The 142,987-nt window shown below is 46.5% G+C and overlaps 1 protein-coding gene across 1 annotated transcript; it reads left to right on the top strand.

Moving 5' to 3' along the window:
• The first annotated feature begins 38,506 nt into the window (after positions 1–38,506).
• Positions 38,507–110,906, top strand: TCERG1L (transcription elongation regulator 1 like). Its single transcript, XM_062001695.1, has 13 exons — positions 38,507–38,791; positions 40,007–40,150; positions 40,933–41,113; positions 48,071–48,244; positions 80,127–80,252; positions 87,368–87,462; positions 89,707–89,795; positions 92,881–93,035; positions 97,038–97,107; positions 100,596–100,731; positions 105,003–105,092; positions 108,344–108,462; positions 110,750–110,906. Exons 1-13 carry the CDS (start codon positions 38,507–38,509, stop codon positions 110,904–110,906), a joined length of 1,821 nt encoding a protein of 606 aa, XP_061857679.1.
• The last annotated feature ends 32,081 nt before the right edge of the window (positions 110,907–142,987 follow it).

The following is a 142,987-nucleotide window of genomic DNA, read 5'->3' as shown; positions in this document are numbered from 1 at the left end:
TGAGCAGCTACACGAGGAGTCGTCAGCTCTGGGAGAAGTTGTGGTGTAAATTCGTGGGGTGAATTGTCTGGCGCCTCCAGGCCAAGCTCAAAAGCTGCCCAGGGCTGGAGTCACATGCAGAACATGGAAGCAAAAAGGTAAGAGTGAAGGATACCTTCATTGTGAAAGAAGCACAGGTTGTACTGTGAAAACGTGTAAGGTGTGAGAACAGAGCCACAGGGCATCTCAAAGCCTAGGGGCTCTGGGTTGCTGAAGGAGACTCAAAGACTAAGGATGCAAAGGATTCTGGGGACAGGCAGAGATGGTGCACACACAGGGGAGTCCTGGGAATGACCAGCATTGCTGTGCCAAAGCACAAAGGCTGCACAGGTGGGGAGGGAATGGGCTCAGGGTGGGCAGGACATGCCTCCCTCCGTGCAAGAAAAAAGTTGCTATGGTTTTGTTGGAAATAGCAAAGTCACAGCTAATTCTGCTCAGTTCTCTCAGTGAAATATCTGTAGTTACTTCCCAGGGAGCATTTGGCAGGAGCAGGCAGCATTCCCACTTGTGGGAGTGCTTTGCAGAATTACATTTCAGCTGCAGGGAAAGCAGTAATGTGTAGCCATTGTAGACTCAATGACTACAGTATAATTTTATTTATGGGTAAATAATACTTTGCACCGAGCTCACAAGCATTAATCTTAAAGCAAGGGTTTAACTTCCACATTTCCTCCTATTGTAAAATTAATAACAGGTGAGGTGCACTGGTGAATTTAAAGGGCTGTTACACTCCCTGCACTGGGGAAGTACCTGGGTCTGCGTGTTTACAGCCACAGCTGCATTCCTAGACCTCTCCTGAGGCAGATTTTCTGAGAACCTTGGCTACCTCCGAGTTCAGGCAGCAGCAACCAGATGCAAATCCAAGGTGGTGTTTCAAATGTCTGCTCCCCCCCTGCATTACAGCCCTCTAATGATATATTGCTAAATCTATTTTGAAGGCTTCTGGTGAATAGTGTTTCACTGGGAAGTCTTGAGTCATCACACCCTAAAGGTTTTGCTGGAAGAATACAGGTGAGTTGCCAAAACAGCTTTGCCTCTCTGAATGTCAGTGATCCCGTTGCTATCAGTGTGTAAGGCTCGAAATGAATGCTGCCAGCCTGCTTGCGTGTGAATTCCCTTCCCAGCCTCACTCCTCACGACACAGTGTCTCTTAAAATGCTTCTGTATGAGTGAGTGTCTCCATTCACCTGAGTCTTGCTCTTGACTTTATGGCTTCTTTTTGACTGTAAGGTGCTCCTTTGATGTGCCCTCTTGCAAATGATACACTTTCATTTCGAAATCCTTATTCATAAATGCCGATGCTTTCAGACAGAAGAAAGTAAATGCGGGCTCTAAATCTTTATTTAAACCCTTAATGACATCTTCTGCTTTTCAAAGTGCCTGGTGTTAAGCAGTTTCCATTGGATTCTCAGCCTAAATCAGCAGCAATAGGATTCCTCCCAACCTTGTCACACAGGCTGTCAGCCTACCACTTGTGAAGTTTGCATCTTGTACACGCTCGGGATTCGCAGCTCTGAGAACCACCCATCCATATTCTGAGATTTATTGGGCATTAGTCTGACTTTTAACCACAAATTCCCTCATTTACTTTTGTGATGTGATGTGTCAAGGTAGCGTGGGCATTCGCTTGATCCTGGTGAAATAAGGAAGCCCTTGGAAGGCGAATTGAGCGGTGTCTGAATTATTCATACGCAGCGTCTAGAAATCTTTACATTGGTTTCCTAAATCAGAGGAACCAGAAGCATTTGAAACCTCAGCTAATACTCTCAGTAATAATGTGTCATTCTGAAAGGAATTAAAACTAATATTTTGTCATTTTTCAGCACTTTTTGTCAATGCTGCTACATGTAAATGCCTTGTGTGCTTTGATGGAGAGCTGCGGGTGGCATATCCTGACCACTACCGAGATTGCAATCCAGGCAATATTGCAGCCTCGCATCCCAGTGACAATAATGGGAAACGATAACTGAAAGTGCATCTTCATTGTTAGTGTGGTGGGAAAGCGAGGTGCTTGTAAGCAGAGAGCGAGGCAGAGCTGGAGCAGAGTGTGCCGGGAGGATGCTCTGGTTGCTGGGTGGCTGCTCAGGGTCGGGATGATGGAAAGCCCACGTCAAAGGAGAGCTCTTGTGTGACTCCCTGCAATTGGGTCATTTCAATACAGCTCCTATGGGGCATTACCTGGGGAAATGGTTTTGACATTATTATTACAAACATGGGGTAAATTATAGGCAGTGGTATGTTGACATTAGCTGTGATTTTTTACTCTTACACTGTTTTGTTCTTTCAACGTTTCTGGGGACAAGAGGAGGATTAAGTGGCCCCATTGAGGATATTCTTCAGGGCATGAGGGCACACCACTTGACTAGGGATACAGAATGGAATTTTAACACTGTCTCTGGTCTTTCCCTCGCTCTGTGTTCCTCCAGGTGCAGGATTCAGGATATGGGTGTGGTTTCCCATTGTACTCAAGGGATTAAAAATGCAAGGCTCTGCATTTGCTCTACATACTGTTGTCTCTCCTCTCAAAGCAGCCCTCGTGGGCTAGTTTAGTCCTGACATTGGGAGAGAGGAACAAGAAGCTTGAGGGCTTATTCACCGGCACTTGCTTTCTGCACCGCCACTCAGATCTCACCTGTGGTGTTTGTTCCTCAACACAGACCTCGCTCGGATGTCTGAAGGATGCAGGTGGCTGGTTTGAAGCAGCATCAAAGACAGAGTCCATGCCCTGCAGGAGACTCGTCCCCGTGTAGCCCTGATGTGTGAACTGCCGTGGCTCAAGGGCTGCAGCAGAACCACTCCGCTGCTCCCAGCACAGCCTCCCGACAGGCACGATCCTGCAAAGGCACCCAGGTCCCATCACCAGCAACCCCTCTGGCCTGGGAACCCTCTGTGCTTTCCAAAGCCTGGAGAGGGCAAGGCAGTCATCACCACGAAGGTGTTAACACCAAGAGGCCAGGCAGGAGAAGGGACATCTCTGTCTTATGTCTCCATGGGAAGGGGATTAACGCTTTTATTTTACAGCCATGTGGTACTTCCTTAATGGCCTTTATAACTGATCATTAGGAACAGCTATGTTTGACTTCATCTAGTTCTCCACACTGATGACTTATTTTAAGCCCCTGTAAGAAATCATCAGGGGCTACTGCTAGAGCTGCCAGTGTTTCACTGAAGTAAGCTGGAAGGGGTTCCCTAAAAACATGGCTTTCTGCCCATTTGCTCCTAACATCTGCCTTTACATTTAACACACCTAAAGTACCTCCAGCCTAAAGAACTTTTCAATTATTTGGGCATTCCAGTGTGTGATCACTTGTCTCAAACCCTACTCATCCTCCTGTTGCAAAAGCATCTTTGATGTGCAACTGATTCGGATGGACATCAAAGTTCTTGTTCCTGAACAAACGTGCTCACGTGGCCTCAGAATGGAAAACGTCCCGTGACACAGCAGTGACACGGAACAGCGTCACGCGTGACACAGCAGAGTAACCTCGGGTGGCAGCGATGACCTGGAAGCAGCCAAGTTTGGCTTTGAGGACAGATGGAGTCCTTAAGTTGCTAGCAGCAATGATTCCTTTAAAAGTCCAATCTCTTGCTCCAAATAAGCAACCATTCAGAATAGCCTGAGCCAGATGGAATCTAACTAGGGAAACATGAGAATACAAAGCTCAGGAATGTCTTTAATGTTAACTTTGAAGCAAAGGTATTTTAATGAATTCCAATTAACAGTAACAAAAAAACAATCACTTTTGCTAGGCTGTCCCTGTGGTTAACAAGAGATGCAGATGTGTTTTTGCACTAATTGTTCTAAACTAAGCGTTTCCCTGCTTTGCATTCAGAGTGCACCAGCTCACGTTGCCCCATGGTATTTAAGCAAGAAAAACTGATTTCACCATGCTTTATTTCACCAAAATGGAGAAGTCAAACCAGCTGTACTCTGCATTTCAAAGTTCTCTGAGAAATTCTGCAATCTTCTGGATCTAAAACAGGGTGTCCCAAAGATCTTCTGCCACACAGGAGCTAAGGTCGATCTAATTCATAATTAGAATAATTCATTGCAAAGTTTGTTTCGCCAAACTCTCACGCTGCCCACAACAATCTCCTCACTCGAAGCTCTCGCTAAATGATGTCGTCAAATCGATTCGAAGCAGAGACAAGCTTGAGGCCTGCGTCTCTTAGTTGTTGAGTAGTCAATGCAGATCAGGAAAACGAGTCAGAAATTACACTACTGAGCTCCAGAAGAAATATTCTGAGCTTCGCTTGGCACCTTTAGTTTGCTTCAGACAGGAACATGTTCCTGGGGAAATGTTTCTCAAGCTAAAGAAAAATTGTAATGCTGCAGAAAACACTGAACTTGTCAGGAACTTTGCAGTTATGCTCTTGAAAAAGCAAGCATTGGCTGGGCTTTTATCCTATTTTTTAGCTCAATGTCAGAGAGGACTAAAGTCTGACTGATTCGTGGTGAGGAGGCTGCCTTGCAGTCACTCTCTACTCAGGTCCCCCCAGGCTCCAGGTTCTTCAGCCCTGTGCTTTTTAGTTAGGATGTACTGCAAATGACACTGCTAAGGTCTGGCTGAGTGCTGACAGCCATAAGACCCTCTTTAAAGTGTTTGTTTACTTAAAATAATTGAATTGGTGTTTCCACTGGTTGTAGTTTCAGTTGCCCACAGAAGCTCAGTTAACTATAACCTTAACCTCTGATAAAAAGGCATATTGTAATGTGCTGTGATGGTGATCAGAACTTCGAAGGAAAATCTCTCTAATCTTGGTTGGAGGGAGCTTCAGACATGCAGAGTTTGTCTTAACGAAGCTATTAAAAAAATTCTCACCTCTTGTCAAGAAAGCTTCTTAAGAATGGCAGAGTGAGGGCAAAGTCGCCAGGAGCCGCTGTGCCTTGTGATCCGACTCACCTGGCGTCACTCTGTGTCTGGGGTGGTTGGTCATGCTCTGCCATCAGCACACTGACTCAGGTCTCACATTGTTTCTGAAGAATCTGGCAAAATTTTGGGTAAGATAAGGCCAGGCACACAAGAAATGGAGAAAGCATGTAAATGTGCTGCACTTAGGTGGGAAAGTCGACTCCTTGGTAGTTCAACTAACTCTAATTCTGCGAATTAGAGGCTCCTCCAAATGTAGTGTTGGGGAAAAAGGCCCCTAAGCCCAAGAAAACATCACTCGTGAGAAGACCTTGTGTATGTGCAAACACACGTGGACACACAGAAGCTGGTAATTGGTAGCTATTTTATAGCTATTGTTATGTATATTACACACAGAAATACACGGTTTTTGCATTACTTATTCTGATCCGTGCCATAACCCATGGTAGAGTCTCCTGAGCTGAGTAATTCCACGGCTTTGACCTTCTGGGGTTACTGCCACATTCAGCATCCCCTCACTTTCCTGAAAATGACATTTCAAGGAGAGCAAATGGGGTTTTGACACAGAGCACTTAAATATGTCAACCAGCGTCAGTGTAAATTAAGTATGTGCTTAGCTGAGGGCAACGGGCTGTTGGACTGATCTCGGTGGGACTTCACGGGAACTGAATATAAACCTTGTGCAATTCCTCAGCTTATTGCTCTCCCCAGGTGCCTCTGGCTATGGGCTGCAGCCTGGATGGGGCTCCTCACCAAGCTGGTGGGCAGAATTTGGCCTCCAGCATTTGCCTCTGGTGTCAAACTGCCCGTGGGCTCCTGGGCAAAGGGTTTCACCAGGGGCATCCGCACATGGGTGGCATCTGCAGTGCTGTCCAACCGCTCCTTCTGCTCAGGGACCTGCCGTTTGGGTCCTCCTCAACGCCTCAACTACTTTTCTTCTTCATCTGCTGTTTCTTTACTGTATTATGACATTGCACATAGGAGTAGAGGGAGAATATTAAGAGACTTCCAGGCACTGAGATGCTTATGGCACAATCACATGGCAACGTGCTACTGCAGTTAACTTTGAAAGTAGGGTATGTACACTGAAGGAACACCTATTCCTGCTCTTCCCACTTAGAAACATACTCTCAGTGCACAAAGTGGTGCTGCGAACTCAACAGAAAGCTGAAGCATTTTAGACCCCTGCTTCTCGAGAGCCAGATTCCTTGTGTGAGATCTGGGCAGGCAAGCTGCCAAGCCTCCAACTGCAGCCACCGACAGATTTCTTTTTGCTCCGGCTCATTAGCAAGAAGCAGCTGTTAGTTCATTCAGTATTAATGTCAGCCATAATGAAAGACACCCACTTGTAGGAAGAGGTGAATTTGGAGAGAACTATAAAGAAGGACTCGGTGCCAAATTGCATGGTATCAGTCAGGGCGGTTGAATTATAACAAGACTCAATTTTTGGGAAACCATAAAGGAATAATGATAAAAGTATAAAACAAAACTGCATACTTCTGAGTCAGCAAGCTCTAGCCATAATGCATGCACTTGGCTCGGAGTTAGAGCAAGTATCAAATTAAAAGAACTTTTGCTGTGATGATTTCAAATGTCAAAACCTGAGATATAGATATATAGGGAGATATATATATATATATATACATATGTATGGTACTATTCGTGCTTGGTATGACCTGACTTTGCTGCTGCTTCAAAAGTTTGCCCCAGGGAATATCTGAAAAAAAAACCCAACCCAACAAAACCCTCCTGGAATTAAACTCCCTTCATTTATTTTCCACATCAGAGGATACAGGATAAGACTTTACAAACACTGAACTGGGTTTTTTCCTACGTTTTAAGAATGAAAAAGGGAAACAATAGACTTGCAGTGAGGATATTCATTGCATCACAAAACAGGAAAACATGAAGCCAAAGTGTTTGCTAGAGGAAATGTGTGTTTATACAAATTGCTCCTTTTGCAGAAAGCTACAGAGATGGGGCTACTAAATGGGGGGGGGGGGGGGGGGGGGGCAGGAAAGAAACTAACCCAGAGGTGTTGGCTCTGCGTGCAACAATGGGAGAGAGTTGGAGTTACCACTTGTGTGCAAAATTCCCATAAAAGACACCAAGTTTGTTTTATAAAAGAGAGAAAAAAGTGGCAAAAATGAGCTTCTTCCTTGTTAGTGATAGGAAACCATGAAGGATGAGGATGAGTGGCTTGGCAACTCTCCTCCCCAGCCTGGAGTGTGCTGGAGACCTGTCTGGAGTGATTTTCGTGGCATCAGTCCACTCTGCGTGCCCCAACATTTGTTACAAAGAGCTGCTGCTGTGGCTGAAGCCCAGAGGTCGAGCACTCGATGCTCACAGTGACTAAGAAACTTGTCACAGGCAGCCGATATCCCTCCTCTGCCCTGTGTTAGTATCACTAAACACAGAAGCTGCCTGTGTGGCACCATCAGCACGCTGTGCAGCAGCAGCAGAGCCTTTGCCTGTCCCACCTCTCCCAAAGCAAACCCTGTGGCATGGAGCCCACCTAGCTGAGGCGGCACTGTGAGGGAGAATGTGATGTAGAGTAAAAAACACCCTCCCACGTGGCCGAGGTGGGTTTCATCAGCCCTTTGCCTGTGAGCCCAACGCACGCCTGGGGAGCTGCAGATTGCCTCGTTATTTCTCTCTCCCTGCAGCGGTGTTGACGAGCTCTGCAGCATGTCAGGCTTCATGTTTCCCCATCTTCTGCGTCTTCTCCCATGCGTTTCACGTGGGTGGAAGATGGATTGGAAGGAAGGATCATGAGTACCACTGGAGCAGCACATTTCGAGGTTTGGCTTTCACGTGCAATAAGCACATCCACGTGGATGGCAGTTACAGAGGTAGTGTCTGTTTCCCTGGGAAACCTTATCTGCTTCCCAGCCAGCCCTCCCAAGCTTGCTTTCTTCTCACCTAACCTCACCTTTCTCAAAAGGAAGCCCTTCTTCTAGGTGGCCCCAGTCTCATTGGTGAAACATCTGACCAGAGAGACAGGCTTCTGCAAACACCTTTATAATGCTGCTCTCAGCCATCTCCTCTCTCTGGATGCCTTCAGCTGTAGCAGGCTCTGTTTAGTGTTTTGGTTGCTGTTAAACCTTGTCTTTGTTAGGCTTTAAGGCATGGGAAATTTGAGCAGCAGGCCAAGGCAAAGGAGAAAATCTCTGGCTGCAGGTGATGGGGATTGGGAAGGGGGGAGAGGGAGCAAGGGGAGAGCTTGGGAGGTTCAATGTGCTGGCTCAGGGGGAAGCTGAGCATCTCCAGGGATTAATACTGTGATAGGGTAAATGTCTTAAATGTCTTCAGTCGTGTAGAATGACTGTTTTGAGATCAGGCAATCACTAGTGTGTCAGCCTACTGCTGGGACAAGGAAGGTTGTTATATCAGTTTTGGACAAATGTGTAGTTTGTTAAAAACACAAGAACAAACAAGCACCCAAGTAACCTTTTAAATTACAGTTATAAAAAGGACCAAATGCAGCACATATTACCACAAACTCGTGTCATCCTGTGCCTTAAAGCCACCGTGACCAGTGCAGCTACAAGCCAGGCTTGCCCTGCTCCCTGCAGCATTTCACACCATCCTGAATGCCAAATGTATGCAAGAAAAACACACTAAAGAACAATTCCTTTGCCACTAAAAACAGCTGTTTTGAACAGAAAATGGGGTGGGTTTGGAGTTTTTTTTGCTTTGTGTGTTTCTGAGCTCAAGCAATGGGCTAGCCACAGTGACACACAAATGGCTCACAGCTGAACAATGTTAGGAGCCTGACCAGCTCCCTGAACCCACGAGTGGAGGAAGGACAGAGGGAAACCAGTCCCCACACATTCACAAATGATCCATGTTAGGTGCTCTTTTGATTCAGACCCTCCCTCTCCCCCAGATGCTGGTTCTCTGCGCTCATCAGATGGATTGTGACCTGACCATTCCAGCCATCTCAACCCAGCACTGAAATGCCAGAGAAAAGCATTTTGGAGAAGTTCATGTGTGCAGGATTTTAGGGTTTTTTTACCAGCTCACACCTGCATTTAGATCCAGCTGTCAGCAGAGTGCCTTCATATCTGTACACAGAGCTCGCCACACGCCGGGGGATTGCAGCACAAGGGTAGAGAGTTTTGGCCACAGTAGAGACCACATTATAACCCAGGGCATGGAATTCCCCTGGTATAAAACTTGGATCTAATGACTTACTGCTCCTCTTGGCTTTATACAAATGCCACCTCTTTCTTTGAGTTGAATGGGGAAGAGCACATTCCCCTGACAGACAGTTTGGGTGAAGGCTCCATGCTGGTCCCCACAGCCACTGGGATGAGGGATCTCAGTACCACCTGCTTGGGCTGCAAACATCTTGATGTGCAGTGTTTAGCACAATAAACCTCAATGCTGAGCTCTGCTTCTTGGTGATAACAGCGTCTCTGGATAATTAAGACAGAGCAGAAAGCTGAAGGGATTGAGGCATGTCATCTGTTAAAGCTAATACTGGGTATGTAGCTGAGCTCACTGTGCTCCTAAGACAGTCTTTATGCAGGGCAATTTCGGGGAGTTTTGTAGATTTAGAGTTAGTAAGATTGTAAGGATGGGGAAAGAGGAAGGAGATAAGAAATGGGAAAGCAAACAGCTCAGCGCTGATTGGGGCTGAGGGAGGAGAAATTCAGTTCTCACTGCAGCTTTAAAACAAGCAGATGGAACAAAAATATAAGTAGATGAAAAGGCAAATATTAAAACCATATAGTGATGGGAGAGAGCACGTAGTGTTAGCTCAGCTTCAAAGTCATGCACAGGCTGCATGAGGGGCAAAGTGTGCTCCTGCAGAAACAGGAAAGCAGGCAGTTTGGTTTCCCTGGAAAGCCCTTGGGTTGGCTTTCACAGTCAGCCTCGGGCTTTTCTGGTCTTTTGGCTTTACCTTCTCACCTTCCCCCAACACAACAGGATTGTGGCAGTTTTTTTGAGGTGCAAAACAAGCAAATTGTGCTTCCTTGAACTTAGGCAGGGGGAAGAGCCTCTGTGCACAGCCCCATTGCTCCTGTGCAGAGCAGCACTGCAGCCATCAAGCACAAACATCTGGTTCTTCTCCTTGTCTTTCTCTGCTTCCTAAAGACAAATGTTGGCATTTCCCAGCAAATTGGCACTTTTCATTCTCATCATGTTGCCTGCACAGCCTGGGAGTGCAGAAAATGATGTTGTTCCTTAAGCGGGAAATGCTAAGGTCATGTGTGTAATCTCAGTGTCTCTCCCAAACAGCTTCACGTGCCCCAGAAAAACACCCTTTTCCACCAGCTTCACCCTGGGAGCCCGGGAGCCTGTGGTGTGCAGAGCAAATGCAGTCATCTGTGTTTGCATGAGGCTGCCTAACCACGGCTCAGCCTGGGAAGCTGGAAATGGGGTTCAGCAGCTCGGGCCAGGGGGAGATCTGGGCAGTGCTGTTGCATCTCTGCTGTCAACAACCCTTTGCCTCACACAAAATAAGAGAGTTTTGAAGGTCTGGGAGCTAAAGCAGCCTCAGATTCAAGAAGGCAGGGGAAGTTGTCCCCCCTCCCCCTATTATCACCCAGGGAAAAGTGGGAGGGCAAGGGCAGGGTGAGAGAGGGCTGTTCACACCTGGGGGCAATCCCACCCCTGAAGAAAAGAGCCCTGCAGCAGAGGGGATAAGAGAGCTGGAGAGGGCAAGGGCCTGTTTGTGAGGTGGGTTTGGCAGAAGGTTTGCTCTGCTGTCCTGGTGAGTGGCTCTGGCAGTGTGGGTGGGTTCCATGGTGCCCTCCAGCATGCAGCTCCTGGCTGTGTTGCCTCCTGTTGACCATTTCATTGCTGTTTGGGTTCTGGAGGTTTATCCTCATCCTGCTACACTCTGCCTCCTCCTGCAACCTCCCTGCTCTTTGCCACTGTGTCCTGTGCAGGCTGAGAGCCATGTGACTATAAACAACCTGTTTAAGTGTTGTAGCAGGGTGATATCAGACCTTCCTCATGACTGGTGAAGAAAAGTCCTTTTTTTCCAATGATGTGTGTGGTTTGCCTGTGCCCATTGTTCCTCTCTGAAATTATCTTGCACAAATCATGGCTAAGGGCATGCCTGAAAGGTGATTTGTCCCCTGGCAGATAATCTAAGGCCATAGTGCTCTGTGCTGGGTAAGGGCTCTCTGCATGCTCCCCTTCCCTGCTGCTCTGGGGTGTTTTGGGGTGCAGTGTGGTGTACCAGGCTGCTCTCCTGACACCACAGTGAGATGAGTTGTTTCTGTGCTTAATCTGAGCTCCTAAAGAGTGTCTTAAAGGAAGTGTCTGCTCACACAGTGTCCCTCAGCATCTCTGCTTGATGAGAAGCCAAAACGCTGGGAGGGAGTCTGTGCTGCGCTGATGGTGGTGTTGGTATGCAGGCAGCTTTATAGGTGAAAGGGTTGGAGGTAATCATCCCTCACATTTGGTGGACGTGTGTGTGTGAGTTTTGGGCCCTGAGTAACTGCTGTTTGCTTTTCCTTAGCTGGGGAACCATGTTCTTAGGTACAGTGACATTATGATCTCATGAACATTAGCTCTAGCCACACGTTTTATGCAAATACTGGATGGATTTATAAACTCTGATTTCTTTTTAATTTAGTGTGAGGTAGTTATAAATACCTAGACCAAAAATAGGCTTATTAGGAAAGCTCTGTTCTCATTAGCAAATTCAAATGTGTGTTGGTTTTGCATATACATATATTAAGTTACCTGGTTTCAAGGATTCCCGTGGAATAACTTTATGGATGTGGTTAGACTATGGGGGTTGTAAGAGATGGTGGGGGGGGAAAAGAGCCCTGCAAAATCTTCCTCTATGTTGTTAATATTGTAAGAAATCAGACACTGTGCAATGGGTGTTTGATTTTACTTTGATCTGACTCTCTGTGGCACTGTACCTTTCTCCAAACCCTCTGTTTTTAGGATATGGGGAGAGGTGAGGGAGCATCCTTCCTCAGGGCGCATCCTCAAGCTTAAAGAAACCCCCAAATTCAAAATGCCTGTGACTCATCTTTGCACTGGTGATGGTGAAGCACCAACTCCAATGTGTATAATGCAGTAAACAAAGGAAACAGACACAGTGAGATGCTATTGTTGCAGTTTTCCTCTGGAGTGGGAGCCTGCTGCGTGCCTGGGGAAGGTGGAGGCTGGAAGGGGAAATGTGGGGATGACAGCATGAGCCATGGTGGTTCTTGGTGTTGGCCTGTGAAAATGATGTTGTGTTGAGAAACAGCACAGCAACGGTGGTTATTAGGCAGCTGGCTGGGGAGGGGGGGCTTCATTGCCATGTGGCTGGTGCTGCCCACAGCTCTCCTGCAGAGAGAGGATGTCTGCCCTGGTCACATGCAGCTTGGACTCAGCAGCATACAGCAGGAGTTAAAAAAAAAAAGGGCAAAATATGGTGAGAAGCTAGACTGGGATTCTGTGCTCACACAGCAAGGGTATAGGAGATGGTCCAAATCATCCCTGCATCTGATCATTGCAGTAGTGGCTATGACTGAAGTCCCTGACTCACTCTTCTCATGTAGCCTCTAAAGCACTTGGAAGAGAGGAGTAAGGCTGCCTGATTTGTGGTTTGGATTTTCTGGCAAGTCGTTTGCTATGGGAGCAAATGGTCCTTTTCCCTGATCACTAGCAGAGCAGTTGTGGTCTGTATGAGGTTGTCAGGGGCTGTCTGGATCCTTGCCTGGGGCTGGGGGGAAGAAAGGCAATTGCAGGCTAGCTATAGAATAACAGGCTTGCTTAAGAAGCCCAAATGCTGGATCTAGACATGTGCTTTTAAGTATGACAGCCTCATACATTTGGGAAGCTCGGGCCCTTCCAGGTGAGCAGCCCCTTTGCTGTGACAGGGATGTGCTGCTGCAGTGCAGCCATGGCTGCTGGGCTTCAGTTTTTTCCTAACGAATCCACAATCAAATTTGATCTTGCCTGAGTGAAGCCTTACACGAGGAGACAAGATGCATTCGTTTGCAGCTGTCATCATTAATTATGTGTTATCAGGTAATTTTACACAGTGTGATTTACAGAGCCGGCTGTGGAGCGCTGCATTAAACACGTTACTGAGAGCGGGTCTGAAGGTGAGCCTTGCTGAGGCCCATAGTTAGAGGAACGGTGGGTTTCATGGTGAAATCCCCTCTCACAGGTTCTAAGGAAGGTGTATGTGCTGTGCCCTTGCTTTGTTTGTGATGCCCTGCCCTCATCGTGGAGCAAAACCAGATCAAAGCAAAGGTGCTCATGTAGGTGCTGTCGAGCTTAAAAAAGCGTGTGAGTGAGCTGGAGGCTGCAGAGAGGACCCATAAATATTGAGGGACAGCAGCAGTCACTGGCATGCATGAGGCAGCATCTGGAGCTTTGGAGAGTCCTGAATTAGGCAAGTTCTAGAAGCGCAAATGCTTTTTTATTGATCCAAGGCATGCTTTGCTTGCTCCCTGCTGTCTCACAACGAGAGCATTGCTGCAGTTTCTTTTTATGTCTGACAGTTTTATATCTGCTCTTCCTGCAATCCCTGTCCTGATGGCTAACACAAGCACAAAAGAGATGCTCCTGTCAAGTGATGGGGGCAAGCAATGAGACGGTTACCCTGTCATTTCCCATGTGATTGCCATGACCAACTGGAGCCATGTGTAGGCAGGAGTATTGCTCAGGACTCTGTGTTGTTTATATGCAGTACTAGACAAATAAAGAGTGTGCATTGATGGATTAATGCTGAGATGTGTTCTTAAAATCAGTCTGCTGCTTTCCATAAGGAAAAGCACGCATGGACTGGTGCAGGATTGGGAAGGAGCCTTTGCATGCCTGTGGTGCATGGCCTCTGTGTGCACAGGGAAGCGTGGGCTGCTGGAGGTTACCTCTCCAGCCCTCCCAGCCACACTTACCAGCCCACAGGAAACAAATTGCTTAGCTCTGATGTTTGTTGGTGTTTTGCATCAGGGCACTCTGGTGCTGTCTTTCCTGCCTTTAAGTACACACACTTTTTCTGCTGGTGCTCATTTGAGCAGCATGTGCTGTGGTCCTCAGCTCTGGCCCTTTGGGGCATCCCGAGGGTGAAGTTTTCCTGGGGGTGGTTGCTGTGTTGACCTGCCAACGATTTAACAGAATGGAGAAACGAAGCAGAGTCGAGGGCTGAACCTGTAGAAAACCTTTGAAGCCGATACCTTGCTGGTAAATACCGTGTATATTGTAATCATCACTGAGGGAGAGGAGGAGAGGTGTCTGAGAGCCTGGTAGGTCACAGATCTAAGCTGTGTCACTCTGACTTTGGAAACTGCTATTTCTCAAATGCTTCAGGAATTGGCTGCATCAAAGTTTATGCAGACCAAAAGGAATAACTCTAATAAGCCGGATCTTATCAGTGGTGTGAACACATTTCTCAACCCGTGCCTTTCAGAGAGATGCAACGTGCAAGCCAAGGCTATAAAACACTGAACTCCACAAGCTGTTCTCTGCCTGACAACCAGGTAGTGATTAACTTAAATGATGCCTTTCTACACAGAGTGTCTCGGTGTCTAATGAACTTCTGGGTAATGCTGATTACAATCAGTTCTGTCCAAAATCCACAGAATGAGGGCTTTCTTTCCTTTTGCAAAACAATTCAGAGACTTCAGGCATACATCTTCTGCCAACTGTCCAATGAATATTAATCTACTCATAATAAACTCTTATGAATAATTCCCATTTCACAAAGTGAGGGAATTTAAGATACTGCAAAGTTAAATGAAGCATTAGTGATGTATCTCTTATAATAATGCCAATTATTGGGTGATGTTTCAGGGTTTTCTGTCACACACTTTATTTCTGCATTTATGGACGTGCTACAAAGAATCTTCAACTTTTGTTTCTTATCCATCTTTTTATTGACTCTATTGAAATAATGGATGGATTTATGTTGGATTACAATGATTATGGCCCGTTGCTAAGCATGAAAGACTGAGATGCTACCATCCAGTGAAGAACAGAAGGCAAGAGGAGACAAAGTAGCTTGATAAAACAAGGACTAAGGATGCCTGAGTTAAGATTTTTGGGCCTTAAATTACCTACCTTACCCAGGGCAAGACTTTCAGCCTGTCTCAGCTCCCCATCTTATAAAGTAAGGATGACATTCCCTATTTTGTTTGAGACTTCTCTTCTTGGTGAGAACGGTTGTGTACCTTCCCGTGTGAGTGCGTTGCTTAGCTGGGGTGCTAAGTTCTGTTACCTCACTTTTAATAAGAGTAAGGTTGCAAAGCTTTACCAAACTTAGCTTAGATAAACAAAAAATGAAAGAAATGAAAGCTTTCTTGTCTGTGTCCTCAGATTTGGAATTTGCTGCCATGCCTCTTTCTCTCAGACCTGCATTCTTGTTCTTTTCTTGTTTGGGTGCCATTAACTGTTATTTCTGCATAGCCTCAGGACCCCAAAAATGTGGCAGGGGGTGGGGAGGAGGACACCAAACTCGCATGGTCTGCATGGTTATTAAACCATATATTAGTTAGTCACTTATTTCTGGGAGGTCTCTGCCTTCAGGAAGATTCATTTGAATATTGTAGTGGCAAATGTTGTGTGAAGGCAATCAAACAGCAATGTGCCAAGAGGCATCCTCGAGAAGAAATGAGTTCTTTAACAGATACTAGAATACAAGGGTAGCTGAGCAAGCATTGCTTTGCTGCCTCATACACCTACAGTGGGGGGTGAATGGGAATTTGCAGAAACCCAAGAGAATGAGGGAGAAATTGGAAGGAAAAGAAAACAGGGCTCCTCCCAGAGTAATGGTCCCATTTCTCAAGGGTTCTTCTTGGATGGGGCGTTCACATCCATCACCTCCAGCACTGCAAACTGCTGAAGGGCTCTTCGAGACACCCTGATGTGACTTCCATCTCCATGGCCTTTTCAGACACTCCCTGTCTGTGCCCTGGAGAGAAAGCAGTGTGCATCCAGCACAAAGGAGGAAACCCATAGCCTGATGTTCTCGAAGTAACTAACTCTAAGCAAATCAATGTTATCTCAATAGTGCCTGAATTTCCCGTTGTGCTCTCCCTTTGAAGTGTGGCAGCTGAGCATCAGACAGGCAAGAGGAAGGCTTGCCTTTAGAAACCACAAAAATAACCAGACCACATGAGCTTAATGATCAGTCACTAAAACTGCTGTGAAAAATTCCTTCAAAACAAAGTCCAGTAAACTGTTGAAAAAGCAGCTTTAAAGAAGAAGTTTACAGCAGTTAGATGATTTATTCCACAGAAACCACCCTCAGCTTGACTTTTTGGAGCTCTCAGTGGAAAAGAAATGACTACTTTTAAAGAAGTGTTTTAACATGCAACATTTTAAAGAGGACAATAAAGTCACAAGGCCAATGTCCTCCTGTAATCTGCAGTTTAAAGCACATTGGAAATCTAGACTCTTTGTACTTAAAGATTTTTAAAGCTGCTCTTATGCCTGGCTATGGGAATGTCTTCATGATCGCTGAAATTCTACTTACTTCATTGAAAAATGTAACCTGTGTGGAGAAGGGAAGGGGAAGGAGATGCACAGGTTTTTGTTTCATTGTCTGATCCAGTGATGGGAGGCTGCTTTCCTCCAGTGAACACAGATCAGAAATGGTGCTTTGTCAGCAAGTTACCACCTCCTTTTTAAAATGCTGCCTGTGATTTCCTCAGTGGCAGTGGCTGGACTCTGTTATCCTCACAACCCGTGATTCAGTATTGTGCAGGCTTCATCAAACTCGCCAAGCCGAAACCCTCTCACTAATTAGAAGTCAGCTGTACAGCAGACATAAATCCATTTCCCCTGAGAAAAGAGGTGAGACACGCATCTCTCTATTTCCAAGCCTTGAATGGTTAAAGAATTTAGCCATTTTTCTAACTATGCAAGCTGTACAGAGGCAGATAAGGCTTGCTTATGAATAACATTACCCTATAATTCTCATCTGACACTCTTATCCTTTCTCTGCCATTGCTACAAAGATGGCAAAGCAGATAATAGAGCCATTTGTAAATTAAACAAAATGCTTTTTACAAATTATCCTAACATTTCTCTTTTTCCACTTGGGGATAACTCTGGCCTGACCTTTCTCCTTCCCTCTCAGTAGCTCATCTCTCAGCACCGTGCTTGCCCCTGGCAGAGTCCTGGGTGCTGTGCTGCTGCCTTAGGGAGAACTGTATCTGTGTGTGCCCTGGGTTGCCTCCTCGTGTCACATCTGACCATACCCAGTAGTCCTGCATCCATCTTAATTTGCATGAAAATTACTCTCAAAGTCCATGCTCTAAAGGGTGGGTGTGGAGAGGATGGGGCCAGTCTTTGGCCAGTGCCAGGATAAGGGGTAATGGGCACAAGCTGGAACACAGGAACTGGCACAGGAGGAGAACCTCCTTGCTTAAAACCAACAAACTACTGTTGAGGTGAGGGAGCCCTGGCCCAGGCTGCCCAGGGAGGGTGTGTAGGCTCCTTCTCAGGAGGTTTCTAAACCCTCCTGACATGTGTTCTTGTGCCCCATGATTGAGGGGAACCCACTTTAGCAGGGATTGGGCTGGATGAGCTCTGGACCCTTCCAGCCCCCACCGTTGTGTGTTATTCTGGCATTCTGTGATTTTTGTATTGCAAAATCTCTTCCAAAAACAACCATTCTACAATTCTGTGTTATGATTCTATTTGCTGCCCTTCTGGTATTGTGCTGTTTTAAGGACTTGTAGTGTCCCTTTGTCATGAGGATGGTGATGCTGAGGACAGAGCTCTTCTGGCACGTGAGGGGTGATGTCCTCTGGGTGAATTTAGGCAACTGCAGCCCAAAGGTTTTGCCTTCTCCATTTTCAATTTGGTGATTAATAGCTTGGTTCTTTGTAGGAGGTGTCAGCTTATTTCACTCATTCTGCCTCTGTAGTTTAATTTGCTCAAGGACCTACAAGAGGAAAGACCCACACCAGTGTGTACTTGTGGGTAAATGAAGTACATTTTACTGGAGAGGTCCTGTGCTTAGCAGAGGTACTTCACAAAACTTTGGAACTCCAATAAAATCTGTACAAAAGAAACTCTTCCAGCAGAGCTGCAGCCGTTCTTCCCTGCAGCAGCTTGGACATCCACCCTGCCCAAGTGCAGCCGTGTGCACGTGGCTGGGAAGGTCAGGGAGGAGTGAGACTGGAGCTGGTTCGTAGAGGTGATTATTCCACTTTGTTCTTTTATAGAAAATTAATGAGGCTATTATCAGGGGCTCAGCAGCAGCAGGTTGCCATGTGGTTCTCGCGTGTGGGTGTAGTCCTGAAGGTTTTCTGAGTCTTTTAATTACTAGTCATGAGTGTAGCAAAGCCTTGTGGAGATACACGCCTTTAGAAGAAAATATTAGTGCTATCTGGATGGGAGGCTGTGGGGACTATTTCCAGCTAGGTGCCTGGGGGAAAACCTGCTTGAAACAGTCTCTGGGAGAAATAAAATCAGAAGGAACGATTCCATGGGTTTGAATCAACGTTACAGCAGCAGTGGGGATATATGCATTATATTTTTAATTTTAACAGTCTTATCAAATCTGGCTGCCACAGGGTTTCAGGTGGCCTTTAGCATTGCCAGTGGTTTTTTTCTTCCTCCACTAAAAATGTCCTTTCTTGTGTTCTCTTCTGGAAAAAAAAACAACAAACCTTTTTTTTCACTTAGCTAATCTGTTTTCTTATACAGATTGTAGAGGTTTATTGCTTAAGAACAGAAAACACCTCATCCACACACAAGCTGTATTACATTCCTCAGCTGTCACTGCAATAAAAAACCCCAATAAACCCAAACAAATCCCAAATCCTTAATTTACTACCTCCATTGGAAGGTGCCTGTACAGCACCACCCAGGACAGACTGCCATACTCTTCAGCAGCTCATAGTAAGATGCTGCCCAAGTCTGTTAGGGGCTCTCCTCAGAAAGAAATGCAGAGACTGGGCAATAATCCTTGTCTATATCTATTTTGTATACAATGAGAAAAACCAACTGCCCCCCAAACTTTCAGGGGGGGTTGCCCAGGTGGTACCTGCATCTGTGTGCTGCTGCCTCAGCCTCTCTGTTTGGTCCCTGTGAGATGTTGTACCAGTGCACCAAGTGGGTACATGGGTCCTGTCCCACACCAGTGGCTTCAGCAGAGGGAACATCACACTATCAACAGCCACTGCTAAACAGGCTCAGCTGAAATGGGTAGAAATAGGAAGGATAGAAGCACTAGCACTAGCACAAACCCAGAGCTCTACAAACACCTCTCTCAATCTGGATTTATTCAACTTGCCAGAGGAACATCAGTCTTTATCCAACACTTGATGCACAGCTCCTGCTCTGTTTGGTGAACAAATAAAGCATCTCCTACACCTTGGGACACTGTTTCCTCAAAAAAAACATGACCTGTGAGCTCTTGGGATTTCTTTTTATATGGCAACTCAAAGGGCTGAACAATGTCAATATGTCTTGTACCCACAAGCTCTGTGCTCCACTGACCACGTTGCTATTTTAGGCTGATGCTTTTCCAAAGCTGATTGTGCAAAGAGGCATAGGAATGAAATGAAAAGTGGAACAGAGTCAGCCACAGGTATTGAAGCAGTTTCTGGGGAGAAAAAAGGGGCTAACAGGAGCAGGAGTGCTAATAAATGAATTTGGGGCGTTTCAGCAGCAGAATCCAAACCCAGCACTAAATTCTGCCCTAAAGTGGTGAAACAGCTGAAGCATCATGAGTACTTTGTCTGTGGCTTTGAACAAACACTGAAAGTAGCACCAAGTCAATAATAACCCTTCCCCATAATCTCCAACAGATTACTGGTTAGGACAGTGTTTATTACCCATAATGTTACCTGTGATGCTGCACAGTCTCAGGCAAAGCTTAAATCTCACACAGATTGGTAAAACTGGACATTTCAAGCAGCATTTGCTGCCTAAAAAAAGCAGCCAACTATTTTGTTCTTCCACGACAATCTTTGTGCCATGGCAGACAGAAATTCCTGCACATCATTTTTACTCTGAGGACAGGCATTAGCTAACAAAAGAAATAAACAAATCTAATAGTCTGTAATAACTCAACGTCAGTTCCTGAGCTCCGTTTGTGGGGCACTGAGGTTGCACAAACGTTTTCCTCAGAGCTGGGGATCTGAAAGACCTGCAGATTTTATCTTGTTGATGAAGACAAATTCTTCAAATGTGCAGTTGCATTAGGTTAATGTCTGAGTGTGCTTCCTTAGGGATGTGGTGATAAATCAAGCTGGCTGATGTTTGGCATGTGCTGCCGATCAGGGCAGGGCTTTGGGATGATACACTGAAGGTTTTGGCCTGTAGAGACACCCTAAATGTGACTGTTCACATCCTGTGGGTTGCTGCCATCACATCTGCTGGCCTTTTCTCCACTCCAGGTTCAGTTGTGGGGTTCTGAGTTTTTCCAGAAGTATCTTTGCTCTCACCTCTTCTTTGCAGACATTTAGCTCACTGTCAGCCTTCAGCTGAAGCCTTTGGTAAGAATCCAGTTCTGCCTAACCTGGGATTCCTTCTGTGAGACACATCCACTTGTGAGATGGTTGAAAACTTGCTGCTTTGTTCTCTTTTTACTTTACATTTTCTTTACCTTACTAAAGAGTGAGAACAGTATCCATCTTTCTCTCTGCTTGGCTTTACTCTTTACTTTACCTTTTTGATGCTTTTCCACCATTCTGTGCTCTTGGTTTTTTCTTTGCATTTCTCTCTTTGCATCTCTATTTGACATTATGTTCTTAGCATTACTTCCTGGATACAGACTTTATACAGCCCTGGTGAGAGGGGTGCTGAGGAGGAGGGAGGTAGTTGGTGTGAGATGATGTCCACTCCCTGTCTTCCATCTGTGCACAAAGCTGGCTTCTGTTGCCGGTCTTGAACTCAGAAGTGCTTCCCACATCCTTGCAGTCAAATCCAGACTTTGGTCCTCTGTGGGGAGTATGGTTAGATTTATATCTTAACCTTGCTGGGAATGTGATGGCCTTTAGCCGATTCAGGCTCTTGCTGGGTTAGTTGCAAGAGGGAAGGATGAACCTGGTGATGCTCATCTGCACCGATCAGCTGCTGCCTGGATGTCTGTATAAACCTTTCTGTGCTGCTATTAAAAGAAAGTGGAGGGGGGATGTTATTTGCAATGTATTTGACTCATGATAATGTCTGTCCTGCCTGCAAATGCAGCTTGGCCATCTATGAAAGAAATATGATCTATTTAGTTTCATATTTCAGATTTCTTCAGTTTCAGCTAGTACAGCAGTAATGAATCACTGACCCCAGGAAAATATCACCCATTTGATTAATTAGCACTTAAAAGAACTCTTCAGAAAGGAAACTTCCAAAGGTTGGAAATAATGCTGGTATTTTATTTGTCCTTTCATTAACTGGAATGCTAGGAGTAGTTCTGACACGATTTCTACGGGGATTGCTTTCCAGCTGGTGCAACGTGACCTCTGATGAGGCCATCTTTAGCAGAAATGTTGTGATGCACAGATCAGAAGGGAAGTTCAAAGGGAAGGAGATTTTATTTGATGAAGGTGGAGCTTCTCTTTAAAAACGTTTTTATTTAAATTTAGAAAGCATGGGATCTATCCAGGATAGATGATGTATGCCTTTATTCATAAAGATACTATTAAAGTCATATTATTCCCACTATTTTATGAGGTGCCTCATGCTCTGGCATTTCTGCCAGTTTCATCCTTCAACAACACAACTGGATGACAGGGAGGGAAAGGCACGTTCTCCAGCCCTCTGCAGGAGTTCCTCCTGTGGGTTACTTGGTGGTGCTCAACATTTGAGATGTGAGAACAGAGATTCTCATTGCACAGGGGCACAATATTTAAGAGCTGAGTAGTACTGTTGTGGGTGATCACAAACACCTGCCAAACACAGTGTTTGCTCTAGAGGTGCCAGAGAATCTTGTCAATGGACCAAATGAGCTATTAATAAATGAGAAGAGGCTCCAAGTGTAACGTTTGCTTTGGCTACAGGGAGTGTGAAGCCCTGCTTGTGACCAATGAATGGTGAGTGGGGAAGCTCAGCAGGTAGATGGAGATGCCTTGCTTGATGTAACCTCTCCCGACAGAAAATGTGTGTGTTGGGGTTTCTGTAGCAGTGCACAAAGGGTCCCAGTCTGATGGCTGTTTGGTAGGGGAGCAGAGAGAGGTTGCCTTGAAGGTGACCTATCTGGGTCAGAAGTAGCCTCGCTGAGCCCTGGGCAGACACACAGAGCAAAGAATAAAGAAAACTGGACAAACTGCAGTGGAATTTCAGAAAACAATGTTATCCTAACCTCCTCCTGCTGCTGTGCTCCCTCCATCAAGTGCCCCTCCTCTCCCATCCCTGCATTTCGTGGCTTGGCTTTCTGCTCCCCTTTCCACTGGACCTGACTTGTGCTGTAGCCAGTTTCTTATCATTGTGCTCACACAGAAAGCAATGTTGACAAGCAAACATCTTCCAACACAAGCTAGGCTATTACTTACCCTTTTATCAAGGTTGCTGTTTGGAAAGTGATCTTTATTTCCTTTTCTTTTAAAATGCTTCCTAGTAGACCAAAGCAGAGTTTTAAAGAGGCTGGTGTGGAATGCAGGCAAAGTCCCTCAGGGTATGCTGCATTGCTTCTGCAGGCAGCTTGCTGAGCTCTGGGAGCGGGTTCCCAGTTTTCTCTGAGAACTGGGGTGCTGGGTGATGGGCTCCACAAACTCTTTGGGTCTGAACAAGAGTTGAAATACCAGGAGTGGTGCCAGGAATGTCAGCCAACTGCTGTTGACTTGGTAGTCCTTTAAGGGAGCTGGAGAACAGCTGGACTTGGATGGGGTCTGATAATCCAAACAGTATAAGCTAGGGAGGAGCAAGACGACCAGCACTGTCTGGGATGAATTCACACCTGAATTTCATGGAGTCTGTACACTCACCAAATGAATTCATTTTTCCAGACCTTGTGTCTGTGCCTGTTCTTCACAGGTGCTCGGGAGGTGGGGAGAGAAGTAGCGTTCGTTTTTGTCGTTTAGGAATGGACACGCTCTGCAGTAATTTAGAACTTAATCTGAAAACAAGTTACAGAATTATCTTTGCATGATGTAATGTTATTACAGGTTAATTAAATTAATTGAAATATGTTAACTGCTGATTACTCAAATGCACTTTAATTGGATAGATGGCATTACAGCACAGGGAATAAAGCAACAGACACGTCTTGCAGATCTCTCCTACCTTTGGGTTGTCTGCGTGTGCCGTAAATAGGCTTTGCATTTTGTACTGCTGAACTTTACATGAGCGGGTTCCTGTGTATTGTGCCTCTGGGATTGTCTTTGATCCATGCTGTTTATGTTTTATTGGATTAAAACTGCTTTAATAACTGCAGAAAGCTGTGTTTGGATTAAGGAGGAAAATTAATACTACGAGGAAGGAAATAATGAGACTGGTGCTACAGCTTGCTCATCCAGACCCATTGCACGGGCAAAGTCTGTTTGTCAGTGAGCAACACTGGTTAAAAAGGCATTTGGGGGTTCTGTTGGATGTCATGTATTGAGAAAGGGAAAGGACCACTGGCCACGTGTGTCGGCGCCATGGGGTGTCTCAGCATGCGTGTGCCAGGAGCTGTGCAGGAGTCTGGGGTCCTCCTGTGCAGAGCAAATAATGCCAACAACATTTTGCCTTCCACCACTGTATGTGCATTTCTGAGATAAGTGAGGAACTACAGAGGATCATAGATAACTTTTAGCTGCAAACTGTATAAAGTCAAGTCTCTCTCAGGGCCTCGATGCAGCAGTGCCCAGTGTATGTGCTTCTGGGGATGGGTGGAAAACTCACCTCTCCTACAGAGAATTCACCATGAAACAGAGTTGCTGTATTATTGTCATTAGAACTGCTTCCACATGAAGAGCCAGCCCTTTTTTTTTCTAACAATTGTTGACAATAGAGCCCTAACATTAAAATGTCACTAATTTGGAAGAGCTGCCTGTGGAGGGATGGAGCTGAAGGAGCAGCCCTTGCCGGGGCTCACAGCTTGCAGCATCCTGTGCTGCTTCCTGGGATGAGCAGCCACAGCTCCAGCTCAGCCCAGCAGCAGCTTCCAACACAGGCTTGTTGTCATCTGTTATGACTAGCAGCTTGATCAGATCTGATGATTTGGCAATTCTTTCTGGGAAGATCCCAGCATAAGTGTAGACTGTTTAGGGGGACTACTCAGAAATGAGAGTAACACTTTGATTGTCATTATCATTCTGTTCTAGTGCAATTTTTTCCCCCTGCTTATAGCAGTGAGACAGTCTCTAAAAGAGAAACCAAGTGTAGTTATTGTCTTCCTCAGCACTGCTCAGGGGTGAGGGGCAGCTCTCCCTTCTCACCTGTAGCCTGGGTCAGTAACAAATACTCTGCTCATGCCTGACTGCCACTGGTGGCATCCAGATGTGCATCAATAACCAGGCAGAAAATCCTCCAAGGGCAGTTTCTCTGTGACTGAACCTGTGACACCAGAGACAAACCTCAGACCTGCTGTGCCTGGTAAGGAAGCTGGAGCAAGCACAAAGTAGCGTGTGTTTGGATAGGAAAAGGACATGGAGCAGCCCTGGAACCCTTTGGCAGGCAGTGAAAATTCCCCTGAGAAGCATTTATTTATCTAAATATGGTGCTCTAACTTATTTAGGCTCATTCCCAAATTAGATGGTTTGCTTAGTACTCATTTGGTTGCAAAAAACACCCCAACATTTGTTTTCACTTGTGAACTATGGGGCTATTCACATACAGAACTGCTTCTTTCTAGTGACCCAACCCCCAAACACCACTTGTAAGCCCTGTCTGAAGGTAGACAGTTGGGTCACAGTTATACAAACCAGTCAGCATGTCCTCTCCCCTTTGAAGAACTCAGTGCTCCTTGGTGTGAAATGTGAACTTTTGCCATAGGAACTCAGGTGTTTCTCAGATGGTGGGCAGAGGGTTTGGGAAGAGAGGGAAGATGTGCATTTTTATTCAAAGCAGTAGTTCACTCATCATTAGGAGGAACATCAAGCTCCTGGAGAAGTTTGTGTGTTCTCACAGAAGCAGCACACCTGCTCTCTCACTTCTTTCCTTGCTATCATGGTAGATCAAGTCACAAACTCCTTCCTTCCCCTTGAACACTCTCTAATGTGTGCCCAGGTCTGAGCTTGGTAGAAATGTGGATAAAAGCCTCACCACTAAAGAGAGAAGGCCAAGATATGATTTCCCAGCCACCCTCCTGCATGCAGAGCCCTAGAAGGAGCAGTGCATTCACAGGGCTATATCAATATTGCTGCTAATGCTCCAAGCACGATTACACTCATCAGCACCTTCATTTGGACGTTAGCTCTGCAGGCAGAGAGCACTGCTCTACCTTAACGCCACGGCTTGCCAATTTTATCTGATTACTGCAGTAAGTGGTGCATACAAAAGAAAGCTGCCTAATGACAAAGCCCTGATATGAGGGATCTAGAGATTAATCAGGCACATCACTTTTTTTTTTTCCTGAGGAAACAGACAATTGAAAATTAATGGCTTGGAAGACTTTTTAGTAGATTTAAAAAACCCTAACACCCCAGCAACCCAAACCAACAAACCCTGGCAGGTCTCCTCAGCGTGTGAAGTGCATGGAGGCAAGTTTAGAGGAGCAGAGACAGATGGCTTAAACCCCAATGCTGTAGGAAGCTCCACTATGGGACCCTCAGCCTTTTGCTCCACAGTCAGACTCCGGCCCTGTGTCTGTGTCCATGGGGAGCTTGTGGGAAATTCTCCTGCTCCCTCCAGCCCATGGGCTCACACTTGCCAACATCCACTTTGGGGAGTCATAAGAAATGCCCCTTCTCCCTCACAATGGCCCACCACAGCACATCTTGCTGCTACATGGCAAGCAGTGAAAAGAGAATGGATATGTATATATTTTAAAGCCTGCTTTCAGTGGTATTCAACAAACAATAATAATGCAATCAGAGCAATCAAACCTTCAAGTACTGTCAAATTATTTCTGGAAGATGAAAGCATGAAATGTTATGTGCTTCTGGCAGTTTTTGCTACAGAAACTGAACAAAGTGGGGAGTTTGATAATGCAGAAATGTTACTGTAAGCAGAGCTGTGTGAAATGCTGGAATGCTGCACTTCCCACCACAGGATCCGTGGGGATTGCTTTCCTGACTGTGTTGGGTTTTTCTCTCCCATTTCTGCATGATCACGCTCAGGGAGGCTTCCAAAAGCTGAGGCAGTGCATATCATGCTGTGTGGTGGGGAGTGCTCAGCTGAGCATCTCTGGGCAGGGAGAGCTCCAGCTCACAGTGGGCACAGCGGAGGAAGGATGCTCGTCTCGCCGTGGCTGCGTTAGGGATGGGGCAGGGTGGGGAGGGGTGGTGCTTTCATTTGGTTTTAGTTTGTTAGTGAAGGAGCTGCTTCATTTAGCCCAGAGAAAGCCAGTGACAGCCTTTCCTGGAAACACTATGCTTTCCCCACTTGATAGGAAAGTTTTTGAGTTCTGCTGGCTCGCGTCCATCAACAGGGCAGGGTTTTTAATGGGAGAGCTTAGGAGAGGGCAGGCCACAAAGTTAATCACGTCATTATCTAAGTGGATAAATAATTCTGCAGGAATGGCATTAAACTCTTGTGGTCTGTGAACTGTATCATGAAAAGGTTGGCCATTTTGCTCAAACATTTATATCTGAGCTTTTGTTTTCTTTGGAAAGTTACTGGGGAATCCCTTTCAGCTCCTTGTACCGTGCTCCCCCCTGCCCCTGCCTGGCCACTGCTATGCTGAGTTTTCTCTGAAAGACCTCATGAAGAACTTGAAGCACTTAAAAAACCCCTCAAAAACCAAACCCCAAACAAACTCAGGGACCTTCCTTCCCCACCTGCCTACCCACTTTATGACAGGTCACGACAAGAGGCACACGGAACTCAATTACCAAGAAGAAATGCCGTGGAAGATGTAATTGCCATCTACCAGCAGGACCCTCTTGAATTGATTACTTTTTCCCTTTAGGAGCTTTGCTTGTCAGTTGAGCTTTGCTTTCATTAAAGTACTTCTTTTTCTTTCAATTTCCTTCTGCTCAAAAATACCCTGCAAAGAAACTTTGGTTGTTTTGGTTTTTTCCCCACTAGTAGAAGAGTGTTAACAGCAGTTGCTTAGGCTATTTTTAAGTTAAATAGAGCAGAGGAATTTTCTAATAAGAGGATTTCAGTCATTATTAGTCTCTCTGGAAGCCCAGGCCCAAAGCAGGCAGCTTTCCCTACCTCTAGCTGTCGTTTTAGAGAAGAAAGGCACAGCGAGTCTGCCATTCTGCCAGGCACAGGGTTCTCTCTTTGGCTTGTTTTTTAATGTAAGACTCTTTGCTCCTGTCTTAATTTTGCAATCCTTGAGGTGTCTGGAGCATTAAACAGCTTTACAAGGCCTATCACAAGGCTTTACTGCGTAGTAACAGTGATTATTTTTTAATGAGCAATACCAAGATAGAGAGATGTGTATTCCTCCCAAAAACATGCCTTAATTGATTTTTTTTAAAGGTTGCTTAGAAATTCACCTCTCTGCCCATGTCTCTCTTTTCAATTCACCTCTCTGCCCATGTCTCTCTTTTAAATTCACCTCTCTGCCCATGTCTCTCTTTGCACCTTCCCATCTTCTGAGTTAAAAACTTCAGATCCTATCCATTTGTACATTAAAAATACCCATTCCTGTTCATACAGGAGAAGACAGTAATAAGTGCAATTCTGTCTCCGTGACTGTTAAGAACGCCTTTCTTTCAAACATACTTGGGTGTTTCCTAAGAGGTGTTCCTACAAAAGCAAAGCTGGGGAAATGTCATTATGGATGGATGAAACAACAAAGAATGTTGTGACTGAGATGAAAGGAACTGATTTGAATGCAGGAATGATTAGTTTAATGGTTATGATTTGGGCCAACACGTTCTCTAGGTAAGCTGGATGCATATCTATGATTTGTAAAGCATATCTGGCACAACAGGAGTAAGTGTTTGAAAGCAAAATACTAGACTTGTGTCATAGTGCTACCAAGACTCTAGGAAAAAGTAGCTGTGCTCCAAGGCAAAGAGAAAGGGGCTTACAGCAAAGCCTGCATTTTGGGGTAGTTTTAAGAACTCTGATCAGGTCTATTGAACAGAGAGGAGAAATGTGCAGGTGACTGTATAAAGAAAAAAAGAAAATATATCCACTTGTAACCATAACTGGTGCAAAATCCTTGTTGGTGCATGGTTTTGAGATGAGACCCTCCAGCCTTATTTTTAGAGAGGTGAAATAAGTCCTTTTTGCCTAAGATGGATAAGGAAAAATGGGAGAGAGAAATCAAGTAGGCAGCTGTTGCAGGAGTTACTACTGGCTGTTACCATGAGAGCAGTGGGGATTTACATGTCCATGGGGCTCCAAGGGTGTATGACAAGGACTCCAGTTCTGATGACAGTCACCAGCCCAAAGCACCATGTTGCTTGGTCCTGTTCCACCTTGCTACGTCAGGTTGAAGGGGACATGAACTTTGTGGTTCCCCACCACTGGGTTTCAGCAGCGAGCTCCCCACAGGAGCCACAGAGGCTGGGTAATGGGTCATGCTGGGGGTTTGCTGGCCCAGGAGCTGCTTCTCGTTTGGGATGTCACTGTGGGTGATCTCAGATGTCTCTGTGGGTGATCTCAGATGTCTCTGTGGGTGATGTCGAACACGCTTGCCTTCACTTCACGTTCCAACGCTGTGGCTCTGGAGCAGCGACGCTTCTCTTTGCACCTGACAGCTGACTTTGGCATCTGCAATGAATCTTTCTGTAAAAGAAGCCAAGTGAAGAAGGTTCTTGATGTCAGCTCACAGCCCGTAGGAAAACTCATTAAGAGATGAGCCGCTCCACAGAGCTGCTCCACGGACTGCTTTGAAAATAGAAGCAAGTCTCACACGAGAAAGATTGTTATTCAACAAAATGACTTCTTCAAGCAGCAAACAAACTCCAACCCGGGCTTGTGACATGAACGACACGCTGCGAGGAAGTGCCAATCGCCTCAAAGCAGCGAGTGCATCTGCTGGGGCCGAGGGAGCGGGTGCCCTTTGTGGAGCCCTCTTCCCTTGGAGCACTGCACAGAGAGAGGAGAGGGGGGTCAGAGGGAGGCTCTGGCTGTAAGGAAGGGAAAAAGGCAAGAGAGAAAATAATGCTTGCCTCTGCCCCTCTGGTGTTGCCTTTTAACAGTGGAGGTGTTGTCCTCTTCAGCTGAGCACGATAAATAAGTTATGATGCTGGTAACGTTCAACCCAAAGACTGTAAGGCACAGCTTAGAGAGATCTCTGGAGAGAGGAGCACATGCATTTACCTACTGTGGACTGAGCTAAAACACCAGTCCTTGAAGAGTTTGTTTTGTTTTCCGTTTTTTCTATTGTGTTGGTTTTTTGTTTGGTTTCTTATTATTGACCAAAGTGTCAGGGAAATAAAGAGGGAAGATGAACTCCAAAGGCTGCCTGAAAAACAATAGCAACAAGCCAACCCAAGAATATATCTTCAGATTTTGAAATAGGTGGAATTGGCCTCTAACCATCTCAGAGGAGGAAAAACAGACCTGGAAACCAAAGTTGAAAGCAGCCTGAGCAAAGCTCTGAGGCAGGGAAGGAAAGAGGGGGCTGCCTGGGCACCTGCCAGCAAAAGCAGATACTTGGGTTTTTTTTCTGACTTGTCTATAAAAGAAAGGTAAACCCCAAGCAATTGAAACCATTCCATCACTTCCCATAACTGTTCTTAGTCTTTACTTTTGCACCACATTGAGCCAATTCTCTCCCCAGCCGGGGGGCTGTGAAGTCATGCCCATCTGCAGGTGGCTCTCTGCAAGCTGATGGGAACATCAGCGGCATCTTTGAGCTGGAAATTCATGTTTGGCTGCTTTACAAGACAATATAACAGTTTGTGCAGATTTTAGAATCACAGAATGGTTTGAATTGGAAGGGGCTTTAAAGCTCATCTGGTTCCAACCCCTTCCATGGGCAGAGACACCTTCCACTAGCCCAGGTTGCTCCAGACGCCATCCCATCTGCCTTTGAACACTTGCAGGGATGGGGCAGGCACAGGGATCCAGGATGGGAGTTGGTGAGAGGAACTGGTAGCTCTGGCCCCATGGGGTGCAGGGCTGTGGCTGGAAGCAGGAGTTGCCTTTCACTCTCGGTGTGCTGGTACCCAGGGGCATGCACCATTGCCTGCTCTCTCCTTGCTAATTCTCACATCAAGACTGGGAACCAGATCCAAGAGGGAAATTGGACAAAGCTTCCTGAACTCTCCCCAACATCATCTCCTGTGCCCCTGGGCTCCTGGCTGGAGGCAGGGGAGGCTGCAGGCTGTTGCTGCTGTGTGTTGTGGTGTTCAGCTGAGGGATGCCCTGATCCCATTGGGCTGGAGCACGACTGCTCCTCTGAGATGCTGGGAGTCCTACCCCCAAAACCAAACTGGGAGATATAACTGGCATGTGCTCATGGTGTACCAATGTCTATGTGCCATGTAGGGTTGAGAGCTTAGCACTTGCCAGGGAAGCTTAGACTGCATTTTGCTCTTGACCAGAGGACTTCCAGGTGCCAGAGATGTTTCTGTCAAATGCCAGACTGCCCACCTCCTCTCAGCTGGAGTGCCTCCTGTGCAGAGAGCACTGCCTGCTCAGGACAACAGCACGTGCCCAGCTCTGAGGCAGGGACTGCAATGCCAGCATTTGTTTTCAGGCTGGTTTTGTGTCCTACCTAATCCTGAAGTGAATGGCTGAGCACTTGAATGTGTATGAAAAGCAGACATCTTTTATCCAGCCCTAAGCTGCTTACAGAGGAAGGTGGCTCTGCCTTGCTCGGGAGCCCGTTGGCAAAGGCAGGGAAAGCTGACGGCACAAGGGGAGGCAGAATCAGCATCCAGCTCTGCTCGTAGGCTGCCAAGTACCATCCTGAATGGCAGTGGAAGGGACTGGGGGTGGAATAAATGTCCTTAGCTAACAGCCAACTGCAACATAAAACCATCCCTGAAATGGGCAATTAGGCGGCGAGCAAAAGTAGCTGCAATAAGGAGAGACCAGGAGAGCTCTGTCCTGAACACGCTGAGAAACGCTCTTCTGGGAGCAGAGCAGAACCCATTACAGCTGAGTGACTGAAGAGTGATACCCAGGGATTTAATGCTGGAGGAATTAAATCGGAAGGTTTCCAGATGGAATAATTAGTTCTCGGTACATTTTTTTGTGACTTGACACTGATATTTCCCCATTTGGTTCCCAAAATGGTTTTGGAGAGAAGGATGTGATCCAGTGTGCTGTCTCCATCGCCGAATCCAGAATAACAGCGGCGCTACTTAACAGCAATAATCTGGGAAGAGAAATAATTGGGTAACACAAGTTTATTGAAGTTACTACAAAGAGGATAAAGCTCATAAACGTGTAATTGCTTGGCTGATAAAGTTTTAAACTTGCAGTGAGCTTTGACGTAACTGTGTGAGCGCGAGGAGGTAAAACACCTAATTAGGAAGACAAAACCCTGTATTTGTACCTAGGAATAATGTGTAAAAATTAGAGGTAGTAACGATTTCCCACCTTCTGTGGAGACCAAAGTGCCCACGACTCACCCTCCCTCCCCTCATGTATTTTAAATAACCTGAGTTCAGTGTAACCAACTGTCTCATAATGCTGCCTTTGCAATGAAGCAATTTGTGAAAATAGCGTGTGGGCTGATGATAATTGGGTGCCTCAGGAAAAGTCTGTCCTTGGCATGAAGCATTACTGTCTCTTCAACTGATCTGGTGCATTGTGTACAACAGTAGTGTGGTGGGTGGGCGCAGCACCTCTCAAGCACTCCCACTTGGCATCCAGAACGCTGCTGTGCCCAGGAGCCTCATCCTTACCTGAGGGGGTGACATGTATGTCCTTCGAGCATCAGCAGTCACTCTGCATGCTGGAAACAGCAGCCTCAAGACAAAAAAATGTGTCCCATGAGCAGTCTGGAAGACTTTCTGCAAGACACACGATGTGATGAATGACTGTTCCCAGCCCACCGCAAAGCTGACCACGCTTTTTCGCTGTTCTCAGTGTCACCCACATTTTGGAGCTGTTGCTATTGTTCCTGCTGTTTCTAGGTTCACTGCTGAGTTGGAACAAAGCAGGTTTCAGGAAGGGCCTCATGACTATAAGAGGCTGTGGGGCTGTTTTGCAATCTGATGTTAATGCAGGGTTGCTCCTGTGTCTTTTCTGGAAAACTGATCTCTTCTAGATCCAGAGATAAAGCAACAACAAATATTTGCTTGGGACTGTAAGAACTGGTAGAAAGACTCCTCTTCCAACTTCCATGCAAACCACAGTGTTGAAATGCTGAGTGCTCTACAGCAGGGAGAAGAGGACAATTTCTTATCCCTCCAGGAGGAAATGCAACTTGCTTTTGAGAATCACCAAACAAGTTGCTGTGTATGCGACAGACTGTTCTGCTGCTCTTCACCTTTTATTGATAACTAGCTACTAGTGGGCACCAAAAAACTTTGCATCTTTATACTATAAACCCTACTGCTAGTCTTTCTACGAGGCAGCTCATCTGACTATCCATCAAGCATCTCTTCAGAGTAGTAGGTAGATGTGAGATGGCACCATCTGTTGTTTGTTGTTTTGGAACCCACAGTTTTTTGACTAGCTAGATGTTTTGAGCTTACCACAGACATATTTTGCTGAAATTCACGAAACAGTTAATGTCTAAGCAAGTTATGGTGGGTGAATTCATTGATCTGACTTCACTGAGAACCTGGAATGCTCAAAATTTCTTCCTTAGGTACCTGAGATGCTAATGAGACAGGAGGTGATGCGGAGGACTGGATCTCCAGGCTTCCAGAGATGGCTAAAGAATGTAAATCAGGAAAGCATCTCTTCTGAGAAGTTAAAAATAAAGCTCCCCTACTGATTGTCTTCTGGGATGTACCAGCTGCAAAATAACATCCCTTCAAACCTTCCATGCTAAGCATATGTCACTGTATTACCTGTCTGGGTGTAGGGAGGAGATGAGTTGATGCCTCTAGAGACTGACTGGTCCCAAATTCAGCATGGACGCATTTCTGCAGTCTTTTCAAGGAAAGCCCAGTTCAAAGTGAGCTGTTTATGTTCTCAAAGGGTGCTCAGAGGTTTAACCTTTATCCTGGGGGTTCTTTTATCCTTCTGCTACTGTGGGGTGGAACTGGGAAAAAAACCCAAAAAGGGTTAAAATCAGAACAGAGATATATTCCAACCGACTAGGTAAAAAGCAAATCTTGTCTCAAATGACTGTGCTCTTTATTCATCAATTCAAAACTAGAATTTTTCCAGCCACTTAGTCTCTAATGTGCCCATGCAAAATATGCTATTTTTTACATTTCTCCTGGTTTGAATGCCTTTCTCTTTCTTTTCTTAGCTACCTGAATTGATCTTCCTATCTGCAAAGCCCTGCAGAGCTTTAACTCTGGACTGTGCATTAGTTGTTCCGGTTTTAAAGGAAAAAGGAGTGTTTGACAATGGCATTCAATGGGATTACAATGAGTTCAGAATGTCCTAGCAGTCCTGGCAGGAGGTGTTTGCCTGTCCCCTCCATGCTCCTGCCTTCAATTGACCATGCAACTGAAGGGCAGTGCTCTCTCACTTGTTCTCCCTTCCTAAATAACCAGAGTTTGAAATTTTGGTATCAATAACTCCATCTTTGTATGAAAATGGTTTAAGAATAACATGTAAGAAATCAGAAAGCAAATTAGTTGAAGTGTAATGGAAAGGAAGCTCATGTTTTACAGCTTTACCTGCCGGTCAATCATCTTTGTGCAATCATGTCCTCCAATGACAGCTGCTCAACCTGCCATTGGGGTAATCTCGCACCCAGCAAGGTGAAGATTAGCCAAAAGCCACCAAGAAACCTGAAGGCTGGTGAGCCTGAAGACAGAGTGAAACAGGAAGGAATGGCTAGCTGGGAAATGTAGCTGGTGGGGATGGCAGCCCAGCTCCAGCAGTCACAGCAGCAGCACAGGATGTGGCTCATTCACACCCCCAGAAGGTGTTGATGCCTGCTGGGGCAGACTGGAGAGTGAGAGAGCAAGCTGCTCCCTCTGCTTCCCCACCCAGAGATGATGTTTGGCACCTCCCTTTTTGCAAGCTGTAAAGCAGCCCGGGTCCCAAGCTGGCAGAGGGCTGGTCTGACTGTCTGACCTGCATTGCTACAGCTCACCTTCTGCCAGGAAGAAAGGGGAGGCCTCCAGGGAGGCAGGGTCTGAAGGCAATTCTCACCACCCCCAGAGACTGGAAGAGAGCTCCTAGGAAGGCTGAAGTTTTGTATCATGGAAGCTTTCATGCGGTGGTTTTATTAAACAGTAGCACTAAAGCTACTATTCATTTGACTCCCATTTCTTTGGTTTCTCTTAATGGGCTCATGAAAATCAATGGAATGTACCAAAAATCAAATCAGAGTTCGGATATTTAACATTACAGGAACAGAAACAAAAGGTCACCTTATCTCAGGATTTTTCTTTGGATGTGTTTGCTGTGGGGATCCTGCTCAGCAGAGGATTGCCTTGTGCTCTGAGGAGCAGTCCAATCCGTTCCACCATCTACCACTCACACCTGCTTCATAGCTCTTCCTTGGCACGGGCAGTGGCAGTGACTCCCACAAGAACCCGACTGGCTGGGACATCAGGGACATTTGGATGTCCCTCTATCCGGGTATAGAGGAACCACTCCTTGGTAGCCACCACTTCCAAAAGGAAGGCTTTGTCAAAGCTTCAGATGAGCTGCCTAGGAGAACAAAAAGAGCATCTGTGCCTCTGCCAGCTGGAAAAAAAAAGATGTAGAGACAATCAGTCCTCACGCTACAGATTATAAACTGATGGCTGGCTGGACTCAGGAGCTCATTTCCCTTTGTAGGATGGGAATATCTGATACATTTCTGAAATATCTGCTGTTTACCACCATTGGAAACAAATGACTAATGCAGCAGATAAGGATTAACCCCAGGGACAGACCATTACTCTATCCTGTTATGAGAACACTCAACAGAGTAATCACCTTGCTGGGTCATTTGTTCGGCCAGATATTTTGACAGCTCTGCTTGGGAAGGAAGAGCCCCCCAGTGGGGCTCCTGACTGCTGTGGAGAGGTGAACCAGGCGGGTTAGTACCTCTGGAGAAACACCTGCTTGTGTTCACGCTTGCTTTCTCACACAGCACAGGATGCCCAAAGATGGCAGAGGAGATGCTCTCTCCTCACTCCAGCCCCTCCACACGCTAGGAAAGCGGTTTAACCCCTGAGGCAGCTGCTGCCAGAGACAGCTGCAAACCTCATTCTCTGGGACTCTGAGCAGAGAGAGCACGTGGAATTTATTTATTAGGAATTTACTGAAGCGTGTAATTCAGCTGAGATTCTGGTCAGTGCTCTCATCTACGGGCACCTTCAGCATGTTCACGTGGCTACAGATACACAGATATATGGACATATACTGTATATGATACAGAATGTTCTACATAATGCCTTCTGGAACACGTACAGGACACTGTTCTGATAATGTTTAGTGTAACAAATTAAATTAATCCCTGTGGGTGGCTACTGTGCTGCAGCAGAGACTTACACCACTTACTCTGTAAAACAGTTTGGTGCATTAGCAACAGAAAGTTTGGTCATTACCTGACATGGTTGCACAAGACAACGTCGGCATGAAGAGAAGTTCTTAACATCCTCAGTAAGAAAAGTATAAACTGCAGATATTAATGAAAGGAAGGCCTTTTTTTGAGACTTGAAAATTAGGATGATGGGTCATCTTTATTCCATCTTTATTTTAGCTTTTTGGCTGAAGTACACTTTGTGTCATTTGAGGGCTAAAGTGTGCACCAGAGGTGAGGCTGGGTCTGGGTCACTCCCCTGCCCGTTTCTTGTCCTGCAGGAGTCACCAGCCCTTCTATGTCACTTCTCAACCTTAGAAAAATCTTCCAAGGCCCAGACTAGACTTTTCTTGCTACGATTTAGGACTGCTGCTTCTTTTTCTGTCCAGTAGGAGCATGAAAAACAGATTAATCCCTTGTTGTCAGCAGCCCTTGTGCATATTTGTAGATCATGACCTTTAGGATCGAGTCCAACCAGAAGAAGCAGTTGGTGGTAAGAGACTAGAGATGCTGCTTCCCTCTTTAGGGGAGGCCACTCCATGCTCTGAAGATGAATGTGATGCAGATTCTGTGCCAACGAGCCCGGGGAGTGAGTCAGGGATGTGGAAACTTTACCGGAACCTGTTCCCTTTGCAAAGTATGGCTTCAGAGGGAGTGGGTGCCCAGCCATCACCCAGCGCTCCGCTGCCCCTCACCCCGCACCCGCGGGCTGTTCCCGGTGACGGGCAGCGCTGCCCGAGCGCTCCCAACGCTGCGGCTCCGGCTGTGCTGTCACTGCACTCGGCATCACTGCCGCTCGCTGGGCTGCTCGAGAAGAGCAGCGCACAGCGCCGGGCTCTCCGCGAGGCAGCCAGCCCCTCGTTCCTGCCGTCACTTCTCCCTCCTGCTGTCACCTCTCGTCCCAGCTGTCACCTCTCCCCTGCCAGGCTGTGTCCCGGGAACATCGATGTTGGACCACGATGAGCCTCTTGCTTGTCACAAACTTGCTGCACACACAGCCTGGCAAACTCCCAAGCACTTCCCCAGGTCCAGGCAGGGAGGGAATAATCATTTTTATTACCACTTTTAAATTGCAGGGAGAGAAGGAGAAGGAAAAAAGCAGCTGATGCTTGTATGAGCATCCTTCAGCCAGGCAAGGAGGTGCGTGTCTGTCAGATGAGAAACTCTCCTCTGAACCCCACTGACCCACGTGAGCTGGGAGTTTGCAGCCGTGTTACATTCACAGACTTTCCCATCTAATATTAGGACAGTATTTTAGTAAGATCACCCACTGGTAAGAATCACGGTGATTTTGGCCTATGTTGATGTTGTTTTCAGTCCTTTACAGACCAATATTGCATTTAAAGCAGACTATTCAAGGACCACTGCGTTTCACAGGAAACAACTCATCTGTGGGGTTTTTTCCTTGTCATTGTCATGTTTCTGTTTCCCTGTTAGTTACAGTCACCAGGATGTCATTTTTGAGTTTAATAAATAGCTAGGCACGAAACCATTTAGAAATTATGTTCTTTGTACCTGATTTCTGTCACTTTGTGGATTACTCGAGTGTGTATTTATCAGATCCTTCTGAGGATAACTGTAAGCAATGGATTTCCCTGCTCCTGTCTCTATCCTCAGACCATAATAATTCGATTTCAAAACTTCTTGTGAATCACACTTTCACTAAGGTTATTCACTGCCCCAGGAGACCCAATCCCTCTGCACAGCAAATGCGGTTACAGAGGCTGAGGAGGAAAGATTAATTTGTGAGCCCTTTGACTTTCTGCTGTGCAGCCCCTGGTTTGCCCACGTACAGCTGCGTGATCACTGCTGAACTCAGGCCGGGGCAGCCGTGCATTTGCCTTTTCCCCCCGTCTCTCCCCTCGCCAGCACGTGCCGTGCTGCTGTGATGGAGAGCTGGAGCAGCACTGAGGCTTCAGCACAGCAATTTTTTAAAGCAATTACTGTAAAATGTAAAATTGAAGCATTCATATGTTCTGTGAACTCAGGCTCAGCCCATTTTACTGTTATTAATTCCTGTAATTTTCTTGCTGGAGAGGCTGGAAGCTGCGATGCCGTCAGCAGCTGACGAGGCTTGCTCAGCTCCTCTCAGCCACGGGAAGCTGAAGGAGGAGAAGGCAAGAGAAAACGGCCCACGGGTTGCGAGCAAACAAGTTGCTCCCCCTGGGACCACTTGAGCTGGGCTGGAGAAGGGAGCTGCTCTCAGGAATCTGCAGAGGGGCGCGGTGCTTGTTTTCCCTCAAAATCATTACACTTAGTATGACGGTTCCCTCCAAGCTGCTCGAGGTTACTTGTGACCAAGTGTCTGAAGCTTAATGTTTAATGAGGAGCTACCGATGGATTCTTCCAGGGCCCGGTGGGGGCAGAGGGCAGTGTGGGAGACTGCTGGTGCTGACCTGGGCAGTGGGACTGTTCCCTCGCCAGCAGCACCCGCAGAGGTCAGCGCTGCGCTGGGCACCTGCTTCCCAAAACGCCCTCGGCGTCACGGGCAGAGCTAGCGGGCTCCTCTCCCTCGGCATATGAGGGAATTCGGGCTATTTCTACCCAAGAAAGGGGTAGGCGTTTGGGCGCGCTGCTGCCGCCGATGCCCCAGGGAAGCCGCCTGCTCTCCGTGCCACACGCAGCGCGGGCAGGGGCAGCCGGCGGGGCCGGCCCGGGCGTCCTCCGCGATGCCACGCGTCTCCCCGACACCCCGCGGTCCTGCGGCGCCGCTCCCCGCCGGGATGCTGGAATCCGCCCCGAGGCAGGAGAGATGCTTCCCGGGGGCTGAGGAAGCCCCGAGCCGCCCGGTGCTGCTGAAGCACCTTAAAGCCATTCGCTGCCCAAAAAGCCGTTTCCCCCTCCGCGGCCGCAGCAGCAGCAGCGGCAGCGGCAGCAGCTCCCCTCGGGCGGGGGGCGGCCCGGCCCGGCCCGGCCGTTCCCGCTGCCCCCCCGCCCGGGGCGGCCCCAGCGCGGCCCCCGCCCCCCGCCCCCCGCCCGCGCGGGCGGAGCCTCTCCCGAAGTGGAGTTTCACTCGGCGGCGGCGTCGGTGGCGGTGCGAGCGCGGGGCGGCCGGGCTCCGCCGCGCTCCGGGCCATGCAGGATGCTGCCGCCTCCCGCCGCTTCGCGCCCGCCGCCGCTGCTCTGGCCGCCCCCCGCCGCCGCCGAGCCCCCGTGGGCCTGGGTGGTCCCGGCCGCCGCGGGGCTGCTCAGGGTCGGCGCTGCCGCCGGGGCTCCCCCCCCGCCCCCGCCGCCGCTGCTGCTCCCGGCGCCGCCGCCCCCCGCCGCGCTCCTGCGGGCGGCCCCGGGCTGGCGCCTGCCCGCCGACCCGCTGCTGCCGCTGCTCGCCGCCGCCGACCAGCGCGCTGCCGGGCTGCTCCACGGACAGGTACGGCCGGCTCGCACCGCGCCAGGGGCGGCCGGGGACCCAGCTCCCCGCCGCCGCTGCCTGGAGCCCATCGCCGCTCCGGGGGATGGAGCCTCCGGCTGCGCGGCGCCGGCGGCCGCTCGCCCGTGGGAGTGGGCGCGACGGGTCCCCGCGGAGCCGCGCGGGGGATGGGGAGGGTCTGTGGGCTCCGCTCTGGCGCGCGGCCCCGCCGGCCCCCATCCCCGGGGTCTCCGGAGGGCGCTCGGGGCTGTGCGGCTCGGCTCCGCCACCCGGCAAGCGCCGGCTGCAGGATGCGCTTTCTGCCAAAAGCCCCCCGAAAGGCAGAAATGCTCCGGCAGCGCCCGCACAGTCATCGGTAACGTCAAGCGTTCGGTGTTTTTGCATATTCATAAGGACTAAAGTTTTGAGTCGTGTCAGCTGAGCCAGTCTGTCTCGTCAGTGCTTTTCCCTGATGAACGTTTCAATTATTAATTGCTGCCGTAAGGCTGCTCGAAACACTGAAGCGTTTCGGCCGGAGCGCGGGTCCTGGTACAGCGGAGCGGTCGGAAGCCGTCCTCGTAGTTTTGCCTTCTCTTTATGGGTTTTTTTTTACTAGATAGAAGTAGAAATAAAGCCCCATGGTGCCCACTCGGTTTCGCGGGATGATTTGCAGCCGTTTTGAGCACGAGCGTCTCTGGCGGTTTGGGAGCAGAGCGAGTGGGAGGGAGAAAACAGGTAGTGCTGGGGCTAATGAGACAGGAGCATCAATTATTCCCCAGCGCGAGACCACTTAAACGGCAGAGGTGGTTTTACTGTGGGAACCTATTTGCCAAGCGAATTTAAGTCCAGAGAAAATACGTTTCCGACGTTTGCTTGTTGTTTGCCTTGAGATGGATTAAAAAAACCCCTAAGTGATGTTTCCCTTTTGTATGTGAGATTCTGTTTGAGCGGAGAGAAACCCAGCTTCCCGGGTGACTAGCAGCCATTAGGCAAGCCGTGCCTTCCTGCCAGGCTCCTGATTCCTGCCTTGCTGAAGCAGTTTATAATGTCAGTGCCGTGTGTCACCCCCTGTTTAATGCTTAAAAACCCACAGATGGTAGTTGGAACGAAGAGCCGTGTTTGAAATGTTCTGTACTTGTCTTTTATGTGATAAGGAAACCATGAGAAGCATCAGTTTACCGAGGGGAAAATCCTTTTGTTAACTTTCCCTCTTGTTTTTTTTTTCCCCCCGCTAAGTGGATATTTGGAGCTCACTCCCCTGTCGTAGGATTCTCACCTTCCTCCAGCGTGGAGTTTGTTCCCGTTTTCCCGCCCGTGTACACGACGGTTCCTCCTCACGCTGGGAAAAACTGGGTTGATAAAAGGCTGCCCAACTGCAAAGTAAGTGGCTGTGCCATGCTGAAATATTTTTCAGGCTAAAGTGTATAAGCTGAAAATTGTTCTGGGTTTTGTGAAGGTGTGTGAAGGGTCAGTAGTCAGCAACCCCCTGCAGAGGAGGGAACTGTTAAGAGACAGTTCCTGGAGGAGGCCAAGCTGCAGATCTTCTCTTTCTGGAAGTTTAAAATGTCTTTAATGATTATCTTTATGATGCTGGATGTTTTCATTTTACGATGGGATGCAATTATGAGAGTTTCCCATTTTTTTCTTCTTGATGCCTCCACTGTCTCTGCCCAGGTTGGTGCCACGGGCAGGGCTGCGAGCAGCCTCACCACGGGCACCGCCCCGGCCCTGGGGTGGTACTGCAGTCCTGCACCCACAGTTATCTACCTCTGTACATTTACCTCACAGAATCATTACAAATACCCTGTTTCCCTCCCGCCCCTCCATCTCTCCAATTCGGAAGGCAACTGGAGTCTTTCAATTGCTGATGGGCTTGCTCTGAGTGGCTGTATCTGGGACACAAATGCCTTCAGCTATTGCTTTCTTCCTGTGATTCTGCATCAGCTGCTCAGTCATCTTAGAAGACAATTAATTTTTAAGATCAGCTAAACTCAGCCTATGACACTGAGGGAACAGGAATCAATATGGTTTTGCAAGTTTGTCCCCAACTTGAGGTACCACCTGTGTTGAAGGACTGAGTAAAAAATACTTTATTCCCACTTTTACTTCTGGATGTCATATATTAACCCTTAATATTCTTTCATTTATTGATTTTTGGGCAGATATACCTGAATAATGCATTTGCTGTGGACTCAGCCTGGATCCATCCTGAGGAATCGAGATTCTTCCAGGGAAATGAGAAACCTCTGCTAATGACAAATCAAGTAGCTATGGCTATAGCCAGGCCAGCTGCTGCCTCCAGGCCTCTTCCCACAGTCGTGTTGGCACCTCAGCTGATACCAGGTCCGTAGGACATAAATAATGAAGTGCTTACCTCTTTTCTTTTAAATGCATCTCCGAGAGCTGCATAAGCCATTCTCTAAAGGCAGGCTTTCATTCCGTTCAGCTGAAAGTCTCCCGCTTGATCTGAACCTTGATGGCAAAGTGTGTTTCATCCTCTACGTTACTGTTAAAGAAAGAAAAGAACATGTGTAACTGTAGAAGATTGTAACGGATTATTTCCTTACTGGTCGTTGACCTCTGGCATGAAGGGGCCAGCCACTCCCAACACCCTTGGTTTATTTTCAAGCCAGAAATTGCCAGTATAGACCATGTATCATTCTCCTACTGGCTGCTGATTTTAAGGATTTGGGGTGGTCTGTGTAGGCAGCTAGCAGGAGAGGAGAGCAATTGGTCCCTCATCTCATTAAGAGTCGGTTATGCGCAATGATATTTGTGAAATAAATTCCATTAATCTGCATAACTCAGGTACATCACAGCTGTTGACAGAAGAGCTGAGCTTTGTACTGTGAGAAGAAGAAAAAATACACTGCAGTAAAGCTGAATCTCTCCATTTTGGTGCTACAGTTCTGATTTAAAATAGTAGTTATTTGATAGAGAAGTGAAATGCTGCTGGTATTTAAACCCATGACATTCATTCTTAAATTGAGAGTTAGGCTGTTCTTAATGGCTTGTTGTCAGCTGCTACTTTCCTGAGTCAAAGGTATTGTCTGTTGGGTTGAGGGCAGAGCCCTCTTGCCTGGGTCTTTGCCCTGTGAAGAGCTTCTTCCTTTGCAGCTGTACAGCACGTGCGAAGTTTCCACGTATTTTGCCACCAGAGATTCAGTGAGCTATGGGTCTGGAAGCGCTCCTCGCTCTCTGCGTTCATTTGCCAGACTGATTAATTAGCAGTGAATATTGCTCTGTATTGAAACATGTTGAGGCACTGGAGCCAGTTCCATGTTTGGATCTTTTAGTGAGCTGTTGCAGGAAAGCTGCCTTCTCCTGCCAGAACCAATGATGCTCAGCTGGAACACTTGCTGCTGTGGGACACCTTGGTGCTTGCCCCCCTAGGCACCAAGGGGATGGGCAAGCTGTGTTCCCAGGCAGGTCCCAGCATAGTTTTAAGGACAGGGGAGGGGGTGAGAGAGGTGTTCTGTGCCAGAGAGCAACAGCCTGGTGTTTGTTTTTGTGTGTTTGAAACATGTTGGTATTTTGCACATGCACAAGCATCTTCTATCACATACTATAGTTCAGACATAGAGCAGGAATGAACCTGGCAGTGGGTCAGGGAACAGATCAGGGGGCCTTCCTGGCCTGATGCCTTGTCAGTGGTCTGTAAGGAGCACAGAGAGAAGGTTATTTTCTTCCTGCTGGTCAATATATGCACACACAACCTGTTGGCAGCATGCTCAGCGTTGACTGCCACCTCTTCAGAACCCCCCTGAGCTCCTGTGCAGGTGGGAGAGGTGCCGGGAGGAGCACCAAGAGCCCCAGCCATCTATCTAAATCTTCCTGTCTCTCTTGAAGTCTTATTTCTGGTGGATATGATGGGTGCTAATCCCGGAACACCCCCAGGCACGTGTGAGCCCCAGAGCTCGTGCAGGGAAGTGTGGGCAGCATTGCTGCGGGGTGGCATTGCCGCTGCCCCACAGCCATCATCAGAAGCTGCTTCTGGGAAGTGTCATGGCAGCACTTGAAGTATTTCCTATATAATCTTTACACCTAATATGAAGAGTAATAAAAATACCAGGAGCAAATTGCTTAGTTAAGTGGTTTATACGGAGAAGTTAATAAGCATTTAGCGGGCTGCAGGGCTGTGCTCATTCTGCAAGCCCGTCTTACGGCAGGTTTGCCTTCCACACTTATCAGTAATGGTATAATTGTTTTCTCAACCTATCAGCAACGTTGCAACGATAAAGGGACGGGGCATTGGAGTTTGGCGAGTGGTAATGCACGTAATTTAACAGCTGTGAGCTCCAGCTACTAGAAGGTGTTATTTTCTGTCAGAAGAAGGAAGCAGCTATTATTCTCGCACATATTGCGAAACATGAATTTATGTACTTACCATTCTGTGTGTCTAAAGTGAATAGTGACATTTTATTTTCTCACCTTAGAATGATAGCTTGTTTTATGTCTACTGGATGCTTCATTTTCTGAGAAAGGCAGGGTCTAGATGCTTTTGCAGAGAAAGGATTTTTGCCTCTTCCTTTGTGCTCTCTGCTATGTGGCCACAGTCAGGGCTGGCTTAGTCCCCAGTCGGGTGGGCATCTGGTTCCCATCTGAGCATTTCCTATATGGTCTGTGGCTGTTGGATGTGGGATGAGAGGGCACTGACCCTTGGTGGTAAAAGCTGTAGTCCTCTGGTACATGAGATACTGTTATTGATGCCATTTGAAATGTTTGAAGGTGGGTTCTTGCAGTTTGCCATTCCTGACTCTCGAGCATCACTTGCCATGGCCCCTTGAAGAGGATGTTATGGTATGTTCAAGAAGGTTTTCCTAGGAAACCTTGGAGAAGCAGCCCACTGTGAGGGAAGAGGAAGGAGATAGGGATGGAGGCATGTTGTCATCTCTTCCACAGCCCACCCGAGCAAGACCCATGGCAGACTGCTGCTCTGGCAATGGCTGGGCGGTGAGGGGAGTGAAGGAAGCATCCCCATCAAGGTCAAAAATTGAATGATTTTTAGGAAGCTGAGGTGGTGGCCTTTGAGTTATAGCCCTTGGAACCTGTATTTGCCTCTGGCTTGCTGGAGGGTGACTACACAATGCACGGTTAGCAAGTCAGTATCTCCTCTAATTGTGGACATGGTCCCATATTGTACAAGCTTCAGCATTTGCAAGGGCTGAAAGCTTGTGGGGGGCTCTGAAAACCCCAGTGCAATGCTGATCTAATAGGATGTGGGCATTCCAGTAGAACCAGTAATACAATGACCATTACTGGGCTCCTTACTGAAGACCATAACACTCTGCAGCTCATTTCAGACTGTCATGCTCCAAGCAGTTTGTCAGGAATTCTGTAGGGACACTCTCAGCCTGCAGTGAGGACCTCCCGTCCACACCTGAACCAAGTCCTGGCCAGGGCCCGTGCTGCAAGCACATGGAAACAGAGGTGGCTCCTGTAAATCCTGCCAATGGCTTATTGAATAAATCCCCCCAGAGTTTCTAGGGGTTAAAGTTGTGGGCAGTTCCTCTGTTTGGAGGCTTGCATAACCTTGAATGCAGAGTGTTTGTAATTACAGGAGCATCAGCAAGGTTGTTGGGTAAATGGAGTCTAGGTGCTGTCTTCTGCAGTTCTACTGAGAGCAAAGGAAAACCTAACAGCATTGAACATCTGTTTTGTTTTAAAATTGTTCCACAATCCTCAAAGGGAGGGTTTTTTTTAATGCACATTTCAAGGTAAATGGCATTTTCTGACTGATCTCGACTGCTGCACTGGCCCTGCTGCCATGGATGCCAGCTGCATTCACAGTCAGGACAAGGGCAGAAGAAGGCATTCTGGCAAACCCATTTGTTTTCTATATCGCTCGCAGGTGATGAAGACAATACCAGAGGGCAGTGCATCATGGCATATGCCACAGGACCACTCTCTCTGTGGGGATGCAGGAAGTGGGGTACAAATCACAAACTTTGTGTAGAGAGGTGGTGGAGTCCTCATCACTGAGGATACTTAAGAGGTGCATAGATGAAATGCTGAGGGATGTGGGTTAGTGGTGGGCTTGGCAGTGTGAGGGGAGGGGTTGGACTGCAGCAGTTTAAAGGTCTTTTCCAACCATAATGATTCTATGATGCTGTGCTAGAAGACACAATAGAAACAGGTCCTCTTCTACTCTTGTGCATGGGTAAGAGCAGGTAGATATCTGGCAGTCATGTGTCACCCTTTCTGACGGCTTAGTCACCCATTTCTGGTGTCTTTGCTGTGTTTCTCCACCACTGGGGAATAACCTCTTCCTTGCTTTCTTCAGTTGCTTCATGTTAAAGTGCGCTGTCCAGCTCTGATGTTTCTTCCTAATCTATTTACTTGAGCAGAACTGGAGGACTGGGGAAGCACATTGAAATGGGGTTTGTTGGCAGACAGGTGTTACCTTGCTCCCCAGGATGTGGCATGACTGGGCAAAACCAGATTTGGGGAAACCATCGTTACTAGAGAGAACAAATGCTGCTTTTTTTCCCCTCAAGGGTATATTGATGATACTCATTTACTGCTATTTTCAAGGCATTTGACTCTTGTAGATCATGTAAATGTGGGGTAATTCATGATGATTCTTAAAAAACAACCCCAACCTTTCAAGAAGTTTGTGGAAATAAAGCAAAATGTGTTTTGTTTCTGAGAAGAACTTGTCTGTAGCTTCCCTGAGTGCAGATGAAAGTCCCCATCTCTCAACGAGGCACATCCTGGGCCAGCTTCCAGTTGCTTCGGCATATCACGTGTTGTGTTAGAGATTGATAAATTGCTGAGACCATTGTTGAGGGGAGAGCAATGCAGGAGAGTGGGCTTGGTGACCCCCAGACACCTTGTCTGTGCTCTCCTCTCAAGTATTAACAATTATAGGGCTAGTCCTTTCTTCATGGAATTATTTAGCAGGAGAGAGCGAGAGAGAACTTCATCAAAGGCGGGGAAATCACCGAAACTTCTCTTTCAACTGACTGATGAAACTTTAATAAGGGGATTGATGAAACTTTAATAAGGAAGTCCTGCTTCAGGAGTGTTACTCATCTGTGCTGGTGGAAGACTTCGGCTATCCAAGCTACTAAGGCTTACATTATTTTGCTGCTTTCCTGAGCTCTTTGGGGAAATTGCATCTTCTCCTCTGAAATAAAAGACTCAAATGACAAGCAAACAACCTTTTCTGCTCATGTGCCCTGTAGGAAGCCAGCAGAAAAGTGATTTTTCTCTGCAACGTTAGTTTTCACAAGAGTTACACAAGGTGTTTTGTGGATTTTTCCCGACTGCAGACAGCTGGGATTAGGAGCGAGTGCAGGCTCCTGGAGGCCAGGAGTTTAACCTAACCTAAGGGTCTGTGCCAGTCCTTCGGTGAATAAACAATAAACTTGTATTTAACAGCTGGATGAGGCAGAGGCTGATACATTTTTTTTCCTCTCTCATTCCCACTGTGGCTCTGACAGAATCACATGGGTTTTGTTCCTCTGTGGTCAAATAATCAAAGCTTCAATAACTGTGAGGGTTTTTTTCTACCTGTGCACCCGCTAATTAGTGCAAATGCAAATGTTAAATGAATTCTTCTTGGCATTGACAAATCCTGTAGAAATAATAGTAGGCTTTGTGTGATGCTCGCTGAAAATATTTGACTTCTGTTGTGCTAATGCAGAGCTTATTTTGTTGGCAAATAATTGTTTATAAAGAGTTACAAGCAAAGCTGCCAATAGTTTGTCTAATAGATAGCCTCAGGAGCACCAATTAGCTGCAACCAGAGCAGGTTGCTGTCCAAATTCCACTGACCAACTCTTTGCCCATGCCAGGTGGGAGCAGTATTTAGCATCTAAAAAATCAAAGCTTTTTAGGTGTCTGAAGCCAGAGCAAGATGGAGAAGCCTGGCTGTAGTATCTGGAATATGTAGCTGTGCCAGGGAATGTGATCTTCAGTGGGCTTGCTCAGCTCAGTTGTCTTGCCTGGAGCAGTGGTGTTGCAGAGGGGCTGTGTCGCCCACCCCCATGGTCAGCCTTTCCGTGGCCACTGCCTGATTCCTGGATTGATGGAGGTGTGCACAGGGAATGGAATCCTGCAGCCTCACAGGGTGCCTGAAGTGAGGAGTCTGATGGAATAGCTATTTTCACTTTTTTTTTGCAGAGCTACAGTTGGCTCTTAGTGCCTGAAGGATTTCCACATCAACTGAAAACATTTGCTAAATGACATAATAAGCTAATGATTGCTTAATTTTTGAATACATAGCTGGGTGTAGAGGGAGTAACAGCTGGTGTTTGTCAAATTAGGTTCTCTCCTTAAGATTTTTACTACTCATTTTCTTGTTTATTTACCATATTTAGCCAAGATTGAGCTCTGTAGGTCTTCCCCACAAGCTCATTAGATTTAAAGGTAAACATTACACAGTCTATAGTGCACTTGAGCTTTGCTTTGGGGGACTTCAGCCTTCCTGTGCAAAACCATGGGCAGCTTCCTGTGTGTTTTCAAGATGAGGGATGGTAGCACAGAAAAGTCATAAAACTTGGGTATTTGTGTGCATAATGCAGGAGAATAGCCAGGCAGCTTACGGGGACGTTGGATGGTTAATACAGCGAGTAACAAGGACGTTCACGTTTGGATTCAGGTAACTTACATTTAGGAAAATTTAAAATTAAGGCAGTCATGCATCGTGGTGAAGCTGTGGGAGCTGAGCAGAATGCCGACTGGTGCCTTCAAATATTTGACTTTTTTATTGATTTTTTTTTTCATTTAATTTTAATAACTCTGCAGGGTTTGTACATGACTCACTGCCGTCCTCTCCCTCTAGGTTACAGTGGTATGTTCACATATATGAGGGCTTAATATCCAAAAATGCACCAACCGTGAGCTAGGACTTTAATAATGATTAGGGGAGAGGCTTAGAAAATGTATTGTAGAACATATTTTACACAAAAAAGTTCCATTTAAACATAAGAAAAAGCTATTTCACTGTGAGGATGACAGAGCACTGGCCCAGGCTGCCCAGGGAGGGTGTGGGGGCTCCTTCCTTGGAGGTCTTCAAGACCTGCCTGGACATGTTCCTATGTGATCTGATCTAGGTGACCCTGCTTCTGCAGGGGGGTTGGACTGGATGATCTCTAGAGGTCCCTTCCAACTCCTACCATTCTGTGATATTCAAAATGGAGCATCTCTCTAAGGGGGACATGGAGACAGCGTGGGAAATGCAGCTAACCTTTGTTCCGTCTGGCGTTGGAATTCAGAGTGCTGAAAACATCATCTGACATAAATCCATTGGTTTCCAGGTCAAAATAACATGGGTTGTGTTTCACCCTCCCACAGGTGGTTGCCAGAACAGCCTGAAACCGGTCGGCGGCAATCAGGCCCTGGCGCTGGCCGCCATGGTGTCGGTGGAGGCCGAAGTGCCGCAGGGCCTGTCGGGGCCCGGCGTCCAGCCCTGCCACGTCCTCACCTTGTCCCCCATCAAAATTCCCGTTCTGGCTTCGCCTTTTCCAGGTAAGGACGCTAATGAGCAGCTGTTTATGTTCAGTTTGCGACAGAGAGAAGCTCTGAGCGTGAGTATTGGCTGCTGTGGTGGATACTCGGGGTTATGGGCGGCATCGCTCTCATCTGGGATTAAAGTTACTTTTTCTGGTGCTGCTTAGAGGCATCCTCTGAAATTGCCTGTTGAAAGCTCCATCGATATTTGACTGTTTGTTGCTGTGATGTTTGCAGGCAGTAGGAGAACTGAGCTGCATCCTCTGCCATCTTTGTGGCTTCTGGAGGAAAGTGGGGTCTCAGTGGCACCGAGTCTTTGCACCAGATCCTGGGGCTGCTGTGTTGGCAGTTGGAAGTTATCTCCTTGATGTACAACAATACTCAGTTAAGGTTTAGGTAGATGATTTGAGTGTTTATAAATCGCTGTCAGAGCGTAGCCATCATTTGGTGCTTTTTCCGGTAGGTTTAGATGTGGTTGCACCCTGGAAAAATGCTGTTTTCTTACTTTGACTTTGTGTGATGGCCATCTGAATTATGGCAGCTGGGGAGGTGCTGCGGCATCCCCGACTCACTGGGGAGGTCTGGCTGACCTAAAGTCTTCAGGGCAGTTTTTGAAACTGTTTGAATGCTTAAGGCTATATTTGAGAAGCGTTATGCAGCAATTAGGTTGAATATTCAAATCAGGGTGCATTTTCCATCCTTTTGGTAGTTGAAGTGCAACACAGCGAAGTGCAGCGAGATTGAATTTTGCAGAAGATTTTTGGTATTCAGATGAAATCTTCATATGGGAAATGTATCTCAGTAATTATTGTTGCTGTTGAGCAGCCATTAGAATCACCCAGACAAATGCCTGCCGCGGGCGTGCGGCTGTGGGTTTGGGAGGCTGAAGAGCAAGCTGACCCACAGGAATGGAGGTACGAGTCTTTCAGGCTTTGTCAAGAAAGGGCAGGATGGAAATGAGGACAGAGAGCAGAATCAGTCACTGTGGTCAGGCAGGGAGTTGGTGGTGCTTCCCACCTGTGTGACCCACAGAAACCATTTTGCCTGTTGTGAACATCTTAGAGGAGAATCCAAAGGGGGAAAAAAACCCCACTCTTCATCTGTGCTGAAAGGCAGAGATTACATGCCAGATGTGTTCTTCCCTGCATTGAGATGCTCAGGCGATGTGGGAAGGAGCCAGCACAGGACTTTTGATTTACAGCTGCAGAGGTGAGCTCTGTGTGAAGTGCGTTAGACATGATCGAATATTCTAATGCTGGGAAGCTCTTCCACTTTGATAACTGGCTCAGCTCAGCAACGATAAACATGTCAGGCCATGATAATTGTTGCTTTTCTTTCCAATGAGTGTGTGATAGGCTATCAAATATCATGCTTTGAGAGCCTGAGCAATCATCCTATTATCAATCATTCACAGTAAACCACACACTTCTGGGTGTTTTCTCCTACAGAATATATAGTAGCTTTTTAGAGAAGAAAGCCTGAAAACGCCTGGTCCACGTCCAATAAACTTGAGACCGTGCTAGCCATTTTTCTCTATTAATCACCGTCTCTGGAGGGAAGGCTGGTGCCTTTGCAGAGGCTGACATAAAACACTGCTATGAAATTCCTTTTTATTGTGCTGGTGGAGAAGAGAACTCGACGGTGCTGGGTTTAGATTGTCTTTGTCAACACCAGCTGATGAAGAGCTTCCCCAGAGGGTTCAGGGCAGGCTGAGTGGAAAGGAGGGCTATGTGCCCCTTGGGGCAGGGGTGACTGGGCTGGCAGGTGCTGGCTGGCTACAGCCATGAGTGCCTGGTAAGGAATGGGTGAAGGTTTTGTAGTGCCAAGGAAGGGGGCAGGCCTTTGAGAGGTGGGAGTCACAAGGGAAACAAAGCAGGAGCAGCATCTTTAAAGCCAGTGCTGTCTGTGCACACGGGGGTGGGGGGCTGCATCCTCTGCCCAGGCCCTTGGGGCTGCAGCTGCGGTTAACATAACGTGCAGGAGAAGGGGTCAGCTGGCCAAAGGCAGCTCTGCTGATGAAAATAAATGTCTCTGTTGCCATATAAATTGATGTCTGGGAAACCATCAAGAAAGTATAATCTAATGTACAGGTAGTCCCAAGAGTGGAGCATGCTTTATAACCCCGTTGGCCTCTCACTTTAAGACATCCATGCGCTGGCGTTTATTAAGGATGACTTATTGTTCTCAAGGTAAAAATACCTCCTGGAGACAGCATCATCCGTGGGCCCTGGGGGCAGCTGTGTGTTCCTTCATCCATGCGCCATTTATGAAACAACATGGCAATTAACGAACTTCCCATATTCCCCTTGTCTAAAGCTTGGGCAAGGTGTTCACATAGTAACAATGAACTTGGGAAACAAAAGATTACATGATTTCCAGCTTCAGTCTGCACGTACATTGGTGCCTCTAAGGCTGAATGAACATTGTGTGCTTAGTTGTACGCTGTTAATTGATTATGCTGGAGATGGGTATTATAATACTGCCTTGTGCAGAGCTGTTTTCTAATCACGGTGGTTTGTTCAATCAATAATCTTTATAATTGAGTAGTTACTTTTAAGGGTGCCTTTTAATATGATTAGTTTTGCAGCCTTACAGTTCAGCTGCATGACTTGCTGCCAGCCTAATTGGTAAACTTGGTGAGTTAGTGAGAGACAGTGCATTTGTGACACAAGGTGGGCTGTGGGAGGTCTGGCACTGTGCTGCCTGGGCTGGCATCCTGGCTCTGGTGCTTTCCCTGCCTTGCAGAGGGAATTTCTTGGAGTTTCAGGTCCTGTGAGTTAAGGAGAACTGAAGTCATGCAAAATGTGATGATAGTGTCCGCAGGTTCATTTTAAATACAATTTAGTTTACATTCTGTAAAATAAAATCAGAAGTAGAGCTATCAGAGTATGGGACAGAGAATGGCTGGAAAGTCGAGGGAAGTTCTCCTCCCCTTCTCCTCTGCCCCAGTGAGGCCACATCTGGAGTGCTGTGTCCAGTTCCTGTGTCCCCTGACCAAGGGGAACCTGCTTTAGCCAGGTGCTTGGGCTGGAGTAGCTCTGCAGGGCCCTTCCAGCCCCCTCTGTTTGGGATTTGTGGGATTCTGTAATGCAAAATGAAAACACAAGCAAGGCTCTGACCACTAATGAACAGTTGAAAAACAAAGAGGCAGAGACACACAACTTTGCACTCTCTGAGGTCTCAGGTGTTTTATATCCATCTGGGTTTAGGTTGAGAGCTCACTGCCTCTGTGCTGAGACAAAATTCCAGCTCAGAGCATGGCATCACCATCCTGACCAGTCGCTACCAAATCCACAGTCCTGGGGGTGTGTGGGCTGGGAATGTTTGTTTTCTAGCCCCAAGACATTTCCTTTGGCCTGAGAGCCTGCTGTAGCCCCAGTCCCTCCAAGTACAGGATGTGAATTTTCTGCTCTTCATGCTACTGGACTTGACATTTAAACTGTTAATATCCATTCAAATCAGAAGCAATTTCAGTGTGATGGACACCGCTTGAATACACGGATATTACAAAACCTTGTCTTGGTGCCACGGGGGTGGAAATGGAATTACCATGTTCTTCTCCTTCTGTGTTTGCTTTGCTACTCATATGATTGACAACAGTCGCTTCTGATCCCTAAGAGATGGTTTGTGCTGTTGCCCTGATTCTGAGCTGCATAACCATGTCGTGCATGGGCTTAAGTTGCTGCTGAAGTCACTTTCTGGAGTTTCTGCAAGCAGAAGAGGAGGGAGCAAGAGCGTGTGATGTCCTTTTTCTCCAGTTCTACCTGCACTTGAGAGGATCCTGACTTTGGTGAATGTGTGTGGAGAACATGTGTATTGAAGTTCTTTTTTAAACCATACTTTTGTTTGGTACTAATTTCAGATAGAGCAAGTCTGTTTTTCTTAGTCACCTGAAAGGACCATTATTCCTCCCTACTCTTCAGAAACCATGTCTGTGATCCTGTTCCTTGTGGACTGGAGTGTGAGATGCCCACCAAGTGCCTGCTGTCCCGACTCCAGCTCAGGAACATCTGCGGGGATTTTGCCAATGGCTTGAATGGCTGCAGAGCCACATCTACAAATAGGGAGTGGATGTTTGATAAGACTGAAAAATCTTGACATCCTTGTGTGTGCTGTTGCAGCCCAAATGTTTACAAGCAGCAAGGATGTTATAAGCAATCCTTCTCAAAAAAACTCCCACATTTCTTTGAATATCTCTAGTCTCCATTGACTGCGATAAAGAAATGGTGTGAAAGCTTGTGAGCAACAGCAGTAAGAAGCAATTCCATGCAGGGTGGAGCCTGGAGGTCATTGGCACTGGAAGGGTCTGCCCAGATGGGTTGTCGAGTCTCCTTCTCTGGGGGCATTCAAAGCCCAGCTGGACAGGTTCCTGTGTGACCTACTCTAGGTGGCTCTGCTCTGGCAGAGGGATTGGACTGGATGATCTTCCAAGTCCCTTCCAGCTCTTGAGATTCTGTGATGCAGGGATGAGGCTGGAGCTTGGTCACACCAGGAATGTCACCCCCATCCCTCCCCCAGTCTGGTGAAGCATCACTTGCTGTTCAATTCTCTCTCCAAAGGGGTTTTGTTCCAGTGGAGGGATGATCTGTGCTGGGGACAGCCTTGTCTAGGGGATTGTGTATAGAAACTTTTCCTGGAATAAAGCTCAAGTTGCTGGGGATGGAGCTGTGTAGAAACACCACACAGTGAGAGAGATCTTAGCACAATATCTCTATCCTCACTGCTGAGCAGGGGGCCAATTGCTTTCACATCGATGAGCTGAAATGGAGAAGATTCCAGAAATGCTATTGGAGCTGTACTTTGGGGTTTTTTTATTCCTTTTTTCCTTTCTTCTTTTTTTCATTCTCTGATAGTTCTGCTCATATTATGTACCAGGCAAAATGTTCCCTTAAATATTTAATGTCAGCCTTACTGTTAACTTAGGTTTTGTGCCAGATTTAACATAAAGACTAAATAAGAGCTTTCAGAGATGCAGCTACTCAGTGAGCTGGGCTGCCTCTTCATGCTTAGTTGCTCTGCTGGTAAGGAAAAAACCCTTAATTTCCCAGCTCTATTAAGCCACATCTTTGAAGAGAGCTCTGTCTTTTAAAACCCAAAATGTGAATGTGAAGAGTAATGTGGAGTAATTGAGGTATGGGATATCTACTAGTCCCTAATACGACTTTTATGGCTACTGTATTAAGAATTGAGGCATTTATTTTCTTAGCCTCACATACGATTTCTTAATTATTTGAGTGGAAAAGGTAAGATACGAGTCTGTGGTTATGGACTCTGTAAATTAGCAGTGAGTACAAATATTAAAAAAGGCACCATCTGCCATGTGAACCATTTGCCACCTGTTCCCTTGCTTTCAGAATTAGCTAATGGCTTAAATTTAATGTTTTAGCCTGCCACAGAACAGCTGGGAAGTGACTAAGTATTTTTCCTATCAGTACCTTAACGGCCAGGCAACGTTATATGTTAAAACCAGCCCTTAACGCCAGCGTTTTGCTACATGCTCTTTCATGTGTCTGTCAGCTTGCTTCATTAGCAAATCCTGCTGATACAAACCACACTTCCACAACAACAATTACTCAGTTATTTTTTACAGTGCTTTTTGGAAGAGAAGAGGCAGCTTCTCTCCTGCAGCCAACCGCAGCAGTTTGGCTGTCTGGAAGTGGTCACAGCACTTAGTGAGGGTTCAGCACTCACCCAGGGGAAGGCAGCGTGGCAGCAGAGTTACTCCTGGGAAGCCCTCAAGCTCAGCCAAGCATCTGCCCTCCCTGGTTTCTTGCTGCTGTCGTAGGTGAGATTGAATGACCGAGGAGAGAGGAAATTTTCCTCTAAGATATAGATTTTTTTTTTCTGTGAAAGGGAATCTGAGGAATTAAGTAAGGTCAGACATCTCCAGTGCCTTCCAGTTACCTGGAGAGTTGGTCTGCTCATCTTCTCAGCACACAGCTGGTGGGGCTGGGGTAGACTAGTAAGCTGAAGGGCTGAGGAAATTTGTCTGACCTTTTCTTTCTTTTCTTAACAAGGTCAATTAAGAAGTATAATCCAAGGAGTAAATACCTGGAAAGCTTGTGCAGTTGTGAGCATTTGGATGGTTTCTCCCTGCTCTGCCTTTCCAGGCACACTCTACAGGGCTCTGTTTCTCCAGGTACTCATTCCCATCACCAGGACTGTTCACTCCATGGTGTTTTTCCTTGTGCATTAGTTATTTAAGATAGGCTGGCCATTACGTATGCCATAATTCCTAGATGTTAGGTGAGCAAGCAGTAACAATTTTGGAAAATCAGCTGAGCAAGTCCAAATACTGTAGCCAGAAGTGTGATGTTCATCAGCTCAGGAAGCTTTTTCTTTCCCCTTCCTGGATGTCCTACGTGTCTCGCAGTAAAACAGGCTTGACTTTGAATACTGAGTAGTTCTAACAAGCTTGTTGTAAATGATCTGCCCAGCTTTAATGCTGTGTAACGAAGCAAGCAAATGAATGTTTATAGTTATTAAAGTGATAACTTCCTACTCAAGCTAATATTCAGCATAAAATTACTTTTCTGTTTCATATCTCTGTTGGCACCTGCAAGAGAAGGCACGCATGTACAGTGGAGTTTCTGAGCTAGAACAATGCCACAGATCACATTTAAATGAGTATCAATTTTCTCCTCCTGTTGGACAGTAAATCCCTGCTGGAAGCTGCAAGAACTCAGCTGCCCAATTAAGACTGTCAAAGAAATGGGCTGATCGCTCCTTAGATGGTTCTTATTGTTTGTGTGGAAGTGCAGCCAGTGGTTCGGGTTATCATGACAAACATCTTGCATAAGAAGGAGAGCCAGAGCTTTTTGATATTGTATATTTTTTGCACCATCCCCACTGAAAAATGAAGTAAATCATGGAGCATTTATTGATGGAATATATGGATGGACTAAACTGACTTTATGGGTCATGGTGCAGTTAACAGTCTACACAAATAGATGGTGTCAGTCTGAGCCTATCTTATGTATCTATAGGAAAAGACATCTCTAATCCCCTTTTTCCTGCAGCATCGTTGACATGACTAAGTAGAAGCAGAGGAGAAGATGTTCTGGTGGGATAAAAATACAGTTTCAGAGAAAATGTGCTGCTATGGTACTTCATTTCATCTCTTGCAAGAATTCTATGGCCAAGTTGGTATCAGTTACAAATTAGTCCTGCTTCGTTTATGCTGTGTTCTTGGATAAACAGCTATTTTCTCTAGTGTGAACCAAAAGAAACTGGTTCAGTGTGTTGAATGTAATGTCAAGAGACTCACAATAGCGAAAACTTAATTAAATATTACATGTAGTAGTTGGACAAATGACTCAAACCCTTTCAATCTTGCCCAAATCTTTGCTTGGTAAATGTCATGGAAGTCAGACTTAATTTACTATATGTTTAACTGCTTGTTAAAACAAATAGTAGGGTTTTTGTCTTTGAAAAATGCCAGTGCACTGCTACAGAGAGAGTTTAAATCAGGTTTCATGTGTTAGTAACAGCATTTACACTGTTAAAATACCTATGGGGTGGTTTTTCACCATTCAAGAGACAAGCAAGTGGTGCAGTCCAAGGTAGTTACTGCTGCTGATGCTTGGAAGATTAATACTAATGTATCAGTTAGCAATTTTCCCAGGGGAAAGCAAAGACACTTCGAAGAATGTCGGATTGGACACGTCCTGCTCTTTCCAAAGCAAGATGGGCCTGTGGGGCCGTGGTGGGTCCCAGTGCTTCCAGCCCCCTTTGCCATGGCATGTGGAGAGTCAGCTGAAAACATGTTAGATACCACTTCTCTCCTGCTTCTCTGCTTTGCAGTTATTTGGGCAGCCTCAGGAGATTTTCATCTGTCTTGGGAGTTCTGAAATCCTGCCTTGGTGGGATGTGTGTGCCTTTACTCTCTCTTGGTCTCATGCCTAAGACGAGGGATTGTAATGGGGGAGGGGTGGTGGGATCTCTGCAGGTCTGGCTTGCTGCTCCTCGGGCTGAATTCCTCCCACCAGCAGCAAATGGAACCAGCGGGCATCTGTAGGGGAAAGGTCTCGTTTTCCAGATGGCTTCTGAGGTGCTGACCTGCCCACCAGTGGAGCATCATCCCTAGGCTGGAGACAGTTTCATTTGTTGGCATGTGTGTTTTACACCCTTGCTCAAATACTTCATTTCAAGTCAGTTCAGCTACTCCTCATTAGCTACAAGAGACACCATTCTCCCCCTGAAGGACTATTCAGTAAGAGATGCTCCTGCTTCATGTTGCAGGCTCAAGATGCAGACTTCGGGATGCAAACTCAAATTTAGTGGAGATTTCTGTAGCTTAAAACAGAGTCTTCAATAAACTTGATCTGTTGTAAGCAAAGTGGAAAAAACCAAACTGACTGAAAGAAAGAAATAGATCTTGCAAGGATAACAGAATAGTTTCAAGAAGAGACTCGTTAGATTGCTCCCCTCCAGGAGAAGCTGTAGGGACGGGAGTTACTGTTTGCAATCATGAGTGTTAATTCAGAGCTGAAGGAACACATTGTTCCCGTGGCCATTGTTGTTTTCCTTAAATTTATTTGTGCAATTAAACCATTAGGAACTTTGCATACGTTGCCAAGGCTTAATGCAGTCACAATGTAATGTTGCTGCAGTGCAAAGCAACTCAAAGTGCGAGGACACAGCCATCTTTCCTGAACTGCTCATTGGTACCCACCAGAAACACAGCCGAGGTTTGGGGAGTGCTACAGAGGAGCAGGTCTTGCTGAGGTCAGAGATGGAAGGATGCAACAGGAGTGGTGTTACTTTGTGTGCATTTCTCTTGTGCTACAGAACATTTTGACTCAGCTGTTGGTGAGAAATGGGTCCTTTTTATTTTTACAATATTTTTTCTAATGCATTCAGCCACCTTCAGTCTATTTTTCAGATTTTTTGGAGGGAGGGAAAGCTTATTTTGATATTATAAAATGAAGTTGAAGTGTGGGTTTCAAACAGTGTGTTCTCAATATTTGACCTGAATTTGCATTACTCATTCAGCTCTATGTGTTGTGGAATCTTAGTGCAAAATCAATGTCTGATGGAGGAAGAAATTCTGTGGCCTCGTGTGGCATCTGCAGAATCACATACCTCCTGTTGGAAAATTCTCAGTGTGATGGCAAGGAAATAATTTCACAGCATTCCCTGAAATAGAATGAGTTCTCAAAAGGCTAATAGCTTGTTAATTTTCTCCTAAACAGTTTATCTAATGTAATTGTGCACTGAGCAAACCCCACGCCACAAAAGCATCCTTCAGATAATTTAAGAATGCCATTACATTTAATCTTAGAGATGAAAAGTGATATAGAAATACCTGTTTGGAGGATTATTTTAAGGAAACACGACTGTAAATACAAATTTCAGGGAACTGTTGTAGCCATGTGCTCTTGCCCATGAGCAGTTTGGGGCAGAGGGAGGTCTGCAAAGGTGAGACCTCAGGGTGGTTCCCTGCTCACTCTTCTGCTGCTGACTTTGGTCCTCCAGGCACAGGCGGGTGATGTGCACACCCCACGGGAGGACATGGGGCCTGGCAATGGTTATTGTCCTTGTTTTCATTTATCCAGGAAAGCTGTCAGCCTCTTAGGTAGCAGGAAACAAGTTTATAGCCGTTCTCATGGTGTTTTTAACCACCCATGGTTAGGAGTCAGTGGACGTTCTCAGGTTGACATCATGTGTTTCTCAATCAGGCCCCGCTGTAGACGTGTAAATAAGTTTAACGAGGTGAAATGGAACGTAGATCCTAGGCCAGAATATAAATCAGGAAAATTAATTAAATGCCACAATTTGAAGTGTGCCACAGATGCTCCCCTAGAGTAGTTAAATAGAATTTCATTGATTTTATTGCAAATTTAGTTCTGTTTACCGCCTGCAAAGCAACGATGATGTTTCTGCAACCAAGGCAAGAGGTCTGGCAGCCCCTGGGAAGGGCTGGCACCGTACTGACCCTCACCCTGAGCAGCAGGCAAACACGAGGTGCTTGGATGAAGGGCTTTCTCTGAACTGCCAACTCCAGCACCAGTGTGGAGGAGGCTCCATCTGCAGCCAGGTGTGAAGCTCCTCTGGACACCAGCCCTAGAGCAAGGATGTGAGGTGAGGGCAGGTGACATCGTGTCATGAAAATCAGGAGTAAGATACAGGGAACTGGTCAGCTAAAGATTTACCAAAGGAACTGGGCTGTTTGGCTCGAGGAATTGTCAGCAAATAGCTCAAAGCAGAGAGTCTGTCTGTCTTGGGTTTGTTTTGCAGAATGGATAAAGCAGTGGGGAAAAGTCTGGCCATACCTCCATGGTCTCAGGAAGGAAAACCCCTTGTGCCAGACCCTGTATCTGTGGATTCCCACCATGATTTCAAGAGTCAGTCATTTGTTTAACGTCTCAATCAGACACCTTTGTAAGAATTGTGCAAGAATCGAAAGAGAATCACGTTTCTGGTTCTTGCTGTACTGGGTTCAAAATTCCAAACCTAACTTATAACTCACATCCTCCAGAAATAAGCATTTGAAGATTTTACTCCAAAATACAAAGGCTTAGCTCATGCAGAAATAATTCCTCTGCTATGCCGGCCCGTGGAAGTTCCAAAGGTTTGGTGCTGCATAACTCTGTGTGTTCTCTCAGAGTTATATCCTATTAAGGGAGGAGATTGAGATGTTAGTTTCCATAAGACTGGAAAGAAAACATAAAAGTTTTGCAAAGGGGACCACATTAAGAAGCAGTGAGAAGCGCTGCAGAAGATGAAAGGTGTGTGGGGATCACTGTTGTCCCCTCTCCATCCCTGCTGTGAACTGCCACGTCTACAGCCTCAGAGACTCTGGTACTTGCAAAATGTGTTGAGCTGCACTCGGCATAAATCACTGCTGTTGGGTTTGGGGACCTACATCCTTATTTTCCAATTTGATATGATGGATCCCATGAATAATTCAAAAGGAGCCTTTCATCTGATTCTGGCTGTCGCCTGCCTGGGTTCAGGAGGTCCCTCTGCACAGGGACGCTGCCTGTGTTAGGTGCTACTGCACTGAGAAACTTGCCACAGATTTCATGCTAACTTTTCCTTCCATTTGAGAGGACTGCATTAGTCTCTGTAGTGCAACAGGAGCCAGCAGTGCCCAGCATGACCTCGGTGGAGTTTCAGATGTGAGTCCCTAGAAACACATACGAGCAGCTGCTAGAAAAACATGCGGGCTCCAACGCTGCTCCTCTGAGCCGCCAGTTCCATCTCATTTGTGTTTCACTGAAGAGTGAAGTACTAATGCCACAGTCGTGTCCTTTGTGAAGCAGAAGGAGGAGGGAATCATTTTCAAGGTGAGAATCTGGAGAGATTTGTTATTGATACTCAAATGCCAGTATTCATAGTTACATTGCTTTAAGTGATTTGAGTGTTGAGAACGTGCTGGTTCTGGATCTGTCAGATGTGATGTCAGACTAAGAAAGGGTTCAGTGTGTAGCAGGTGGGTCCTGCTTGGGGACCTGTCAGGGAGGACATGGTGCCATCCTTTCCATTCCAGCCCAAGCAGAGGAGGCTTTCTGTCAGGGCAGATGAGGACAGTGAGTGATTCCCCTGTGCAGCAGCAGTGCCGGGTCTGTGTCCCCGTAACCCGCTGCAGCTCCTCTGTTGTCACTGTGGGGGAGAGGTGGGATCTGTCCTGTCCTGTTTTTCCCCTGGCTGTGGGCAGGATGCAGTGCACCCACGTACAGCTGCCTGTGTCCCCCTTGTGCTCAGTGTTGCTTGTTGAGGGGACTCTTGCCTGGGGTGTTGGTTGTGCAATGGCCTCTTCATCCTCATCCATCATCAGAAGCTGTAAAGCTTGGGCTGGAGACAGACCATGGGCCCAGAGCACTGCCAGCTGCTGGTGCTCCTTCCTGCATTCAGTAAGCCCCTTCAGGAGTGACAGCCTATGTGGTGTCATCTCTGGTCAAGTGGCAGTGGTTTTACTAGCTATTAAAATAAAGCACAGAAGCAGCAGCAGCCTTTTAAAGTAAAAAGGTGACCGGTGTTTTTCCCTCAGCGAGCAGAAGGGCTCGGTTTTGCTTCACACCTCGCTTATTTTGACGGTAAACCTGGAGGATGGTTTAATTCCATGGGCTTTGTAAATCACACAAACTAAGCATCCGGATTTCATCGTCTTTCAACAAATGCCCAGGCTGACTTTCTGTGCAGTATTGCACAGACCCAGCTCCAGCATTTGTGATGCCTGGCAGGTGCTCTGTGTTTACTGTAGGCAAAGATGAGTTTGCTGGGGGAACAGGAGTGCTTGAATTCTTTTCTCAATTAGCATACTGTTTGCTTTCCAGAGGATCATATTCACCAGCCTGCTTGGGTTTAGGAGGGTGCAGTCGCTCTGGAAAGGATAAAGGGATAACTGTCCTTTTGCTGTAGGAGGGCTTGGTGCTGCTGTGTACTGTTCCTCTGCAAACATGTGGTGCTGGCCACGTGTCCCCGAGGTGTGCTACAGGAGTTACTTTAGTTATTATATGGTGATGAGCTCATACCGTTCATGGAAATGAAAATGGAGGTCAGTGCTACCATCCAGTGAGGCAGTGAGGTTTCTTTAATCCTGCTGGGTCCCCACCTGCAGATGTCCAAACTCATTCCTCCCAGTTTCTGGTGGTATCTTGACTCTGACAAGGCACACAGTGGGCTCTGTCCTGCTTGAGGAGACTTGGTCCATTCTGGGTAGACCATTTCCCTCTTTATTTTCCCCTTTCTGTCCTCATGCCTTTTCTCTCTCCTGACTTGCAGCCCAAGTCAGCTAGAGAAGTTTGCAGTATGTTTGGTTTTCATACTGAGTCGTGTTGCCTCAGGCATCGCCAGCATCATCATCTGCTAACAGGATCCATCTCTTAGGTGCCTCATCTTTTGGCACAATGGTGACAAGGTTTCTCTCTAGTCAGTAATGCCACCTTGGCACTTTTTTATTCTTGATGTACTATTTTAAAAATCAAGATAATACTCAGCCAGAAGTATCTTGAAGTAAGAAGAGCAGCAGATCTGAGACAGGGTCCCTGTGACGGTAAATGGTATGAGTGCACCCCGGGAAGCGTGGGGCTGGCACCTTCCAGCTGTGCCATGGAAGGAGGGCCTTTGCCCAAGCAGTTCAGTAACTCAGGGAAACTTGTAATTCACAATAATACCGAGAAGAGTGCTTGATGGAATTGTTTGTCTGTGGTTTCCAGTATATATTTTGGTGTCTGTTGCTGTCCCATCTCCTTTGCCACGAATCAATCTAGAGGATGAGCAGTCCTTGGGGCACTCTGCTATTTCCCTGGGCACCGGTGTAGGGGAAGGGTCTCATGGTTTGGCTTGAACAACAGCAGTGCAGAAGAGAAAGGACAAAAAGTGAGTCAAAGCGATTCTTTTCCTGCGCTGTGCCTCGTTGCACTCATGGGGGGTGTCTGTGTGTGTGTAAGTGCAGACTGGCTGGGTGAGGGAGGTGCTGGGGCTGGTGCAGGGCGGCTCTGCCTGGCACCGCTCCTGGCGGGCGGCAGCTGGTGCTGGGAGCAGGCGCGGCAGGGCGCGAGGCACGGAGTGAGAACTCGGCTCGTTTTCTTTGTTGACTAGAACGGCGACAAATATTTGTTTTCTCTTTTTTTTTTGCTGGTTAAGCTGCAAGCAGAGGTGTTGCCACATTAATTTTCATGAGGAGGCTCACGGGAAGAGTTTCTGTGGGCTGCTGCTTCGTGGCCATCGGTGCTGCAGAGGCTCAGGCTGGTCCGAAAGCGATGTGGGTAGAATTTGGAGATGGGAGGAGTGCTTTTTGGAGGAGTAATCCATTGTGGTTACTGGCATAAAACACATGAGATTTCTCTAGTCTGATACTTGGGCTTTATTTTGTTTTCTCCCTCATTTTCTATGGAATTGCCTTCCCTGTCTTATCAAAACAGGTAGAATTAGATGGGAAAGTATACTCGCTTCTAGTGCTACTGTTGAAAGAGAGAATACTCCTTTGGTTTCTAGATACAAGGAAGGAATTTTATACAGTGAGGGTGGTGAGGCCCTGGCACAGGCTGCCCAGAGAGGCTGTGGCTGCCCCATCCCTGGAAGTGACCAAGGGCAGGTTGGATGGGGCTAGGAGCAGCCTGGCCTCTCGTTGAAGATTGCCCTGGCTATGGCAACGGGGTTGGACTAGATGTCCTTTAAAGGCCCCTTCAAACCCAAACCGTTGTGTGATTCTATGATTAATACAGAAAAATCTAAGTCAGTGCCGGGGTAGCCTGGGTGGTGGTCAGGGGGTCTGAAGAGTCTGATTGGTAAGAATGATCTCCTCACCGGGTGGAGGGGGAATCCCTTGGGAAGGGGGAGAGCTGAAGCTCCAACCTTGGGTTGGGTGTCATACAGTCTGTGATTACCGAGATGGATTCTGAGAGTTAATTAACGAGAGCAAAAGTGAGGAATCTAATTTCACACTTGATGGACACAGCTGTTAGGAAGCTCACTGTAAATGGTGCTGAAGACCTCTGATACTACATATATCAAGATCTTTCACAGGGTCAAAATCTTAAGGACATCTCTCAGTTCCCTTCTGTGGCTGCCCAACCTGTAAAACTGCAGGGAAACCTGCAATGTTAGAGATGGGGAATCCCACCTTTGTCACTTCAGGCAGGGATTTAGGCTTTGGTGTCTCAGAAGCTGGGCATCTTCTGGGCTGTACTACTACTCTTTAAAACTAAGAAGCACAAGAAAAAAACTTCTGGACAAGGTTTGTATTTTCAATCTTCTGAAGTTGTGGCATCTGAGCTCAACCCTTGAGTGCTGGGTTAGTACAAGTCCAGGCAACTGAGCAATTGCACAGGGCACGAGCCGAGGCTTCGGGGATTTGCATGATTTGCTTTTCTAACTGTGGGGCATACAGTGGTTAATATTTTTGATATGGAATATGACATTTTAATATCACTATTGTGGTTCTTGCTTTCACAGCTATTGTGATGAGAAAAGTCATTAGAAGTTGGGAAGCGGTTCTTGTTAACTTCCTCTCATCACAGAGCTCTCCTTTAAATTTGGATTTGTCTTTTCAGTGAAACGCAGTGACAAGAGAGAGCTGATGTCATGCAGGAAGGGGATTAACGTCTCTAATTAAGCCCATGATGACAGATGTGTAAAGGCGGTATTGGAGGAGGGCTGGAGCGCAGTCAGATCTGAGCAAAGTGTGTCTTGGGGATGGAGTATGGACTTGAAGAACTGTTTCCCTTCAAAAGGGTGATAAAAGGGTGATTCCCTTCAATGAGGATGATAAAACTCCATACAGCTCCCCTCTTTGTGTGGAGGGAAGGGGGTCTGCTGGCACCCAGGCTGGGCAGTGGGCAGCCCTCCACACCTCCCTCCTTCTTACCTTGTGCTCATGGACCCGTGTTCTTGGTTTCTTTTTATTAAGTGACACATTTTATCTCTGGTTAAGCAGATGTTCCTGTCCCACATAGTTTGGGGCTGCATTTCCTCAAGAGTCTGTCAGTAGTGTTTTCATTGAGTTTATGCTAGTAGACTTTTTGTTTCCTTAAGAGGAAAGTGGTGGCAGCACATTAGGGAAGGTGCCTGTGTGTGTGCCAGAGGAGTGCCCAGTCCCCTGAAATGCTGTCACTGTCTGCCTGGCTGTCTGCAAGTTGTGTAGTCACCCTGGAAGGCTCAGGCTGACAGGGAATCCAAGCTGCAGAGCACCAACAAGTTTCTAATGCCTCCTCACAACAAAGGCAAAGTGTCTGATTTTGCTGTCCTTGCCTCAGATGATTATTTCAGCGTGTGTGCTGCAATATAAACTTGATATCACATCATTTGGAAGGAAAATACTTCCAGGCTGGGCCTTAGTAGAAGAGATTTAAACCCATGCCAGTCTGGCACAGATTGTAATCCAATACTTGCGGCCGTGTCGTCTTTATGATTTGTATCTTGTAAACATCCACTTGCTTGAAATGAGATGAAATCCCATTTTCTCTTCATCCCTGGAAATCAATTGTCCTGTTTAAGTCATAGTGAATGAAAATTACTCATTGCAGAGCAGTATCACAATTGGCAGTCGTGCTGGGCAGCCAGGCCATAGTCCCCGTCTGCTCGTGGGTGTGAAGATAGTCATCTGTGTCCGTCCTGGGTAAGGCTGTAGCATGTAGGTAAGGACAGGCTTTGTAGCACAGGGGGCTGGGGACACACACACCAGCCTGAGCAGGGGCCCAACACGTGTTTCTGTAGCACATGCTGAAGCTGAAATATGCCTCCAGAGACAAACTTTGTGCTTTCTGCCTCTCAAAACACAGTTCCAGTGGCTACTGTGGAATTATTGTTTGTGCAGAGCTTGCAGTGGAGAACGTGCTGTTGTAGTATGGGAAGAAATGCAATGCCAGGACTTTGGAAACGGGAACCCAAACTGTGATTCTTGAACTTCTGGTCTCCCAAACCCTGATGTGGCTTCTGCAGAACTAGCAAGCCTTTTAAAAGGAGGAGATGTAGGAGCACTACATGGTGCAAACCCTCCTGTGCATCAATGCCTGAGGCCTAAGAGCATCCCAAGGTGGTCCATCTGCCTCTCTGGGCTGTGGTGGGTTGCTCCATGCTTCCTCTGCCACTCAGGTGTGTTGTCCAGAAGTGCCATGCAAAGTCTGGCTTTGGGAGGGTGACAGCGGGACTGCTGTTACTAAGCAGCAATATGAAAGCAGCAGTTTTGGTTTTCCTAAAGCTCTTGAAGTAGTTTAAGACCAAAGTTTAGAGTAAGATAGTAATGAAGATGCGGGAGGAGAGTGCTAGATGATCTTGACTGGACTCTATAGAAGTAATTGACGTATTATCAGGGTTCGACTCTGCTCCAGAATATATCTCACTTAATTATCTGAAACTGATAGTGACACACAGCTTTGCTGAGTTTTTGACCTGATAATTTATTTTTGTCTTTAAAGGAGTGAGGGATGTTGCACATAAAAATATAAAAACAGAAGCTCACAAATGTTGGGGTTTTTAAACATTAAAGCAGTTTCTCTTGGCACCTCGTCATCTTCTTCCATTCAGTTGGGTTTGTTTCTTTCCTGAAGGAAGCAAACACCGACTGAGATCTGATGTAACCCAGTGCTTCCTGCGCAGTGAAAAGATAGAACCTAGAACTGTGCCTTTAACAAAGGGAGTTTTTCAGCACTTCTAAGCCTTCCTGCCTGTGGGAGAGGATGTTCATCAACAGTCATCTCATACTTTATTTCCATGTTGATACCAGGTGAAACATGCTTTGTTTGAATTTCTCTTTGCAGTTGTAACTAGCCCATGTTCTGATTTCTGTGCTGAGCCAGACCTGAGAATCGCTGAAAACAAAGGCAGCTGGTGAGGAAAAAACCGGGATGCCAAACGCATTTGTTTTTTAGGGTCCCTAGGTTCCCTTTCATGAGCTGTAATATCAACCATAACTTTAAGCACACGTTTTGCATATTTTTCAAGTGCACTTTTGCAGAAGAAAACAGTAGCTGCTGCCCATACCTCCCAGCTGATCTGGATGCAGTGCAAGGTTCTGGTTCCTTTAAAATGTCGTGATAAAAGCTGTTTCCAGCCCAGCACAGCTATTGTTTGTGCAGCTGGCAGAATATCAGACACGCAACACTCCAGTAAGTTTGCATTACTGTGGATTTGTTTGGCTCAAGAAGGATCCCTCTTGTTTTTAATCCTTTTGGCACCGTAGAAGGTGCCCTGTTTCATTTGTTTTGTGGCGCTGATCAAACAGATATTTAAGGAGTAGTGACTTCAGTCTGAGGAGAGCGGCTGCTCTGCGTTGGCAAGGGAGCCAGCACCTTTGCATGGTCACTGCACAAACCAGCAGAGGAGCTTCTGTGAGCTATATTATGAGCCAGTGTTTCCCCATTTTCTAAGAAATATCCCTTTCCCAAAAGAGAGAACTAGAGGAAAGGGATGATCAAACACGTCATCTCTCTGCTGGGTGTGTCCAAAAATGCTACAGGCACCTTAGTCTAGGTGTTAGATGTATGTCTTGGGGAGATTGTATTATGAGAAGCTTCTTCACAAGTGAGATGAAATCTGAAATGATAGTCCTGACTCAACATCCTGTGAGAAGTTGTTTTTCAAGGAAATCTAAATTATTGTGCAGGGGGATGTAAGGGTTGAGTTGAGTTTAAGGCACAGTGGAGCTGTGGGTCTGTCAGTTCTGTTTGCCAAGGGAAGACAACGTGGGCTGCTCTTCCATCCTGCTGAAGTACTTCATCTCTATAGAAATACTGAGTGAATAACTGCTGTGAGATTATTTTCTGATCTTAGCAAGATCAGAAGACTGACTCAGATTCCTTGAAAGGTCTCCATCCTGTCAATGGATCTGCTGTACAGACGCCCAGGTCTCCATGGGATGACCAGGCAGTTGCCAATCAAAGACCCCCACACCACTTCCCTTGAAAATCCAAATATGAAAAGTGTGATTGAGCTTTCCTGGGAGATGCAGGGAGGAAGCATGGTGAGAATCAGAGCAGGGAGGAATCATGGTGAGAATCAGAGCAGGGAGGAATCATGGTGAGAATCAGAGTTGCTCCCTGGTCATTGGAAAGCAGCAGAGGGCTTGGGCAGGTTGCTGAGCTGAAATGCTGCAAGTCAGACAACTAAGCTGTAAGAACTAATCAAAAAGAAATATTGTTTGCTTTGTGAGCCACTGCAGCAAATACACACATTTGTACTCGCCCTAAGTGGGGTTATTCTCGTTCAAAACAAAGAGATATTTATTTTCTCTACTTTACCCGTACATTGAAAGCCAAATCTGTCTTCTCAAGCACCTTTTTCAGGCAGCACTGCTGTTTCTTATGCAGATGATGATGAAAATCCTCCAGGTGAGCATTAAGCAGAGGAGCTGGCCCGTGCTGCCCATGCTGCTGCTCTCCCTTCCCTCTGCGAGTGCCTCTTCTGCTGCTAGGGCACAGCTGCCATGTACATGATGCTTGAAACCTTCTCCTTACCTGCAAGACTACCTGTAGGACAGAGGATGCAGAACTCTCTTGCCAGCCTGGCATCCAGGAGCGAGCTGTGGGGGCTGTGTGCCCAATGGCTGCTGGCACGGGACAGGGATCTCGACGGGGATGTGCAGAGCAGCATCACTCACCCCTTCCCCTCACCCAGGAGTGGAGCCTGGGCAGAGTCCTTGCAGCCAGCCCCACAGTCCTTAATTTCTCAGTGATAAAGGACAGTGGAACGCTGCATTGGAAGCAAGGGAGATCAGTGGCAGTGGAGGGGGTAATGCACTGGGTTGCTGCTGTGTCTGCTGGCCAGTGAGTGTGCAAGGAGACGGGCAATTACCTCCTTAAGTAATTCTCTGACCTAATGAGGGCTAGCTTCCTACAGATTCATGCCTCCTGGTATTTAAATAAGTGCAAATTTCAGTAGAAGCTTCTTTGGCATTCAGAGCACTTTCCTTTCTTGTGGATGTTCAGGCACTTAAGAAAAGTGGAGGCTTTGCCATTGCCTTCTTTTAATCTGAACACTTAGAGCATTTCTCTCCTTCTCCCTGCCCTGCTGTCCACAGCCATGGAGGCATTCATCCAGTCTTTGAGAGACAGACCTTTCTTTTCAGGTTTGTACAAGAGCTACCAGTGGTTTCAGATGTATTTGTGAGGGAACACAGGTGTGTGGGCAAATAGTCTCTAAAATAAGGTGTGGAGCAGAAACTTCTGTAGGAGCCAGGCTGAGGAGCCTGGAGCTGTGCTGGGGCAGCTCCAGGGAGATGAAAGCTCATTACTGACCTTGCAAAAGCTGAGTGGTGAGCGAGGGGTGAAGGGCTTTGGGCTGATGCTGTTGGCAGCTGGGTCCTCGGCACGGCCGTTGTATCTCTGTGTCTGCTTTTAAAAGCTAACTTCAGTCTGGATTCCTGTCCAAAGCTGTATATACTTGTCTAGAAAATACTCAAGCAGCTGTGAGTTGGACTTGAGGAGGAGTGCAGAAGGCACTGGAGCAGAGGAGCCAGCTGGGGCACCTTTGGCAGCCCGTGGCATCCCTTCCCTCCCTCCCAGCGGGGAGGGGTGTGGAGGATGGAGTGTTTTGGGGAGCACTTCCCTGGGGAAGAGTGTTCTGCCATCAGTATCTTCTAAAGCCATTCTGAGTCACACAATTGTAGTTAAGAAGTAGGTATTTGTTTATTTCACATTAATGAAATGACTATTCTTTGCGCCATTTGACCAAATTCCAGTGTAATGGTGTAGAACGTGTGTATCCTTTAGAAAAGCCTGGTGATAGTTCTCCAGATTCTTTCTGCTGTGCAGTGATACATGTGTGTGTGTTTGTAATTATGTGTGTCATGCTACTAGTTCCCATTTAACGAAGGAGTGAAAGCCCTGCACTAATCCTCTGACCTCCTTACGGGGCGGTGTATTAATCTGAAGGAACAGCAGTGAGGTAACTAAGCTTCTACACCATCTGTTTTTAACTAAAAGAAATTAAAAAAATGTCTGTGTCAAAATTCATAAGGCAGCTAATGCTTTTTGCAGTTTGCTGTGATGCCCTCGAGTCCCTTGTGCCTGTGCCAGGCAGTGCTGTAAGCTGCTGAGAGCTCTTCCTTCCTGGAGACATACATTCATTTTGGTATCACCCTTCCATCTCGTTACCATCCTTCTATTTTCCATCCCAGATCACCGAATGCGTTAGTTTTTGTTCCTTTCCAGTGCAGCAGTGAAATAGATCTTCAATAGTAAGTTTTTATTTTGAAAAACAGGAAAACCCAAACAGAAATAATGGCACAGAAAACCTGGGGAGAGAGCTGCAGAGCAGTCAGGGCAATTCTGCCAAAAGCAGCCCTGCTGCCAACCTTTTAAAGTGTTGTTTCTGTTTGGATAGGAAGCGATGACAGCCTTGGTTTATAAAATCCTCTGCCTTAGGATTAGGTGGGACAAGGCTGGGGCTGGGAGCTGGTGTCCCCAGGGATGTGCTGCTTTATGGTTCATGCTCAGAAAGGTCTTTGCTGTGCTTTCCAGGTGTTTCTCCTCACCAACAACCCTCCCTTTTTGAACTGGTAGATGTTTTGTCTTTGCTTTTGCTTCCAGATCCATCCCATTCACTGGAGCAAGCAAAGACTGCTTGTAGATCAGCCCCCTTAGACTTCTGTTGGTGGAGGAGAAAGGGAAGAACGAGGGCAAACCCTGCTCCGCTTCATCCAGCAAGTCTGGCTGTGGCTTACACCGGGGCTGGGGAAACTGTGCTTTTGAACTCCTGGAGTAAATGCTGTTCTTGTATGGTCTGTCCTCTACAAGTGAGCAAACAAATTCTGTTTGCATCTCGTTGTTACATTTGCTTCAGTTTGTGGTCTCCAAGTGAGAAGTCAAGGGGCCGCTGGCGTGTTGCAGGTGAGGCAGCGCAGCAGCCGTGCACATAAATCATCATTACCCTCTGTAACTGCTTTCGTGGTGGGTACCAGGGAAACTTATAAATAGTGATTGCCATTTCCATCTCCTCAGCTTCTGGTATTTTTTTGGGGTGCTGTGCTCACTGTGCCTTCCTACATATCACATTGTGCTGGAGGTTTTCTCCAGTAACCCACCACTGGAGGCAAGGAAGGGAGGAGCGATGGGCTGCATTTGCTCTGCCAGACTCCAGTGAGACTTTTTGCTGGTTTAAGTTCGGAGTGGGAAGGAGGTCAGGGCAGACTTTGCTAAACCTTTCAGCAGCAGGGCAGCATCTGTGCCAGCTGTGCTGCAGACAATTCTTGCAAGGATTCACCCAGCAGCACCTTAACGGAGCAGCAAGGGCAGCTGCTGCTCAGAAAACGTGCCACGTTTTGCGCTCTGAAGCAGAGGGAAGGGGATAATCAGATTCAGAAAGTGCTGAATATTTTTAATGAACATATCTGGGCCTTTCAAAGGAACAGAGTAAGGAAAGAGAACTCAGCAAAGGTGGCTTCTAGGCAGCCTTGGGTTTAGGCAGCTGAAAATGGCCTTGAGGAAAAACGTGGTGTGACCTTGAGGAGAAGGTGGGAGCAGAGCTGAGGGGCAGAATGTGCCTGCAGGAGGCTGCACGGCTTGTATAGAGGGATGTGCTATTTTTTTTGGTTACTGTTCAATTCCTCCTTTGTTCAAGCAGAGAGACTTCTCTCATCCTCTGCAAATAAACAACATTGCCCCAAATTACCCAAGTTGTGATGGATGTTGCTCCTAAGTGAAGCAAGTCTCTGGGCCCTGATCTTAACTTCTGGGGTCACAAAATGATAACAACAATGATGGAAATAAATGGGTGTGTTTCTGTGTCTGTTCCTGGCTATTAGACACAGCAATTGAGATTGTTAATTCCATTGCTCTCCTCTTTTCCATAGGTCATTTTGCAGGGGTTTTTAGAAACTGATCCTTCCTGTCCCTGCCAACAGTCTGGCTGGACAGTGAGCAAAAGGGGACCCTCGTGGGGAAGCAGAATGATGAGTGGCCTCGTCACCTTGCCCTGATGCCGATTGCTTGCGTGAGCACCCTCGGGGCTGGGAACAGGCAAAGTCCTCCAAAGTAATATTTCAATAGTGAAAGAATTGGACTGGATATGGATTTGTTCTGGTTCCTTATTACCAACTCATTCTGCCTTGGATTCTTTTGCCCGTGACCTTCCTTGCCAGCAGAAAGATGGCATTTGTCTGCTGTGCTTGTTGTGTGTATCGGGTATTGGGTTCAGGCTGATGCTTCTTGCCCCACCTGATTAATCCTAGTTACACAGCTCTTTAGGTTATTGGCTGCTTTTCCAATATTTTTAGACTTTACCCCTCTTTCTTTCCCTCAATGCAAATCCAAATCCTAAAGGAGGCATTAGAGAGACAGCAGAAATGAGTTGAATGTGAGATGTTGTCAATGATTGTCCTGAGCAGGCTGTGGTTTCCCTGCAGCATCGTGCTGGATTTCCGTTCCCAGCAGTTAGCTCCGAGGCAGCAGCTGGGTATCTTGTGTGTTCCTCAAATCACACCCAGTGTCAAACCCCTCTCAGGCTTAATGCCTCACTGAGTGAGACAGTGAGGAGGGAGCACTTTGTGAAACTGGTCAGTCACAGCAGTGAGAGGTGGTGTAGGTGCTGCACTGGGCACAGGTGCCTTTCCTTCTGACCTGCCATGGTGCCTGTGCTATGATGGCTGTGTCTAGGCAGGAGGGCAGCTCCTTCCAGCCAGGGGACAAGGCTGGCATGACCCTGTGCTGCCTGTGGAGGTCTGTGCTCGTCAGCTGCTGCTGGGTTACTGCACAGCTTCAGTCATCTGCTCTTCACTTTGCTGTTCTTTCCAGCAGTTTCTGGGAATTTGGATCGGAGTCTTTTGCAGCTTAATGCTTTGCTTCAAACCAGTTTTGCAATTTGTGTTACAATAGTTTGATGAGATTCAAATGAGGCAGGTACATCATACACATCTATGTATAAATAGCTAAATACAGGTCTTGTGTCCTGTCTGTTAATGACCCTTTTGCTGTGTGAAGTTCCAGTCAGCACCAGGAGAACAGATCAGCAAGCTTGTGCCCTTCAGCTGGAGCAGGGATGAAGGGCAGGATGGGAGAGGGTGTGATAGGGGGTCTGTAAGGTTATGAGAGATGGGAGTGTAAACAATTACTATGCTATCTCCATGCTTTTTCTTACACCTTTTCCCTGTACATTGCTGCATCCTTGCTTCATTCCTACACTCTTCCAGTGTAGCTAATTACACTTGCAATTAGCTGTGGCTTTAAGCTGGGTGCTGGCTGGGAAGGACCTTTACTCTGATGCAGTGTGTCCATCCTACATTTAATATCCTTATGGATAAAGCACTGCAACACACTTTTTTTAGTGTTTGTGGATTAAGATCACCTTTCAAACCAGACATGTGCAACTCTCCATTTGCAGCACATGTGGTATGTTTGTGGCTTTTTCTGGGCATGTGCAAGGGCTGTTTCTTTGTTTTGTTAGATTTTCTCTTAATTTGATGTTATATCCCATTAGATCAGGTGTTCCATGTTCTGCTGAGCACAGACTGCAGTCTGAAAAATCCACAAGAACCCAGGAGAATGTGGAGTCAAATTCTGACCCTTGGAAGATAAGGGAGAGTTTCATGTGCTCACTGCCAGAATTTCTCTTCTCACCTCTGAAATGGGCTTTACATCCCTGAGTTCATCTGCTCCAGGACTTTGTACCCATTCAGGATTCTTATTATTAGGAAATAAGGACTCAATGCCAGGTTTGTGAGTAGTGTGCTTTGCTCCCAGGAAACAGCAGCTCTGTCTGCTGCTCTGAGGAAAGCTCTTTTGAGTGTTTAGATTCAATATTAGCTTCTTATTTCATATTTATAGGTTGTCTCCTGCTTTAGGCTTGTCTGCTGTTGGTTAGTTGGGGTTTGTTTGATATTTTTTTTTTCCCCAAGCAGAAGTGGAACTCCTCTAAATGCAAAACCCAAAGCCTCTGCCTTCCATCAGCATTGCTCTGCCAGTCCCTCTGGAAGGGTAAGGTAAAGCTTTTCCTGAGCAGAGACAGACCACTGAATATTTAATACTCTTTGTTAATACATTCTCATTACATTTCAATTTGGATGTAAAAGAGAATCATCGTGGCTCACATTTGACTGGGAAATAAGCGTGTATTGGAGTACCTGCTGGGCTCCTTATTGAGTGGGGGATTTTCAGTGTTGCATCAGTGACTTCAAAGTCAACAAAATTATACTGTTAATAGGTTTGCTACTCTTTGGTCGTTGGCACACTTTTGAAAATTCCATTCTTGTGCTTTACACCACTGCAAACTTCCACTGTCTTTGGAAGCTAGAGGTGATCCTGTAGCTACGCGGCAGGATGTAATGAGTGGACACAGAAACAAGCAGGGAGAAAATTTCTGACAAAGCAGAAGAATTAAAACACCAGTGTTCCAGGAAAAAAGCAAGGAGCTATAATAGATTAAAATGTTGTAGGAGAGGAAGCAAAATTCCCACCTTCCCACGCCTGAGACCAGCTGCACGGGCAGGGAGATGCCATCAGCGAGGACGCTGGTGTGTGTACGGTGTGTAGCCCAGTAGCACTGCCCCCCTGCCAGCAAAGCGATGGACAGCTTCTGGGTCACTGCCTCGGCCTGGAGGTGAAGCTGGGAAACAGCAGGAGCAGAGAGCCCAGAGTTCTCAGGGAGGAGGATTCCCGGCGCTCCTGCTGTGTCCTGTCACCGCTGGGATACGACTGGGCTGGCAGCGTCGCCTGCAGGAGCAGGGTCGGTAGGTGCTGCCATCAGAAGCAGTATGTGCTGCTTAACTATGCACAAGGGTGCTAAAACGTATTCTGCAGTTGCTGTCTTCTGTTTCTGACCTATTTAAAGTGTGAGGAAGTTTAGCCTAGAATAGAGAAGGCTGAGAGAGGGCCTCATCAACACTTGTAAGTACTGAAATGTTGGATGTCAGGGGGATGGGGCAGCACTTTTTTCTGTAGTGCCCAGTGACAGGACAAGGGATAATGGATGTCAGATGGGACATTAAAAGCTCCACGTAAACACAAGGAAAACGCAGTAGGAGCTGCTCATTCAGAAGCAGCTGGAGTCCTCCACAGCATCCTGGGCACACGCAGTGGTACCCAAAGGGAAGTGCCATCCTGCAGCTCCTGGTGTGCAGTGTGGTGATGGCCCTTCATCCCCTACCCCTTCTCTTCAGGAAACACAAGTTCCTGTTTCATCCTGGGTTTCTCACAAATGAGTATTTCCATCATATTGTTGCATTTTAGAAATGTGCAGAATCTCAGAGTGGTGGGGTGGGAAAGACCCTCCAGAGCTCATCCTGCTAAAGCAGGTTCCCCTTGATCAGGGGGCACAGGAGGGTTTAGAAACCCCCTGAGGAGGAGCTTCCACATTCTCCCTGGGTAGCCTGTGCCAGGATTCCTTCATCTCAACACCAAAGGAGTTTATCCTCATGTTTTAGTGGCAGTTCCTATGTTCCAGTGTGTGCCTGTTACCCCTTGTCCTGTCACTGGCCACCACAGAACAAAGACTGGCCCCATCCTCTCACCACCTGCCCTTTAGGTATTTACCAGCATTGATGAGGTCCCCTGTCAGACTTCTCTTCTCCAGGCTGAACAGCTCCAGGGCCTGCAGCCTTTCCTCCTCACACACATGTTCCAGCCCCTCAGCATCTGGTGGCCCTGTGCTGGCCTCTCTCCAGCAGTTCCCCATTCCAGTTGATTCCCAAGGGACTGAGCTCCTCAGGGTGTCAACGAGCCCTTCCTGAGGCAGCCTTACAAAGCCATTAACATACCCAAGTTCTGAGGTATATCTATCAAAACCAAACATGAATGATGAGCTGTGCTGTTCAATAATGCATTGAGAGCTTTTGTCCCACGGCACAAAGAGTGGCTTTGCAAGAGGCAAATGTGTTGCGGGGAGAAAAACTTTAGTTTTGGGTGTGTGATGCAGTCTCCATAAAGCTGGAGAGAGAGGCTTGTGCTGACTTCACTGGGGGTAAGATCAGGCCCATTTTAGGTGGTGTGTTCCCTGTTCTTTGGGATGCAGTGCTGGTAAAGGCTCCTTGAGTCACACTGAGGAAAACGAGGCTTAAGCTCTTGCCGAATTGCTAACCCAGCTTTCAGATAACGTTGGAAGTGCCGTGGTTTAATTGGAAAAAGTAAGAATTAAAACTTAACAGCAGGAGCAGGAAAGGTTCCCTACTGTAGCCAACTGCAGTGCAGTCCGGGACCGCTGTCACGTTGCCTTGCCGTGGGCAGCGCAGCTCCCCTGAGCACGGGTCGTTAACATCCATGTGCTGTGTAATGGAATGATGAGAGCCGATGGCTCTGCTGAGGCACAGAGTCAACATTTGTAAAGAACAGTTTTGCCCTGAAAAGCTGTCCTATCTCTTTCAACTGGGTCACGAGCATCAGTAATGTATCTGCTCCCTCTCCTGGGGTCTGTTTTGGCCATGAGCAAGGAGGGGAGGGAGCTAGCAACAGTGATCAGTCTGTATGGTATGGGCTAAGACAAGAAGTAGCCATCAAATAGTGTTTGGTAGAAATAACAAAGGTGGAAAAGTTACAGTTGTCTGTTCCTGGAGAAATCTGCTCTCTGATTCAAACTGACTTGTGGTGCCTGCCTGGGGCCAGTGGTTTCTGCTGGAGGTGAGGTACAGTTGGTCAGTTACGTGATGGGGAATTTCCCATTCTCTTCTTCAGGTGCTGAAGCAGTGGCATAAACGTGCCAATTCAGACATGCTGAGTGATGAGATTGTCTGTTACCCCAGTTCAGACAGTGTGGCTGTAACCATTCCCAGTTGGGCTGCGGGACTTGGCCTCCCTGAGCCGCCCTTTGCTGGGGGGCTGACCCCCAGACCCCCATCAGAGTGGCAGGGGAGCCCCAGCTCTCCCCTCTGGGTTCTATCACCAGGGATGCAAATCAGAGTCTGCTCATCAGGGATGCAAATCAGGGCAGCCTATCACTCACAAGAGGATCTTCAGATTTCTCAACCTTCCACTGCTCTGCTTTTGTCCTCCTTTGTCCTTGCAGCATCCTTGGTGCAGTTAAATTGGGAGGTAGGTGGCTTGTGTTTGTAAGCAACAGTAAAATGCCTCTGCACTGAAATAATCTTAAAAACGGACAGATGTTCTCAAAATGCACAATTTGCTCGTCAGGGCTCCTTGGCTCTGACAATAATCAGAAGCTTCGTAGGAAGGATCACTTTTATCCTCCCCCTCCTCCTCAGTATTATTTTATGGTGAAATTTGCCTGAGTGTAATCATAAAATCCACAAAGTATATGTGAGTGGGTGTCAGGTTCTTTATGGTTCACGTTTAGGTCTTGTTCCAGTTCAGGTTATGTTCAGTTCATACTGAAAGCTTATACTGCATCATGACATTAAACTCAATCCACAGAGTTGATCTGTATTCCAAACCCATCTATTGCAAAGACTGTTTCTTTATGAACACGAAGAACTAGAAAGCATAAATATTTATTCCTTAAAGGTTATGATTGCCTTAAATCATTCAGGCTTATTTGGTGAGTGTCAGATATAATTAAACTAAGCAGATGAACTCAATCCGCATGTATGAAATAATATATATACACACATATATATATATTTGTGTGTGCTTGACTCCAGTATGGATGGAAGCTGTGAACTAATTGCTTCTATCACATCAGAAGATGCACTGATAATTGTATTGTTCCTGGATGTGATAATAAATCAGCATGAAGGAGCAGTTGAAATGATGTAATGGAAAGTCACGTTTGGACATGCAGTGTGCACCGTGGTGACAACACGAGCAGAGCTCGAGTGGTATCTCTGTACCTACAGGGAGGTAATCAAACACCTTATGAAAATTATTCTAGTTTTGGGTGCAGAGCATTGCTTGTGCCCTGAAACTCGGTGCATACCTTCCTGCGAGCTGGCATCTGCAGAATCTGGTGGCAGCCTCCACGTGTGTGCATGTGGACAGAGTCCCAGAGCACTTGCTGTTACCTTTGACCAGTTGTTAGCTTTAAAGATGGTCATTTTGGATAAATTCAGAAGGGCTGCGTTGGCTTTTCTGAGTGTATTGCTGTAGATAGCAAGGCAGCAAGCAGACAATGGAATCCCATTTGAATCTGTCTCTGATGGCTCTGGAAGGATTGGATGAAAGTATCCTTTTTGTTGTCCTTAAAATTAAATAGAAAAGCCAAAGAAAAACAAACAACCTTTGTCCTGTAGGATGTTGTTCATGGGACTGTTGTGTGTTAATGCACATCTAAGTAACAGATGGAAATCTCAGCTTCAGGAATGATCTCCAAGGATATGGAAACCAGAATTTCAGTCCATTTGCACGTGTCCTGTTGGGCATAACTGGAGGGGCTGTTGTGAGCCTGCCATTGCATGGATTGCTCCATGTAATCAGAGGCACCTTAGACTTCAGTGCTGGAACTGATATTTCCTCAGTGTCTCTTTGTATCCAGAGGCCTCATCAAAGTTAATAGTTTTGCCAGGGGCTTTGGTAGAAGCAGAAAACAGAAACTGTTGTTGCCTGAGGTCTGGACATTGTCTTGAGCTGGAAAATGGTTCACTGTCTTGTTAGAGATGGCTGAGTCACAAGTGCCTCCAGTTACATTGTTGTGCTGTAGGTAGCACAACTACCACCACAATGACCCGTTCCTCTTCCATAAAGGCTTTAGTTATCATTCTTTCTTCAAAGCAAACATGGATTAAATATGCCATAGCACCTTGCAGGGTAATTTCTCTATCATGCTGCTGATCATGTCTTGCAGGAGTTTCTCTTATCCTGGTTTCATAGAAAAAACCACCAAACAACCCCAAACAAGAGAAATAGTAAAATGTTTCCTTTTGTGCTGTTTGTCCTGCAGCTGCTTGCAATTCACCTTCCCTGCGCCCCCCAGGCAGCCGGAGCTACCCTAGCAGGGATGTGTCAGCAGCAGGTTCTGCCGTCCCAGGGAGGAGACCACCAGGGAACGGCACAGGGTTGCTTTGTTGGGGCAGTTAGTGGACCACAGAAGTCATCTTCTCGTCTCTCCTCTCCCTCAGCTCCTTTGGTGTGGGCAATCTGGGAGCATCTCTTGGTACTCTTGCACTAGGTCTGTGGAGGGCTGTGGCATCATGCCTGGCCTTGAAAGAAAATCGATACTTTGAGTATGTATTTTTACATGTGAGATACATAGTCTGGGTTGCATATCCTGTACAAACTCTGGGAGGACAAAATAGTCTTGGCACCATCCTCTTATCCTCTCTTTTCTGCTCCTTCTGCTAACTGGCTGGCATACTGATGGCTTGCTGAATAATCCTTGGCCTGGAAGGGACGTTTGTCAGGCACACGTGAAGGCTGAAGGATGGGAGGAAGCACATTAAAAGAAGAAGAATTCTATCAGTTTTTAAGCCTTTTAGGAGGAAGACAACAAGAGAAAAAGGTTGGGATGTGGTACACTGATGTGCAATAGCAGCTGTGCTGGTGCGTGAGTGTACGTGCACATGGACATGTCCCTGGCTGTCAGCTGCAGACAGTGTTTGTTTGCAAAGTTCTCACCTGAGGTGACTCCCCAGTTGTCTCGAGGCCTGATCCTGTGTCCACGAAGGCCAAAGTTCAGGGGCTGCTCTGCATAATGCTGCCAGCTCTGAGCTGAGGCTGTGCTCATGCATTGCTCTGGGTCGTGAGGATTTGGGGGTCCTCTGAAGGGGAGAGGTGAAGAGGAGGTTAATGAGGGGAACCCTTTCTCTTCCTCTCCACAGCTGATTGGGACTAATCATCCCTTTGCACTTGTTTGTATGGAAAAGCTGCAAGTGTCCTCCCAGTTGTTCCATTCAGCACATTTGGGAAGTCGGAGTTTTTCCTTGCTGGAGGGGGATCGTGCTTTTCTGAGGTGTTTCATTTGCATTTAAAATTCATAAACCATCCTTTACCAGGTAATGTCTGTGAGGTGACTGGCTGAGAGCAAGTTGGTGTCATGCAAATGTGTTATTGAACACTCAATGAGCCTGATGGTGTGGCCTCAGCTCCTAAAGCTTCATGGAGCTCCTGCTTTTCCCTAAGATTACTGGCAAAGCTTTCCATTTCCCTGAGGGATTGTTCAGCTGTGTTACCCCTTTATAGACTGTGCCTCTCTAATGTTATAAAATGTTATATCCTTCATAAGATTTATTATTTTATATGTCTTACTTTTTATGTCCATCTCTGGTGTTGTAAAAGAGTATTGCAAAAGCAGAACTTGGTTAGGATTATGTGCCGTGCTTTAAGTTCTCCGTGTCTGTGAGGGTGAATCCCACAAAATCTGGTGACAACCTGGATTCCAGTCTGCTTCAGGAACACTGAGTTGATGGTATGGGAAAGCACAACTTTGCAAACAGGCTGGCTGGGAGACAAAATAGCCCTGCAGGTGCTGGAACTGTGTGTCTGTAGAGACTGTCACCAGGTCCAGGTAGAAGACATGGACTTTCCCTCTGGTAGTTTTGTTTCCCATTTGACAAAAGCAGATGTTTAACATTTCTTGGACCACCAAGAAACCCTTTAAACTGGCATTGTTCTCTTCAGTTTTCACCAGGGACTTTTCTACGTCGCAGAAACTTATGGGCTTAGGGATTCAGAGTGAAGTCAGAAATGGATGTGCTGCTAGGCAATCCCTGACTGGTGTAAACTGGGTTTTCCTTAGGCTTCCTTAGTCCCAGTTTCTACTCTCTTCTTCATTTGAACCTTTCTAATGATAAAATGCTGTTAGAGCTGTGTTCAGAAAAGTGACCAGAGTCCCCAGGTTGGTGAGTGTTACACCTAATGATCTGCTTTGGCACTTGGAATTAGAGAAACAACAATCAGTACTGAGGTTTATAGAGAGAGAGGGAGGATTTGTAGCTGTGAGTGTTGGGATGGGGTGTGTTTGGCGGCACAAGAATAGTTAGCAAAACAAAAGCACGATGAATTCTGCAGCTTGGAGCAGGAAATAGGATGTTCTTCCCATAGTCTGCCTTAAACTAGGGATATGTCCCTACTGCCAGTTCAGTTCTGAAAGGGTGGCTTCTGAACAGGCTGTGGAGACTGCTGGTGGGAGCCTTGCACTTACCTCCGAAGTGAGGTGATGTGCTATGGGTGTTTCAGTTTCTGAAGTTTCTTTCCACATTTAGTGGAAAACTGATGCTCAGGGTTTGACCTCGAGTTGGGCAATAGCCACCAGCTCTGCATTAAGCAGCCTGGTTTAATTAGCATGGTTCTAGCAGCACACCCGGGACAGTGCTTTATCATATATGAGCAGCTTGGTGGTTTTCTGGATTGTGGGTTGGCTGAGCAGAGTGTGATTCCCATGGAGAAAGCTGCTGGTTTAAATTCTCAGCAAAATAATTTCCTGTGGATGGAGTGGAACACAAAGAGTTTGTGATGAGTAACAGTAGAAACCAGAGGTATGTTATTTAGTCTTGCTGTAATCTGTTCTGAAAGCATTAATGCTTAGCAGGAGGTTAGAAGAGCGTTCTGTGGAACAGGCTGGAGAAAAAAGTGAGGTTTTCAAAGGCATTTTTCTTTACTGGGAAAAAAAACCCAAAGGTTTCCTTATGGTTTGAATGCAGGTTCTGCTTCCAGAGTGGATGCTCATGTGGGCCCTTTGATGCCAACACAAGTCACCCGGGTAACCGCTGTGTCCGCTCCGGCCGTGACCTTCATGGCGACCAACTTGATGGATCCGACCGCAGCAGGTGGGTTTGTGTTTCCTCTGTCCTGATTATACTGCTGAGTATGTGTGGGATATGTGCTTACCTCCAACCAGACAGCCATTTCCACCCTGAATGGAAATGGGGGGCCCTCAAAGTACCAACGCTGGGTTTGTGACATTTGCTTTAGCTCATTACAAGCACGTCCAGAGTGTTTCAGATCCTGTTTACTCAGTCTGGCAGTAGCTTTGCGTTTGGTGATACAAAAGGCAAGTTTCTGAAACGTCCTTGGGCTTTTCATGTCCCATGCCAGTGGTATTCATGAGCATTACAGTGATAATGTGGTTATCTGTTGGATAGTTGCTCCGTGAAGCCTCGTTGGCTGAAGCCTCTCGGGATGCTTTGTGCTGTACTGTGTGATAAAGCCGGTTTATTCACTGGCATGTAAATGTCTGTGAGTTGTCATGCTCTTACCAAAGGCTGGAGGAAGTCTGGTGGCTTTATTTAGATTCATATATCAAGACTTTGGTAGGAAGCTGGGAATGTCCTTCCTCATAACACAAACTTCCTCCCACAGTGCTGCCCTTGTGGAGCCAGGAGCTCTGTTTGTGGAGGTGAGGTGCTGCCATGGGGCTGGGAGGTTGTTCCTCTGCCTGACCTGGGTGCACACAGCTGTGGGGAAGGGGTACCAGCCCATCTTCCCTCCTCTGTGCCGTGGGGAAACCTGGCACTTGTCAGGAGTTACAGACATCAGTTCAGGCACAATTTATTAACACCTGGGGGTAGCACAGCTGGGGAGGTGTTGAAGAGTTGCAAGGTACTTGTGCTATGCTTGTTCACGTACAGGTTTTTGGTGCTCACTTGTCCACTTAAGCTGTTTCCTTCATGGGTACCTCAGGCTCTCTGTCTCTACTCATGGCTAAGCTAAAAGCTTTGTGAAATCCTCTGTGGTCAGCTGAGCTAGGCAAATCTGTGAGTGGTGCAGGAGGCTCCCTTTGAAGCAGCTCTGCCTGCTGCTGTACCTGTCTTGCATAAGATCCTCTGATTGACCGTATGTTGCTGAGTATTCCAGCTCTGTCTGGAAATTGCTGAAAATTTTATGACACAGACACCTCAAAACTGAAGGAGAGCTCTCGCCCATCTCTTTGGACAGACTTCAGTTTGCAGTTGCTTGTCTGGTTTGCTTAGCTCCTGGTAAACACCTACTCCTTTTATCATCTATACAGTTATTGTGCTGAAGACCTGCCTACTCCTCCTTGAGGTCACCAAGAATTGTATCGACTTGCTTTCTTGTCAGAAGCAAGTGAGATGGAGGAGATACTAAAACTGTTCAAAGACTGCAGGGACAGAAAGATGAAGATTTGTGACAGGGTCATGCTGATCTGCAGCTTATTGCTGCTTGAAAACTGAAATCGTGGTTTCTAATACATTTCATATCAAATATCTTTCATATTCTTCTTCTTGGCAGACTTGACAACACAAACACTCCTGATTTTATCCCTCATGCTGAATAAAGATTTATGTGTATGAAGCCGTTTGATGACTAGATAACTTCTGGCAAAATCGAGTGACTGTGCTGTTGGGAGGCCACTGTTTTGGAAGAGCAATCACTACATTTTTATATGCATGTAATGTAAATAAGGGGAATGCTTTATTGTTACAGCTTTCTCTTTGAAAATACAAAATGCCACCTTCTTCCTCTTATTGTCATCTTTGATTTGCTGCAAACTACATTTAGGAGAAAAATGGTGATTTCACTGGAGTACAGCATAGATTTGCCTTTAATGTTTTTGAGCAGATCACTCTCTTTTCTATACGTTGCTACCAACTGTCCTTACAAGCCAACATACAGGCTTTAGATGGCATTAGAGACATGCTTTTGTTTGGCAGTTCAGATGAACCTTCCTTTGACTTGGTTTATAGAGAGAAAACTGGGTGTTCAGTGAGGCTTGGCACAGATGGATTTTGCTCATGACAACACAAAATCAGTTTTCCTCTGGACACAAAGCTAATAAAACTTTCTGTATTTCTGGAACAGGAGGGGTAAAGTTGCAACAGTCCTGGCTTCTAGTAAGCGTTTATTTCTGTGTTGGAAGCTGGAAATGTCCAGTTGCAACTACAAATGTTACTTGTGTTACAGTGGGTACAGGACAAGTGAAGCTGTAGCTACCACCCTCACAGAGCTCTGCACTGTTGCACAGATATGCAGAGCTTGGACCATTAAGTGCCTTGAAGATCAGGGCTACGGTCTTGAACTTGATATTTAAAAAGAATGACACGTAAAGAGCAGAGAAAGGAAGATTGTCAAGGATCAGCAAAGGTCTTGACTCGGAGGCTGGCTTAGCTGAGGTGCAGAAACGGCTGGGCAGAGAGGCTGAGAAATGGTACAGCAGCTGCAACAAGGGTGAAATGCAAAACCAGGTAGAAATACTCTCCTCATGAGAGTGAAGCATCTGCCTCCTGCTCAAGGAGGGAGGGGCAAAAGAAGCGTTGCCCCTGGGGTGCCCAGTGCTCTGTGGGCAGTGATGCTCCTGCCTGTGCAGCTCCATGGGCCATGAATGCACAGAGCCAGTCTGGGAAATGGGAGTGATGTGCTGCCCACCCTGCACTGTGGCTGAGGGAATGTACCCATGGGGTTTTTTCACCTTAATTTCTTTCTTAAGGAAGTTTTCAGGGTAGGGACAAATAGCATCCGTTGGGCAGCACTGGCTGTGTGCCTGAAAAGTCCAGCAACGAAATGAGTTTGTCCTTGAACTCTGCACCAGCCATAGAGCCTGTGGTATGGTACAGCAAAGAATTTGTGCTTGTTATTCTGCTGTTCCCATTACAAACCTCCAGAAAAAAAATAAAGGGTTGGGTGGGAAGAGATTGCATCAGGAGGAAGAAAGCTCTGCTCCAGGAGACCTGTTCTCAGAGGGGAGACAGTGTTTGGCAGGGCACAGCAAAATCCACAGACATGGATTGAAGGGTGAAATCCAGTGTACAGGGAGGAGCTGGGAGCAAGATCTGACTCCCTGAAGCAGTGATGGTGGGCTAAAGGTGGGATCCTCACCCATGAGAGCTGGACATGGACATGCTGACGTGGCTGGCAGAGAGAGTTGAAGGTGTTCAGCCTGGAGAAGGGGAGGCTCCAGAGACACCTTCCAGCAGACTCCAGTCCCTAAAGCAGTTGACAAGAAAGCTGGAGAAGGACTTTTTACAAGTGAATGTGATGACAGGACAAGGAGTGATAGCTTCAAACAGAAAGAGGAGAGATTGAGATGAGATATGAGGAAGAAGCTCTTCCTTATGAGGGAGGTGAGGTCCTGGCACAGGCTGCCCAGAGAGGCTGTGGCTGCCCCATCCCTGGCAGTGTCCCAGGGCAGATTGAATGGGGGGTTTGGAGCAGCCTGGGCTGGTGGAAGCTGTCCCTGCCCATGGCAGGGAGTTGGAATCATATGTTCCTTAGGATCCCTTCCAACCAAACCCATTCTTTGATTCTGTGAGTAACACCTCGAGGGTTTAGGTGTGTGCACTGGAAGGAAATCTAATTCTCAGAAACATTTAGAACTAAAATTTTAAACTTGTTTTGAGTTTAACAGAGATTCAGCATCTAAATACCTTTGAATAACAGGTTTTTTTTCACTATTTCTTGTTTATATCTTCTTGGGGCATGAATCAATCTTCGCTCTTCTCACTTCCTCTCTGATTCTGCTTTTAATAAGTTGTTTATGACCATACACCTACATCCTCTATGATACCCAAGATAGTTTTGCTACTTCACCTTTGCTTTGCATACTGTGAATTATTCATTTCTGTCTGCCTGCCGTGGAGCCTCAGAGAAGTCTCTTTAATCAGGTATCTTTATCTCCCATCTCGGGTGCATCCTTGGGCAGCGTCGCAGCTGGCGTGGGGAGGTGTCGTTGGTAATTACACTGCGACGTTTAGGGGCAAAACAAGGCGTATGGGGATGCTGGGGGTGTGTTGCTGTCCCCTAGTTGTCAGACTGCAGCTGATTTTATGCACTTAAGTTAAAGGTGGTGGTGAGTGGGAAGGTTGATTAGTAAGAAAAGCGTAATCCCAGGTAAAGATATGCGCCCATTGCCAGCGGAGGGTAAGTATGTGCCTTGCTGGCAGTCCCTTCCCAGCATGTGTGGGGCAGAAACCTGTAACAACTGAGGAAGCCCAAACAGCATCTGCTTGCTCACAGCCTCAGGGCCAGCCAGGGCCTCCTGAGCCCAGGGGGGATGCACGAGCTTCCAGAGCTCTTCTCCTGTCATTTAGGGAGAACAGTCACAGCATTCAGCTATAGAAGTGAACAGCTCCTGACGTGCACAGCGACTTCCAGGACTTTGCTTTTGTTACTTCATTTTTCATTTTAGTTCCACCTGATTTGGTATGTGCTGACTGTCCAGAATGTTGTGGAAGGGTACTTCACCTGTGGATGCCTAAAGAGCTGCATGCTGCAGAAGTGCACCTGCGTGTGCTGCACCGCCGAGGCTGTGTTTGGAGCAAAAGCTCCATCACCCCAGTCTCTCCCTGGGGCTTCAGCTTTCCTCCTTGGATGCTGTGAGGCAGCTTTTCAAAGGAGGCACAGGAAGAGGTTGCCTCAGGCATTCGCAGCACAGTGTCTCCACACTGAAGATGTGTATAAGGATGCTCCCTCCTTCCACGCTCGCTCCTTCCAGCCAATCTTCAGTTATTAAAGAGCGGGGCAAGAGCAGCCGTGACAAAAACAATCACGTTGTATGTTGTACCTTCCTCCTGGAGCAGTGTGAGTGTGCTTTAGGTTCTGCCTCATGTTTCCTTTTTTTAGCATCAGCTGCAGGCAACTCCTCTGTCAAATTTCACTTGTGCAACAGTTTGCTTAAACCTTCCAGTTGACATCTAGGTGTGTGCATTAATGCTTACAAAGCTAGGTGAACCTCTCTTCTCATCCCCTGGGCATGTGTGCTTATACACATACCTGAGTGAAAGATCTTGGCTACTTCTTAAACCAATGTTACAATGAATACTATAAGAGAATCAAAACTCTGTTAATAATAACAGGCTTTTTATTTCCCCCTAGGATTAGAAAAATAGTTAAAAAGAGAAAGAAGCAGAGCTGGAAGAGGGGTTGATGTGGTTTCCCTGTCTGTTAAGCATGGCTTCCCAAGTGTGCTGCTCCAGGTCCAGCTGCTCTGTGTTCAAGTGACAGGATCTGAACAGCAGTTTGTTTGTGACTGTTTTCATCAGCAGCTAATTTGCCTTCCAGAGTTTTTTGCTTCAGGGATTATTTTGTGGCCAGAGCCAGCTGTGCCTGCAGGTCATGACCAGAGCCAGCTGTGTGCCTGCAAAAGCCATCCCAAACTTGGGCTGTTCCAGTTGCTTTTACATTCATGCAAAACCCATGACCTGCAGAGGGATGTTTGCTGCAAAGGAGAGTGTCTCAAGGTTCCTTTGAGCCTCTACAAATGTATTTCCAGAGGCACTCTAATGTTTTGTTTTAAAAAAGCTGATTAGAAAGGATGCAATGTGCTCAGGACACACTTTGGCTGCCGTGCCAGGCTGGGCCGTGCCCAAGGGCTGCCTCATAGCACGCCATGGGAGCGGAGGGCAAGCCACCAAGGGTGTCCCTGGGGGAGATCAGTGGGAGAGTTGGAGTGATTGGAAAGCATAGGGTAAGATAAAGAAATACCTCCATGAGACAGTTGAGAAGCTGCTCGTTGTCTTTCTGCCACGTTTTAGACCTAGAGGATGTATTATCAGGGTAATTTTGCCCTGCATTGTCCTGCCAGTGTCCCTGTCCTCCTGAGCTCTCTGCCAGGATTCCCTCCCCCTCTCCAGAAGCCCAGCAGGAGCAGGCAGAGGCAGTTACTTATCCTCAGGCTGAGCCAGTGAGACTTTACCACCTTCAAAGTCCAACCAGACGACTCCCGATCACCAGATGTCTTGTGAAGATAAATTTAGAGACCCTTTTGATATTTATTAGCTGCTCTCTACTCCCAGCCTCTTTAATATGGAAATTAATTGATACGGTTTGTAAATCTTCTTTTTCACTGCCCATAAAAATTAAGTCATCTGCTGAGAAAAATGGCATCTGTTTAAATTTTTATCATTGTGATATATTCCACGGAGAAGCAGAGTCAAATGGCTGAGGCTCCAGCCTTTTCCTTGGCGAAGCTCCTGTTACATGTGTGCCTGCTCTGTAGTCTGAATAAGGTTAAAATGAACTGAACAGCGTTTTAACACTTGAATCTGCTATATAATACACAGTCTTAGAAACACAGTGACTGCAAATAGCCTCACCTTGCTACAACCTCCTTTCAGGCAGTTGCAGAGAATGATCACATCTCCCCACAGCCTTGTCTTCTCCAGACTAAACCCTGCCCTTGCTCAGTTATCTCCCTCACCAGCTGTGTGAGTAGGTTAACTTCCACACACTCCAGGAACCTCCAAGACCATTTAATCTCTGCTGTGTTGTATTTCCAGCAGACATCTAGTAGGTTGAAGTTCCCCATAAGAATGAGGGCTGGCGATCTCGAGACTTTTCCCAGCTGCCTATGGGATATTTAATCTGCCTCCTTATCCTGGTTGGGTGGTCTATAACAGAGTCCTATGGTGACATCAGCCTTACTATCTTCCCTGCACCATAAACACTCAACCCTGTTGTCACCATCATTGACCTCTGAACAGGCAGGAACATGCCCTAACACAGAGGGCTGTCCCTCTGCCTCGCCTTCCTCGCCTCTCCCTCTGAACAGTCTGTAGCCATCCAAATTGCTCATGGAGTTGGTATCGTGAGTGAGTTGAAACATCATCCTTATTTGTTACTTAACTCTGCCTAAAATTCTGCAGGCTCCAAGGTTGAAATCCAAGTGCTGTGGCCCGGGGCTGTGATCAGGGTTTGTGGAATGTCATTGCAGGAGCCCCACGGGGTTGCTGTAGCCATGGTGGTTAACCCAGAGCACACAAGTATCTCCTGACTGGAAGAGAGGGGCTGGGGCCAGCATTGAGCCCCGTGGGAAGAGCCACTGCTCCAGGGAGTAGCTGTGCCCCGGGCACTCGTGTGTGTGGAAGTGAAGGTCTGGCTGAGGAGAGGAGACTCGCTGCCACAGGGAGCGGTTTCTCTTTTCTGCACCAGCTTTGGCTTGTTGGGAATGCATGTATTGCATGTTAAAAGAAATCCTTTCCCCTCACAGATACCGGCAAAGAATCGAGCAGATCCTCGTGCCCACCAACGCTGATTCTACAGGCGGAGAGGAAGAGCGCGCCCGCGGGCAGCGACGGCGACAAGGTGTGCCATGGCTTTGCTGCTTGAGTAACCTCTGCAAGCTGCTGCACCGCACGAGCCCGAGTCGGGATAAAGGACTGTCCCTGGCTGGCCTGTGCTGGGCATAGGGGGTTGTGTCCTACAGTTGATTTCCAATAGCTACCTGCTTAATTTCTCTTGGTGCTTTATAGGAGCTCTGTCAGAGGACCAGAGGGATGCTCGTGGCTGGTTTCCTCCCTGTGCTGGAGGGGAGGCGGGTCAGTGGTGGGGCTGGGGCGGAGGTGAGAGTGCAATGGTGTGAGACAGCCCGTGACAAAATTCATGTACTGAGAAGCTGAAGTGCAGAACAGAGTGTGATTTTTCTCAGGCTCGCTGCAGTGTCAGGGACCTGTGGAGCCAGGTCAGCCCATGCTCAGGGCAGGATCAGCTCTCTCCACCTCGTGCCCTTTATCCCAACATCAGCCCCAGCTGCAAGGAAGAGTCTTTTTGTGGCCCTTGCCTTCTTGATGCTGCTCGTTTAACTGGACACCTCTGCAGCCTTCCTTTACAGATAATTGCACAGTCCTCAAGTAAAACTGGCAGGTGGATGTAAAGGGAGAGGAAACAGCATGTGCAGCTTACAGATGGGCAGTGCTATGTGTGTAACTTCATGAGCTTTTTATAAACCAGCCAGATTATTGTGTAGAGCAAAAGGACCTAAATAGTACTCCTGGCTTCTGTGAAATAAATGGAAATGTTTGGTTTCTGCATGGCTTATGGTGGAAATGGCTGCAGCTAGAAGAGAGAAACCTTTGTGTGAGTTTGGGGGTGTGGAAGAGCGCCTCGGGCTTGGGAAGCAGCAGTGTGGGAGATGCTCGGAGCTGCCCTGGTGCAGGCGTGGGCTGTTCCCCCACACTGCTGCTCCTTGCACACATGCTTTTCACAGCAGGAGCTCTGTCCTGCTACTGTTCAGTTTGTTTTCATTTGGTGCTGCTGTCTTTAGGCTCTGTGCAAGGAAACCTCCCTTGCCTACCAGGCACTGCAGGTGTTCCCCGTGTGTGCAGCTGTGTTGGTACTCAGGCACATTCCTTAGGGCTTTAAGTTGTGAGATACTTTCAAGATGGAGACTTCTGGACATACACTTTATGATTTTTTTTTAATTAAACACATGCATTCTTGTGTTTTGACACTGTACTGAGCTAGATCACTGCCTTCCTCCCACACCTTCCCCTCACAGTTCAATTCCATGAGCTGCTGCAACAAATAGCAGTTCTTCAGCTGGTAAAACACTCACTACCCACACTTGCCAGCTGTGCTGTACAGTCCCATCCATACAGCCTTCACAGAACCCCAGAATCCCTGAGTGGTGGCGGCTGGAAGGGCCCTCCAGAGCTCATCCAACCCAACCCCCTGCTAAAGCAGATTCCCCTTGATCAGGGGGCACAGGAGGGTTTGGAAAACCTCCTGAGAAGGAGCCTCCACACTCTCCCTGAGCAGCCTGTGCCAGGGTTCCATCACCTCAGCACCAAAGGAGTTTCTCCTCCTGTGCCAGGGGCACTGCCTGTGTTCCAGCTCTTTCCGAAAGCCTCGTGCAGGGCAGCCTGGTGCTGCTGCAGGGGGCTTGGTGGGGACAGGAGTGCAGCTCCACCTCAGGGGGTTACTGCTGGATGCATCCAGGGATAGTGGCTCTCAGCAGTGTTGGGATGTCTTTGGGAAGTCCCAGACAAAGAGCTGGGAAGTGAGCAGGCAGTGGTGGCAGCAAGGGTGCTGGGCTTGTGGGGCAGGGGCTGCTCGGGGCTCCCTCGGCTGCTCCCATGTGAATGGTTCCCTTTGGCCACACACAGCCTCATGCCCTGGAGCTGGTACCAGTGCTTGCTTGCCCCGTGTGCCACCCTCACCCCTTCTCTGGTAGTTTCCCACCGCAGCCCTGCCTGCCTCTGACCCTTCCACACCGGCACCGCTGCCCGCCTTTCCCTCCCAACGAGGCAGCTCTCCTGCTTACTGCAGTGCACAGAGTTATACTCGCTGTCCCCAGTGAGCTGTTGGCCCGGACAAAAGCCCGTCTTGTGCTGCTTTGTCATTTGTATGGCTGTAAGCAGGGAGACGTTTTTATTGTTTCCCGTTTATCTGGGCTGTTGTGGAGGTGGCTGGGTGTTCATAAAGCCACTCACAGAGCCACTGTGGCAATAAGGGTGACCCGCTTCCACTTTAAAGGCACTGATTTGTGTAACAGTGAATAGTCTTCTGGGTCGGCTTTATTTGTTGACTAATCTCTGCCTGTCTTTCAAGGATCATTCTTTTAAACTGCTAACTGAGGATGACAGCACATCAAGCGGCAACAAGCCCGTGGCATCCACGCCAGTGCCGGGATCGCCATGGTAAGCAGATGCAGCCAGACCTGCTGGAAGCCAGGCATCAGTGCTGCTTCCCTTGCCAAACGTGCATTAGTGGTCTGGGATGTGGGGAGAATACGCTGCCCTGGGTGTTCAGTAGCAACTCTGGGTTCCTGTGCCAGCTTCCACTGGACCCTTTCCTCATCAATCATGTACTTAAGGAAAGTGTGGGGAAATGACTGCAAGTATGATAGGAGCCAGCTCCCTGGGGTCTGCAGGTAGGGACAGCGTGCTGCAGAGCTCCAGCTCAGTCAGGGACCACTTCTGGCAAGAGGCCGCCAGTGGTTTCTCTGTCTGTTTTCAGGGTGTGCACAGCCCATGAGCAGAGCCGTGTTGGGCAGTGCTCCCTCAGCTCTGCCTTACATCTGTGGAGAATCCAGCTTGGATGGTGCTTGGATGGATCAGAGGGGAAATACAAGGAATGTTCTTGCTTTGTAGGGTCAGATCCTCTTTCCCTGGTAGTGGGTGACTCTTACAGGCTTGCAAGAATAGGGTTGATTTCATGTTGGGACAGTGAGAGTATGTTGTGTCTCATGACCCAGGTTTCCTGACCACATGAGTACTGCTTGTGTGAGAGGAGACATCCAGATCTGGTCCTTGGGGCCAGAGGATGGGAGCATAGTCCTAACACTGACAGTTGTCCTGTGTTCTGAGGTGACAATGTCTTGACTGCCCCATGGCTTGTGAAGGAACATGGCTTATGCCTGCAGGCTGCTTCAGACACAATTTACAAGCTTTTCTGATAGGTTGAACCTAGATATGCAACACGAGTTCAACCAATTTGGAAGTTACTTCAACCACACACCTCCCACCACAGACTGTTTTCCTGCATCTGTGGGACCCCTGGTTGAAGTGACATCACCAAGCACCCGGCAGAAGTGGCTAGACCATCATTTATAGTGGCAGAAATCAGGAATATTGCCAAACCCTACCTACCTTATGGAATGTTAGGAGTTGGGAGGGACCTTTAGAGATCATCTAGTCCAAAAAATATATTATTATCATCAACTTGTGCCCTTGCTCATTCTTAAATCACCATTTCCTAAAGGGAAATGTGAACATAATACTGTCTGCATTTCCAGTTTATGCTGTGAGACTGAAACAAAATACCACGTGTCCCCTGTGGATCATGGGAGCTGTTATTGCACCGAAGAGGAGCAGGTGACACGTGGAGTGGGGAAAGGGACATTAGTTTTAAATTAAATGTCAAATTGTATTAGTCATGGAGAAGTGAAGAAGTGTCACGAGGGACCCCAGAGTTTCTAACCTGGGGTGATGGCACACAGGACCTGGTGATACTCGGTGACTAACGAGCACATCAGCATCTCTGTGGCCCGAGGGGCAGCGGGGACAGCGGCAGAGACAAAACACACCTTTCCAAACCCGCTGCTTACAATCTCTGTCTTACAACAGCTTCGACGCTGCCACGTGCGTGTGGCCACGTCCCCGATCCCAAACAAGATGCAGGCTTCACGTTTAGTATCATTTGCAGCTAATTTCCCCAGTGATTCCAATCCTGCAGTGTGCTGATGTGGCAACGGAAGGAATTACAGCAAGCGGCATTTCGAAGCAGGCACTTGTTCCTGGGCAGCATTGGACCTCTGCCCCGAGTGTAATGCAAATACTTATAAAAGGATAAGAGTAACTCATTTCTATCAATAACTTATAACCTATCTAAATTAATCAGCAGTGCCTCTGCTCTTTGCCTAAGTGTTCTCTTCCTTCTGGGATGACTGTGGTTTTCATGGTAGCGTGAGCCTTGGTCTGAAAGCATTCCTGCAGAAGAGGTTGGGGGCTGGTGAGTCAGAGTTTCTGGGAGAACAGAGGTTCCCACAGCTCCGAGGTGCAAACTAAGAAGTAGTAATTAGACCTAATCACTGTGTAAGAGAGGATTCAAGCAGGGGATTTGGCTCCTTTGGGGCCAAAGCATTTGTGTATCAAAATAAACAGAAAGTTATTGAAACGCTTGTCCCATCCTGAATTCAGGCTGCCCAAGCTGGCACAGGGAGGGAGTGTGACTGAAGTCAGCAGCCAGGCTTGTACAGCCAGCTGTGTGCTCCTGGCCATCAGGAGAACATTTAACCCTGCTGGGCATAATGGCTGTGGTGGTGGGGCTCCAGAACAGCCTCAGACCGAGCAGCTCCCAGCACTCTGCAGCCCCACAGCTCCCTCCACACTTTCTGACAGAGGTTATGTATTTTTCATTAGATGTTTGGGCAAGATCAATGGTGATGTCTTACCAGTGGTACACAGGGAATGTTGGATTATCTTATTAGAGTGCTGTGCAGTGATGGAGCATTTTTCATATTTGCAGTCTTTTACCCAGACTGGACTCTGTTAAACCACTTCTGTTCCCTGCTTTTAATAATGTTTAAGCAGCAAAGCTTCTAATGATAAGATTTGTTCCTTCTGGGTATTTATATTTCAGAGACCAATGTTTTTTCCATTGTAAGTCTGTGTGTGTGTGTGTGCTTGTCAGAGTGCATATATGATGGTTGCTAGCTTTCATTACCATTCAGAAGGGAGCAGACTTGAGACTGATATTCTGTTTATCACATTCAGATTTAGCAAAGTAAAACTCTGGGTTTTTAATGTCTTTTAAGGACGCTGCAAATACTATTTTCATGTTCTTTTAGCTGATTTACAATGAATGTCACGACAAAGAAGCTGAACTGCTGTCATATTGCTGCATGTTTTAACTGACCGAGTCAAGAAACTGCAGCTTGGTCACATTTTTCAACTCAAACCAGAGCCCATGAAGATCAACCCAAACCTTAGTGTCAGACGTCCGGGGCGCTGGTTCCACGGCAGAGAATTTCCCTGATGGAATATTTCCTCTGCTGCCTCTTTGGGGTGTTTATAGCATTTCTGTGACATTTTATTGATATGGAGAAGAGTTTCTGTAGCCGAGATGTCTGCTGTGGGCTGGCAGGGCCTGGGGCAGGCTGTCAGCGGGAGAGGAGCCTCAGCCACACGCTGCAAACGGAGAGGCAATGAGCCATCTGCGGGTTGATTTCTTGTTCCTGGGTGTACCTGACGTTATCTAAGCATAGTTTATCACTTGGAATAGGTGTGTAGTCTGGACTGGAGATGACCGGGTCTTCTTCTTCAACCCTACAATGCAGCTGTCAGTGTGGGAGAAGCCGGTGGACCTGAAGCACCGTGGTGACATCAACCGGATCATTGAGGATCCTCCTCACAAGCGCAAGCTGGAAGCTGCAGCAAGTAACTAAAGCCCTGTGATTATTTGCCTCTATTTAAACCTCAAATATCGAATGGAGCGTTTGGTGAAAGTTTGCTAACCGTGATCAGAGTGGGTTTTCCTTGTGAGGTTTCAGACAGAAGTGGCTGTTTATGGCAAGGTTCTGATTCTCACTGAAGTGCTGAGCGGGGGGCAGAGCATTGTCATTAATGGCAATGAAGGAACAGGTGGCACCTCGTACTGGGTGGATCTTTGATGTATAAAAGGCATCTCAGAAGGCGCTGTCTTGGTGTTTTATTACACTTATTTCCAAGGTGTACATTAGGAATGCATTGCCAATGCATTATTCAGCTATTACACAGAAGCAGATATTCTGTGGCTAATGATTATCCAAGCAAGTTGTAGAGGGGAGAAGAAAACGCTGGTAGTAAATCTCTGATGAGTGCTAAAAGATTTGGAGGAAACATGGGTGCTCCCATCTAAATGTGACTCTGCCAGTCACCTTCTAAACGCTGCACTCCTGAAGGGGAGAGATCTGGCTGAAGGAAAACATCCTGACCTGCAGTGATAGATGTTAGTGGTTCACATCACAATCCAGTTTAAAGGACATTCTTGCTTGTCAGCAAGCCAAGGTGTTTGCTGTCTGGTCCTCCCAAGATGGCCAGTTTGCAGGGTCAGTTTTCCTGGCATGACTTCCCCATCCCATGCTCCTCGCCGTGCCAAATTTCTGCTCTCTGTACCTTAGGTGTTTCAGTCCACATTTAGTCCGTGCTGGTGGAGCAGCCCTGCTTGCCAGCCTGTGCTTGCTGGTGCAGTAGTGGCTCCAGAGTTAGTTTTACCACATTTCTATCCAAAGATGATGTTTCACCAGTTTTTGTGGCTCCCTGTTACCAGGAGCTGCTCTGTGCCCTGTCAGTGCTCCTTTTATTTCCTGACACTTTATGCTGTCTTTCACACAGGAGTGGTGTCTGTAAGACCTGAGAGGGCAACTAGATGCGTGGCAGTCATTTGAAATGCATCTTGTCTTGATTAGCTGCTTGTATTTCCTGAATATTCTGCTCTACAGCAGTTTCAGCAGAGAGTGTCCTTCAGCTGATGATTGTTCTGTAGTGGTGAGGTCTAAAAAAATGGGAGCTGGTGGAAAGGGACTTCTGTCATTTAAAGTGTAGTATTTTATAACTGAAAGTAAAGTAGCACTGCTGGTCTGGTGGAGTGACTTGCCTTTCAGGCTCAGGACATGAGGGGCTGTAACTTGGAGGCTCCAATCACCAGGCACAGCTCCCAGTTCAGTGCTGCAGAGCAGGGGCTGTGAGTGTGCAGCATGGATGTGAACCACTCTGCCTGCAGGAAGATAAAAGCGAGTGATAATTCAGATTTATGTTACCAGTATATGCAGAAGTTTACTGAAACAAAGCTGCAAAGAATGGTTTCTGTGAGTGTAGTCCACACCAGCAGAGAACATTGTTCCCTTATCGATTTCAATCGTCACATGCTTGTATATATGTAATTTTGTGTATGGCTTGAATAACTTTAGCTGTGTATCTAATAACTCTGAGGTGTGCCTCCTGGAGTTCATCCTTCAGGAGAACAGAAGGAGCATACAGTTTTTATTACAGCATAAAATGAAAGATCAGTTAATTACTGACAAGTGGGATTGATGGCCAAAATCAAAGCTGAGGGTCGCTGTTTATGGTCTGCAATTAGTTAATGAGAAGAGTCTGAAGTCATTGTTGGTTTGTGCCACTGCTGTGTGTTCTATCCTTTTCATTTATTATCTATATGTGCCACCAAGGTTTGATTCATGTGCCAGTTTCTTTATGACCACGGCTTTCACTGTTGCCAATAATCTTCCTTCATACAACTGGGACTTGAGTCAGCCGGGTTATAATTAGTATCTATTAGCTGCTGAGGTGAATGGGAGTTATTTGTTACCATTTCTCTTAACTTGTAATCTCGAGTAAGTAAATAACACAAATGAGCCGTGTGTTTGCAACACTGGTTGCCAAATTTATTTCTCTTAGCTGCTGCTGCTGAGTTTTAATTAGAATTCTGAAGTCAAAGGCACAAAGCTGGCACGTGGGGTCGTTGACGGGGTGCTGTGGGCTGTGCACACGTCGCTCCGCTGCAGGATCGGGCGCGTTCGTAGTCTAGGCGTGAATGAAAAATTACTCATTTATCCATTACTCCTCCTCCACAAAGTATTAGCTCTCAGGGAGATTTATGAAGGTGTCATGGCTCTTTACTAATGGGTTCTCATCAGGCCATCCCTGGAAGGAGGAGGAGGCACAGCCCTGCCAGTAGAGCATCTCTCGGTCTGCACTCAGCCCCTGCACCGAGGGACCCATCACTAACCAGGGGCAGGACTGGGACAGGGACAGCGTTTCCAGGACTTTGATACCTTCCTCTTCCCTATTTCCATGTATGACAGCAGTGTGGTACATCCTCTGGTGACAGCTCTATTCCTCTCCCTGGTTGTCGTTACTCCTCTGTCTCAGTGCACTCACAGACTGACTGTAAGATCTCTATTCCCCCTCAAAGATTCCTTGAAATGTTTCTGTCTTGCAATGGAAAAAACCCATTTTTACCTATTCCTGTTCCTCCACTCGCTAAATAGTTTGTCTAGGTGTTCAGGCTGAGGAAGTTATATTTTCAGCTAATTAAAAGAAAACTGATGTTCTGACTACAGAAACTGGCATCATACTCGGTATGATTCCTATTCAAACCACTTATGATTGAGTTTGCTTTCTCTCCACAAACATTTTGGAGCTGTTAGCATTCAGATAGAAACATAAAGCTCGGTAGCAGAAGTAAGGTGTAGACTTCTGGACTTATGTCTGGTACAAGGGTGCCAGGTCTCTGTACAGAACTGCAAATGAGATCTTTGTGTGTGGTCAATGTGTGTGGCAGTGCTTTAACTCACCTGGTACATGCTGGTGTTCCCCCTTTGTTTTGCAATATCAACTGGAATTCAGGATGTGCCTGGGATTAACTGAATGATTTAATTAATCAGCACTGAGCTTGATTGACCATCAGACTAGGGCAGTGCTCCACTTGATGGTTTCATGGGAAGGCTACTGTTAAGTAATACTCTTCCTCAAACCTTTAAATCAACGATTGGATTTTGTGCCTTTCTTCCCTTTCAAAGTCAGTTTATAGAGCCTTACCAGAGGTGTGATGTGATGCAGTAGGCTCCCGAGTGAGAGCGCAGGTGCCATTTGTCACGTTTTACAAGTTTCCCACTGCACTTAAATCCAAGGCATGATGCTGACTCTAGTCTTGTCCTGTTTATCCCAGATATAGCACCCAGAGCAGTCACTCGTGCAGGCAATGCCAGAAGGGCTTGGTGTCCAACCCTCAGGGAGGCTCTCACTGCTCTCTGGCAGAACCTCAGGGTTCTGGAACCAGGGGATGGAAGTGGACTGTGAAATCAGGGTATATGGTATCAGAGGTCTTTTGTCAACCTCAGAGTCCTTTAAGGACAAGTGTCCAGGTCAAGCCAGGAGAGTCACCTTGCACAACCATGAGCGTGGAGGTTGTCGGTGCCTTCGTAGCTTGGCTGGGCTGGTGGTGGAGTTTCTGGAAGAGCAGCATTGTGTTTGTTATACATGAAAGAGAAATGGGCTACGGAGGGAAGTTCTGTTGTGAGTTGACACTGCTCGATCCTTCAGGCTACCAGCACAGAAATCATTTTGCAGAAATGTCTTTGTAGTTGTGTTTTTAAGGGCAAGGAAGGAGGGGGGAATACCAGGTGAAGCAATAACGAGACTTTAAAAAACAGCGTCACAAGTGAGCAATGAGCAGTTTCTCAGAATGAAGCTGATTGGTTTTATTGTTGCCACTTTCTTTTGGGCGAAGGCAGCCCTGAGGATCTGATGAAATATGTTTTATTTGTAAAACACTCTGTGGGGAGTGAAAAACAGTAAATACCAGAGCAGGGGCCAAAGACAGCAACTGAAAGATTAACTTGAGAAATTTGTGTTCCCATTTCTGTAGTTCAAATCTAATCACTATTTGTTTCTTTTTAGCAGATAAATGTGTTAGTTCTTGTCCAGGGGATGAAAATGATGATCTTAGCGTCAAAACAAAGAGAAATAAGTAAGTTCTAAAGTTTACTTATCTATATATAATGTTGGGAAGCCAATGTCTGGTGCAGTTCAGTGCAAAGAGAAATATGGTTGTTTTCTTCTGCGTGGATAACTACACCAATGAATTATGAGTCATTCTTAGGGGTCGAATCTTCATCAAACTCCATGATTCTCTAATGTATCTGTTTCCCATTAACATCATCCTGTTTTGTCTGAGTAACTCTTACTTCCTTTGAAATGGTTAGAAAAAGGCTGTAAGGATATGTATTTCTTTCAGAGTCATTGGATAAAAGCTTTGTCTTTGTTGAAGCAGACTTTTTCCATGAGCATCGGGGTTTCCAAGGTTTCCGTCAGCTCTTACCCTGCTGGAGGCAGGCAGAGCTGCAGCCAGGCCACCATCTCACACACAGCCCGAGGTGTTTCTGTTGCTGTGCTTTTATGTGATCTTTATTGCCATGTGTCTTTCAAATTCTTGTGAAGTAACAGGCAAAGAAATCCACATGCCAAGTAAGCAACTCCCTCACCCTTTGCCAAAAGAGCAAGAAATTCAAGTGGATGATTCTGTTTTAAGAAGTGCCTTAAAGGACATTTCATTCCATGTACCCTTTGGCCAGCAGCTGCATAGAGGGGTAGTTGTTCACATAGGCTGGTTCTGACTAAGACACTGGTTTGGGCCATTAAAGATAAATCTGTAAAATAAATCCATGTAGATAGTGGGTTCTGTTTTGAGGACATTTTCACTAATAAGCACAGCAAACTTCTGTACATTTCAAGTGACTATTATTGAAGATAACTATAGTCTGTCTTGTGTCTGTCTGTGGATTTGTATCATGGTGAAGGAAGAGTCAGGGACTCCTGAGGTGAATGCTCAGACTATTGTGCTTTTAATGCTTGGTATTAAAGAGTGTATTGATACATCCCAACTGTTTGTTTGTACTATTTACAGAGTATTTAGTATTCATAAACAGTATGAAACTTTAGCATAGGATATTTAGGAATACCTGTGTTGATGTCAGTGAGCCTGCCAGGGATCCATGGGTAGGAGTGGGTGTTTGCCATGTGCTGTTAAGGTGATTCTCTTCAGTGGTTGCCTGAGAAATTGTGAAAAAGTCTTTCCATTATTGAGCATAAATGGAACTCTCAAGCTCCAGAAGTTTGTTCATACACTGCAGAAAAATACCCTTCTTCACAGGCTGCTGTGCCCTGGCAGGCTTGGGCTGGTGGTGCAGTGCGTCAGAAGGTCAGGCAGTGCCTCTTGCACTGTCTCCTTGAGGGAAGGAATATTGCCTCATCTTCCCTGGAGTTCCATGACTTATTTGCTCTTGAAAGATTGACTTTGAGGCTTTTAATCTCTTATTTTCTTTACACTCAAAAGGACATTGACAAGATTGTTTAGACCCAGCCATGGACCATCTTTTTATGTATCTGCTGGATTTATCTCTTCCTATTTTTATTTACTTGCAGAAACATGTTTTGGTATCATGTTATTTTTACCAAAAGTAAGTATCTAAACCCAGTTCAGGCTGGGCCATCTCAGCCCATTGCAGGGCTGCTGCACGACTCTCCTTCCTCGAAGCGTTGCAGCCTCTCTCTTGTGGTATTGGCAATACAAACTAATTCCAGCTGTGACTGCACACCACAGAAGTCAACTAACAGATGCAAATGAATGTGTGTCACCTGCTGTTTATGTCAACATGTGTCTTTATATTGTGATAAGTATTTGTATGAGCTAGCAAATAACACAGCTTTTGTCACACTTGAGTTTTTAAGCAAGATATTCACTGAGAGGATAGTCAGAGCTCTGAGAATCCCACCTTAAGTTCTGTCTTTATTTAACTTTTAAAATGCAACTTTGGATGAGGAGGAACCTGTTCTCACTTGCTGAATTTGGACAACTAAAAGTTAAAAAGAGCTTTCTCTTATGCTTAGATGGACGTCCTTGTATTTCAGTTTGTGCCCATTGCCTCTTCTCCTTTCAGTGGGCACCACAGGTATGCAAAAACCAGTCGCTGCTCTATGCATTTAGGGATTTGAAGGTGTCCAGGGTTGTGCTGGCAGGTCACAGCTTGTGCAGGTTATTGCTTTATTTGCTAAAAACAGGGTATTCTTTATTGTCTTTTTTGGTGTGAGGAAAAAGTCTGAATGATTCTTAAGTGTCATTTGGTTCAAATCAATTGAACCTCAATTGAAGCATCATTCTCACAGTCTAAGGAGTGAAGGGAAGAGGAGTTCTGCTGGTACTTGGCTGGTGCTGTAGTGTACTGTTTCAGTTTTGACTTGAAAAAGCTCTTTGTGTGTGCTAGAAATCGGATTGGGCCATCCATGGATCATGTCTCAGAAGAAAACTTGCTGTTACAATACAAATGTCACTGTCGTTCTGTGAAGAACAGCAGGTTCATATCTCACATCACTGGTAATACAGCATCGTTTTAGGATAAATGTAAACTAATTATTAGTAGAAGGAAGATAACAGGCTAGAGTTTGCATTACATGCTGATCTAATTAATTTGTTTGGAAATAAGTGTTTTTTTCTGTCAAAATTTCAAACTAAATATTTACTCCTCCTGCCTTTGAGGTTCCCACCTAATTCCCCTGCGGATACTGGAGCCAGATCTTCATCCCTCTGAACAGCAGGGAGATAGTCAGTGCAGCATTAATGGTCTCTAACTGACAAAATTAAGCAAGATATTTGTCTAGTGTGAAACAGTTCCCCTTCAGGGATGACAAGGATGTGTAGGGTTGCACCTGAGGAAGGCATCACCCTTATGCTGCTGCCACTTCACGGTTGCAACCTGCAGCAAACTGTCCTTGCCCAACATAGGCACAGCAGTACCGTGTGTGTGCTTCACCCAGAGGGGCTTGTGAGCAAAGGGACTCTGGTAGAGTATTTTATCAGAAACACCTATTTATTCTAATCAGATGCAGTGTTGGGAAAAGGCTGTCAGGATAAATACAGAGCTTCTGGCACTGACAAAGGGCAGGTTCTTCACTGGTGCTTTATTGCAGGGTGGTGCATGTGAGGCATTGCTGGCTTTTTTGCCTTAGGAGTGAACTCGTGGGGCACATGGGAACATAAAATAAAGATTAGTGTTGACTTTCAAGTTTGGGGGCACAAAAAAACAGGAAAGAAAAATAAACCAAGATGAGTCTCTTCTGTCATTCCTTTTTGAAGTCCCCAGTCCTTGACAAGTTTTATATAAAGCTGTCACTTTTCTGCAGCTTGAAATATAGCGTAGTGTTTTGCTGCTGAGCTCCTCTTTGATCACCCCGTTAAGAGCATCCTTCCACAGAAGGAGCTGTTGGAGGGCCCTAGGCAGAGCCCACGAGCCCCACACTTTAATAACCAGCTGCAGGTTTGGGTCGCTGCTCCACTGCCAGCATCTCCTCCCCGACTGCACTGTGCTCCCAAGGAGGTGCCGGAGGGTTTGCTAGAGATGGTTAAAAATCCTCTCCCAAGCTGGTGATTGCTGAACTGTTTTCTATCTTACCTTGTTAAAGAACAGAAGATTCCCAAGCTGCTGACCAGGTGAAGGCTGAAGTGGAGGAGAAGAATGAGGAAACATCCTCCCCTCAGGTCACACCTCCCCTGGAAGAGCGCATCACTCACTTCCGAGACATGCTTCTGGAGAGGGGGGTAAGAAATGCACTTGCTTCCTTTGACAGAGCTCTTTTATGAACGTAGGACATCGTCTAGGACTGCCACAGGAATGGTTTCATAACCATGAGTTAGCAGTTAAAGGAAGACTTGCTGAGAGGGTGTTTTTCCTGTCTGTTGAGCATGTAGGCTCTCTGGTACTTGACTGTGACTTTTCTTCTGGCCGTGCAGAGCTGACAGCACTCTGCCCAGAAAGGCTGTGGTGTCCAAGGGCAGGCTGGATGGGGCTTGGAGCAGCCTGGGCTGGTGGAAGGTGTCCCTGCCCATGGCAGGGGGTTGGAACTAGATGAGCTTTAAGGTCCTTCCCAACCCAAATCATTCTATGATTCTATAACTAGCACAGACCAGTGGCCCAGCAAGGCATGGGGACCATAGCCACACACCATCCTGGGGTCCTGCATGGATCCCAGAAGTGCTCGTTACATGAGGAACAAAGGATGAAAGACCTGTCATCTGCGTGGAAGAGGTCACATCACTGTGAACACCAATGACCCCAGCAGTGGGAAGCCAGATTCCCCTACTGGGCATCTGAAGTCTGCTCAGTCTCTTAGGAAAGGGTATACCAGAGTGTCAGGAGGGTTAAGAAAACCTGCCATCCCTGACCATCCTTGGACTTCCTTGGCACACAGCTGGTGGTCCCAGCTGAGGCTGAGCTGAGAAGCCTGCGATGCTCAGGGCTTTGGGCTAAGAGAGGGTGAGAAGAGGTGGCCCCTGGGTGGCCATTGAGCTGAGAGCCCCTGGAGCACCATCTTCTGCTGCCTCCAGGCCAGCTCAGCCTCATGGCCGCAGAGCTGGGATGGGTTGTGGGAGGGAGGGCTCAGAGTTACTGCAGCCCTTCTCCTGTGACCCAGTCAAGATTATGAGTCGATAGATGGAGCATAAATTCAATTTGCAGATAGAAGCCATCAGCGCTCTGAGCCTCAGGACCATGGTGAAATATGAATGACAGAACTCATAATAGCATCTGGAGACTGACTCTGTAAAGAGCTTCAGCCTGAGCTTTGTTTTCTGTGGTAGCACTTACAACCCTGTGCTGAACTGGCCACGTACAGATCACCACCAGCATGAGCAATTTCAGATACTGTTATTTACAAACACAAAACCACCTCCACAAAAGATCATCTCCCAGTGTCCCTTCTTCCAGATACCTGGTGATTCTGAGTGTGGATGGAATTAATAAGCACCCCAGGTGTAGGTCCTAATCCTGCACATGTAAACGGCTGCGTAACGGAGCGCTGGATGCAGCTTCGTACCTCTCCCTCCCACGCTCTGCAAATATGGATTCTATAGATGTTAATTTAATTTCTATGAAGAAAAAGAGATCCAAGGTGTCTGTTGTTAGGCAGCAAAGCCTGTGAAATTTATTGCTAGTAATCAGCAGACTTTAAAGGTAGATAATTAGAGCTTCAGGAGCTCAGCAGTAAATTATCTCCGTGCTAGACCTGCTTTATTAATACGTTTTGTTATTTATGCTTAAAACATGCACAAGTGCCATAGATGAATACTGGTTGAGGGCTTCTGCTGGCATATTTTAAGTCAGGGGGCAATAAGTCAAAATCTGAAAGCATTAGGGATGTTCTGTAATAGGATTCCTCAAGTGTTTCCAGTATATGAGTCAGCCTTGCTCATAAAAATAAAAAAGTCAGGAAATTTACTGTTTGGCTTTGCTATTATTTAAAAGTGTGTAGAGAATAGGTTACTTTGCTTTTTTCCCTGAGCATTTTTTAATGTCCAGACAGGCTGCTGGTTAGCACCAGCTGGTTGCCGTTGCTGGAGATGCAGCGAGGCCATTAGAGTCATTTGAAACTGATCATTTAATGAACGTCTCCTGCCACTTTCTCATAATGATGTTATTTCTCAAGAAGTTATTTGGTGGCATTACAAAGAGCTTGAACTAGATGGAGTTCTTCAGCATAACTCTGAATCTTCCTGCGTCGGTTACATCAACAGAAGGATATTTATTGAAACACTTTAAACTTATGTGTGATTCCTGGTGTAGCTCGAAGACAACGGATCCTAGGTCTGTGGCAAATCTTGCTGTGTAAAAGTGTGGTCTCTGATTATCTTCCTGGGAGTTTAAAAGTTACTACAAAACCCTCAGGGGAAGAGAAAAATTCCAACCCCTTCCTGCCTCGCTCACAGTGACAGCATCAACGTATCCACGTTCTGTAGCCTGTATTTCTAGGAAAGCCTCCTCTTGGCTGGGATGCTGTCAGCAAAACATTTCAAGGATTCCTTTCTAGGAGGACAAGCCACTGAATCCCACTTTTGAATATAATTGAATGGGGCTCATCAGTTGTTTTGGGATGCTGGGAGCACGTCAGAGCCAGCAGCAGGTGCTGAGCTGGGGACGGGGCTCCCAGCTCGGGTGCAGGATAGTCTTTGCTGCTGCCAGCCCAGGTGCCTCCTCTCAGCCCTTTGCCACTCCATCCTTCTTGGTTTGTGCCTGTTTTGGTAGCTTGTGTCCAGAGTGGACATTGTTCCCTACCAGAACAATGTTTCCTGGAACCTGGGACGCTTTTACTGATGAAGACAAATGCCTCTGCTGAGAGTACCAGGCCCTTCACCTTTCTGTTCTTATAAATCTTTTAGTCAAAGCCAAGCCCTCAAACTACACTGTTCCTGGGCTTCCAGAGTGCATTAAAAATAAAATCAGCTACTTGGATCAATGTCCTTTCACTCCTAAACACCCTGCTCGGGCTCAGTGTGCTGGATTCTTCTGAGTTTGCTGTATTCCAGTTAAGAGCAGGAGTTGAGAACTGAAAACCCACAGCAAGCTCAGATCTCTCTTCTCCATTTCATCTGTCCTGATACTAGACCACATTTATTCTGGGAAGAGATGGCAGTAGGGATGACAGGCACAATACAATACACCTTGGGAGGTTAGTCATGGTATTAGCATTTGGCATGCATTTGCAGAGCTGCAGAGTCAGTGCCCTGAACAGTGTAGGATGTGTAGCCAGAACTAAGTGATAAATCTCAGTAGCCAACGTTTACCTCAGGTGTGTGTCTGCAAAATGTGGGGTGTAACAATTACTAAACAAACAAAAAGCATAAACAGGAACAATTATGTGATAAACTAGCCTGAGCTTCACCAAGCTTAGAGTTCAAACTGGCCTTTGGACTGGAAACTAAGCTGGTGTCTGAGAGAGAGTACAAAAGGCATCCTGGAAAAAGGATTGCTGCTGCTGATCCTTCTGAAGGGGGAAACCCCCAGACCGCAGGACTTCAGCGGGCATGAGCAGCGAGGGCAAGAAGATGGCATTTGGAGGAGGCAGCCCTGACCTCTGCACATCTGGAAACTTAGCCTGAACGTTGTATTTTCCTGTTTCTAACCTCTAAGAGGAACACCAGTCCATCTAAACCCCCTTTGCTTTGTCACAGCTTAATTACTCTGTTTTAATTATATGTCACGTGCTTAATTTTTTGGAGCGAATTGACTCCTCTTTGTAATTCGATGGAGTAATTGGAATATTTTACATTGCTCCAGAGTTTTCTGTAACAAAGTAATCACCAGTGATTCTGTACAAGGCACTGACCTCGGGCTGAGGATTTCAGTCCTACACTCCCAGACTCTTGTGTGGTAAAACTGCCGGGCAAAGGGGACTGGGCGGGTGAGGGACCTGCTCAGCTCTGTGGTGGTCCTTAGGGCCCACTGTCCATAAAGAGGTTTCAGTGGAGATGGAAGATGCTCTGCGGGAGCATGATAGTCTCATTTCATGTGGTTGTGAGTGATGGGAGGTTCTTGGGTGGGCACCCAGGGTCCCAGTCCAGAGAGCAGAAAAGGGGAGAAGCCTCGAGGTGGAGTCAGAGGAAAGCAGCACAGCTGAAGGTGGTCACTGTTAGTCCTTGGGCGTGTGCATTCATTGACAGCCTCATCTGAGTTCTAATTCGAGTTTTGGAGAGGAGTTAAAGCTGAGATAATTGTATAAATGGAAATTGATGCCTCTGTTGTACAAAGGGGATAATAAAATGGCATTTTCCTTTCTGCTGCAGATCCTTTCCGTCAAAACTGTGGAATGAGCGTCTCGCAGACACGGAGATGTCCTAGAGCAAATCAATACTAATGGTGTGGGGGCGACCAGAGCATTGCCAGAAACAGATTAAAATTCAACTTCCAACTGCTCTGAGGCATCCTTTAGAGGGTTCATTAGCTTTCTGAACTACTCTTTTGCTTCACCTTGGAACATTTTCTTCTCTCACATCCTTATTAAAATTCCTTAATGCAGCTGAGTTTGTGTACTTCACAGGTTTCAGCGTTTTCTACGTGGGAAAAGGAGTTACACAAAATAGTGTTTGATCCACGCTACCTTCTGCTGAATTCAGAGGAACGTAAACAGGTGAGCATCACCTCCAGCAGAGCTGCTGATTGGCAGCAGACATCTCCCAAATTAACCATCACTGTCTTGGCAGGAGAAAAGGAGTTGCATGGAATGAGAATTTGTTTTGTGAGCTTTTCAGTGAGACACAGGGTGTAGGCTCTGCTCGTGAGAGAGGGCTGTGTCCCTTGGAGAGCCGGTGGTAAGCAGTGAGTTTGCACAGAGGGTGCTAGGAGCAGCTCGTGAGAGAGGGCTGTCTCCCTTGGAGAGCCGGTGGTAAGCAGTGAGTTTGCACAGAGGGTGCTAGGAGCAGCTCGTGAGAGAGGGCTGTGTCCCTTGGAGAGCCGGTGGTAAGCAGTGAGTTTGCACAGAGGGTGCTAGGAGCAGCTCCTGCTGGGTCTGGGAGACTGGGCTGTAGGAAAGGAAATGGCCATAAGGTAACTTGCATTTAAATACTATAGAGAGACTACTTCATTTTTATTACTTGGAATCTTTTCTAGGAGTTTGGCAGTATTTACTGCTCTGTTTTCCAGTTGCTGAGGTTGCTGGATATAGACGGACACAGAGCACTGTGGCTGTTCTGGTATTGGCTGGAAAGGGTTCAGTTCTCCTGGGATGCTGCAAAGGGAAGTGGACTGTCCCCTGCCTCGTTCCTCTGGGCAGTCATTATCACTGGGGACCTGAAAGCACCTGAGGGCTGCACATGAGTGAAAACTTTAGGAGAGGTGCAGGGATGTTGCAGGGAAGGTGAATGCTTCCATTCTGTAGTTATTTTTCTTCCTTAACAGTCTTTTGTCACCCGGAGAAGGACAAATTTTGAATATGGAATTGTCCATTTTTTACATAACCACAATGAAAAATGTGCTTATTTCTATTCCATTGCACTGGGGCCCAAACTCTCTTGTGATTCTCCAGAGAGCTTGCTGTAGGTATTTACTGAGGGCCTGGGCTCATATATCTTCACTTGCTCCCTTTCCAGTGTTTTTTTTTCCTGAGAAAAAAAGTGAAATAGAATAATAAGGAAATACAGGAATGAAAATGTGAGAGAAGCTGCCAGAATGGAACATAGTGCTGGACAAGGGTCTAAGCAGGGAGTTTTGTATTTATCTCAGGAAATCAGCAAGGACACAACCTAGACCTTGATGAGTCAATCAAGATACATTACTCTGTTTTGTCAGCCTTGGAGATGATACAATAAAAATACACCATGAATACACATAATATGTGCTTGAAGCACTGCTGAGGGAGGGGTCCCTCATTCAAGGAGTATGGTTAATACCTAAGGAAAGGGTTATGAAAAGTAAGTAGTTGGCAGTCCTGTGGGTAGAAACCTGTGGCCAGGTAGAGGTTGCTTCCGAGTGTAGAGGTTGGTTGTGAGTGTGGCAGCAGTTCGGGCTCAGAGCTAAGCGGGAGGAGGGCGATTGTCAGTTGTTCTGCAAAACAGAGTTAAAAACCCAGGCAGCACGTGCCAATCCTGTAATGTGTTTTAGCCACTGAGCCTGCAGTTAGGATTTCTAGACATTTGTCACTGTTTATTTAGACCCCATTTTCCTGCAAGCAGTAGTTTAAGAAGAGTCAGACTTGGACAAGAGTGGCTGCTTGATGGAATGAAAGCACTTTGTGAAGTGTGAGTCACAACAGTAGAAGGCATTATGTGGGTTTATAGAAACATTTACCTTCACAGATGCTGCTTGTGTGGCCTGAAGAGCAAGTGTCTGAGTGCTTTGCAAGTTGTGCAAATGAATTTATGTTGGAGGGGGTTAGAGGTGAGAGAAGGCTCACGATGCAAGTGAGGAGGGAAGGAGGTGTGCCAGAACACGGCTGGCTGTACTTTGTGCTCTTCCCCATCAGGCAGATAGGCTGGAAAGGGCAGGGAAAGCTTTGACGGTGATCTGCAAGTGTCTGAGGGAAGTTCCTGTTGTCTTGAACTTGTGTTGTGGTGGGTTTGACTCCGGGAGCACAAGTTCTGGTGTGGATGGGTGCCCTTCCGCAGCCCGAGGACCGTAACGATCTGGTATTGAACACCAGCGGCTCGCTGCGTTCACCTACCAATATTTTCCAAAGCGTTATTAACAGCTGAAAGGTGCTGCTGTGTTTAGGCAAGGAACAGTGAAGGGTAAAAGAGCAACTGTTTGAAGTAATGAACTATCTGCTAATTTTGATTTATTACCTTCCCAACAGCTTCACTGCTACCAGAAAGGCAAGCAAGAACAGTGTCACCTACTTCATTCGCTCCAGTTTTTCCCCCATCTCCTCTCACACTCAACTTGTGCAGTTCCACACAGTACAATATATTTTGACTTGTGGGGTCTTTCATGGTACTTCTTTCATGGCCATTTAATGATGTTTACTTTTCCACTGCTGTTTCTTCCCTTTTCCGTACTAAATGCCAGTTGTGGTTGCGTTACTTTGGCTTCCACGCAGTGTGGATTTGCACCTGCACATCCTCGTGGCTGCTGAGAAAGCAGCTGTGGTAGCAGTCACATTTAATGCATGTAATCTGTGGGGAAAGGATGGTGGGTGTGGGGACCAAATAGCATTTTGGAGAGCAGCTCCTTTCATTTGGTAACTTAGTATGATCAGAGGGTGTTTCTAGAGAGCATGAAACAGCAGGGTCAACTTGCAGTATTAAAAGTTTGATTAAAGCAATTGGCAGGATTTTGTGACAGTGTGTGCTCCTTAACTCTTTTTCAAGACACCAGAATCCTGATGCTGAGCACCTTGCTGCCTACTTAGCTGCCAGATAGTGTTTGGAAGGCTGTTGCCCCTTCTGGTGTATGAGTGCAGAGGATCATTTATAAGCTCATGGGATTTTTTTGACAACTGATTTGAGAGGTCTTCAGGCTTTTTTTGGGAGGTAACCTATAGAATATTGGCATTTGGCATTACAGACCTTTCTAGGAATTGCAGCAAGTTGAGGAAGATGCGAGATCCAAATTGAATGACTGAGTCAGTGGAACATGTGCACAAAAATAACGCTGTAGGCATGATAATGCGAGCAAGATGCTGAAGTCGGGGAAAAGCCTGATTTACGTTGCCCTTGCTGTTTGAATGAAGATGCTATCTGTCCAAATGATACCTTTTTCCAGCTGCTTGTTTTGTGAGAAGGCACGATGAGTGCTGCGGGAAGCAGGTTCAGCTGCATGTGAGCCAGCCAGTACTGAGGGCAGATAAGACCTGCGGTTCTCGAGACTGACAGCCCTTTGATCAAGCATAAATACCATAAAGGCTCTGTTAATAAATACTGCATCTTGTCTCCCTTTCTTGGAAAGATATTTGAACAGTTTGTCAAGACCAGGATCAGAGAAGAGTACAAAGAAAAGAAAAACAAATTGTTGTTAGCCAAAGAAGAGTTTAAAAAGCTCCTTGAAGAATCCAAGTTATCACCAAGGTATGGCACTGCCTGCTCAAGATTTGTTAAGATAAGCTTTCTCATTTAGCCTGTGCTTATCAGCCCCAGAACGCCACGGAACAGATTCTTTATAGCAGGTTTGTACATCCATTGTTAAAGTACTGGGTCGATGTCTCTTCCCTAATATTGTGCAGGATTGTGTTATGCTACTGGGAAAGGGAACATTCTGTCTCTCTCTGTTTCTTTCTCTCTCATTCAGAATGTGCAATATCTCGCATAGGACATTTATTTTATGTGCATATATATGCTACAATTATAGAACACACATATATATATTAGTTGTTTGAAATCAGCGTCTGAATGTTAAATCTCATTTATATTGGGCATGCAGGTGTGTACCTAGTGAAAAACTGTTCAGGTTTGCTGTTTCGTGGGAGAGGAACGTAATTTAACAGAGTTAGTGTTAATGATGCATCACTAAATTAAAATAAAGCCTGCAATGCAATCATTTGTTTTTCTCCATTGCTGTTTAAGAAATGGATCACAGCAGTGGAGGCATTGCCTAGGATAGTGCTCCCTCATTTGTAAATTATGTGAAAAGGGAGGTTTATATATTATAAATCTGATTAATTCGTTGGAACAAAGACATTATAGTTTTCTCTGGTAAAATATGCAGGCAATTGCACAGCACTACCTGCCTAGACAGATACAAACAGCACATCAGACTCCACAGAAGCAATAATTATAGGAACTCTTTCACAACAAAGCTGAGAATGTTCTAGGCTAACGCAGCGGCTCAGTGTGAGCTCCAGCACTGATGTTCTCAGACTGCAAGGACAAAAACGTGCTGGCCTGCAGGACACAGAGCATCTTAAACAGGAGTGCTTCTGTTGAGCTGGCTCTGAGACCTCAACTCACATCAAAGAATCTCATCTACCTGCAGTAGTCGCTGGCTTCATCTTGATGCTGTTGTAGAATCACTTCAGGTAGAAAAGAAAACTTTAAGATCAAGTGCCAGCCCTCCCCTCACCCTGCCCAGCCCACCACTAACCCACAGCCCTCAGCACCTCAGCTCCAGGGCTTTGGGATCCCTCCAGGGCTGGGCACTCCCCCAGTTCCCTGGGCAGCCTGGCACAGGGGCTGACACCCCTCTCAGGGAAACAGTTCTGCCTCAGCTCCAGCCTCAACCTCTCCTGGGGCAGCTCCAGACCCTTTCCTCTTGTCCTATCATTTGTTACTTAGGAGAAGAGACCGACCCCCACTTGGCCACAAGCTCCAAGTTAGGTAGTTGTAGAGAGTGATAAAGTCTCCTCTCAGCCTCCAGCCTCCTCTTCTCCAGACTAAACAACTCTTCCAGACTCCTTTCTCATCCAGACTTAACTTCTCCAAAAGCACATTGCTTTTCTCTTCTCCTTCATTAACTCCAGTTTTCAACCACTTCTTTTGGCACTGTAAATGCAGCCTAAAAGATAATTAAGCTAGAAAATGCTGCTAGAGGCACGTACACCTTGGAAGTACAGCAAGTCCAGGAGTTTAAATAAAAACCCCTTGTTATTGCTCTGTGGATTATGGTGACAGTTCTTTATAGTGCCTTCCGTGCTGCTCTCAGACCTGGACCTGTGGACCTCTCCTGGGAGCAGCAAAGGCACCCAGGCCAAAATGCCAGTGAGCATTTCTGATCCTCAGATATACCATGTTTGAACTGGAAAATGCTGGACTTGATGATGAAATCCTCAGGCAAAGCTGCCTCTGGGCTCCAATTGCACTGTGCCCATCGCTCAGAGTTCCAACTAATGTTTTACTGTTTTTAGAAAAGATCAAACCAGTGTGGTTTTTCATCAGATGTGGTGATCAAACCAGTGTGATATTTCATCAGATGTGGTGCAGGGCTGCCAGTCAAAGTGTGTGTGTGTGTATGTGTGTGTGTGTGTGCAGTTAGACACGGGTGAGTTTCTGCCCTTGTTCTAGGCCAATTATTGAAACACTGGCCATGAGCACACGCAGGTGTAGATTGAAGCCACAGTAAATACCAACTACCCTGTTAGTGATTCAGAGTTATCTTGTCAACCACCACTCAGATTTTTCTAAATCGAGAAAAAAAGGAACTTGATTGTTGCTGACTGCCCTGGGACCCCAGAGCCCGGGCAGCTCTGCCATGGCCTCGTGTCCCTCATCCCGCGCTCACCGCTGGCATCTCCCTGTCACACATTCCCCAGAGCACTTCTCGTTTCTCATGTCTGCACGAAACAATAGGTGAGATGCAGGTCAAAGGGTCTGAGAGTGGCTTGGCAGAGCGGGGGCTTTGAAATGTGTCTCTCTCCCGCAGAACGACGTTTAAGGAGTTCGCAGAGAAGCACGGACGGGATCAGCGGTTTCGGCTTGTCCAGAAGAAGAAGGACCAAGAGCATTTTTTCAATCAGTTCATACTTATCCTTAAAAAGAGGGACAAAGAAAACAGGATACGGCTACGGAAAATGAGATAAAACTTCCTGAAACTGGCAATAAACACACAAGTCCGTGCTGTGGCCGCAGCAAGAAAGTGAAGCGAAGGCTCGAGCGGCCAGGGTTCAGCTGGCGGCAGCAGGAAGTGAAAGCAGAGAGAAACGTCTCTGAGCGGAGTTTATCGAACACCTAGTGCATTTGTGAAGGTCGTTCTGCAGGGCTCTGAAGGACATTTTGTTCTCAAAGAATTAATGTTTCATATTGAAGCTCTCTTTTGTACAACATCCAGAGTTTGATGCATTTCTAATTGCCATGATATGTCTATCCCTTAATTGTTTTAATTATGCAAATTACTTGTAATATACACAAATTATGAATCCAATGCAGATTTGTAATTAAGCAGAAGCAGATGCCATCCGTAACAATCTCAAGATATTTCCATCATTTAGGGGAATCATCCAACGCAGCCTTTTGGCAACTTTATGCATTGACACAAAGTGTTTCTCGGTACGGTGGTACGCAGGAGTTCCTCACCCGCTGTTCACACGTCTCTGTCCGGTTCTCTGAGTAGTTGTAATGAGATATTAATTGTTAATCTTGGTGAAGAGTGTGAAAATCTTGGCATATGTTCCATAGGAAAACGCTCTGTTTTCAGAAGTAGCTTCCTGATCCCCGCGACCGGTGCTGGCAGGCACACGGGCCACAGCAGCGCTCCTCCCGCAGGGTCCCTACAAAAGCTGTTTTGTAAAACCATTCACAGTATGAGTTCAGTCATGTTGCTGTGCGTGAAAAGTCTGCATGAGATTTTTCTCATCATATTTGTATTAAATAAATATTTAACTTTTTTAATTAATAAATATTTTAAGCCAATCTTCGGGGCCTTTTCAGTTTCTCAGCTCGTGGAAGTGTTGGGTAAAATAACACAGGCCTCACGCTTTTGACTTGAGAGGTCAGAAAAACAGATTTGTCTGCAAATTCCCTTAACATCAGTTGGGGTTCTGAGCATATCAGTAGCAAAACAGTTGTTCTGACTACGAAGGCATCAGCACAGCTCTGCTGAGCATCCAGGTATCGCTTCCTTCATGCTGCAGGAAGGACACGCTCTCCTCTGTCTGTGACCATAATTGTTTTCTCAGTTGACCTAATTTTGAAGTTATTAGAGTGTTTTTTTTCTTTTGCAGGGAGTGATGTTGACATTCTGTTCAACTGAGGGTAATTTTTCCTTAGATGTGTGCTGGGTGCTTTTTTACAGTCAGGGAAATAAAGGGTGTTTTCTCATGCTTTGGAACAGTGAACCAGAACAATTCAAAGAGCCCTGCTTCACACGAGATGTGGTTTGGAAAGTGTGTAGAGTTTCAGAACTTCTGTGAAGAAAAAAGAAGAAAAGAAAGAATTGTCAGTGATTTCTCTGAGAGCAAGACCTGACCCAACGTTGCTGTCGGTGTGAGCGGGGAAGCGCGGGGCTGGGTTGGAGCTGTGGGGTTAGGCAGATGCAGCCTCGCTGCTGCAAAGTCAGGGCTGTGCTTCAGGACCAAGGGAGCTGATAGATGCAATTTGTTTTTGCCAGACTTGTGGTAGCCACTCACTGCTTTATTTAACAATCATTTTTGCATCAGTGGAAGAGGCTGGTTTGTTCCCACCCCCGTGTGACCCGGGAGTCCTGCATGAATGACGCAGAGACAGATGCTGGTTGCTTGTACGTGTGGTAGGACTAGGCAGCGCTGACTCGGAAAAGCAGGTGTAGGTCTTTCAGCAGGCAGCCTGCACAGGGGCTTTTCATAAGGCTTTGCAAATTTTGTTGTTTAAAAAGACCCCAAACAGTGTGATACAGAAAGCCAGTGAGATCTTGCTTTTGTGACTGGAAGCTCTTCTGTTTCTGTGGCTTGTACCCCTCGTGTTGTTTGCTGGCTGGTTTCAATGTATGTGTACATCTAGCCCCTATGCTGCTGTCCCTTGTGTCAAGGGGTGTACTGGGGATTCTCCTTGATTTTAGCACTTCCTGGCAGTGTCAGGAGTCCTGTCACGCTGTCAGTGTCATGGTGAGTGGATAATGTGTTTGGTTTTCTTGTGAAGTTCCGTGGCACACAAGCGATCAGCGCCAGTGGTGATCCAGTCTGTTACAAAGGCTCCAAGTTCAGCTCTGCTTTCTTGTATTTACAGTGGAGAACTGTTAAAATAAGTGCAATTAGCCCCGTGATACAGCAGAAGGAAATGGGGCTATTAAGACCCATTATAGTGCAAAACATTGATGGTCACTGAGGTTAAATGCCTTTAGAGAAGTGCTTCAGGTTTGTGGAAGCGTGTGATCTCATTCAAAAGCTGTGGGTTTATGGTCTGTTCACTTCACAAGGCTCTTAACAAATCCTGATCTCACTTCAGGTGTCTCAAATTAAAGCATTCTCCTCTCTTGTTATTAATAGACAATTAAAGAGCTCTTGTGTATCCTGCATTGAATGCAGAAAACCCCAAGGGGAAGCACTACACCCCTTTATTCTGCATCCACCAGGTGTAAAATTTATCAAAATGCATGCATTTGCACTGTGAATATACAATAATTAGCATTCATGTTTCATCTGCCAGAGAAAAACCCCTATGTCACAACTTCTTAGGACAGTCCAAGGTGAATACAGGTACTTCTTGATTCACTGTGTTATCCTTTGGTTTGGAATAGTGTATATCACAGAATAGCCCTTAATAGAAGGACAAGAAACCCTCAAATCACCCAGCCTTTCACAGCTACCTCAGCTGTTAAACTGGAGGTAGGTCAGCCTGACCCTGTGAAGGCTGACCTGCAGCCATTTCTCAGCAAGTGAGCTCAGGTGAGTCCAATCTGCCCTGCCCTACTCCCAGCCCCAGCTGGGAATCATCTGTGCCAGAGACAGCTTGGGGTTGTTAGTGGGGGTGTGGTGGGCTCATTTCTCTTGGGCTTCTGATGAGCAGTGATGGTCTGGCTGTTGAAAGAAGGAAAAAAGTTGGATTTCTGATAACAAGAAGGAAAAAGAGGTATGTGTGGGAGAGTCTGTCCTTTTGTGTTGTTGGTAAAGTTAGAAAAACATTCCAGAACCACTGTAAGTGGTCCTAAAGGAGCCAATCAAAGTGCATAACAGACCTGAATTTGCTGTTTCTGTGGGGGAGGAAAAAAAATGGAAAAGTGACTAAACCAGACTCTTCAACAAGACTTTCAATAAGCGTAGTCTTTTGTTGTTGTAAGGAGAATAAAACCTTTGCTATGTTTTAAAGCACCGAGAAATTGAAATGCAATGAGCAGCGGAGTTCAAACCTGCAGCAGCGAGGGACAGAACTGAAAATGAGCTTGGGAGTGTGGGCAGCAAGAATGAGCTAGCACACCATCAGAAAGAAGCTGCTCATGGTGAAACTTGCAGTATATTAGATTTCTTGGGACCAGAGAATGTTTTATCAAAATGGATAGATTTTAACCCTGTAGCATTTGTTCAGCACTGCTGTGTTTCAGTAAACCACATCCTGGTCTACTTTGTTGAAAGAGATATGGAAATTAAACTTGAAATCTATATATGGGGAGAAAAACCAATGCCACCTTATTCCTCTAAGCCATTCCCTGTTGCCAGGAGCCTCAGCTGTGTGTCATTCCTCTTGACAGGCCTTTGGCTATTTTGGTTCCCTAAACCTGCAGAAGCAGAGATTTCAGAGATCCCCTGGCAATTAATTCCCTGGTCTCAGTGCTCTGAGCAGAAAAGGGTTTTTCCCTCCCAGTGTTAACTTCTTTTGCTGCAGTTTACATCCATTATGGCTTGACCCACATGGGCAGCAGTGTCTTTACTTTTTATTTTGCCTGGCAACTTTATGTGTTTGAAACAGTTGGCTCTTTTGTCTGAGTGATGTCCAGTATGGGGCAAAGAAAGGGGTCAGGTCATACCTCAGAGCCGCTCTGCCCCTGCCCAGCTGCGTGTCCTGGACACACGACACCCACTCTCTGCTTACGTGGCCGTGTTTACCCAGGTACTGCTTTCCTTGCTTCTCCTCGGAGTCTCCAGTTGCTGTGTGTCTTCCCTTGCTTGCTGCGTGATTTCATGTCTGTGATGGACTTGGTGTTCCTGTGCTCAGGTAAGTGCCTTGGGCTTTTTGGATATCTGCTCTTTCTCCGTTTTCAAGTTGGAGAACCCCCTTATGATGCATGTGTGGCAGATATAAGTTGGCTGAGTCATTGGGGAACCACTGGAGGAAGAAGGCTGACTTTGAGCTGACCACAGGATTCATACCCAGATGGAGCTCTGGCTTTGCCTCCACTACAAACAAAACATGATTGAGCATGTTGTAATTTCAAACTAAGCTGAGATGAAAGGGACTGACAAGAGCTCGAGCTTGTTTCATATCGGCTCCACGTGCCCATAAAATACTAATAATCACTTAGCTTGAATCATGCTGTTTCGAGTGTAATTTGTTTAGATCCTTAGCAGGATTATATTTGGCTAAAAGTGAGATGAATAGCAGGAAAAAAAGAGCGGTGTTCATCTTACAGGAGGGATTCTGTACAAAGAATGAGGAATACTTGGTGAATAAACTCTGAACAGTGTGTGCAGTGTGAAGATATACAGAAAACTGTTGTGGGAGACTTGGATGTGTTTTGGGTCAGGGTTTTTCTGCACTTTGTGCCCTCCTAACACAGCTGCAGATGTTTGGGTAGGTGTTTATCACTTCAACAGCAGTTGGGAGTCCTTTTGTTTCCCGTTCCCAGGTAGTTTGTGGCTCTGTTTTTTTTAACTGTTTTATTATTTGGAACTTAGTTGTTGCTGGTTTGATTTCTTCACTTGGGTTTACTTTGGTAAATATTACTTTCATCCCGTTCCTCTGGGAGCACATTTTTATATTGCTGTGATCATTGTTGGGGGAGCTAATCTGTAGCATAAATGAAGAGAAGTCAGAGGAATGAAAACAAATGATGGCAATGTTCCCAAGAGACTACGAATTTACTTTTCTAGATTCACAGCAAGATGCTTTGGGTTTGCTTCTGTGAGCAATTTAACTTGATTTATCCTCCCAACCGTCAATGAAATATCTATATATTGTATTTCTTCAGCAGTGGCTGTGACATCCAGAATTGGTGCCTCTCCTCATGCTTTTCATAATGAATACACTCCTGGCAGGTTTGCTTCTAGTGGAACCGTTGGGCAGACAGACAGTTTTTCATGGTTTCCTTCCCTTGTGTTGGGGTTGTTATATTTAATGATGTCTTCACATTGGAAGGAAAACGGGGCAGCAGGTAGAAATCTGGGGAGTGTGCTCCCTCTTGCAAATGGGTCTGAGTCTCATACCTTTCTGCAGAGATCTGGAGCTAATTTGGACTGTTTAGCTTCAGAGGAGCTGGTGAAGTTACCTTGGGATAGCAAAGCAGATACTCTGCCTCTGACTGAATGCTTTAGAGTTTGTCCAAATTGCTGTAAACTAGGCTGCTTTTCCTCTTCTGAAAGCCACAGCACAGACCCCTTTTCTTCTCTTTCAGTTGATCTGAGTAGTTTGGCAGTGTTTAACACTGAAAATGATGATTTGAGACAGATATGCCAGTATCTTAGGTAGTTTTTTGTTTGAATTAGCTTCTGAGAAAGAAAAAAGGTACAGCTTTTTTTTTTCAACAGTTCAGCCTTTTCTGTTGTTATTTGCAGGCTCTGAACACTCACAGCTTCTTGTGATCTTATTAGTTATTGAGTAAGGAGAGCCAGCCGGTCCTTGTATGATCTCTTTCTCTCTTGAGATGCAAATCTCAGGCAGCTTTTCAGTTGAACTGAGAAGCCTCCAGTTCTGCCCTACATACGTGTTGCTGTGCTGTAAGGACTAATCTGTATCTTCCTCAATTAACTTTTCCCTGTTTTCCTGTTGGAATTTGTTTTTCTTTGGCTATTGTTGGCTTTGAACCAAACCCCTCCAGGATTAACCAAGACTTTGGGTTGTTTTTTTCCTTACATATATATATTCCTATCTCTTTTATGCAATTCTCACCATTTATCAAACCCATTCTTAACATCATCTTTTATTAGTGATGCTTAGATCATGCATTCATCTGGAGCAGCTCCCCTGTTAAATCCTCTCTGTTGTTGCTTCCATGGCAGAGCACAGTTGTGGAAGGATTTAAATTCCAGTATTGTCCTTCCTGACACAGGAACCTCCACTGACTCCTCCTCAAAGCTCTTCTGCAGCATCTCCTCCTCAGTCGTGTACAACAAATAAAGCAACTGCTGGAGGCACTTGGTAGAGGCTGTGTTCTTCAGCATCTTCCCCTAATTTTGTGAGCCGCATAAACTGCTGCTCACATTGAATCAAGCCTTAACTGCCCAAAAAGCAGCTGAAGGAGCTGACGGGGAAGGAGAGAGGAGTGTTAGGAAGTCCTGGGCAGCCCAGCACGTTGCCTGGGTGCAGTGGCCTGGAAGGCAAGCTGCAAACACTACACTGCTGTGTTCTTAGATCAGGCTTTACCTGATGAGGGAAAATATCTTCCCTATGTATTTCTCCTTTTCATGCTTTGAAGAGAAGAGCTCTTCCCTGGCATCACTGAAAGCAGTGTTTGTGCCTGGGACAAGCGCTGCATGAAAAACAAGAATATATTTAACTTTAAAGAGCATTTTTAATAAAGACCTTCTCCATCTGAGAGGGCTGTGAGTGTGAGCACAGTAGGCTGAGACTTTCAAGGCCTGTGTTTTGTTTGTGTTAAAAATGATTTTCCATAAGATGTGATGTCTTTTTCCTCCTAAAAGAAAAAAATATTGATTTAATAATTAAAACCCAGTCAGCTGGAGGTTGATGTCTCACCTGCACGGATCCTCTTGCACATGGCAGCGTTAAGGTTTCGTTCTTAAAAGCTGCTCATGTTTCCTGCAAGTCCATTCAGAGTAGCTGTAATGTTGCAAAGGGGGGGGAATCCTCTTCTCTGCAGCACCTCTTTGTGCCTTTCAGAGTAAAGGGTTTGCTGGGAGTGGGCTGTGAGGGGCAGAGAGGGCCGTGCCAGAACTCGTCCTTGGTTAAAGCAAATGTGTTTTGTCTAGGAAGGTCATAAAATGGGAAAAATAGAAACTTGATAAGCACTGGAGCACTGCCAGTGAGTTGGTTTTGGTGGTGCAACAGGCAGTGTTTCTTTTTTCCACTCTGTTGCCATTTAATACCTTCTAATCCTAAAGGGGATTAAAGGCGTTTAATTCATTCATAAGTTTCTGTAAGTGGCCTAAGGTGAAATTCAGGCCTTAATGAAAATGTATTATTTACAGACTGCTGGAGAGCTCTCTGCTCTCCTGTTTCCTCATTTAATACCTTCCAGAAGGAGGATCAGTTTGATTTCAGTCCTGGTCCTGCAGGAGCAGGGAGTGATGGTGGGCAGTGACCAGGAGCAAGGCGTCTCTGCTCCTGAATTCCCCAAGACTGATGGTTGAGGGGAGCAGTGTCAAGGGCTACTGGGGGGAACCCACTGCAGTAAGCCCAGCAGAAGGCTGGCTTTGGTCTGGGTGAATCGGAAACATTTGGTTTTAGTCTGTCTTCAATCTGATTCTCAGTTAAATGAAAAAGAGCCAAGTCAAGCAAAACAAAGTGGAGAACCTGTTGCAGCTGATGCCCCTGATAATCTCAATTGCACTGATGCAAACCCATGGTAAAGCTGATGGTCTGGTGGCTGGTAGTAACTCTTTTCCTTCTGACAGTAATGACAGAAGCAGATGGTTTTGCACATGGGTTTTATTTCTATAAACATTTATTCTGACTGCTGTGCTAAATATATATATACTTTATTAAATGGTTTTAGCTGCTGTGAGTGATGGTAATCACCCAACCCATGTGTTGGGCTTATAGCTAGAGTCTGACACCTCCTTTACAGCAAATGAATATATGTATTGTATGTATATATGAATATAGTGACATCACTCCCAAAGTTTAGAAAATAGTGATAAATGGAGCCAGCTGTAGTTGATGCTCCTCAGCCAGAGCAATTTCTAAAGCAATCTTCAAGGCTGTCCTGTGTGCTGCTGAGGGTAGTCTAACATGAAATATGCAGTTGCTCCAGTTCTCCTTTGCACTTCAAACATGCTACTTTTAATAAGAAAGTATACAATATGCCTTCACACCTCATCCCTGCATCTTCCCAGCAAGGCAGGGAAATGTTCCCAGGGGTTACTTAAAGAACATACTCCTCCAAAGTCTCGAGCACAAAGTTTCCCCTCACTGCAGCTTTTCCCTCTGCAGAGGCTGAGGCAGTGGCTTGGTTTGTGGAGCTGCTGGATGTGCTGCCCATTGGGCCCTGGGAAGCAAAGATAAGCTCAGCTTTTCAATGTGGCCATTGTGCTGCACACCAGTATTTTGCCCAAGCATGCCTGAATTTTCCAGTCAAAATGATTGTATGATCTCCCCATAGCAGCAGAGCTGCAAGGTATTGCTGTTGGGGAAAGCCCCCAGGCACTTGCTGCCATGGCTGCTCTGATGAAATGCTCAGTCAAATGCCAAAGCTCCTGTCCTCCAAACTGGCAAATACAAACCCCACTGAGCTGGCAGCCCAGTCCCCTCATGAGCTCAGGCAGGTGTAAAACCGTTTTGCAATTCAGCACCAGCTCCACCTGCAATGCATCAGCTCGTGGGTACAGGCTTGTCAAGGCAATACACTTGAAAATGAATGCTAACAAATTGGAAATCATGCTGCTTTATGGAGACTAGCAGAAGAACTGATATTGCCTCTACCACCTCCTCTGCTTCCTTCTCCACTCAGAATGCTCCTGGTCCAGCTGCAGTGGTGCTTTAAAAACAGCAGAAGCAGTGCAGGGAAGCATGAGCTGCTCCTCTGAGCCCAGGGCAGGAATGGAGTGGGCAGTGATACCTTTCAGTCCCCATTGCCCACACTGCCCTGAGGCACCCCGGTAAATGTATACCTGGATTCAAAGCCTGGAGCTTTTGTTGGTGTTAGACAAGTTTTGGTGGGTACCTGCACGTGCCCAGGGCAGGGTCTCACTGTGCAAAAGCATCTGGTCAGTCCATTGTAATCCATGACAAGTTCTGTTCTACAGCTCCTCTGCAACCTGTCCCCACGCAGGAAAGTGCCACAGCCTTTGTCAGTGAGCCAGAATTAGCAGTAAGAGCTGTACATAGGCTGGAGCAGAGTGCCTGTAGTCAGAGAACAGCACTTTGCACAAATCCTGCTGGGATGGGATTATCCTTGACTTGACTTTCCTGATCTCTTGGTATGCTGCTCGACAGACAGCCTCCTGAACAACAGCTCCTGTCTTTTCACTGTAATTCCTGAACTCGATTATCTGCTCTCCCCTGTGTTTCAGGCAGTTTTGGTTCACTTACTTCACACTTATCTGTTTGAAAATGTGTCTGTGTTTACAGTTCAGCTCATTTAACTTTTGTTTTCCTCTTTCTCTTTGCCACAATTGTGTGTTATAACTGATAATTTATGCTTGGGGGATTAAAAAAACCTCAACAAGATACTTTGTGCAAAGTGGCCTTGCTGTTTGGGAAAGCCAGCTCCTTCCAAAGTGCTCTCTGGCACAGGTGAATCTGATGCAGGTCCTGCAGACATCCCTCAGATGCAGGTTGGTATCTGCAGCCCAGGTGTGGAGCATCCTTTCTTCTAAAAGCAATAGTACTTTTTAGTTCTGTCTGGCTTGATTTAGAAGCTGTGCCATGGTGAGAGTGGTGCAAAGGGATGCTCACACCTGCAGGTCTGTCTCCATTCCTGCACTCTGCTGACAGCAGCAAATTATTGATGCTAAGCTAAAGAGGCTGCTTTTCCTGCTTCTTCCCTGACTCTCCAAGTTAGTCTCACATCCCAAATGTCCCTCCTTATTGCAGCATGTCTGCTTTGGCAGCGTTTGCCCTGGCTCAGTGGGCACCCATTGTGCCCACGTTCTCCTGTCTGCTCACCCCAACTCAGCTCACACCTCACCGGTCGTTTCATGACCACCCTTTGAAGGTCTTCAGGAGCTTTCAAAGCTGCAGTCACACAGACTTTGGGTTTGGTTTCCCTCTCTTGGTTGTTGCAGGAGGGAGCTGAGTGGCTGTCAGGAGTTACAGAGCTGCTGCTGTTTGGAGAGGAGAGCACGTTTTTGCTGGCAGTGCTGGTGTCAGTGGCCTTCTCTTTTACAACAGCTCTCACACACAAAACTTTGAGAGCTCTTTTTTTTGCAAGGTTGTATAGATGAATTAATGTGAATATTATGAATATAATGCTGCTCTCTGTCACCTGCATGGCCACACACATGCTGGGGTGCAGCTGATGCCTGCCCCATGTTTGCATGGTGCTGGGTGCCCTTGAGCTGCAGCCCCCGTGAGTGGCTGATGGTCACAAGGAGCCTGTTTTGTGTGCAAGGCCTTTTGCAAAGGGAACTGTGAGAGCTCCCCAGAAAACAAGGGTAATGGAGCAACTGATTAGGGTAAATATCAATTTCCCATCTACCAGATTCATTAAGCATCCCAGTGTACTTATACATATGTATAATCAACCATTTCCAACATCTCCTCATTCCTTTTATCTCCTGATAAAAAGGGAAGCATTCAATTAGCAAACAGAGGCTTTAAAAGGGTAATTAAACAGAACTCAGGAAACAATAAACCCATTTAATGAGCAAGGCCTTTCTAGACTTGCCATTTTAAGCTACTTTTGTTCTTTGAGAGAAAGAGAGCTGCAGCCAAAAAGTCTGCTGCTGCCACATTCCCTGTGGAAGCCTTTGTTTCCCATGTGCACAGCAGATGCTTTGGGGGGGGTGGGGTGTCTTTCTGAAGTTTTGGCCACCCATCCCATCCTGTTTTCCCTGGGCAATGTGCTGGTGCCTCTGGAGAGCTGCGGTCGGGCAGCATTCCCTTTCTCCCTGTGCTGGGGGTGTTTTACTGCAGTCTCCTGGGTAGAGGAGGGATGTGCTGTCTCCTGTTGCTGCCTGAGCACATCCTTCACTTTGCTGTAGTTAAAATATGCTTGAAGAACCTCGGAAATGGTGTGCTGAGGACAATGGATTGCATTTGAAAACGTAACTGGCGTCGATTTCACGCTTCTGGTGAGCAAGGGAGAGCTGGTTGGTCAGAAGGCAGGGACTAAACGTGGCATCAGGGACTTTCCCCTGCCTGGCATTATGCAGGAGCTCCCTGCTGCCTCCTCCAGTGGTACCTCTGCCAGCACATCTCAAGTGCCTCTGGGCCCTTTCTAGTCACTAGCTCTGATGGGCTTTTGGGCTGCCTGGCATGGAAATAGTGCTGCTGGGGGGGTTTTCAGCTCTTTGAGGGTGTTGGAGGTAAAAGGCAAATTAAACTTCATTTTCAGACTCCTTTCCCATAGCACCTTCAGAGCTGGCTTTCTCTGATGCTGGGAGAGTGAGCACACAGCTGCTTCCACAGCACTGTCCCAGGAAAGCGACTCCTCACTTACTGCACACAAGGAATAGCTGCCTTTATGACCAATTGCCCAGGGAGGTAAAGTGGGGAGTGCTGGAGATGTGCTGCTCCCTGCAGCTGCCTGTGCTCCTCGCCACAGCTTCCCAGGAACAAGCTCACTGGCTTTGTGTGCCTCATTTCAGCAGGGCTGTGGTTTCCAGTTGGAAAGGAGGAGTAGAAATACCCTTCTATTGCTATTCAGTTGCAGAATATATATACTTAACTGTGTCTATAGAAATTGTTCAGCTATCCAGCCCTTTGATTAACTTGGATACTAATTCAACAAGTTTGTGCACAGGCATTAATCTTTCTAATGGCCTTCAGAAGAGGAGTTTAATCTGTGGGTCTAATGGACTCCCTTGGTTTGGTTTTGAGGTTGTCTTGAAGGCATTGCCAGTTAGATTTCTTGCTCTTTCAGTCAGATCAAAATGGAGTTTGTTTCATGCCAGTAAAATAGCTGTTTTTTCTAGCTATGTAGCTGGTTAGAAAGGGCTGGGTTTGTGATCTGATGCCTGCATTGTGCAGCCACACAGGGGGTGAGGGAATGAGCAGGACGTTGGCATCTGGACAGTGGGAGAGAGGCTCCCTCCTCCAGCCTGCAACAGAAACCAAAGGCAGGGATTGTGCTAACCCTGGGCTTGGGAGGTTTGAGAACTGGTTTACAACATCTAGCTGGTAGTTTCTGTCCTGAAGAAGCCTGGCCAAAGAAAATTGGTTTTTGTTATCACTAGAAATTCTCATTTTTGCAAAGGAGCTTCACTGTGTTGTTCTCAGCAGGAGAAAATACTCTTCCCAGATTGACTGTGTGGCTAAGCTAAGTCCAGGAAGGGTAACAGATTATGCTTTATGGAAGTAATTTCCTTAAGCTTGTGGGCTGCTTGAAGGCTTTAATCTCAGTTGTGAGGATCACAGACAGATATTTTATTACTGCTGGTATTGCTGATCTGGTTAGGCTTATAGACTTCTTAGCAGAAATCCTGTATGCCCTTTTCCTGGAGTCACATCTTCCTTATTAATCTTTTAATATGGTTCAATGAGAAAAGGGAACAAGACTAGGCTTTTTCTGTACCAGAACACTGGAGTGTATTTGAGAGTAATTTGTTTGCCCTCTCTATTTACTGGCCAGCAAAGTCCTGTAGAATATCATCTGAGTGCAGGCAGGTGCATCAAGGCTCCTTACTCTGCTTTTTCTCCTTAATACCCACAGACCCCCATCCATTTTCCAGGGCATTTGATTGTGAACAAACCCTAGTTTCAGTTCTCAGCGGTGCTGGAGGGCTCCTTCAGCCTGGTTTCCAGCTCCTATGGCAGAAGTGGTGCTCCGTGCCACACACTGCATGGGCAGCAGCGGGACCCTGATAAGAAGCACAGGTTTGATCATGGTGTTGGGCATTTTGGGTCAGTAAAAGTCATCATTCAGGAAAAAGCTTTCAGCCACCTTCCAGTTCCAGTGGGAAACGAAGAATTAAAACACAACTCTTCCCCCCAGACACAAAGCTCTCACCCAGGTCTGAGTGCACCTGCAGTGAAAAGGCAGTAGAGAGATGAAGGGTTCCCAGGAGACAGAGCTGTTTCCTCATGGGATCACAGCCAGGTCCATCCCAGAGGATAGATTCACAGATAGCAACTCCTCCTGTGCCTTCAGCAAACCAGCAGCATGGAGCCAAACAGAGATAATAAACCTTTGTGTGTCCCCTATAACCAATCTATGCAAATTAATTTGACAACGTGCTTTGCTGCCATGGCTGTGAACGTGCAGATCCCCAATGTTTCAGCACAGCTGTTCCTCAGACTGGTTTCAGACTGGAACACCTTCCACTCAGATGTTTGTGTTTCTAAACTGCTGAAGTCGTGACAGTACGGGAATAAACATGGAAATGTGGAATAGAATTTACCTTAATACCTGAAGTGTCTGCAAGCAGTTTGGCAATAAAAAGGACTATCTTTGAGTAGCAACTGCATGACTGCAAGGTCTTTCAGTACTTCAGCAGGTTGTTTAATTGCTCACATGAATGACTGGTGTAACAGAGCAAGGCAGAATCTTGCCTTTCTTCCCCAGCTTTCCACGGGCAGAGGGAGGTTTTGGGAAACACATGCCATGTGCTGTGCCCCTGCCCCCTCCAGCAGCTCCCATGGGCTTCACTCACCCATGACTCCAGGCAGCAAGGGGAGAGTGCCCACAATCCCTGTGCAGGCTCCTGTTTCATGCAGGGAGGCATTAGGGGTATCCTCAGCAGGGTGAAATGTTTTTAATGTGGTCGGTAAGCTCTGAAATATGCACCACTTGATCCACTCCTTGGGGAAGCTGCTAGAGATGCCTTGGGAGGATTAACTTCTCCATACCAAATCTGCTTATATTTAACCTGAAAAAAACCCACAAACCTATGTTAAAATATCCTATGTCAGGATTTTCTTCCTCCTGTGGTGGAAGCTGGTGGGTAATAACATCACCTGCAAATGCTGGGGTGGGCTGAGGGGAGGCAGAACCCAGAGAGGCAGATCAGACGAGGGCTGAGGTTGCTTAAGCACTGGGAAAAAATTCAAAAAGAGGTTTTTAAAAGGGTCTTTTGTGTGCACACATCCTGTTAAATATCTTTAGAAATGTTCCCTCAGTTCCACTATTAACCTGGACCACGGCACAGTTGAGATGAGATTGTTCCAATGGAGCCAGCGTTGTGCAGAGCTGTCAGAGGAGGCTTCTGTCTAACCCATGTGTGTAGCAGTGTCCTTACATCTTTCCTTCACCAGAAGTTGATGGGACACTGCCTGGCCATGTGTGGAAAGCAGTCTGATCCATGTAGCTGTTTGCAGTGAATGCCTTGAGGTGATTAAATGTTCCTTCATAGACACAGCCTTAGTGCACAGTCAGTAATAACACGCTAATCTGGGGTGGTTACATTGCTGTGAATCTAAATCTGGTTAGCATGGGGCTTCTGGCTGACAAATGGAGTGTTTATCTGCTTGTGCTGGGTTTATGCAAGTCTGTCCTGCAAGCAGCAGCGATGCAGAGGGTGCTGAGCCACATGGTCTCCAGATGGGTTGCCAGAACCTGGCTGAGAGTGGGCTCTGGTCCCCTGGAGCCCCTGGCAGCAAGGTGATGCCTCACTCTGCTTTCACATCCCTGTGCCAGGGCAGAGATTCTGCAGCTCTGCCACTGCCCTAAGAGGCTTTGTGTTCTCATGCATCTGGGTTGGCTGGGAGATGCCTGCCTGCAAGAGCCTACAGTCATTATCTAATTCCTGTTTCAAATGCAGTTATTGGAAACAAACTTTTCTGCCATCCATTCTCACCTCTGCTGCTTCACTATGTTTAACTCGGGTTTGATTTGGGTTTTTTCCCCCAATTCTTTTTTGCCTGGGGACACAAAGCCTCTTAGAGCAGTGGCAGAGCTGCAGCACCTCTGCCCTGGTGCACGGTCATCCCAGCCTACACAGTGTTAGCCCAGCCTAGGCATCAACCCCATCTTCTCACCACCACAACCTGTTTCTCAAGACGCTCATCTCCTTGTCCTTGCTTAAAGGAATCTCCACTCCCCATGGGCTCAGGGCAGTGGGGCCCAGGGCTTCTCCTCCTGCAGGCTGTGGGGGCTGCTGTGTGCCCATGTCGCCCGGGTGCAGCGCTGCCTGCAAACCAGCTGCAGCACGGAGAAATCTTTTCAATCAATTTGTCAGTGGATTCATGGTTCCTAATTCAAAACAAGCCAAGTAATTATTGAAAGAAAGTCATTAATTGGAGTAAAGCACTTTATTGAATGTGCTACTGAGCTGTTCTTGCAGACACTTGGGGTTTATTGCATTGTGTGTGAAATGGAATCCCTGTGAGGCCACTGGAAAGGCTCAGCCGTGGGGCCAGAGCAGCTTTCACTCCGTGGGGTCCATGGACTTGAGGGACAGGGGCTGGTGTGGAGCTGCAGCAGCTGCTTGTCTCTGTAGTGGCTTGTGGTGAGAAGGTGGTTGCTAGACCTCAGAAGGATGTAAAGAATCCGTTCTCCCCATGACCCACATCTCCAAAAAATAGAGGTTTGAGGGAGTGCTTTGAGAGAGTAATTTTCTACTGTGTGAATAAAAGAAATGAGAAGATGAAACAATCTATTCTCTTATTCCAGTGTTATCTATCTAGGGCTTTCTGCTGCTGTTGTTTGTTATTGAGCCTGAGTTTATGCTCTAATTATCAGCTCCGACTGGCTCCTATCCCATTTGTTTCAGCTGATGGAAAGCACAGAATCATCCCTATGTCTATTAAGTCTCTCATTGCACCAGCCTCAGCAACTGAAAAGGCTGAGGTGCATCTGAAGGCAAGGTGAGCTGTGTCTCCCTGCACCTCTGGGGAAACCTCTCAGGCAGTTTGGGTCCTAAAGTCCTGGGTGAGGAGCAGTCGGGTATCTGCTCAGTGGCAGAAATGGGAAGAGGTGGCCTTTGAAGGCTGATCAAGAGGAACAGGGAAATCCAGATGGAAGGATGCATTTTGAGTAGTGGTGTGTTGGTCTTTGCTATTAATCTGTGGCTTTCTGATAAAATTGGACAGCTGTAGGTGTACCTGCTCACTCCTAAACGGTCAATGGGGAGGGCTGCTGGTTGATTTTTCTTGTCAGATGCAGTCTTCAGCTGTATTTTGACAGGTCTATGCCATCAAACACCCCAAATTACTCAGCTATATATGCTGTGTGTAACACCACATCAGCATATGTTTGTAATTCATCAGCATTGTGTTTTATACACAGCATCTTCTTAGTTTTGCTGAAAAAACCCAACCCAGACAGCATCAGCTGTTTCAGCAGCAAGGTTGGTCTGTCAGTGTGTTGGTACCAGCCTGCACACACACAGTGCAGCGTAGCTCCCTGTTAAGAAACTCAGGAGAACAATTTGCTCAGGATGGCTTTAAAACATGAAGAAATCAATAAGAAACTAAAGAGCCAATCCAAACAAGCAGTCCCAAAGCAGCAGGAAAAGGCTGGAGTTACGAGCACGTCGCTTGAGATCTCTGGCTTGGAGGCTGGGCAGTTTTGTTTTCAAAGGGTGCTGAATTAGGAGGCACAGAAAAATCACTCAACTCCTCAGCTGACTGTTTCAAGCAGTACCAGTGCTGCATCTCATTTACTTTTTCAATAGTGGGGTTTTTTAATGTTGTTTCCAAAGCTCTAACTGCCTCTCCTCGGAATCGCTGATATTAATTGGTTTCCAAAACTGGAAACTTACAGAAAACATACAGCAGAGCGGCAATTTGTTAGAAAAATGCGTTTCACCTGCAATCAGATGATTGATCCAAGGACACTGGTGGCAGGGGAACCGCCTGCCCGCCCCCTGTTAGTGCAGTAATCTGTTCCAAAAGTGAGTCATCAGGAAACAAACGAGTGGGGCTGGTAATGGCAGGGGCAGCAGCCGAGCTGATTAACATATATATCCCACAGCTTCCAAGTGCAATGCTTTCTCTGGACTGCAAGCTGGAGCAATTTAATCCTTTATTTCTGTGATGGCCATAGATACAAAAAGAGTGTCGTAAGCAACATGGAGTCAGCGTTACAACGGAGTGTAACAGTGGAGTAACTGTTACAGCATCATGCCCCGGTGTCTGGAGTCATCTGAGTTCATGTGTTCGCTGTTTGCAGCCTGGCCACTAATTTCCACGTCACGTTCTTTTGTCTAAAAGAGGGTAATCTTCCAAGGGATGGATAGAGGAATGTGTGGCAGGGTTTTGCCTGGCACCCTGAGGAACAACCACCCCATACCTGTGCCTTCTCCAGTGAGCCTCAACCTCAACTGCCCAGTCAAAGCAGGTGGTTACTGAGATGGCTGCTGTTTGACCACCTCCCTGGTAAATTGTGGCCATTGTTTATGTGAGGCTCTCTGCTTTTCATGTGTGTCCCTCCTGAGTGCACCAGCCACATCTGCTCTCCTTTTCACAGCCACAGGGCGTTGGAAGGGCCCCTACCATTCTATGATTCTATGAATGGGCCCCAAGCACTACCCTGCTTCTCTGTGGCTGCACAGAAGTGGAGAGCTGTCTGTTTTAGTGCAACAGCTCTGTGTGACACCCACCTGTTGGTTGTCCCTGAGGAACCTGGGTGTTTCCCACTGCAGGAGCCCAGCGGTGCCCCAGCGAGCAGCGAGCTGTGCCAAGGACAGTGTTACCACTTTGGTTCCATATAACCACACTTTATTTTGATGAAATGCTGTGACTGAAGCTTGAGAGATCAGGTCAGATTTATTTTTCTTTCCCCCCTCCAGATAGTGCCTGTACAGGGTGTAGCCTGCAGAATAACAGCCATGAATATTCATTCACAACCTGTCAGTAGCTTTCAATGCTCCTTAACATGATCTGACAGCTTATTGGCTCAGTGCAGGGACTGGAGGCCTCAATCCAGCTGCTAACACACAGGTGACAACATGAAACAAGTTGTAAGCCACATTGGCCCACTCAGAGGAGAGGCATCTCCATGCATGGCTGCAGGGTCCCTGCCCCAAGCAAGGTCTCTTGGCGCAGGATGGGGACAGGGCTGCCCTTTGCCCTGCTGTCCCTGAAAACGTGACTTTCCACAGAGGCTGATGCCTTTCTGCAGGAACAAGGAATTGGAAAATAAAATTATGGGTGAGTTTTACCAGAGTCACATATTGTCAGTGCTACTGATCCATTGTACATGACATGGCACTTCTCAGCAGTGCACAACCTGGTGATCAGGGCAAGGGGAACCTCCTGAGAGCGGAGCAGACAGTGAGTAATTTGTGCTCTGTGCAAGTAAGAGCTGATATAAAATCTTTTACTGCTTTCAGTTAAATTCCATGCTTGTATCAGACACATAGGCATGTCTGAATTTCTTTTCATTAGTTGTAGTCTCATCTCAAACAAGAAGAATTTTCTGTGCCTATTGCAATTGCAGTTAGGAGAATCCTACTTGGCTTGCACAGCCGATGAGAGAGGGAAGCACTCAGCCTTGCTGAGACACCTGTAGGAGTTCTGGGGAGCCAGGCAGGCACAGCCTGAGCCTGCACAGCCACCCTCCCTGCAGCACAGGGCAGCAGCAGAGCTGCAGCTTTCAAAGGGGAGCTGTGCTGAGCCTGTTTGTGCACAGCAGGCAAAAAGGCATCAGGCGTGAGCCCAGCATTTTCACTGTGCTTTCCAGAGCCCGTGGCAGCTCCTCTGTGGTGCTCAGTTCCCAAAGGCACTTTGGGAGGAGTTGTTATCTTCAACTCCAAAGCCTCACATTCATGAGAGGGATGAGAAAGAAACTCTTTCAGTTTAACCTTGAGGGGAGGGGGAGGGTATGAGTTTGCCTGTTGCTTCATTCCTCTTCTGTGGGATCTTCCTCTTTTCCTCCCACCCATTGGCATTACATTCAAGGATAACACAGAATTAATCATAAAGCCATTTGATAGCTCATCTGAAGATTTATATTCTTTTTCTGAAAGAACAGAGCCTTGTGCAGCTGGATAGCCATGAATCACATCAGTGTCACCAGCAGGACGGCAGAGAATTAATGTTTATTTTGCTTTTAAAATCTGATATTTAGGGAAGGAAATTCTTCATGCATTTTATAGTGTTGTTTTTATTACACTTGTCACTCCAGCATTTAGCTGAAATTAGGTTTCTGAGGAAGAGAAATCTGGAGATGGAGTGAGACTTTGTGATGCAGGTCTGCTTATAAGGGCTGCACGAGGCGCCAATTCCCTCCACGTAGCCTGGCTCGACTGACTGGAGTTTCTTTGTTCATAGTTCAAAACCCTTTCCATACACCACTTTTCTCTGTCTTTTTCTGCCTTTTTATCTGTACACAGGTGATGTTACCAGTGCCCTCGACGCTTGGCTCGTGTCTCTTGCCTGCCTCTCCTCTCTCTGCATCTCTCACCCAGCCCAACCTTCCACACGAGGTGCTTTGGGTGCATCTCAGGTCAGGGCCATGGTGTGTGCAGTGCTCAGAGCATTGCTAATTCACCTCCTTTCCACCATATAACAGCCTTTGTTGTCGCTGTGTTGGAGTTTTTACTGGTGTCTAAGTAAAGGGTGGCTCTGAGGCTGCCCCGTGTCACGAGGCCACTTGAATTACCAAAGGTCTCCCTGACATTTCCCACAGTAGCATCTGTGAGTGGCATTGGGCCCCCAGATCAATGCAGGCTCTTAATGGCTTCACTGAAACCATGTCTGTAATTGCAACAAGGGCTCTGCACCGATCTCTGTGGGTTTCAGGTTCACATACCTGACAGAAGCTCTCAGCCATCTCATTGAATTTAGTCTCATTCGAGAGCTTGCCCTGCAGCAGGGTAGAAACTCTTCTGGTTCAGGAAGCTAAACTCCACTCCATGATGATGCAACCAGTGGAAAGGCTGGAGATGTGGAAAGGCAGGCTGGAAACCCCTATTTTTTTTCAGGAAAGTACTAAACAAAGGATAAGCAACCTCATGCTTTTGCCTACAAAGAAGTTACTGCCAGCATCCTGGGCTTGTTTCCAGCCTGAGCCCTGCTTGCTCCCTGCGAGCCCTCCACCTGACCTCACTGGTGGCAGCTCCCTGCCCAGAGCCAGAGAAGCCCTCCTGGGAGACAATCCCCAGCCCACAGACCCCCATACCACTGTTTCCAGCAGTTTTGATGGCTAAGGTGTAGCTGTTGCAGAGCAGTTTACACACAGCCTTTTATTACTGAAGGTAGCAGAGAGCTGAGGCACTGAGCTCTTGTGCCTTGTTGGGTTCCTATATTTGTAAACAACAAAGGTTCAATCATGAGTTAATGCAGGGAAACTGATTTCCCATGTCATTCAATGGTCTTTAGCAAATTGCTTTAAATGTATTGATTTCAAAATTTGAGATTAAGATTGTCATGCATCTCCATCATGGTCTGGTTTCCTTTGGTCTCATAACCAAATCTTAGCTGAGCAGCTTAACTCAATCACGGTGCCATGTAATGGTATTTAACATAGCTTAGTGCCTTAATCTTTATGGACTCACCAGAGACTTTCAATTTAGCATCCTGCACCGTCTTGGGTGTGATTTTAAGATTGTGTGTGGAGCAGATATATTTCAAAGCTATTGCCTTATTCAGTGATCAAATTTCTTGACCAAGTTTTATGATCTATGCTTTTTTATTGTGATCCACATTAGAATAAGTACTTTGTCTTCTGAAGTCATAACTGATGTGGTAAGTGTTATTGATGCTCAGAGTGCTCATCTGTATCTGGCTGGCAGGGATCATTGTGCCTCTGGGTAAACCTTGAGCGGAGATTCATCTGCTTTGCAAAAAAATGTATGAGCCTCAACAAAATGTATAAAAGAACATGAATAATGACTTGAACTTTAAAGTTCCCAAGACTAACTCATGTTGCTCATAAGTTTTCAGAATCCCTCCATACAACAGACAAAAGTAAAAACTGCTGGTTTTTCCCCTTCCCTCCTTTCCCTGCACCAGGCCCTTTTGTTGCAAGAGCAGTCCAAGTTTCCTGTGTGCCTTTGGGCACTGAATAGCAGAGTTTGTTCCAAATTGGCTCCAGCTTGTTTGCTCACCACTGCCGAGTGCAGAGTGGGCAGGACAAGCAGCTGCTCTTTGGATGAAGATGGAGAAGATGTATAATGAGTTGGCCCCTTCTATCGCTTTAGAGAAACAAAGATATGCGTTGCTGTCCTTTTTATATACCACTGAAAAGGCAGAATTCTGTCACCACAAAAAGGTTGTTGGCTGATATTTCTGTTTTGCAATGTGTCCAGAATTAATTGGCTTGTGTGTTCGCTGGTGAGTTACTCCTGGGTGGATGCTGGAAGACAAGGTTATTGAAAAATAGCTCCCTACGGTTTTGTTTGTGGGGTTTTTTTGGTCATCCTGATGTTTTCTGTGGGTAATGCATGAAATTCCCATCACCTGTCATCATCACATCTCCCACGGTTTGAGGGAAAGCTTGTGATTGTTCTCTGCAAATACCCTTGTACAGCCAGGCTGCCAGTGACAGTCATCAGCCGGTTTTCAAATGCTTAATTAAGGGCTCTCAGTGCATACCTGGTGTATAAGCTGTTCCTTTTCTCCTCAAAGCTCTCTGAAGCTGTCTATTGGATGAGAGTTTTGGGAATCCTTGTATTCCTTGTTGAAATTTCATATGCCTGGGTATAAACACAGTCTGTCTTTGCAGAAATCCTCCCTTAGACAGAAACAATCTTACTGTGTTGAGCCAAGTAGTTTAATACCATGAAATGATAAGCATTGGAGGGCTTGTTTATCAAAGCTGGATCTCTGCTAACCAGCTCATCAATGTCTAGGGCTGGAAAAAAGGGTGTAAACAGCCAGAGATGAAGCAACAGGTCAGGCATCTGCCCATTGCCCACCCATTGTAAAAGCCATCTGCTGCTGAAAGGCTGGGAAAGGGGTGCTCCATGTGCATAACTGGATATTTTATGCAGCTGAAATAACTGAGCTCTTACATTCTTAATGGTGAGAACAGAGAGGTGTAGAGACAGAAATGTGGGGTGTGTCTGTTGGTCTCAAGCTAATTTCTGGTAGAGCAATTTGTATGTCTTACAAATAAAGGAGGTCACATGGTAATCTTGCTGACAGCCTCCCGAGGAAGAGAGCCACACGCTACAGTGTAGTGCTGGGAAAGACGAGAGCAGCAGGTTTCAAAGTGTGGAGCTTGTCCTCATTCTGTGTAAGCAGCTGTTACACTGGTCTGTGGTTTGAGTCATCGGTGTTGCCAGCCATCTCTCAACACGTGTGGCTGAATCCAAACGTGGCTCTGGATTATGCTTAGAAGCAAATATGGTCATCCACTTCAGCAGTGTTTGCAAACTCTTTTGTTCCTTTCCTCGTGAATACTCAAATGAGCTCATCTGCAATGCTGGGAGCAAGCTCTGGATCTTGGTTGGGCTCCAGCAGCATCTGTGGAGTTCTGCTGGATCCAAACCAGTGACAGGTATCTCCTGACTTATGGAAAAACCTTTTTGCTTTCCTTTTTTCCCACTGGCTGCTGCCGTGAATGCTGCTGTCTGAAACACGCTTTCAGTTTCCACGTCTTCCCCTCCTGTGTGTTATCTGGGAAATGGCTTTTCCTCAGACTGACAAAAGGCTAGTGAAATATTTTGATTCTTCACCTGTAAAGTACAGAGATGCTCTGTCAGCTCCAACTCTGCTTTTAATCCCAATTATCTCTTTTTAATGTTGTTTTTTTTGTGCAAAGCACATGGCAGTGGGTTTTGAGATATCCCAGTCATCATCCATAACAATCTCGTATTGTAGGGAGACTTTAGACATAACTAGAGAGCACTTCTGCAGGGGATGGCCACAAACAGAAGAACATGAGTCAGGCAGAAAGGAGACAAGCTCTGTTAAAAACCAGGAGAAAGCAGTATTTTCACCATTTTTGTTATGGCAACATTATATCCTGCAAGTCCTCTAACCATAAAGTGACGGGACACGCTCTGTGGGTGTTTCCAGCTCACCTTTAGAGCAATGGGTCTGCCCTCTGAATAATGGACCTGATCCTTGCAGTCACATACTAAATGTTATTTGCAGCTTTCTCTGTCACTCCTTAGATCTATTATTAACCTGGATCTTCCGTTTTATGTTTCTTCCAAGTCACTGATGAATTAATTAAAACCTGTTGGAAGAAGCCCTGTCACTAACAGCAAACACAGTGAAAACGGGCACAGAGGGAAGGTCCATGGGAGTTTGTTGGGTAAGGTCCGTGGGAGTTTGTTGGGTAATTCTCTGAGGGTCTCTACTTTGGAAAATGTCCCTATAGGCAAAATAACTATTGAAATGAATTTTTAAAGTCAGAGCTGTGCAAAGGTCTGTGTTAATGTGAGCATCTGAAATATTAACAGTTTTCAATCTTTAGTGTCTTCACCCTCTGAACTGCACTAAAGAGATTTCAAGCCTCAGGCTTGCAAGTGCTCATGTGCACCAGCAGCTCCACTGATGTCCTCCAATGGCTAAAACCTGCTGGTGGAAGTCACACTTGGTACAAGAAGGATCCAAAGCTGTGTTGAGGTGCAGGAGGGAATCAAAGAGCTGGGTGCAAATTTAAGCTGTTGACTTTCCTTCAGCCTTACAGCATCTCTGCAAACAGTCTGAATTATAAATTAGACACTTCACAAGCAATTTCCAGGGAGAGGGGAAAGTTGCAGAACAGTATGAGCGCTTTTCACCTGACTAGGATCAGGCTCACCCCCAGGGTGCTGCTGGGCAGAGCAGGAGGGACCAAGCTCTCCCTCTGCACTGAGACACTGCAGAAGGTGCCAAGCTCTCCCTCTGCACCAGGCTCCAGAGTCTCTTAGAAGAATGGCCAAGCAATGAGTCCAAAACCTTTTCTGACTTGTACCAGCACAGGTTTCTCTGCCTTACAGCGTCTTGCATTGTGATCTCATTTGGGTGCAGCTGTCCTGCTGGCTTTTCTGTTGGCAGCACTGGAAGCACAAATCAACAGCTCCACACGAGCTGCTGGTGCAGAGGAGGATGTATAACCTGAACCCACCCAAACATGATAATTGCAGTGAGGAGGGAATGATAATTAGCATCAATCCTTTGAAGAGTTTTTATTCGGGTTGAATGACTCTGCTAAGTTAAAAAGCCTTATTAAATCTGATAAATAGTGGAACAGTGAATTGGCTTGATTGAAGTCAAGGAAGTAAATTTACACTCTCAACTTGGGGAGGTCAGATCCTGGCTGGATCAGCACTTCAAAGGAGACCTTCAAGAAGAACACATGAAAAGATCTCTTGTTTCTTAACTGGTTAGTGAGGGTCTGACTCAGTGTGCACTGGAGATGGACCCAAGCCTGGTGGGGGTGGTCTCCTTGGAATGGTCTGTTCCTGCCCAAGTCCCTGTCGTGAGGAGACCAGGCTGTGGTGACATTCCCGCAATTTCATTGCCTTCAGACTCAATCCTTTAAAAATCTGCCTTCGTGAGGTGTCTGGAATCTGTTTGAGTGCTGGGGGAGGAACGGCTGACGTGATTCCACTTGCAGTTATTTATGTTGGGCTGTTGCTTTACCATATAAATGACTCAAAATAAAATATCAATAAAAATTCTCAGTGCCCCAAAAACTCAGGAGATGAATTCATCCCATTTAGCAGATAAAAATATGGTGAGTTCAGTGAAGGTCTGTGTAGCAAAACCAGATATATTACCTTATTCCAACTTTCTTCTTGTTATCAGTGGCTATTTTGACTATAAAACTCGTAACCATTTGACTAGAAAACTCATATTTTAGCAGTCCAGGAAGTAACAGGATTATCTTATCAGCACCTCCTCAGATAGTGGGGTCATGGTAATGCTCATCTCCCAGGTGGCAGTGGCAGATACACTCTTCTCCGTGCTGAAGCCCGAGGGAAAAGTGCAGGTAGGAACTTCCCACAGAGACAATTCTCTCCGTGACCCTCCTCTCTTTAGCTTTCTCCTCTCAAGTAGTGCCCATCATCCAGTGAATCTTTTAACATCACCTCTTACCCAACTGCTGCATCCATTTTTTACTGTCCTCTGCTGGAAAAATCTGGGATAGGATGTTTTTCTCCCAGTGCCATTTGTTTCAGAGTGATTTCCCAGCTCACAGCAACATCCAGGATGAGGAGAGCTGGTAGCTGGAAAGCTGGGCATCCTCTGCCTGGGTCACTTTTACCAAACCCATCTTTGGTAACTTTTCAATGGAGATTGACTCAACCTATTCACTGAGACTGAGATGGCAGCTGTATGGGGATAGAGGGAGCCCGGCTCTCTTGCACCTTGGGAGAAGTTAATGGCAAAAAATCACTGGCATTTGGAGAAAACCACTACTGCAAGGCTTTGTAAGAGTTGCAATCTATGTGTACTGGGTGGCTGTGCACCAGTGGGGGCCTGGGTGGGCTTGGACCCAGCGTTCAAACCCACACTAATGCACTCCATTGTCCTTCCAGGCACTGTAGCCACTGACTCCCACCCAAGAAGACAGGGCTGAAGTCTTCCTGAAGGTTTTCCTTATTACAATGCTATAATCAAATGTACTGCAATGATTCCTGGCTGTGGCTGCTGATCTTCCTAACATTCCCCCAAATGTCCCTGCTAACCCAGAGTTAATGACAAGGATGTGCTAGAGATAGCCACAGTGCCCTGCCTCATTGCTTTTTGAAGACAGAGGGACTGTTTTCCACTTCTTTTTCAGCCCCTCTAAATGTCCCATTCCTGGAACAGAATTAACACCTAATTATTTCAGAGCTCATGAAATAGGTATCTCCAAGCTGGTGATAATAGGAGGAAAAATAAACAAGAAAGTTCTCAGCAGCATCAAAGTATGCTCTATTGAAGGGAAGAATGTTACAGTTTAGTCTGAGAAGATAAGAGGGAGCAGGAATGAAATAGAAGACTAAAAATCACCAGAATTTCCTTCAGAGCCTGATAGTGAAATATTCCACCATCATCCTTCCCTTAGAGATGGCAAGGCACGTGTTTAACCTGGCCACAACCACAATTTAGCTGGAACTGCGCTTTGATTGAAGATTTCTTTTGAAAGTCTGCTGCTTTGTTTGAGAATATCAGATAGAATAAATAAGAGCAGCATTGGTACAGACCAGGAGTGGAATGATAAATGTCATAAGATGCTTAGCATGCAATTTGGATGAGTGAAGCCAATGTAAAATAGCAGTGTGTAGAAGGTAAGTGTTCAGAGAGGAATATGAGGATGGACTCTGCACATGACAGAGGAGGGAGAACAGATTAAATGTTATTTAGCACAAAGATATTGCCTAGATCCAGTTTACTAGGAGATATCTAAGGTAAGAATGGGTTCTTCCAGTTAGCCAGGCTAGTGTCTTGGCAGAGAAACAGCATCAGTGTGTCACACAGTATCATTGCATTGTAATTGTGATTTCTGGTTAATGCACTTTATATTTATGGGTTTAGTTCTCTGCAGGGAAGCCATTCACACTCAATTTAGGGTCTGTTCATGAAACATACTCTCTTGCATCCTTTGACCATGAAGGTTTTTGACCCTCACTATTAATTTAACTTCTGCTAGAGGTTAAGGAGTCCCTGGGGTGAAAGTCTGGAGATGAATGGGACAGCTTGTGGGCAAAGATTTTTCTCCAGCTGCTTCTTCATGCCCACACACATCATCAGTTCTTCCTGGGCATCTTCAGTGTGTTTGAAAAAGCTTCCAAGATCAGGATTTCAGTTCCAAATCGTGGCCAGTGTCCATTAAAGATGTGATTTGAAGTGATGTCTGCATGATGTGGTTTTTAGTTGGCTGTGCTATGGCTTGTTATCATCTTGAAGCTGATTATAAAGTAGAGCCAAAATAAGAATTGTTCAGCATAAATATTCATGTTGCAGCCCCTGTTCAGCAGTACTGATCAGATCTGTGGCACTGGGGTGAATAAGAAGAGCTACTAATCACCATTAGACTGTGGCTTTGTCTTCTAACAAGGACAGTGGCATGTATTACTCTGCTCACAGATATGACTGGTTGCACCAGTTGTCGTTCCCTCCCCACATGCATTGCTGGTGCTACCTGAGCAGGGAAGGGTTTAGGGAGGTGTGTGCATACACCAACGTGTACTTCTGTAACTCTGAAACGTGTCTTAGCACCAATATGTTTAATCACCCAAATTCTAGAGGTTTATAAGCATAAATCTCTTCCCAGTGAGGTCCTTCAATCTGTGTTCTTAAGGTAGTTCATTGTCAAGTGGGAACTGTGAGAGTTCCTAGTACTGAGTTTGGTATAAGGTTTGCTCTTCCACCCAGCAGAGTTTGCTCTTCCAGGGAGAGTCCCTGCTGAGGGTGGCTGATAATGAAGCACTCAGCCCCCAGAGCTGGGAGCTCCTCATGTTCACAGGTCCCATGAGCACATGCAAAGTACCCTGAGAGCCAGTTATCCAATTACAAGCCACTGTTCTCCAAGAAAACAAATAGAAATCGTACCCTGTGGATGTTCCATATAAATATACTGCTCAAGCTCAGATCAGCTGAGTTTGAGGCAGCGGGAAAACCTCACAGGGTTGGGTCCTGGCTTCTAACAGCCCAGTAAACATTAATTCTCATCTGTTAGGACTCAGTTCCAGCATTGTCCCTGCTACCATTTTGCAGAGTTACTTTTGGGAGAATTAAGATGAATTGCAGATTTTTCACTGCATTAAGCTGGAGCTGGACAGGACCTAATAAATCATCTGATATCATCTTACTTATGGCAAGCCTGACCTAAAAAGTTTAGTTCAGAAACTTAACCACAGATGTACACTGATCTTTCTTAATTTTCAGGAAATCAAGACCTGGCAGAAGTGTGTCCAAACCAAAAGGAACAGCCCAAAACCTCACAACCCTGTTTGTATAGCTTCCCATATCTGTAGCTCCGGCTCCCAGGGACTTCAGAGACCCATTTGCAAAGATTTAACTCATTCCTAATGCATTAGTACCTGGTAATGGTTTCTTTTTACATGGAGTGTTGCCTATAGTGCTACACTATTTCATAGAGCAGTATTTCAAAAGAGTGGTCTCATGTCCTGAAGGGGGGAAAGTGGATGAGCCTTGGAGAAGTCAACTTGAGAAGAGCCAGGGGACATCTCCTTTGGACCAGAAATTACCTGTACGCCTTCTCCTAGAAAAGGGGTACCCTCAAGGCCAGAAAGACAGCCAGGAAGTTTAATTTGTATAGATCAACACCTCCCCCCTGTCCCATTAAAATAGGTTAAAAGGCCTAATTGGTTTCCCTTGAAGAGAAATGAGCTCTGGCTGGTTACTAAGCAACGGGTGACAATTTGCCCTTTCCCTTTTATACAGGAGAACTTGCTTCAAACTTTACAGGAGCACTTTCAATTCATGTTTATATTAATCATAAAAAAAGCTCTCTGATACTGTTTTGTTAGCCTTAGAAAGCAAAAAAAAAAAAGAACCCTGCTAAATTGTGCCTTAATAACAGAATATATGACAGATGCTTCCCACGGCGCGGTGCGCGAGGGAAGGCGCCCGGGAAGGGTATTTGCTGCTCATCACATTTGTATCAGCAGAGGAAATAACAAGTCTCCTGCCAGACTGAAATTGCTAATAAGCTCAGTTTCTCTCAGTCCCAGCCGAGGGTTTTGGTTGCTCTGAGCAGATGAGTGCTAGGGATGGTTGTGGCAGGAGGTGCTTTCTGGACTCGTGGCAAGTTTTGTGCTGTCTCTTGGATGCAAGTACCTTTTGGAGACAGGGTGGGAGCAGAGTGAAAGTAGAGCAATGCTTTGGCACCAGATGTCTGGTTTGCTGTGTAACTAGTGCCACAGTATCTGGTTAATCTCTCAAATGGAGAGTAGTTACTGAATGTGCCATCTGGGCAACAGTGAGTGCTGGCTCTGAACCTAGGAGCCTGGGAAATGCCACGTAGCCCTGCTCGGGGATTTGCAGCTGTGAGAGGATGCACTCACGGGTTTCACTGACTCATCAGGTTTCCTGGAATCGCTGAATCGTACTGGACAATGTTTCTGCAGAGCTCTGCCTCTGTGGACGGGGCCACTCATGGATGCAGTTCTCCAGAAGCTGTTATCTCTAAATCTGTTGAGAAGACACGAAGTAGGCTTTGTGTTTCTGCTGCCTTTGTGTGGCACTGCTTTTGCACAGCAATTTACACAGGACAGGCCTTTTTGGTGGTGGTAACATGGAGGTGTCATGCTTGTGCATGTCAGTGTGCAGACAGTGCTGTTGCATCCCTTGCAACCTCCAGAAGCAAATGATCCAGTCCTCTCATAGACCCTTTTTAAAATTACTTTAAGAAACAGAGGCAAGACAAAGGTATGTGTTGTCAGTTGTGAGCCTGAAATAACACCATTCAACCTCCAATTAACATTATTCTTATCCTCTTGTGGGAGTTACTCCCATTACTCCATTTGTTTCCCACACAAGTTTTGCTCTGTTGTGTACCAAGGCCCAGTCCTGGTGGCTTTGTAAAGGGCACACAAAACATATTATTAGGGAAGGATGCTGGGTTCCCATGTACTGTCTTGGAAATTAGGTGTATTACAAACTGCATGGGTAGTAATTAATCAGTGTGACAGGGTACTGTGTTGTGAATGTGAATATCTCCAAATTGTGAACTTGAGGATCTCTAAATTCTCCTCCAGCAGTGGCTGATCTCTCACAAAAGACGAGCAGCCTTGTGTTTTCACTTTTAACAGGAGGTTATTGCCAGTGTCCTGCCACTGAGGATTGTTCCCAGCCTGTGCCCACCCTGCTCCCCACAGGCTGTAACCCTGACCCATCCTCACTGGTGGGATTCTCTGCCTGGCCTCTGAGGATGCTGCCCAGGGGAGCTGGAGCCAAGCAGATGTGAGCCCAAAGTCTGCAGAAAACAAACAGTTAAAGCTTTCAGTCAATGCAGTCTGTTTTACAAGGTCTCCATGTAAAAGCAGACAGGGAGAGGTGCAGCAGTTGGGTCCTGTAAGGGTTATTTCCCATCCATGACTGCACCAAATGCAATACGGTGCGTGTTGCAGTATAACAAACTGCAGAGTAAGGAACAGCAGGGAAACAACCACAGTGGTCTTTAATGGAGAGGTCCATAACACTAAACCTTTCCCAACAGAACTTTATTACCATTTCTAAATTGTCTGCTCCTGTTTTGTTTAATATAGGTTAAAAAAAACCCAGTGCCTGTGTGCAGAGATAAAAGCTGCCAAGATTCTGCAAAGCTCATTCAAACATCTTGAATATAGAACCCTTGCTAAAAAAAGAGAGGGAGGCAGGAGAGCAGAGACGTGTTTAATGTGAAACACCACCTGGGCACACAAGCGGTGATGTGTGGAGCTCCTTGGAAGGCAGAGCTTGAGGAGTAGAGCCGTGCACCCTTCTTCTTGCTAAGAGCTTGTTTATGTGTCTTGGTTAGGCAAATCAGCTAGGAACTGCCTGAACCTCAGTCTCTGCAGACTGAGATCAGTGTATTGCAGCTGACACCATTCCTGCCTTGCAGCATTCCCATGGCACCACGCTGTGTGTCCCTGGGGCAGGGCTGTGTCCCACCAGTGCAGGAGGCGTTGGTGAGAGATACCAAACTCCTAACTTGGGTCAGTTCTTTGGTGGTGCCTCTGATGGAAGCTTATCCTGTGATTTCAGGAGGAGGCATGCTCACCCTGGCATTCAATGCCTGGGAGATGCCAGGCAGCAGGAGCAGGCAGGGGTGAGCAGCAGAGGAGTAATGTGGTACCACTGCCTCAGGCTGGAACCCAAGAGGAAATCTTGGCACTGTTTTGCTTAGTAGACTAGAAATTGAATTTAGTTTTGCATTAGAAGGTGAACTCGGAGGAGGAGAGCTGCAGATGCTCAGCTGAAAGCAGGACATCTGTGCTGGTGTAAGCAGTGGCTCTTGCTCCTGAGCTGTGTGGTGAAATAAAGCTGTTTCACTGGAAAGCTAACTTCTATATATCATTTCCATCCCTACACCATCCTGTACCGACTTGCATTATACCAGACATTATTAGGATAGTGTAATGTTCTTCAGCTGGCAGAAATTAACAAACTCATTATCCCCGTATCACATTTGTAACCCACCCTTCCTACATTTGACACAGCCCCACAGCACAGTTATTCCTTCCTGAACGTTTTGGGAGGAGGAACAGAAGCTCTGTGCTACAAAAGAGAAGTGCTGATAGTCACAGCAGAGTAACACCTTAATGTGGGTCTGTTTTTCAGTAAAGCTGTTACAATTGTGCACAGCAGTAGTGCTGGGAGGCAGTGGAGGTGAAGTACCAGCGAAGGGAATGAAGCACAGTACAAGAGTGGAAGCTTTATTTCTTACAGCACTGTTCACTGTGACACTGAAACACGTACTATTTGCTGTCTTATGTGAAGAGTCGTGATCATAGGTCTGCAGATGGTTTCATTTGAAGATAAGTAGCCAGTTTGCTGAAGCAGCCTATGGGTGATTGCAGCTCCTCAGGTTGTAGGTGCTCACCATGCTTTAAGGGGGGTAACAGCCATTTAGGTGAGCTCAGCATCCAAATAACAACCATTGTCACTTCCAGAAATGCTGCTAAACTGAGACTGCAGCACCCAGGGTACAGCAAGGGGCTGTGGGGAGCATGATGTGCAGAGATTGTGATCTCCAAGCTGTACCTGTGTGGGCAGACCTCTGTGTCCATGCTCTTTCCCAAGGGGTCAGTCACAGGAGACCAAACCCGTTGGGAAACACAGCACTTCTGGTTATGGCATTAAACTACAACCAACCAGATTCTCTTCATGTGGTTTTTAAACTTAATGCTTCTCTTCTGACTGTTGCCTTTTATAATTCAGCCTTTTCCCTTATTCAATTGGTACTTCAGATGATCCCATACAAGTCCTTAAGGAGATGAAAAGCTCCTTGGGGCTCTGGAACCCTTTTTTCCCCCCAGCTATCCTCTCAGCATTTCTCAGGATTGAAAGCATCCAAACCTTTTGAAACCAATGGCAGTATTCTATAGGCTTTGATAGGTTTTAGAGTGAGTCCTTTTTTTTTTGTTACCTAGAGGAAAACCAGAAAGGAGATGGCCCTTCTCAGTTCCCTTCAGCTCTCTCCTCAAGGGCACGGGCCAGCAGCAGGACGTGCAGGAGGGCTCTCGTTCCTGGGGCGATAAAAAGACTTTGCTAGATGCTTCATAAAGAGCAGTTGCACCAAACAAGCCTGAATGTGTTACTTATCTTGACTACAACTTGCCAATTAGTTCAATGAAATGTATTTTTAATGATTTCTTTATGGTGATGCAATCATTTTGGATGCAGGTTGTCCCGTGGCTATCTGAACTTCACACCGAAACACGTGGCCAGGTGCAGGCTTGTGGCTGCTAATATTTCCCTTCGACTATCTTGCACCTGATAG

This window comes from Colius striatus, chromosome 8, assembly GCF_028858725.1.
Source record: "Colius striatus isolate bColStr4 chromosome 8, bColStr4.1.hap1, whole genome shotgun sequence".
Classification (NCBI taxonomy): Eukaryota; Metazoa; Chordata; class Aves; order Coliiformes; family Coliidae; genus Colius; species Colius striatus.
Note: the sequence above shows the minus strand (reverse complement) of the source record. Positions and strands in the feature narration are given on the sequence as shown.

Bases quoted from the DNA above. Each gene is read 5' to 3' on its own strand.
- TCERG1L (XM_062001695.1), top strand. From the start codon at position 38,507: ATGCTGCCGCCTCCCGCCGCTTCGCGCCCGCCGCCGCTGCTCTGGCCG. The intron at 97,108-100,595 runs GTAAGTTCTAAA...ACCTTGTTAAAG, and splicing joins GTCAAAACAAAGAGAAATAA to AACAGAAGATTCCCAAGCTG. The intron at 105,093-108,343 runs GTGAGCATCACC...TTTCTTGGAAAG, and splicing joins ATTCAGAGGAACGTAAACAG to ATATTTGAACAGTTTGTCAA.